We start from the raw sequence: 103,213 nt of genomic DNA on the forward strand, positions 1-103,213 counted from the left end.
TGTCTGTCCTAGGCCCAGCAGCCCATTACTACAAAATGAAGTCACCTTATTTGTATTATCCACATTATTATGTATGAGTGCTCCCTGGCCAGACACTAGCTCCCTTCTAAGGGTCCCCAGTTATTTCCGAGAGTTTCTCAGGTTCTTCCTCTATGACCTCTCACCTTGCTGCTACAATGCTGTGTCTGCTACTACTAACCATCACAGATCATAAGATGGTTGCTCTGCTGGGCACAGCTATTTCCACGGCTGACACCCAGTGGAGAGGGGATACCTTCTTGGAGAGGAGACCTTGCTTTTCTAGAGCCCAAGGGCTGTATTTGCTCTTTGGAGAAGCTGGAGGTCTTCATCACCACCGTCCCAGACACTGGCCATACCAGAAGCCACTTGTCTTTCTTTGCTTTTGTTGCTTCCATTGCTCCTACTGGCATCACAGAACCTTGCTAGGGCTTCAAACAAGAGCCTCAAGCTCCACTTGCCCCAGAGAGAGATGGAGATGATCATTCCAACCACGCAGGGCTCTCAGGAAGATTAGAGATGGTGTATGTAAATACCTGGCATGGAGTAGGTATTTAGTAAATGAAAACTCTTACTATTATTTTAGATTTCTTTACCATCAAAGTTTTTAAGAGCACTGTGAGGTGGTTGGGTTGATGAATTTAAATAATGCCATTTTCTTCAATTTTCAGTATTCACTTTTTGCTTCAGGTCCTCTTAGAGAGAAGTGAAATAGCCAAAACATGATCATGAGGGAAGGAAGGAGTTCATTCATTCACTCATTAATTCATTTATTCACTCAGAAAACATGCATCAGATCCAATTATTCTAGGCTGGGGACCACAAATTTGTACGAGCCATTTCAAAGTTTACCAGTGAGTGAGAGAGTTAAGATTCTACACAAATGTCAGCAACACAAAACAGTAGGTGACTTCTTCTGAGGTTCAGAGAGGAAGACGTCACTCCTGGTTGGAGAGATAGTAATGACTAATATTAATGTAGCAATTTCAAAGTACTTCCACATGCATCTTAGAACTCAATTCTCACAAAAAAACCCAGCAACTCAGAATTCTCATTTGTAGATGAGAAGATGATTCAAGGAAGGTGACTTGCCTGGATTTGCTCTGGTAGGAAGTCAGCCCTAGCGTCTAAGCGCTCAGATTCTGAAGGTCCCCCCACTGTACCATGGTGGGAAAGCTTCATGGAGAATGCAACCTCTTAGGCTGAGTATTTAAAGAGGGACCAATTTTGACAGGTGGAGATGGGGCCAGGGCTTTCTAGGTAAATTGAACAGCAAAGATATGAAGGAAAATTTTAAAACACACTTGGGAAAGGGTGAGTAGAACACGTTAACTGAAGCATAAGCTATGTGCAGGGGAGTCAGAAATAAGAAAAGTATACTGCACTGTGGCTGGATCACACACGATCTTAACCACTACCTGAGGAGTTTAGAAATGATTTGACAGACAATGGCGGAGGGGAAGGGGTGTCCTGAATACAAGAGGTAAAATCAGGAAGATCTGGAGAAGTGGGTAGGATTGCTGTGGAGAGGATGGAGGAGGCAGGGGAACCATTTAGGAGGCCTTAAGATAGACTCATGGGTGACATGGGAAGAAGAGCCAGATTTAAGAAGGACTGAGTAGTGAATTAACATGGTGATTAGGTGAGGGAGTCGAGAGAGAGGCAGGGAGTAAAGATGGCTCTTAGCTTTGAGTGGAGTCCCTGGAAGAATGGTTATGCCATTAACAGAACTGGTGAATTTTCAGAGAGAGCTGACTTAGGAAGAAAATCACGAACTCTATCTTGGATCTGTTGTGCCTGTGTTGCCTTCTGTGCATTGCCACCTGACTGTCCACTGAGAAGGTGGGTAGCGAGTCAGAGGAAGAAGCAGAGTTCAACTGACTACCCAGGCTTTGGGGGTCCTTCCTTCCTGTCTCTGCTCTGCTCCCCACTCTCCTGCCTCTTAATGGAAGCACCTGATTAATACAATGCTTGACGTGTGGTGGACACTCAAAATGTGTTTGCAAAAGAAATCCATTTAAAAGAAGAGTTGTCGGAGAAGTTTCATAGCAAAGGTGAAGACCAGAGTGAGGGAAAAGAGGAGATGGTTGCTGACAACGAGAAGCACCAAATTTGAGTCACTAGAGGTAGTTGCTCCCCAGAGATTAAGAACTCCAGGGCCTGGTAGGGGCTACAAGTGGTAGAAATCTGGTGGAGTTGAGAATGTGGAGAGACTCTGGGGTCGGGATACCAGATGTGTGGATATTGAAGTCACCAGGGCTAATGGCAAAGAGTAAAATTGACTAAGTTAGACCTTGGCAAGAGGGAGACCTGCTCTGGACCCCGCCCTTTAGAGGACCTCTCTCAGGCTCTCTTCGGCTGCTTCCTTCCTTGTGGGGAGTCCACACGGCCAAGGGCTCATGCTCACTGGATCCTGTGCCTCTAGACCCAGCTCTGAGTAGCAGAGCCCTGGGGTTCCCTGCTCAATGGCCAAGCCTTCTTCCAGGGCCTTTCCAGGCCTCTTTCCTGGGTCTGTTCCCTGGGAGCACTTGATGGCACTGCTTTGCACACTCCAGGCCTCAGCAATGGCCAAGGGGCATCTCTTGAGGTGGGTAGAGGGATGTAAATGGAGCTTTGGAGGTGAGAGGCAGGACTTGAACTTTGTGGGTAGGGTTATGCACACATGTTCTTAAAATCTATCCCAGTGTAGGATGGAGCCAGGACGTGGGGAACAAAAAACGGGCTAGGGGCTGGCTTCCAGCCCTCTTTGCACCGCCATATCCTGAAGCAGGAGTCCAAGAAGTTAGGAAGTTTAAATTCAAACCCAGACCTCCAGGTTGCAAAGGAAGTTAATGTCAAAGGTTAGAATATATTTTGTTTAAGTTTGCAAGCTTGATTTATAACTTTTAAATACTTAGATATGTGATATGCAGACCTCCATTTGCAATCTTGCCCTCATATGTTAGGAGTTTTCGGAATCAGCAGGTTATAAAGATCTCCCTGCTGTGAGCCTTGACACCCACCACACTTTTTGGGTGACAAATTGTTTTATTGTCTGTCTCCTCTAGAAGACATGAAGCTGTGTGGAGGCAGGTATCTTGTTTACAAATACATCCTAGTGTTAGTGCAATAACTGACACATGGCAAGTGCTCACTAAATATGTCTAAAACTCCAGAATGATGAAAAGACTTACACATGTGATGACAGCAAGTAGAGTGAAGTGGTAGAAGAGGGTAAAGAAACTTGAAGAGAGAATGCCTTGCTCAATTATAACAGTCTGTAAGTTTCCCTGCCAGTCAATCATGGAAAGTGGCAAACACACACGCATTCTATCCCCTTAAGAACTAGAGTTGAAGCACTCTATTCGTTCTAAGTTTTTTTCTTCTTCTCATCAAATGAGTGGCTGGACTAGGGTTTGGCATGACTGGTCCACAGTACAATATGGCAACAATGGTCTAAAGCCTTTAAACGGGCCTGTATTTTATCAATAGGCCACATCCCATCACTAACAAAACAAATGCCCCAGACATAGCCTGGCCACCAAAGGCCTCTGAATTTTTGACCTCTGCACCCCGGGCTCTTTAAGGCCCCTTTGCTTCTTTAATCTCTTTTATGGTTATATTTCTACCACCCTTCGTGTGATTTGAATTGCACTATAACATCACATACCTCTTCTATCTGCCACAGATTCTGAAAGTGAATTATTTCACATATAATCAAAGAAGTCCACTTGCTCCAGAAAGCAATTCTCTATTAGTGTTATGGATCCAAATTACCCTTGATCATTCCTCCGAAGACCCTAAAGAGAGACGCTAGACTGGAGAGTCTGTGGACCAGGGCTTGACTGCTTCCTGAAGGCTGAGGTTATGTGTGGGGGTGGAACAAGAGGTGTGGGGGGCACAGAAATGCAGATACTGCCAGAATGAAGGTTGCAGAACTGGGCTTGGGAGGACGATGAAGAAACCGAGAGACGCTATAGCGCTAATTTGTTCAGCTATTTATTGAGTATTCACACGACGCGTCAGGCACTTTTTTGACACGAGGGTTGCTGCAGTAAACCAACCAGTGTCCATGCTCTCACTGAGCTAATTCCGATGCGATAAGCCAAGTAACACACACATAAAGACATATATCACGTACATACATATGTACATGTCAGGTGGAAATAAATGCTATTTATAAAACCAAAAGCAGAGCAAGAGAACAGTGAATGAGGGTGGCTGATACTTCAGGAGACATCAGAGAAGCAAGGGAGCAAAGCACGAACCGTGCACCCGTTTTTAATTTTCTAGGCTGCACGGAGAGAGGTGAGCCTCCCATGAAGCCCCGCCCCCTCCTTCCCAATAGGGTGCAGGGCGTTGTCTCCGGGAAAGCTCCTCCCACTTCCCCACCCAGGGGCGGCCTCAGAGGCGGAGCTTCGCGCCGCCGGCGCTCGGGGCGCGCCGCGCAGTGAGGGGCGCACTCAGGGTTCCCGGCATTCTCTTCGTTCTGTCAAGGCCAGGAGCCTGGCATGCTGGGAACTGTAGTTCCCTCCCGCGGCTCCGCGTTTGGGGGCCCGTAAAAGCCGCTAAGTACGGCTCCATTGCTGGCACATGACTTGTAAGCCCTAGAGGTTGTGGGAAGGCCTTGTTGAGGGAGCGGGGGTTAGCCCGAGAATAACCGGGCACATCCAGCCGGGCGAACGTCCAGGTCACTGGCCGCCCTCTGTCACGTGACCCCAGCCTCCCCGGGCGCGCGCAGCGCCCGAGCGCTGTCCCCGCCCCACCCCTCCCCGCCCGGCCGACAGCCTGCACCTCCCCCGGCGCTGCTGCCACCTCGCGCTCGGAGGCGTCACGGAACGTGCTCTCCTCTCCCCCTCCCCCTCCCTTCCCCTCCTGTCCTCCCCCACCTCCCCCTCCCGCGTCGAGACTCGCCGCCGCCGCCGCAGCCGCAGGAGTAGCCGTCGCCGGAGCCGCGCGCAGCCATGGCCGAGAACCCCGGCTTGGAGAACCACCGCATCAAGAGCTTTAAGAACAAGGGCCGCGATGTGGAAGTGAGTGTGCTTCCGCGGTCTGGGCCCGCCCGGCTGGCCCTCCTGGCCGCGCTGGCCCCGCGGCGGCGGGAGGGGCGGGGGGCCGGCGCCGGGCTGGTTCTCGCCGGCTCGCGGTGGGTCGGAGTTGGCCGCCGCCCCCCGTCCCCGCGGCCCGGGGCTGGGCGGAGCGGACGGCGGGACGCGGGCCGGGCTGCAGGCACCCTCCGGAGCTGCCGGCGCGGGGACCGGGAAATGCCGGGGTTTTCGGCCCCGTCACGCGGGCGCGGCCTGCTGTCGGCGTGGAAGGGATGTAGAGCTGAGGCGGGGTCCGCGGGCCGGGGCCTCGCGGGCCGGGGATGCTGCCGCCCGGGTCAGTCGACCGCACTGCCGAGGGGGCGGCCGCGTCTTGCGGCAGCTGCCTGTGCAACCTCCCGCCCGGCGCAGCTCCCTCGGTGCCTCCCGCCCCGCAGCACATGGAGCCTCGGCGCTGCCGGTCCCCGCGCCTACCTTGTGCGAGCCGGGCCCAGGCGGGCGGTGGCGGCCCGCAGAGGGGGGTGGGGACCAGCCGGGTAACTGACTTGTTTGAGGGTGGTGGATGGGGGAGGGTAGGATGCACCAGGACCATTTTCTGATATTCCAGTGCTGGCCTTTGGACCTGTCGCGCTGAGCGGATCCAGCTCATACTCTTGTTACTGCTGGCATTTGGAGCAAGCTGAAGGTGGACAATAGTTTACCATCTATTGTGCTCAGGCTTCGGAAGAGACGTTGTTCCGACCTCCGCTCGCAGGACCTGTTTTCTTAGCCTTTCTTGTAGTGAGGGTGTGCATAGGGTGATAATTTCTTTGACTTGTTTTACTGAAATAAATTGGATACATAGGTTCATCCGGCTTTGTATATACCTCTTGCTCCAAGTTGGTAGGATTTCCAAGTGGTTGCAAAACTGTAAACATTCATCGTGGTCACAGTTCGTTGCTACTCAGCATGTTGCCATTGTCTCATTAAGGTGACATTAGCAGGTACTATTTGCAAACTCGGCTTATTGAGGCAGCGCTAGAGGTCTCTCTGCAGCTACTAAAAGTGATGTAGTATAATGCACAAACTTCACTGGGACTCTGACCTCTGGATTTGTTAGGGGGAAAGTGGTTTTAAGTCCACAGCCTTTTTTCCTAATGCTAGGTGACGTGATTTGCAGTTTTCTAATTCTTGCTGAGGGGCCAGTGTGACTAACAAGTGTGCATTTTGTCTTAAAGAGAGAAGGTGGTGGGGAAAATATACCATTCAGCGTTCTGTTTCGTGGAAAAACAGACAACACTCAGGCCATTTTTCAGAGCTGCAAAATTAAATGCTAATTGGAAAAAACCTAGGGAAATACTGTGGGATTCCCATTTGAATGAGACAAATAAAGGTCATCTCTCTCTGTCCCAGTCATGGTCAAATTTCTTTTGTGAGAAATAGTTCTAAGCAAAAGTGAAACTTAGGAATAGCAACAAGAAATTGTGGAACTACCTCCTGTTTATTGGTCCACTTGATGATAGGAGTTACTTTTGAACTTTTTACGTCAGTAATTGCTCTTGAAGCTTACCTTTATTATAAAGCAAAACTTAGTTTGAAAAACACGCATGTTGTTTATACAGAAGAATTAATAACATTCTTTCCTCTCTTGGATGTTGGTACAGGTTTTTGTCTTACTGTTTGCATCTATTATTGTGTTCTCGGAACTCAGTGACACCTAGTAAGGATTCCTGCACATAATAGGTACACAATAAATATTTGCTGATGATAGGAATATAACCAATGACTTCCAGATGCATGAAAAAGACGCGTGGTTGCTAAGCCTTTCAGCCTGAAAATATTGGTAATAACAACATCATATTTCCCAGGATATATTAGGGTAATGAAGGCGTGAAATAGCAGATGTTCAAATGGTAGTTCTATACGGCAGATACTATGCTAAGAGCTTCATGATACCTCATTTAATCCTTATAACAGCTGTATGAGCTAGGTATGGCATTGTCTCCACTTTACAGGAGAAAAGCACTTTAGATGAGGAAAGTCAAGAGTGCTTGTGCATCCTGCACAAAGTCATGAAGTGGGTACGAGCATTCATTCACTGATTGTCTATTGGGTATCTAACAATATTAGCTCTTGGGGATACATAAGGGAATAAAATTCAGCCTGTACCTCAGGGAGTTTGCTATTCCTTAAAGAGTTTGTAGTTCAGTAGGAATGATAGAAAAATAAACTGATAATTATGATGCAGTACATCGATAAGTGTATTCTGAGAATGCATAAGGAGATTCTAACTTGGAGCTGAGCGTCAAGGGAGATGTTCTGGTTGATTCCTGGTGGATGAATGGGAGTGAGCTGATCCTGAAGGTTGAAAGAAAGTTGGCCAGGGAAAGGGAGAGGGCAAGGAAGGGCATTCGAGATTTGAGGGAGCAGTAGTTGAAGAGCTCCCAGGGAATGTGGTAGGACTGCTCAGGGAGAAGGGAGTCAGAGATGTGACTAAGAGGAAACTGGGGTCAGATCTGATCAAGTGCCTTTATTGGGGATTTAGGTGGAACTAAGTCTAGACACCATAACTAATTTAGTCTTATCCATTAGCAACTATGTGATGTTAAAAACTTACGCTGTGATTTAGCTCTGTGACTAAGTAATGATTCTCAGGCTATTTCAGAACAATCAGATGCACTTTGATGAGGTATCATTCCTACCTTTTCATATATAGGATAGATAAAAGATAAAACATATTATAAATTATACAACCAGCTGATACACAAATAGGATGCTAGGTACAAGAAGTAAATATGTATTTGCTAAAGACAATAAAAGTGTAGAGTTATGCCAGAGAATTGTGAGTGAGGAGAGAGTTGAAGAAGAAAGTAATTTCGTAGTTATTCAGTCAGGAATGGCTTCATGCCAGAGGGGTTCGTGAATTTTATAGAAAGTGTGTACTATGGCAAAGAGTTGCTTGGAAAATGCCTTCTTGTAGGGAGGTCTGAAGGAATTTATTCCAGAGAAGAGTTAGGAGGTGTAACATGATTAGAGCAATGGAAAAAGGTGGCTGGCAGCAATGTCTAGAATTAATTCTGGAGGAATAGTGCTGTTATCCCTTATGCAGGGAGGAATTGTCCGAAAAATTGAGACTGGGGGTGGTCATAACGTGGAATGAGGATTTGCATCTCCTCCTCCTCTTCCTCGTCTGTGTAAAGCTCACAGAAGAGAAAGGGCGTAAAGGTGGTCCTGAGGTTTACGGATGGAGATAGGAGAAGAAGTAAATTTATCACTGATAGCAATTGGGAGCTTGGGTGGGGGAGATGGATCTTGTAGCTAAAACTAGGAAATACATAGTGAAAAGGAAACTATTAATTATTTTTATTTGGTTTGGAATGTGTGTTTTAATACCAGACTTTTTCATGTAAGGCATTGGTTCTTAGGCTTTTCTCCTTTTCAAAAAACTATTTAACATTTTCAAATATACTTGTAGAAAAATGCACAAAATGGAAATGTTCCATTTAATGAATACTTATAAATCAAACATTCAGGTACCTGCCATCCAGGTCAACTTTTCTTTTTCTTGCTCCCGGTTTTGCCATTTTCATCAGTAACAGCTAATAATAATTATTTAAAAGATCTTAACGTTTGTTGAGGGTTTACAATGTACCTGTACCAAGTACTTTATATGGATTATTTATTTAGTCTTCACAACAATCCTGTGGAATATGTACTATTTTAAGCCACATTTACTGCTGAGGAAACTTGAGGCCTTCGATTCTTAAGTAAGTAGCCCTGGGTCGTGGGGCGGTGAGTGGCAGAGGCTGGCTGGACTTACGGTGAGGCAGCAGGACACTGAAGCCAGAACTCTTGCTCACTGTGCTGTCCAGTCTCCACTGAGCAGAGACTAAGACTTGACTTGTGTGCAGCACATCTGAAAGTTAATTAATGGGGAAGATACTTAAGAAATCTTGGCTATATCACAGAAATTCTTATTTCGGTATTTTAAAACCTTGCTAATAAAAATTTTTGACATCCTATTTATCATTTGATTTATTTGCCTTTTTTTTTTTTCTTTTTACTCTTGCAAAGTTTCCTTATTAGTAAGGAGCCAATTAGTTGGTTTCCTCCAAAAATAATAACCCATATTCTTGGGCTTAACACTTAAACTTAATGCCTTAGTTTCTGATACTAAGGGGATAATGTATCTTTTCTCATCTGCAAATTCAGCTAGCACTACCAAATTTGCTGTCCTCCTCAGGAACCTCTGTTAGTGAGTGATACTCCCTAATTGTTCAGACTTAAAACTTTGTCCTTGACTCCCTTCTCTTCCCTTCCTTCACTTTTCTGTTAGTCAGTCATCTGAAGAGCCCTCATATTTTACCTTTGTTACCAACCTTACTACCAGGGCCTTAGTTTAGGCCCCTATCATTCTTACCTGTACAAGTGCGATAGTCCGTTTGGTTTCCCTGTGTCCAGTATCTTTCTTCCCCACTGTGTCTTGTGGATTGATCTTTACGAAATCTTTTTTGTATTACTTCCCTGTTAAGATCATTCCCATTGCCTTCAGGATAAAATTAGAAGTCCTTACCATGCCACACATAATTCCACGAAAGGCCCTACCTTTTCTACCTCACCTACCACTTTTCCTTATATCTCCTTTGTGCCTCCCATGATAAAGTACTTGAGATGGTGGGGTAACCAGTGCAGTTTCCTCTCCACACTTTTGTACATGCTATTCTGTATACCTTCTTTTGCTCTCTATTTAGTGGGGCTCACTGGCAAATTTTTTCTTCACTCAGACTCCTTTATATATCTCAGGAACACCAGGGTTATAATGCTGCCATACCACGTCATTCTAGTTCAAAATACCCTTCAGAAGTTCCCCATAGGGCCTTTCCTGATTGACTAATAACATAACTTAGTATTATCAGTCCCTGTTCTTTTCCTTGGCTCTGATACTTTCCTAAGTGAATTTTCCTTTACCTCTTTGCGATAAATGGCTGTGATGTACAACAAATTCTGTGTAAGTATGTGGGCTCTGTCAGGAAGCCCACCGAGGGTAGGGACCTTGGACTGAGACTGGTCATTTAGTGACCAGTAGTAAAACTTAATAATACTCTTTGGGAAGAGAGACTTGAAAACTCTGTACATTTGGGAGTGAAAGGTACAGTATTATTCTAAGATATTAATAATTTCTTTTGGTGTTGACTCCATGGCATTTATACTGTTGCCTAGCCCTCCTTTGACAGTCTGTTCTGTTATAAAGTGTTTGTGTAACATGAACTAATTCATACTTGAAAGTAAAGAGGTGTGACATTAGGTAATGCAAAATTCATGTTGGCTCATATTTGATTTTTAGCAGGGCAGTAACTGCTTAGCACTCCCAAGTAACAGCAGTTGAACAGAAACAGTTTGAAGTACAGAAACGCAGTTGAACACAGCAAGCCCAGGAGTATGCGCTTTGCTCATTCACCCATATTCTGCCTCTTGGCTTCTTTTAACCATATGTTTTGTGTTAAAGGTGCTTATTGCCCCAACCATCTTCATGTATTTCCCTCTTTCGTCCTAATTTTGCAGAACATGAAGTTTTTAAGGAATATGTATGTCATATAGCAGGTATACTATAATTTAGCTTTTCTTGAATTCACTAACAGGGCATATAATCTCTCCTGGTCCCTCTACCTCATTGATTACTCTTTTTTTGGTTGGCTTTGCCGGCTTTTCCTTCCTACCCATTGAGCATAGGCATGTCTTGGGATTCTGTCTGTGACGCCTCTCTAGACTGTTTTTCTTGCCCATATCAGCAGCTCCCTTGGTTTTAACTGTCATTTCAGTGTGGGGGACTTAAATCTGTTTTGATCATTGGCTGGAAATTAATCACATGAGCATCACATCAGCTTCTCAAGCTCACAGAGTTTAAAGCTATGTTCTACCTTTGTTATTTCTGTTTTCTGTTTATGGCATCATCGCTCTCACTGTGACCTGAACTGGAAACTTGAGAGGCTTCTTGGACTCCTTCCTCATCTTCCACATTCAGTCAGATGCCAGTCATGTAGCTTGAATCTCTGTGCTGTCTCTGGATTTTGGCCCTCCTCTCTGTTCCACTGCCTCAGCTTACTTTCAGCCTTATTACTTATCACCTGGCAGTTTAAAAGTTGCCTCCAAAGTGGTGTTTTTCCCAATTCTTGAGATTTTTTAGTGACCCTGATGCCTGGTTATTTCTCCAAGTTCAACCTTCCTTCCCCCCACCCCTTTAAGCTCTGGCAACACTGAACTTCTTATATGCTTATACATAATCTGGAATCTTGCCCTCCTCTGCTTGCCAGTGCTATTTCTATTCTCAGGGCTATCCTGCTGACTGGAATATCCTTCCCTGCCTCCTGTTGCATGGCTAATTCCTAACCCTCTCAAATACTCGTCTCTGGGTTTAGCTTTTCTGAGAAATCTTTCTGAATCCCCCTCGTCCTCCCAGTTTAGGTATCCTTCTTCACTCCTGGAAGAACTCTGAGTGTATCTGTCTCCTGTAGTTAGGGTAGTGTTTTGATTATGTTTTATCTGTTTCTCCTAGTAGATGGTGAGCTATTTGAGGGCGTAGACTATATGTCTCCGTAGCCTGCTTCGTAGTACAGTGGCTGGAATAAAGTAAGCTCTGAAATATTTCTTGAATGAATACGTCCACACTAAGTATCACCAGCACAATAATTTTCCTGAAGTATATTTTTGAATTGAAACTTTTAATCTCTTAATGCCTTTTTCTACTGCTTCCCAAATTAAGTCCAAACTTTTTATTATAATAGGTAAAGTACTGGGAGATTGACACATGCGTAGTGAAATAATTTTTAGAATTTTCTTATTTTTAATCATAAAAATGTTCTAATATATAGAAAAGGAGAGAAAATAGTGTGATCAATCCTCTATGCACATCACTTAGATTTAAGAAGTGACAATTTATTTGCTTCATCTTTTCTTCATCTATTTAAAACAGACATAATGATATTTTATTTTTGAAGACTTAAGGCTACTTCTCTGAAAATTAAGAATGCTTTCTTACCTGAATACCACATCATCCTGACACAATTAATAATTTCCTAATAACTCATAATCCAGTCGACGTTTAAATTTCCCTGGTTGTTTGTTAAATTTTTTTTACATTTGGTTATTAGAACCATGATTAAACAAGATCTGATCACATTTGGTTATGTTTCTTAAGTCTCCTTTAATATAGAACAGGCTCCTCCCACCGTTTTTTTTACTGTGGTAAAATATGCATAACATAAAATTTGTCATTTTAACCATTTTAAGTGTACAGTTCTGTGGCATTAAGTACATTCACGTTGTTGTCTGACCATCACCACAGTCCATCTCCAGAACTTTTTCGTCTTGCTCAGCTGAAACTCTGTCCCCATTCAACAATAACTCTGTGTTTTTCCTCTCACCAGCCCCTGGCAGCCTCCCTTGTACTTTATGTCTTTTTGAATTTGACTACTCTAGGAACCTCATATAAGTAGAATGATAGAATGTTTGTCCTTTTGTGTCTGGCGTGTTTCACTTAGCATAATGTCTTCAAGGTTCAGCCATGTTGTAGCATGTATCAAAATTTCCTTCCTTTTTATGGCTGAATAATATTCCATTGTAGTATATACCGCATTTTGTTTATCCCCTCATCCATTGATGGATACTTGGGTTGGGTGGGTGTGTCCACCTTTTGGCTATTGTCCCCTTCCATTTTTAAAATGCCATTAATTTGTTGAAGAAATCAGGTTAGTTTTCTTATATTAATTTTAACCACGTGAAATTGCCACTTTTGAGGTTCAAACCGCCAAGTATTAACAACTTTATATGGTTCAACGTAATAGAATGTCCTAATTACTGGATTTGTCTGTTTCTTTGTCGTGTTGCGTAACTTGTTCCTCCCATTTCTTACTACCCTCCAGATTTCCTGTAAACTAGAGGTTAGTTTCAAAGGCTTGGTTATCTTCAGTTTAAGCATTTTTGATTAAAAAAAAAATACTTCAGTTGGTGATGCTGTGTACTTCAGAATATATCCCAATAGCAATGCTAAGATTGATCAAAGTGTTCAGATGATAAAGAATAGTTTAGGGCCAGCCCTGTGGCCGAGTGGTTAAGTTTCGTACGCTCTGCTTTGGTGGCCCAGGGTTTTGCTGGTTCGGATCCTGGGTGCAGACATGGCACCGCTCATCAGGCCATGCTGAGGTGGTGTCCCACATTCCACAACTAGAAGGACCCACAACTAAAATATACAACTATGTACTGGGGGGACTTGGGGAGAAAAAGCAGGAAAAAAAAAAAGAAGATTGGCAACAGTTGTTAGCTCACATGCCAATCTTTAAAAAAAAAAAAAAACAATGGTTTAATGTCATGGTGTCAAAGTTACTTCATTTGGTGAAATGTGATATAGACTGAATAACATTTGAAGTGAAAAAAAAAGCAACTTGACTTCTTGATATCCAGTAAAGGAGTTAGAAAACATACCTAGAAAATCTAACTTCAGTGTCAGTGGCGTTCTCTTTCCATGACTGACACCACTCCTGAGTTGTCTTTTTGTTTTCTCAGCATAAGGTCTGGCTGTGTTCTTGTTTCCAAGTCTCTATTCCTTTGCTTTGAAGGTAAAACAATATTAAAAATGTAAGGAGGATGTAGCTATACTTTGTGGCAGTTTTGCTATTAAGGAAAATTTTGTCACAGTCTAGGATACCAACGTTAGCAATTAAAATATCGTAAAATAGGGGCTGGCCTGGTGACATAGTGGTTGGGTTCGCACACTCCACTTCAGGGACCCAGGGTTTGCTGGGTTCAGATCCCAGGTGTGGACCTACACACTGCTCATCAAGCCATGCTGTGGCAGTGTCCCACATACAAAATAAAGGAACACTGGCACAGATGTTAGTTCAGGGACAGTCAATCTTCCTCAAGCAAAAAGAGGAAGATTGGTAATAGATGTTAGCTCAGGACCAGTCTTCCTCACCAAAAAAAAGAAAAAACAAAAAGGTAAAATAAATCTTGACTATATGTACTTGGAATTAATCATTCTGAACAGTTGAGTTTTCTGGGTTATAAGTTTGTTTACACACCAAATTTTCTTTTATTTTAAAATGCTAGTGTTTCTGAAAATAACCTATACATTTCTCTGCCTCCTTAAATAGAATATAATTTAGTTATTTTCTTGGTTCTTCAGAATCACCACTATGCATGTGGATAGTGGTTTTTGCTTTTATATAAGTGATGCCTTCATGTTCTGAGATTTGTCAGAATTTTGTCCTTAATTTCTATGTTTGTGGAGCTTTTGCTCTTCATAGTTTTGTTTTTGCTGGTCTTTCCCTTTCTCTTAGTGTGTCAGCTTTCTCTTTGATACTGTCAGCATGTTTGCCTGTATAGCTCCTCTCTTCCCTTTTAATTTGATAGTGACTTGGATAGCAGATTTATTACAGCAATTAAGCATTTGCTATGTGCCAGGCAGGTATTGTTAATGCCAAAAATTATAAATATGAATAATATTGTCCTTGCTCTAGGCAAGTTCAGTTTAGTGGGAGAGACCGATACCTAAGCATATATTTAGTGTACAGTCTGGTAAGTTCTATGATACAGGTAAATAATTTGCAAAGTACTATGAAAGCATGGCAACAGGGAGTAACTAACTATACCTAGGGAAATTGAGTAAGATTGCACAGATCACACTTGAGCTAGGTCTTGAAGGATGAGTAGGAGTTTGCCAAGAAAGAAAGAAAAATAACTTGAATAACATGTTGTGTCATGGAATCTGGAAGGCATGGCATGTTCAAGCTGCAGTTGATATAGTGACCTTATATCCATTCCCCTTTCTTTTGGAAACAGCATTCTGGTTTGGCTTTTGGGAGCTACTCTTTTGCCCTTGGATATCTCTTGTTGAAATGTTTAATCTGTGTGCCCCTGTCTCCTTTGGTTAATTAAGGCGCCTTACCCTTTCTGGATAACACAAATTAGGCCAATCAAACGCTGTGCCTGGTGTTTAAATCTTGAGTGAGCTGGTACTGGGACCTAAGTGCTTCATCCCGGCAGAAGTACTGCGAAGAAATCTTCCATTAATTTCTGCCACCTAGATCTGTGGAGTTGCTTTCATCCTGATTTTTTCATAGATCTGTTCTTCAGCTTTGCTTTTCGTTCTGTGAACTGCTTTATATTCTTCCAGTAAATTCTCCTGCCCTCCCCCACGTTTGTTTCTTACATGAACTTGTCCATTTTTATTGTTTGCACCGTAACTGTAATTTAAGGTGATCAGCTCTTCTGGTTTGCCCAGGACTGAGGGAGTTTTCAGGACACAGGACTTTCAGTATACATACCAGGAAAGTCCTGGGCAAACCTTAACAAGTTGGCCACTCTAACTGAAACAGTTCGGGAGTAAAGATAATGAGTTTTGGGGACCAAGTGTTGTCCAGATGGAACTATCCAGTATGTGGCTGAAAATCACGTGTGACGAACTAGCATGCTTCAGTTGTTTCACTCAGCAGTTATTTGAATTCTGAAGTGTGAGGGATGAAACAATGAAAATAATGATAACCAATAATTGTTGAGCTCTTACTGTGTGCAAGGTACTCTGCTTATAATAATCTTAAATCGTCCTCACAAAATTGCCGTTATAAAGATGAAGAACATGAATTAAGTGATTTGTTTAAGAACAACAACTAGGAAGTGGCAGAACTCGGCGTTTAGTCCTAGATTTCCTACTTTAAAACTCTGTGACCTTGAGCCAGCCCTGATGGCCTAAGCGGTTAAAAGTTTGGTGCACTTTGCTTTAGCTGCCTGAGTTTGGTTCCTGGAGCGTGGACCTACAACACTCATCTGTCAGTAGCTGTGCTGTGGTGGTGGCTCACGTAAAAGAACCAGAAGAACTTACAACTATGCACAACTATGTACTGGGGCTTTGGAGAGGTGGGGGTGGGGTGGAGTGGGGTGTCAGGGGAGGTGGAGGGAGAAAAAAAGGAAGAAGATTGGCAACAGATGTCAACTTGGGGCAAATCTTCCCCTGCAAAAACAAAAAACAACCCTGTGACTTTATTAACCATTCTCCTACTTTGCCTCAGGGTTCCTGCTCAAGGAATGTGTAGACCAGTATGGAAATGATGTAAAAGCAAATACATACTCATTATAATGAAAATATATAGAGAGTACAGTAGGCACACAGGGAAGGCTTCCTGGAGACAACTGTGCTTAAGCTGAAACTAGAAAAATGTGTAGGTATTTCTTTGGTAGTCACTCTTGGGTGGGCCTGGAAGTACGAGACAGCATGATATGTTCTGGGGAAATGAAGTAATTCACTATTTCTCACAGGTGAAATGATCGGAAAGTTGAATAGGATAGGCAGGGGCCAGATTGTGGAAAACCTCTCCTGTGGGGAAAATTTTAACTAGGAAGGTGGATTTTGAACTGTTGCTTTGCTTGCATCATAGGAGATGGATTGGTGAGGGGGAGAAGAGAGCTTGGGAGGAACAGTTAGAAAACTCTCAGGCGTCTTAGAGATGGGTGGTCTGACTCATAGCACTGGCATTGGGGTCTAAAGGCAGGCAAAGTTACTAGGACTGTTTATTTGGTGTGTTTTACCTTCTAGAATATCGGTTAGCAAACTTTTTCTATAAAGGGCCATAATATTTCTAAAAGCCTAAATATTTTAGGCTTTGAGGGCCAAACTGTTTCTGTCACAACTGCTACTCTGCTGTGAGCATGAAAGCAGCCGTAGACAATAGGCAGACACATGGGTGTGACTGTTCCAATAAAGCTTTATACTTGATTTATCCGGTGGAGGGCTGGATTTGGCTTGCAAGCTGGATTTGGCTCACAGGCCGTAGTTTGCCTAGCCCTGTTCTAGGATGATGTGGTCAGTGGTGAAGATTTGGAAAATAGTTCAAGCAATGATTAGAACGTTTAAGGTGATAATGTAGATGATGGGGTCCAGGGCAGGCCACCTCAAAATGCGCCATTCTGGTATGCGGATTATTTCGAGCTGAATACAATAAAGGCTCAGAAGACTCAGGAAGAACATGTGACCTTCCCCTCTAACTGCCTAAAAGGAATTTAAAATAAAGGCTTGTCCCCAAGACTGGCCATCACCCTAGATAACTCTGGGTTTCGGTAGACTGGGAGGATCCTTGCTAAGTCCACTCTTAGCAAAGTTGTGTTTACCAAAAATTTGCTTTCCCATTGCCATGAGAGTTGCTCTCCTCCCCTTTGAAACCCCCAGTCACTACCCCAACATCCTCTTTGTCTGTAGCTGAAAATATTTAAACAGGCAGCCTCAGCCAGATGGCTGAGTTACTCAGTTTCTCCCGAGTTTCTCCCATGTATTCATGCACTAAACTTTATTTGATTTTCTCCTGCCAACCTGCCTTTTTAATTATTTGACCAGTCTTAAGAACCTTAAGGAAAAGGGAGGAATTCTCTCACTTCCCCAACAGAAATGAGGGCTTTTAGGGATAAGAAGAAACGAGGACTAGGGGAGGAGAGAACCCGAGGAACCACATCATTTTAGGGAACTGGTGAAAATGCCGCTGAAGAAGGAATCTGTAGGAAGCTCAGAGCAGAGTGGTGTATCGGAACTTTAGGGGAGGAAGGTTTCCTGAGGAGAGGCAGTAGTTGCAGTATCAAATGCTGCAAAGGAGAGGGGTGTGATGAGGACTTGAAATAAGCTGCTGTCGTGTTCAGCAACAGGGGGTAGTGAGAAGTGGAAAACCCAGAAAGGCTGGGAGCTGCATTATGATGGGGTTAGGAGTGAGCTGGAGTTGAGATGGGAGAACCAGTCAGTAGAAATGTGGTTTAAAAATTTGGTAGTCACAGGAAGTAGGGGCACAGGTTAGCCTGAGTTCCTCCTCCTCCTCATTTGTGTTAGAAGTGTGGGATTGACTGCTGTTTTTAGGCTAAATTGAAGAAACCAGGGCAAAAAGAGACTTACAGACCAGGCTAGAAAAGGAATAAATGATTGAGCCTAGGGTAAGTGGGGAGCTGTTAGGGAGGTGAAGAGAGACGAGTTGTGGGTAGGTTTGGAAGGGGCCCCAGCTGGGAAGGCCTTGGAGCGGTACCGATGGAGGTGAGGATGGGCTGCAGCAGGGTGGGGAAACGGGGGCAGGTTATGCCTGATGGCCTCTGTTTTCTGGACAGAGTTCTCTCCAGAGAGTACAGGGTGTACGGGAGGTAGTACTTGAGGAAAGGGTGTTTGGGGGAATGGAGGCCTAGGTGAAGTGCGTACTATAGTGTTATTCTGGTAACAGTTGTGAAGACTTTTCAGTTGACTGTAGCAGATTTAGCTATAAATGCCTTCTGAATTATAGATACTTACAGTTGTTGTTTAAACCAAATTCAAAGTGTAGAAGTCATATTCAATTGAATCATTAAAAAAATGAACTAGCAACAATGTCAGAATTTGAGTCCAACTCCTTTTTTCCACAGATGTGGAAACTGAGGGCACAGAGAAATAATGAATGTCCGCTAACCTAGTCGGTAACCAGGTTTTCTGATTCCAGTAGCACTTGTGTTATTTAACACAATACACTTAAAAACAGAAGCTGTATTTTAGAAACCTTTCAACAATATACAAAAGTAGAGAGAATAATATATTTAATTCCTGTATACCACTTTAAAACAATTATAATTTATGGCCAGTCTTGTTTCATTTGTGTCCCAACCCACTTCTACCTTTCCATGGATTATTTTGAAGCAAATTCCAGACACCCTGTTTTGTTTGTCAGTATTTTAACATTTATGTCTAAAAGGTAAGTCTGATTCTGACATCAGTTCCAATGTGCAAATTATTTCCCCACACCAAGCAGTTCTCCCACACAGCTGAGTGTCCTACACTTCGTCTGTCTGGAGACAGTGTCTGATTCCACAGGTTAATGGCTCGGTCCTACAAGACTCCTCTCCCCACCGTCTGACCGACTGGCTATAGATCAGAGGTTCTTACAACCTCCTGCTAGGGTTGGATTAATTGGCTCACCCAACCCAGAGAAATGTTTTATTTACTAGATTACCAGTTTATTCAACTCAGGAACAGCCAGATGAAAGAGATGCATAGGGCAAGGTCTGTGGAAAGGGTGTAAAGCTTCCTTCCATGCTTGCTCAGTACGCCAGTCTCCCAGCACCAAACTGGAAGCTTTCCGAACTTTCCCCTTTTCCGTTTTTATGGAGGTATGATTAACTTATTGGCTACTGGTGACTGAACTCAATCTCCAGCCCTTCTCCCTCTCCCCTCCCAGGAGGTTGAGGGGTATCTGGATGGGAGTGAAATCTCCCTGGCAACTAGCCCCCAACTGGAGGTTATCCAAGGCTTTCCAAAAGTTTCCTCATTAACATAACAAAAGACACACTTATCTGCTCTCAACACTTTAGGAAATTCCACAGGTTTTAGGAGCGCAGTGCCAGGAACAGTGGACGAAGACCAAATATGTATATTTTTTACTATAAATCATAATATCACAGTTAGACATGCTATTATCCTCCTTAAACAAAAACCCAAAACAATAATTCCTCATATCATTAAATGATACAACACTTTTGATGTGAAAACACTTTTGATATGAAATTTCAGAGTGAAAATATCTGCTGTTATACTGCACATTTATAGACCAAAAAGAACCTTATTGGTCAGTTGTTTGGGGTTGGAATGTGACATAGGAAGTTAATAAGTAATATTTTAAATAATTTGTCCCTTTCTACTCTCCAACTAAGAGAAATAAAAGAATAATCTTATCTCCCTCAAAATAGGTTGATGATAACATGTAGTTAATTTTTAACTTCCAAAGATGGTATACAAATTATTACAGAGTGTCGACGAAAATAATCCATAACCAATCTATAAATGAAAATTTGGGTGAGTTTATTCCGAGCCGAAATCTGAGGACCATGGCCTTGGGCCTTTCTTCCCAAAGGAAGAAAGGGCACCAAAGAAGTGAGATGTACAGAGTGGTTATATACCCCCAAGCAGGACTTTTCACATATGATTGAAATGTCCCTCCCACAGTAGTCACAAGATTGCCCTGTCAGCACAGCGCTTAATGGACACAGCAGGTAGTGGGTCTGCTATCTCAGAGGGCATGGCAGGAGGCAAGTCTGTTGTCTCAAGCTGAGTGGTAACAGGTGAGTGCAGCAATCAGTTTCTAGCCTAAGGAAAGATGCTTAATCCTTAAGGAGATGCCAACGTTGGGAGGGGAAGGGAAGTTGCACCTTTATCTCAAGGGCTTTTGTTCTTGCCATAGGGAATATCTAAAGCGGATATACAATGCATGCTCAACGGCCACGGTCAGGCCCTTTTGGAAAGACAAGGTCAGGCTGAATTAGGTTTATACCAAATGGCTTCCTCATATTCTCCAATATATCCTATTGCTTGCCATTTTTATTTGTCAAGCATGAGGAGACTTTATGGAAATAAAAGCTTCTTTATATTTGCAGTATTTTGATAGTGATTTGCCTTTCACTTTTTAAAATGAAAATGACTCTAATGAATACTATCCATTATTAGAAAGATGTTAAAACACCTTGTCTCTGAAACAGCGTGATATATTCCAGGTTATTGTAACTTGGCTGTAAGGAAACACACAACAAGTTTTCTTATGAAATATAGAAGCATTAGAATTATAGAGGGACAGGGGCCAGCCCAGTGGCATAGTGGTTAAGTTCATGCACTCTGCTTTGGCAGCCTGGGGTTCGTGGGTTCAGATCCTGGTCGTGGACCTACACACCGCTCATCAAGCCACGCTGTGGCAGCATCCGACATACAAAATAGAGGAAGATTGGCACAGATGTTAGCTCAGCGACAGTCCTCCTCAAACAGAAAGAGGAAGACTGGCAATGGATGTTAGCTCAGGGCCAATCTTCCTCAGCAAAAATAAATAAAATAATAGAGGGACAAAGTGGGACAGCACTGAATTTGTGCTATGCATCCTTCCTGTGTTGAATCAGTGTATACTCTTTCATTGCATTCCTTATCTCAGAATTGTAAAGCTGCTAAAGATTGAGCTTTTCTGGACATCTTTGTGATGTTTACAGAGGGATTAAGGTAGACACTATTGTCATTTTTCTTTTTTAAGATAACGGTAGAGAGACTGAGGGGTAGAAAGCTGAACAGAGTATAGAGGAAGGTAGCTGGACAGCCATTGAAATAGAGATTGTATAGTAAGTACATGCATGTTCCTCTCAAAATTTGAATCTGCAAGAAAAAAGTAGGTAGCCTGAGAAGGATGACCATGTTAACTAAGCCTTGGAATATGAATATTAGAGATGCGAATATAGATGATAGAGAACTAACCTAGAAACTAAGTGCCACAAGGTATTAATGTAGTTAGCGGAGCGCATGCACTATACAGTTAGTATCTTTTTGTAAATTTCAACTGATTTTGTTAATTTGAATCCAGTTCCATGAATATCACACATATGTGTCTTGGTTTTGGAATAATGTATAATTATGAACATTTGTTGAGGCTTTTTTTTGTTTTAGACTTGGCAAAAATAAATTTTTAATAACTTTAGCACCTGATGTTTTAAACAAAAACATAGGAAGTAGATAGAATATTTTGGGGATGGTGCTGCATAACAGTTTGTGTACTAATTCATATTAGTAGTTATCTATTCACTTATTAGTTATACTTCTATTTATTCTACTTACTATTATTTAAAAGTTAAATATATTTTAAAGAGGAAGAAAAGATGAAAATATAAATCATGATTCTAAGTAAGAAAATTTCAGCATTCAGATATATTCACAAATTTTAGGGAGAACATTTATAAACTGGTAATTTCCAATTAGGGCTATCATACTATTTAATGATAAAATACAAATTTACTCCTGTATGAGAATAAATCCTCGTTGACTGAAATCCTTCGGTAGGAGTGACAGTAGTTTAAAATGCTTCCTCAGTCCCTTGGACAATTTAAAGTTACTGTCATGGAGTGTGACTGGTAGCAACAGTGTGGTTTTCTGTTATGTATTGAGTTCTGGGAACACTGTTTTTGCTTGGAATAAATGGATTGGTACTTGGATGTTAGAGTTGTGTGATGACTGGACATTTGCTTTTGTTTTCTAAACTTTGTGAACGTGGGGCTAATGCAAACAAACATTTTTGTGTATGCTTTTGAAACTTTGGGGAAGTGGAATATTTGAGAGACTTGGAGCCAAATTAAATTTTGAAGTACTGAGGGGGAAAGTACATGGACTGTAGACTGTGGTTATGGTAAAGTGGTAAAGTGCAAACAGCATTTTCACTGAATATGACTCATCCTAAGTTCGGATTTAACGTTGGTTAAACTACCTTTTTTTTTTTTTAAAGATTTTATTTTTTTCCTTTTTCTCCCCAAAGCTCCCCGGTACATAGTTGTATATTCCTACTTGTGGGTCCCTCCAGCTGTGGCATGTGGGATGCCGTCCCACCGTGGCTCGATGAGTGGCACCATGTCCGTGCCCAGGATCTGAACCTACGAAACACTGGGCCACCTGCAGCGGAGCGCGCGAACTTAACCACTCGGCCACAGGGCCGGCCCCTAAACTACCTTTTTTTGATATGTGGAGCAAAGGGAGATAAAAATGAATGAACTAAGATCCCTGCCTTCAGGAGTATTTAATCTAGTAGGGTAAATAATACAGCTACAGGTGACTGTAAGACAGAATGCAATCCTTTAGTAGAAGTGAAGGTAGTTTGGGAACGTATGGGAGGGACAGGTGAATTCTAGCCTTAAAGATATGGCAGAGCTTCATGGTGGAGATGACGTGAACTGGGAATGTTTCATGGTTTGAACAAGATATGGTTAGAATAGCAGAAATAAGTTTTTTTCTTAAGCTAATTATTTATGACAGTATATGAATGAATGTCTCTCTAGTTTGTTGCAGTGACCCAGAACATTGTCATGAGAGTCTGTTAGATCACTGTTCCCCATCTGATATGCTGCCCTAGGGGTGGCCAACTGGGGACCTGGATGGTGGAGACCTTGTAGTCTTGTCCCTTAATTTCAGTGTGCTGCACAAATATTTTCTGTGTGCGCCGTGATGTGAAAGAGTTTGAGAAGCAGTATTTTAGATTACTTAATACTTCTTTCCTGGTAATAAGTTCTTTAGTATATTGTTTAGCTTTTGTCAGAAATAGCAAGAATATTTTCATAGTAAGAACACATTCTGAATAAGTTGCGTTAGTTACCAGCACGGAGTCTTCTAATGTATTAGACATTAGCTTCATGCAGTGATTAGGGGCCCAGCCTGGCTTTTCGCGTTCGTTCTAAGATTCTGTGTTTGTGAACATGATGGCATTAAGTGAGGATATGATACATTTGTGGTCATGGCTAAACTTTAAATATAATGCGACCAAAATATCCCTCCATATGCTTCTCCCTTGGTAAACATAGTAAGTACTGGACCTATTTTTGAGAAAACTATGTATACTCCTCACAGCAGGGCAGGTACGTGGGAGGAATGGAGGTTGGGCAAATCTGCTAACCGTGGGGACAGCCTTGAGAGGAAGTCCAGAGCTCTCTTCTGCTAAGGGGCAGAAAAGGGAGAAGGAAGCAGAAGAGAAACCTAGTTTTAAGGTTCTGAATTTACAGCCTAGAAGAAACCAGGCAGCTGGACACCCAGCCTAGGTGTTACAGGAGCACCCTTGTTGTGACCGCTTAGATTCTTGGGGCTAGTGTAGCTTGAAATAACCTCCCCTCCCCTCCCCATTGTACCGAGGAGGAGAAATTGGAATCCTAACTTTCTTGTATCAGTGAAGGGGACTAAGATGACTCTAGGAAAGGGATAGTTTTGATGCTGCAAATTTTCAGGCTATGTTTACCTTTTTTTTTTTTTAAGTGAAGTAGAAGATGTTTGGTACTTCGGAATGCTTTAGGGATCTTCAGAAAAGATTCAACACCTTCCTGCTCTTCTCGTTCAGTTCCTCTGCCTACTAAAGTAATGTTAGTTTGGTGATCTAACAGTACTGTAAATAAAATCACTTTTACGTAAAAAAAATAAGCACAGTATTAAATAAGTATGATGTAAACATTATTGTAAGTTCTATTTATTTATAACACTGTTAAGAGTTAGTTACTCACTCCCTACATATTTTTAAGGTTACAGGGAATGTTTATTAACTGCCACAGTGGTAGGTAAGCAACACAGGTCCAGTGCACAATACAGTATTAATAAGAGAAAAAAAATCAGAATGTTATTGGTAATTGTATGTCATAGAAAAATTAATCTTTGAGGCAAATTAATTTAGAAAGGGCTTTAAATAATTTGAGTACTTCTCAGCAGAATAATGAAATTGTTTTAAATTACGGAGGTAATACACGTAATTGGTAATACAAATTGAAAGGAAAAAATGACACGTGTCATCCTCACTTGCCACCTCTCTTTCTGCAAATAACTCCTTTTAATAAACTTTGAGGTATATTTATCCATTTCAAGTGTTTAGCTTGATGAGTTTTGACAAATGATTACTCCCTTGTAACCACCATCACAGTCAAGATGTAGAATATTTCTGTCTCCTCAAAAGTCCCACCTTGTCCTTTGATTGATTGCAGGCAGTCTTCCTCTTCCCCCAGCCCCAGGAAAATGCTGATCTGCTTTCTGTCCTTACAGATTAGTTTGCCTTCCCACGACTTCTTATAAATGTAATCATAGTACATACTGCTTTGTGTCTGGCTTTTTTTTGCTTAATATAACATTAATATTGTTTACTTGGAGTTCATTCTTTTTAATTGCTGACGTATATTCCATTGTATGAATATATCACATTTTGTTTATCCACTCACCTGTTATTGGACATTTGAGTTCTTTTCAGTTTTTGATAGTTATGAGTAAAACTGCTATGATATTTGTTTACAGGTCTGCGTGTGTGGTTTTTTTTCTCTTGGATAAGTATGTAGGAGTAAGGTGGCTGGGTTATATGGGGTGTATTTGACTTTACAAGAAACTTTGAAACGCTTTTCCAAAGTGGTTGTAGTATTTTGCATTCCCACCAGTAGTATGTGAGTTCCAGTTGCTCCACATCCTCACCAGTTTTGGCAGTCTTTTTAATTTTCCTTATTTTAGTGAGTGTGTCTTTTCAGTAGTGGTATGTCATTGTGGTTTTAGTTTGCATTTTTCTGGTGACTAATGATGTCTAGCATTTTTTTTTTTTAACATGTTTATTATAGGCTGGTCATATATCTTCTTTGTGCAGTGTCTGTTTAACTCTTTGGCCCGTTTTAAAAATTGGGTTAATTTTTTCTAATTATTAAGTTGAGTTTTTAAGTTATAATCTAGATCTAAGTTCTTTATCAGATACATGTATTGTGAATATTTTCTGTCCATCTACTGTTTACCTTTTTATTTTCTTAACAGTGTCCTTTGAAAAGCAAAAGTTTTTAACTTTTGAAATCCAATTTATCAATCTTTTTTTTATGGTTCATGCTTTGTGAAACATTTATTGCCCCAAAGCTTTCCTTATGCAAAGATTTTTCTCCTGTGTTTCCTTCTGGAATTTGTTATTTTCAGCTTTTACATTTAGGTTTATGATTCATTTTGCATTAATATTTGTGTATGCTATGAATAAGGGTTGACATTCTCCCAGCACTCATTGAATAGCCTTGCCACTTTTGTTGAAAATCAGTTGATCATATATGTATGGATCTATTTCTGAACTCTGTTCAGTTTTATTGGTCTGTGTGTCTGTCCTTATGCCGTTACCTTGCTGTCCATTGCTACAGCTTTAAGTCTTGAAATCAGCTTATTTAAATCTTCCAACTTTGTTCTTCCTTTTCAAGATTCTTTTGGCTACATAACAGACATCTGTAGAACGCTCCACCCAACAACAGCAGAATACACGTTCTTCTCAGGTTCACATGAAACATTCTGTAGGACAGATAAGTATGTTATGTTATGCCTTAAAAGGAGTCTCAATAAATTAAAAACTATCTAAATCACACTAAGTATGTTCTCTGACCACAGTGGAATAAAATTAGAAACCAGTAACAAAGAAATTTGGGAAATTCAGATATAACATGGAAATTAAACAACACGCTTGTAAATAACTAGTGGTTTAAAGAAATTACAAGGGAAATTAGAAAATACTTGATAATGAATGAAAACGAAAACACAACATGTCAAAACTTACTAGATGAAGCTAAAGCAGTGCTCAGGAAAATTTGTAGCTGTAAATTCCTACATTAAAAAAGAAGTATATTTGGCTGGCCCAGTGGTGCAGCAGTTAAATTCGCATGTTCTGCTTCAGCGGCCTGGGGTTTGCTTGACATGAAAATCAATCAATGTACCATATTAATAGAATAAAGGACAAAAACCACATGATCATCTCAGTAGATGCAGAAATAGCATTTTACAGAATCCAACACCCTTTTATGATAAACACACTCAAACTAGGAATGGAAGGGAGCCTCCTCCAGGTGAAAAAGAGCATCTATGAAATATCTACAGCTAGCAACGTGTTAATGGTGGAAGACAGAAAGCTTCCCCCCTACTATCAGGAACAAGAGGAAAATGTTCAGTGTTGTTTTTCCCATTTGACATTGTAGTGGAGGTTCTAGCTACAACAGTTAGGCAAGAAAAAGAAATAAAAGACATCCAGATTGAAAGTAAGAAGTAAAACTCTGTATTTGAAGACAACATGATCTTGTATACGGAAAATCCTAAGGAATCCAATAAAAAACTATTAGAGCTAATATGTGAGTACTGCAAGGTTGCAGGATACAAGATATCAGTATAAAAATAAATTGCATTTCAGCACACTAGCAATGAACAATCTGAAAATGAAATTAAGAAAACAGTTACCAATGCAGTAGTATCACAACGAAGAAAATACTTAGGAATAAATTTAATAAAAGAAATTTAAGACTTATACACTGGAAACTACAACTTCATTGAAAGAAATTAAAGAAGATCTAAATAAATGGAAAGATATTTCATGTTCATGGATCGGAAGAGTTAGTATTGTTAAGCTGCAGTACTCCCCAGATAATCTACAGATACAACACAGTTTCAACAAGGGTGCCAGAACAGTGCACCAGGGAGAAAATAGTCTTTTCAGTAAGTGGTGCTGGGACAACTGGATATCCACGTGTAAAACGATACTGACCTCTACTTCACACCATGTACAAAAATTAGCTCAGAGTTGATCAAAGACCTAAATGTAGGAACTAAAACTGTGAAAGTCTCAGAAGAAAACATAGGTGTAGATCTTCATAACTTTGGATCAGACAGTGTGTTTTCTTTGTATAACACTAAAAGCACAGGTGATGAAAGAAAATGTCTAAATTGGACTTCATCAAAGTTAAAATCCTTGTGCTTTTTGTCAAATTGTAATCTTTAGTGAGAAAACTGAAAAAATAAAATATAAAAAGGCAAATGCAGAAGGATAGTAGAGGAATCAAACAATACTGAAAGAAAAATTTGATTAACACAAAGGAAAGTCAGGCAAATGGGAACAGATAAACAGACAAAAAATAGATCAGATAATAGAAAACAAAAACAGCACAACAAATGCCTAATTTCAGCCATATCAATAATTACATTAAACGTAAAAAGACTAAAATACCCTCATTAAAAGGAAGGCATTGTTAGACTGGCTTAAGAAGCAAGACCCAACTATATACTGTCCATGAGAGTAGCATTTTAAATACTAAGATGCAGACAACTTCAAAGTAGAAAGATGAGAAAAGATGATAGAGGTATGTAAGTTTTGGACCTTGATTTAGGTGTCTATATAAGGTAGATATCTTTGCTGTTGGTATTCACATTGAAATTTAATGAATTAATAAAGCACAAGTTTATGAATGGTTTATATAGGTATACTTCACTTTGTACAGTAAATAAAGTAGTATTTTGTAGATGTTCATTAAGGAATGGTATTGAAGGTACTTTCACTATTCTGCCCAGGAAGATAGATCGTGGTATCTTCATTTCTTAAACAAGGAATCTGGGGTTCAGAAATGTTAAGTAATATCTTCAGGATCACATAGCTACTTGGTGGCAGAACCATTTATGTATTCTTCCCATTGTTATCACTCTTATGGCTTTAATACCTAAGAAGATACATAGAAATATTATTTTTTGAAACATGAATTATATTCAATAAGGCTTTTTTTTTTAAGGCAGCTTTATTGAGGTATAATTAACATACTGTAAACTGTATACATATTTAAAGTGCACATTTGGTAAGTTTTGACACATGTATACAGTCATGAACCCATCACCACAATCAAGATAATGAACATATTCATAATGTGTAGCAGTTCTTCTTGCATTAAATTATTTCATGGTATTGCTCTAAAATTTTAAACTCTTGGGACATAAAGTCCTCTCTTTTAGTCCTATCCTTCCAGCCTTTTTGTGCCAATCAGGAGATCTTATTTTAAAAGGAATTCCACTGCAAAGTGATTAGTAAAGTGAAAAATCTCACTCCTCAATTTTTAAAAATTCTAGTTGATATTTAGGACTACAGATGCAGTGAAATTTTCTGTTTGCAATGGTATTGGAATACAGTTTTTTGAGGAGTTGAAACAGGTTTCAATTTTTTGATGTTAGGTTTACTATTAAACTTCTCTACTCTCTGCTGTGTTTTTTAACCTGTAGCCAGCAGACCGATGAGACTTGGTAGAGAAGGAGACTTGAAGTTCCTATTTAGTCTTAATTTCCCATTTTAGACAAGATTGAAATAATGCTTGTTTTCCAGAGATGATACCATTCAAATAGCAAATTTAATATAATTTAGTGTCCTGATATTTAGATTCTAAGTTATTTACTTTTTTTTTTTTTTTGAAAGAGCAGCGTTGGTAAGTTTCAAGCTCATAAGATGTGAGTCTTTGTGGAAAAAAAAATCACTTAAATGTCATCTCTTCTGGGAAATTCCTCTAATACTCTCAGGCAAAACTGGTTGGTGCTTCCCATGATCACACACAATGTAACTCATGCATAAAGGATAGGGAAAGGTTAAAGAACAACACTGCTCTAAGCTGGAATATGTCTTTTAGTGGGATAAAATATGTATTTAGAATTCATGATTCCTGTGCAGCTAGGGAGCCCTTTCAGTCTACATTCAGCCTGGAAGTTGTTCTTTTCTTAATATACAGGCAAGGAACTATTAATGGCCTTCTACCTAGAGATAATTTGATGTCCTGGTATTTAAATTCTAAGTTGTTTGCTTTTTAATTGCTGTTATAGACAGGCTGAATATTTCAAAGTTTTGACAGTCCCACTAGCACAGGAAAAAGACAAAATAGTCTACCGCAAGCTCATAATCCAAAATTATAAAACATGTGAGGAAATAAATCTACTATAGGTAATGTGCAGACACCAAAAATGCAGTTTTAAATCTCTTAAGAAATTCACTAATAGAGGTATCAAGAAAAGACTGTAAGATAAATATACATTTTTTTCCTCCCAAAGCCCCAGTACATAGTCCTATTCGTAAGTCATTGTAGTTCTTCTATGTGGGATGCCGCCACAGCACGGCTTGACAGGTAGTGTGTAGGTCAGCGCCCAGGATCCAAACCAGTGAATCCTGGGCCGCTAAAGCAGGGTCCACGAACCCAACCACTTGGCCATGGGGCCAGCCCCCAAGATAAATATTTTTAAGTGTTTGAATAATTTTAAGAAGGAATCAAAGACATTACAGGAAAAACAAGATACTACCAAAATAGATCGAGCATATTTGAAAAGGATCTAATATAGTTAGAAATGAAAAATAAAAACGTTGACATTAAATACTTAGTAGAGAGGAGAAGTAATAGGATTTAAAATTGGAAATGCAGATTACAATCTGTAGAAAAGAGAAGTGAACATTGATGACTACCTATTTTGTGATACAGACTGTTCCAGGTGCTTTTTGTTAATGTTTGTCTCGTTTAATTCTCATAGCCACTTTTTGTGGTAGTTTTAATAGCCCACTTTTAAAGAATACTGTTAGATAGAGATAGGATAAAAATAGTAGATGAAGCAAGATTAGTGGGGAAAATGATGAGCTCAGTTTTGAATATGTTAAGGAATTTGTGGGGGTTTTTAGGCAATGATTCAGGAGGCACTTTAGCTCAGGAGAGAGATTTAGGTTTAAAGTTTTAAGCTGCTTAAATTCCCAAGGTTGTTGGATTTGTACAGTATACCAAAATCTGTTTATTTACAAATACAGCAGCTTGTTCAAAGGGTGCTGGCCAAAGGGAGCTACAGTTGAAGGGATGATTCAAGTCTGACATCTGAAATTTACTGTCCGTATTGGGTGCCTTTCCTTCCCAGAAAGTAAGTTTCCTTACGTATTCCTTCCCTGCCTCCAGCACACATTTTATTCATTTTTCATGGGTAGCAGCTTAAAAATTATTTAGTTGTGCATGTAGACTATCATCAGCTGGTGTGGATAACCCCTTTAACTTCATTTTTAATTTGATATTTTCTTGAGGGCTCATCCTTGAATGAAGTCTTCACATGTGATTAGTAGTACTGTTTTATCAGTTTATCAGTAAAAACTAATGATTCATTAATCAAGATTGTGTGCTACTAGTATAAGGATAAGCAGTAGACCAGTGGAATAGAATTGAGTGTCCAGAAATAAACTTTTACATTTAATGTAAAATTTGCATCATAGTAAATTGATCTTCAAGAGTGCCAAAGCAATTCAACAGGAGAAAGATAGTGTTTTCAACAAATAGTGTTGGAACAACTGAACTGGATATCTGCATGCAAAGGAATGAAGTTGGGCCTTTCCCTCACACTATATAAAATTAACTCAAAATGGATCAGGGACCTAATGTAAGAGTTCTCATATAAAAAAACTCTAAGAGGAAAAAAATAGGTGTAAATCTTTGTGACCTTGGATTAAGCAGTAGTTTCTTAGCAACATCAGAAGCACAAAAAACCACATAAAAAAATAAACTGGACTTTATTAAAATTAAAAATATGCTTCAAAGGCAATTATCAAGAAATTGAAAAGAAACCCACAGAATGGAAGAAAGTATTTGCAGATCATATCTGATAAGGGACTTATATCTAGAATATATAAAGGACTCTTAATAATAAAAAGACAACCCAGAGGCCGGCCTGGTGGCATAATGGTTAAGTTTGTGTACTCCGCTTCGACAGCCTGGGGTTTGCAGGTTTGGATCCCGAGCATGGACCTACACACTGCTCATCAAGCCATGCCGTGGTGGCGTCCCACAGAGAAAAAATAGGAAGGTTTGCGTGAATGTTAGCTCAGGGACAGTCTTCCTCAAGCAAAAAGAGGAAGATTGGCAACAGATGTTAGCTCAGCCAGTCTTCCTCACATGCACACACACACACACACACACACACACACAGGACAACCCAATTGAAGATGGATCATGGTCTCGAATACACATTTCTCCAAAGAAGATATATAGAGGGCCAATAAGCATGTGGAAAGATACTAAACATCATTGGTCACAATGAGTTGCCACTTGATGAAACCCACTAGGCTGGCTAAAATAATAAAAACAGATAATAAGTGTTAGTGAGAATGTGGAAAAATTGAGATTATCATTGTTGGTGGGATTATAAAGTGGTGTAGCCACTTTGGAAAACAATTTGGCAGCCTCAAAAGGTTAAACACTGAGTTACCATATGACACAGTAATTTCGTTCCTAGTTAAGTACTCAAAAGAAATAAAAGCATATTTCCCCCACAAGAAGTTATTCATAGCAGCATTATTCATAATAGTAAAAAAGTAGAAATAATCCAAATGTCTATCAACTGATGAATGGATAAATAAAATGTGGTATATCCTCACAAGGGAGTATTATTCAGCAACGAAAAGGGATGAAGTAAGATAAAAGTTAACAGTATGGATGAACTCTGAAAATATTATGCTCAGTGGGAGAAACCAGTCGCAAAAAACATACTGTATGATTCCATATATTTGATTGTCCAAAAGATGCAAATCTATAGAGACAAAAAGTCAAGTAATGGTTGTGTAGGACTGGGGTTGGAGGATGGGTAGAATGAGGAGTGACTGCTAAAGGATATACAAGGATTTTTTTGTAGTGATGAAAATACTCTAAAATTGATTTTGGAGATGGTTGTACAACTCTGTGAATGTACTAAAAACCATTGAGTTGTAAACTTTAAGTGGGCGAATTGTATGGTGTATGAATTGTATTTCAGAGCTGTTATAACAACAACAAAAAAGAGTGTTCCACTGTGATATATTAACTAATTGTAACCTAGACTATATGCAGATAGACAAAACAATATACTGTACTATTTTAAACACCAGATACAAGTATTTCCCTGTATTTAAATATTAACTAGATGTTTTCTAATGCATATATTCTGTTTATAACCTTATTGAAAAGCTACACGTCATTCCGTGTTTCAGAATTCATCAGTAAACAAACAGATGATCCAGAGTTATTAATATGTAGTTGGTAATTGAAGCCATGGGAATATATATGGTATCCTAGAAAGAGTTGGTAGAGTGAGTAGATGAATAGATCTACAGGGCTGTAGGCAGAACGTAGGGAAGCACATTATGGATAGATAAAGGAAGAAGGCCAAAGGGGATGGTATTGTGGAAATCAAGGAGGTAAGAATGAATGGTTAACAGTGTTCTCCTGCAGAGATGTCTCTTAAGGATTGTGTCCCATGAACAGAAGGTTGCTGATGATCTTGGCAAGAGCAGTGTCAATGGAATTTTATGGGAGTGGGCTAAATGAATGGAAGTGAAGACAGTGTAGACTACTCTTTCAAGAACTTTGGCTAAGGAGGACAGTAGTCAGAAGAAAATGTGGGTTGAGGAAGGTTTTTTTTTTTTTTTTTAAATAAGATGAAAGAGACTTGAGCTTACTCGTGACCATGGGAAATAGAGGTTTAAAAATGGGAGAGGGGATAATTGATAAAGTGAGACCCCGAGGAGGTGGGAGCAAAGACAGCCGCCTTTTGCCTGTCATTGTGGTAGGATGAAAGGAGACAAGGAGGTTTGAGGATGCAGGTTATATTGGGAATGGGACTGGGGAGGAGACTCGGATGTGCATGATAGGAATTTGAGGGAACTAGCTAATGGTTTCTCTTTGCTTAATAAATAGGAGGCCTGGTTTTTTGCTGAGAGGAAGGAACATATGGAGAAGGGGACTTCAGAGCGGTAGCTTTTTGTACAAAATCGAAGGAAGCCTAGAAAGATTTTCAAACAGCAAGCAGTTGAGATTAGAGATCTAGAATCGGTAGTACCCATAACAGGTTGAGTCATTTTTTTCTCTTACTATGCTTAGCAGCCCAGCTTTTAGAGTGAAAATTGAAGTGACCCAAGGGTTGCTTTTTGCTGGGGCTGCAAGATAGGAGTATAGGGGGCCAAAGTGTTGAAGCATGAGGACTATGTAAGAAGGAAGCAGAAACAGGAAGGGGTTGATGAATTGCGAGAAAATCAAGGAGTTAAGGGACTAAAGTAATCTGTGTGCAAGTAATCTTTGTGGATCTGGGTCACTTTGTCGAATGGCTAATTAGTGGGAAATTGTCTAATGCCTTAATTGGATCTAGGGAGAATTTTGCTGCTAGGGTCAGAGATGCCTCAAATTGGAGAACACTGTACATAGTGTTTAAGGGGAAGTCTACCCATTTCATATGAAAATGTTGAACATTTTAAAGTTTTTGAATGAAATGTAAAACATCCAAAATTTGTCCTAATTGGACTGGTAGAGCTGTGGCTGGTTCTTGATGAAACCATTGCTGTGGAATCTTGAGTCATGGTGAAACTGAAACTTAGAGAGAATGAAGAGCCTCAGTCTGGGCCTAGGCAGCCTCTTGACTTAGGTTGTTTGAAGGATTGTTGAAGACACTAGAGATGTTGTCAGGACTGGTTTGGAGAGGAAAACTAAGCCGTCTGCCAGTCTTCAGTGATTATAAGGGAGATAGTGACAGAAATGAGAATGGGCACAAGGTGATACAGATAGATGGTAAAAGCCTTTTCCAGAGCTAGGTAGAAGCATTGGTCTTGAAGTGGTATGGAGACAGATGAGACATTGATCCTGACGTATGTGGAATATGGGAACATCATTAACAATGATGATAAAGATAGCTAATGTTTATTGAGGGCTTTCTGTGCCAGGCACTGCCCCTGTTATAAATACTTAATGTGAGTTTGACTGATTTGTCTCAGTAACCCTCTGAGGCATTGTTGTTATCATCATTTTGTAGATAAAGAAGCTGAGATAGAAAGGCCAGTAGCATTCCCAAAATATAGACTTTGCATGTGGGAGAGCCAGGATTTAAACCTAGACTGCTGATTCCAGAGCAGATGTTTCTAACCACTATGTTGTGCCATTATCGGATAGTGCACTAATGTAATGTGTCCTATATATTATATATTCAATCTGTGTTGAATAATTTATATTGTTTATAAATACCTTAGAGGAAAATTGTTCAGTGGGATTTTTGATGCTTTCTAATTTGATGATAGTTGTGTTATTAGATATTTTATCTAAGTGTTAACCTAGAGCAGTGGTTCTTAAAGAGTGTAGTTCCTGGACCAGCAGCCTTAACAGCCATATCACCTGGGACCTTGTTTGAAACAAATTCTTGTCCCTTACCCCAGACCTGCTGCTTGAGAAACTCCGGGAGTGGAGCCCAGCAGTCTGCGTTTTACTAAGCCATGTTATTCTGATGCAGGCTAAAGTTTGAGAACTACTAACCCAGAGTGAAGTGTAGTATGAGAAGGTGAATAAGAGTTTGAATTAGACACTGGAGTGGTATTGAGATTGTCAGTGTTTTTGGATCACATTTTGTGAATTGAAATCTGATGGGGAATTATTAGCGTTAGTTTATACTTTGCATGGCTGCAGTTTGGTCTGTTGATGCTCCTGGGCACAAGTGAGATGGGAGGCAAAATGTCAGTGGATCACAGCTGTTGACAGCTCAAAATGCATGGTGGTGCGTCAGTAGTGTTATTTTCTTTCTTTTAAACATTTAAAAAATTATATAATATTTGATATACAAACATAGGTAACATAGGTACAAATTTTGAAGCAATGATAAAACGAATATCTGTGAGTCCAATACTCAGTTTAAGAACTAGAACAAAAGCTGCCTGTGTTTTTCTCTCTGATCCCATCTCTAGCCTCCTACCAAAAGTAATCCACTCTCATAAATGTGTATAAATCATTACTTTGCTTTTCTAGATTTACCATACATGTTTGTATCCTGAAGTAATATATAGTGTTTGGTTTTGCTTCCTTGTTTTATAAAATAATATGAAATATTCATATTTATAATATGAAAAAATAGAAATTTTATTTTTTACTTGCTTTGTTAATATCAGGTTACATTTCTGGATTCATTCATGTAGCTGTAGTTCAATCATCCTCATTACTGAGTGATAATTGTTGTATCTCACAATTCATTTATTCTCCTTTTAATGAACATTTGAGTTGTTTTTGTTGACCTTAAGCAAATAGACAACCAGTTATTTCTCCAGCAGAAATGGATTTATTTAAGATCAGCAAAGAGTTACAGTTTAGGGTCTGCAACCATGGTAAGCTACTTGAATGTCCTGCAGCAGCAAAGGGAGGAAAAAAACTTCATAGAGGGGAAGAGGAAGTTGGGAGGGCTATTGTAAACAGGGTCCATTGGAGGAATGGAGAGTCCCTTGTGTAGTGGATTTTCACTACCTGAGTTGTGACAGTCTCTTAGTGGCTGAGCTTCTTGCCAGCTGGTCAAGAAGAGGAAGTCTGTCTTCTTCCTTTTGTATGCCGCTAGGGACGGAGGGTGTGAGAGCTCCCCTTTTTGGCCTCCCAGCTTCATTCTAATAAGGTTTCTGTTTATTATTTTCTATACTTTCAATATTTTGTTTGTTTTTTGCTGTTAACAAACTGGTGATGCCAGAAACCACTTACATGTGTCTCATGGTGCATATATGCAAGAGTTTCTGTAGGATTTATACCTTGGAGTAGAATTGCTGTGTCCTTGGGTGTTTTTCAACTTTACCAGATTTTGGCAAATCGCTTCTCCAAAATGGTTGTAGTAATTGACATTTCACCAGTTGCTCTGCATCTTTATGAACTTTAATCTTGGTGATGTTATATTTATTAACATTTGACAATCTTAAGTGCAGGAAGGTATCTCATTGTGGTCTTAATTTGCCTTTTCCTGATTAATGAGGTTGACCACCTTTTCATATTGGCTGTTTTTGTTTTGTCATCTATGGAATGTCTTTTCTTATCTTTCTCCTTTTTTCCATTGTCTTTTCTTGTTGATGTATGAGTACATTATATATTCTGGGTATTCACTGTTGATGCTTCAAGTGTCCTTCCAGTTTAGCTTGTCTTTTCACTTTCTGTGTGACATCTTTTAAAGATTAGAAATTCTAAATTTTAATGGTTATTCTTTTGGTTTTAGCATTTGTTGTGTCCTGCTTAAGAAATCTTTCTCCACTCAGGAATCATAAAGATATTTTTCTTTAAAAGTTTAAAGTCTTGTTTTTATAAGTTTTCAGATCATTTGGAACTGATTTTTTGTGTGGTGATATAGTAGGTATCTGGTTTCATTTTTTTTCTCCACATAGATATTATTTGGCCCAGCACCATTTATTGAATTGTCTGTCTTTTCCCCAGTGGTCTGTAGTGCCATCTCTATCATAGCAAGTTTCCATATATGTTTGGGTTTATTTGGGGGCTCTCTTCTATTGGCGAATTTATTTTCCACTTTAATCTATATATACTTTATTATATATTGTTACAAGTTATTGATTTTTTAAATTATAGCTAAACATAGTTAATAATAGTAACTTACTATTAAATATCCAGTCCATGTTCAGATTTCCCCAGTTATTTTTTATATTAAAATACACTATAGTTTGGATCAGTATCCAAATAGGGTCCATTTATTGTGATTGGTTCATATGTCTCTTAAATCTCTCTTAGTCTATGGGCTCCTACTCCGTTTCCCAAGCCCCCTCTCCCACCTTTTGTGCCTTGTTGCCTGTTGTTGTTAGAGAAATGGGGTTGTTTATCCTGGGTTTTGCTTGTTGCAACCCCGTGGTGTTTAGTATGTCCTTTTGTTCTCTGTATCTCCTGTAAATTGGTTGTTAGATACAGAGACTTAACATGATTGACTTATTTGTTTATTTGCCAAGACTGATCTGTAGGTGATATTACATACTTTTTAAAAAGAAAAACATTTTAAAATATAATTCGCATACATTTTCACATGCCATGCAGTTCACTCATTTAAAGCGTGTTCAGTGGTTTGTAGTATATTCTTAGAGTTATGCAGCCATCACCACAGTCAATTTTAGAATATTTTTATCACTGCAAAAAGAAGTGTTATGCCATTTAGCAGTCATTGCCCATTCCCTCATTTTCCCCATACATCCCCTCCCCCAGACATAATCTACTTTTTATCTCTGTAGATTTGCCTGTTCAGGACATTCATATAAATAGAATCATGTAATATGTGGTCTCTTGTGACTGGCTTTTTTCACTTAGCATGATATTTTCAAGGTTCTTGCATGTTATTAGTATTTGTCAGTACTTCATTCCTTTTTGTTGCTAAATGATGTTCCATTGTATAGATATACCGCATTGTTTTTATCTCTTCTTCAGTTGATGGACTTTTAGGTTGTTTCCGTTTTTTTGGGTAATTGTGGATAGCATTGCTGTGAACATTCATGTACAAGGTTTTGTGCCGACATATGTCTCTATCTCTTGGGTGTATACCTACGAGAAGAATTGCTGGATATGGTAACTCAATGTTTAACCTTTTGAGGAACTGCCAGACTGTTTTCCAAAGTGGCTGCACCATTTTACAATGCCACCAGCAGTGTATGAGAGTTCAGTTTCGCCACATCTTCACCAGTATATAACTGTCTTTATTTTACCTGCCCTAGTGGGTGTCTCATTGTAGTTTTGATTTGCCTTTCTCATGTGCTTATTGACCATTTGTTCATCTTCTTTGGAGAAGTCTAGTCAGATCCTGTGTCCTGTTAAAAATTGTGTCTTATTATTGAATTATAATTTATTATTGGATTATATACATTCTGTATACAAGTCCCTTATCAGATACATGATTTTCAAATCTTTTCTCCCATTCCGTGGATTGGCTTTTCACTTTCTTGGATATTATATATTTCTATTAGGTGGTACATAATGTCAGGTTATCTCTTTTTGTGTTACTAGCAACCAGTGATGATTGTTGCCTAGATCCATTAATTTATTAACTTTAGTAAAGTAGTGATATTTGAATTCTATCATTCCTTCTGTATTAGAATTCTGAGTTCTAAGTTAATGTTCTTTCGACACATTGAAGATAGCATTTCACTGCCTTGTGGCTTCCATTGCCCTTCAGAAGTCACCTTTGTCATGAATATTTTGAAACATGGATACTCAGTTGGTGGCACTCTTAAGAGTATCAGCACAATACCTGTTAGGTTTTTTTTGTCTCAGAGATACAGGTTTTCTAGCTGTATCATCACTTGAGAGGCCAATTTTGTATCTTTGTACAGTCTCCTACCTCCTTCTCTCCAAATAAAGTGTATACATTTGCTTCAGTTAGTATACTTAGAGTTAGTAGCCCGAGGAACAAGTATATAAATATCTATATTGCAGAGAATTTTTTTTTAATTTTTATTTTTTTCGGATGTACATCATATTTCGAATTCTGTATACATTACATCATGTTCACCACCCGAACACTAAGTCCATCCCCTCAAATGTGAACCTAATCACCCCTTTTGCCCTCCCCCCCCTTCCCCAAAGGTAACCACCAGTCCAATCTCCAATGCTATGTGGTTTTTTTTTTTTGTCTTTTTTATCTTCTACTTATGAGTGAGATCGTATGGTATTTGGCTTTCTCCCTCTGACTTATTTCACTCAGCATAATACCCTCAAGGTCCATCCATGTTGTTGCAAATGGCCGGATTTCATAATTTCTTATGGCTGAGTAGTAGTCCATTGTGTGTAAATACCACATCTTCTTTATCCATTCGTCCCTTGATGGGCACCTAGGATGCTTCCATGTCTTGGCTATTGTGTCTAATGCCGCAGTGAACATAGGGGTGCAAGTATCTTTATGCCTTTGTGTTTTCAGGTTCTTTGGATAAATACCCAGCAGTGGAATAGCTGGATCATATGGTAGATCTATCCTTAATTTTCTGAGGATACTCCATACTGCTTTCCATAGTGGCTGCACCAGTTTGCACTGCCACCAGCAGTGAACAAGGGTTCCCTTCTCTCCACACCCTCTCCAACATTTGTCGTGTCCTGTCTTGAACAGAGAATTTTTTAAAACAGATTTATTGAAGTGTGTTTTATATTCTATACAATTCACTCATTGTTAGTGTAAAGTTTGATCTTTAGTAAATTTTTACGGTTGTGCAACCATTACCTCAGTCCAGTTTTAGAACACTTCCATCACCCCAAAAAGTTCTCTCCTGTTCTTTTCTGAAATTTTTTATTTTTATTATTGTGATTCTTAACTTGGGGTTGACACAGACTGCTGATGCCTCTAGGACTACCTGAAATTGTATGTCAACAATATGTTCTTTAGGGCCTGTGTTTTTAAAAAGGCAAAATTTTAGTAAACCGTCAGTTATATAAATGCAGTCAAAACCAAAACCATTGAGTGTATCTTATCAAAGTGATTCTGAAATTGTTTTTGTGACTGAAAAGCTTTGGGAAGGAAAAATATGGGGATGTGCTTAAAAAATAAAAATTAAAACTGTGTAATTTATGAAATTATAGACCTATAAAATATAGCCGTTTATGAGGCCCAACTATAGCAAATAAAATCAATAGAGGATTTTTTAAAGTCGGTTTTCAGTCTGTTACTTTTTAAAGATAATCTGTTTTTCTGTGGCTGTTTTTAGGATTTTTCCCCCCTTTGATGGCTCTGCAGTTTGACTGTAATTTCTTTTTATTTTTCCACTTGGAGTTTGTTGGGTTTCTTGAATCTGTCGTTCAGTGTTTTTCATCAGTTTTGGAAAATTCTCAGCCATTATCTCTTCAAATGTTGGTTCTGCTCAATGCCTCTATTACCTATTACCTTTCTAGAACCCAAATAAACACTGTGTTGTAACTTCTTACGGTATCCTCTATGTTTCTTATCCTTTCTTCTGTATTTATAGTCTTTATACTTCTTGTATTTCATAATTGGTTGTTTCTTCTGACCTGCCTTACAATTCACTGAATCTCTCCTAAACCACGTCCAATCTGATATAAAACTCATCTGTTCTTAATTTTGGTTATAGTACTATATTATTTTTCATCTCGAAGTTCTGTTTGTTTTTTCAGATCCGCTGGTCGTTTCTGATAATTTCTTCTGACTTGCTGATATTTTTAATTCCACTTTTCTATTTCTTAAATATTTGCTTTAGTTATTTTATAACTTAATTCTGGTACTCTAATTCCAAGGAGAGTGGGCCTGTATTCTTCGTAGTTGCCATTGACTCTATGGTTATGACTCTATTTGTAGTGGTTTATTTTCTTGTATATTTGGTGACTTTTACTTAATCCTGAGAGCCTAATGGAAGTGCTTTTCTGCAGAGAAGATTTGCATCTGCTGAGAAACAGTCCATTTCGGCCATCTTGAGGGTTCTGGCTAAATGAAAAGTCTTAAGGTTTAGTTTTCCAACCCTGCATCAGGGTCCAGGATTTAACTTCTGTTCCCGGTGTGAAATAGATTATTACCCTCATACTTCCTTTTCACTTATTTACCTGTTACATCTTCCTCCTCAGGTTTAATCTTACTGGGTCCTCCACCCCCTTATCACTTACATGAGTTCAACAATGCATTAGAAAAGTATTTTTTCTCTTATAGCTAGGATCCGGTTTAAATGAAACAGATGACCTCTCAAAGTACGAGGTCTTCTGGAAGTGACATGCAGTGTTTTTGTTATTAAGAGGATGTATGTTATTTAAAATATAAGGACTCAAAAAACCCGCAATACCATTATCACATTACACACACGCATACAACCCTAACAATACTCCTTCAAAACTGTCGGATATCCATTCATTGTTCAAATTTCCAGTTGTCTTAAATGTTACATATTTTTAAAGTTTTTTTGCATCACTACCCAAATAAAGGTCTGTACCGTTATTGTGATTGATATGAGTTTGAGGTCTCTTTTAAAATCTATAATCTTTTAATCTTACCATCTTATTTTTTTCATGTATTTTATTTATTAAAGATACTGGGTTCATAGAGTCTCTCATAGTCTGGATTTTGCCTTTTATGGTCTCATTTAACATGTTTATCTGTTCCTCTGTATTTCCTGTAAATACATAGTTGAATCTGGAGGCTGTATCAGATTCAAATTATTTTAGGCAGAAGGGGCAAGAGTGGATCATATGTGATGGTTTTCTCTTCCATTAGGAGGCACATAGTGTCTGATTGTCTCTTTCTGTAATTCTGTAATGTTAACAGCCATTGAGGACCGTCTCTTGTTTACTAGAAGTTGTAAAGTGGTGATATTCTAATTCTGTCATTCCTTCTTTATTAGCTGTGATAGTATTTTGAAAAGAAACTTCTCTTTAGGGGCCAGCCCCGTGGCTGAGTGGTTAAGTTCTCGTGCTCCGTGCTTGCCTGCCGCGGCCCAGGGTTTCGCTGGTTCAGATCCTGGGCGTGGACATGGCACCACTTGTTAGGCCATGCTGAGGCGGCGTCCCACGTGGCACAAGCAGAGACACCACAACTAGAATATACAACTGTGTACTGGGGGCTTTGGGGAGAAGAAGAAGGAAACAAAAAAAGAAGCTTCTCTTTATTTATTAATTGGTTAGGTTAGCCCCATGATAAAATTTGTCTAGGTGAAGGCAAAATGAGTGCTTGATTCTTTCCGTTTATCAGTTTTCAGTACAGTGAAATGGTTCATTAGCACCTTCCACTGACGACCAATTAGGTTTGTTTTTTTCATGTTCTAAATTCATGGATTGAATCATATTTATTTCAGTTCATTGTAGTTATTACCCTTTTGATACTGTAATTGTATCATCCTTGACCAATTGGAGCCTCTTCAACTTGGCTCCTGAGTATTTTTGACAGATCTAGGAATTTTAAGTGGACAGATCTAGAAATTCTTTTTAAAAGATGTATTATGCATATATTGAAATTTTCAACTCAAATTCAGGACTACATGTTTTTACTAAACCTCTTCTATCATACATCTTTTATCTCCTTTGTCCCAGGCTGAAAATCCTGGTTTTCTCTGACAACAGGAATGGTAGAATTAGAATATCACGTTATTACTTATTTCCTTTCTTCCAGATACACACACAACCATCTCAGAATAACAGTTTCAACACTACAGCCAGTAATAGGATTACTGCAAACAATTCGGAGTTTTCTTTGTACTTCTCTCACCTTTAGGGTTTGCTGGGGATATACAGTCAAAAAACTGTGTTGAAAAGTCACGTTGGATAGTGTGATTATGCCACCAACTGGATACACACTTAAGTTCATTAATTAATTTTTTAATTATTTCTTTATTCTTAGGGTTTGCTTTCAAAGTTTAACTTTGTCATACACATATGTAATTCATTTTCGGATGGTTCTAAAGTCAAATGTAGGCTAGTGTCCTTGAGCTCTCTAATCTATTTCTCCCCTTTTCCTCTATGTTTATATGTAAAATAGTTCTATGTGAGCTATTTCATTTATTCTTTTTTAGCATATTTTTGGCATTTTGGAAGGTTTATATTTTTGTTATGGTAGCTAGCTTTATTTAGTCCTCTCTTTTTAGTTATTATCTGGTGCTTTCCTGTTATGTGCATTACTGAATTTGGTTGTGACCTCCTCAGCATCTGATGTGAAGTATATCCCTTTAAAAAAAGTTTTTAAAAATTGACCTTTCTTTTTGAGAAAGTATTAGATGCACATGCAATTGTAAAACATAATACAGAGATCCTAGGTACCCTTTACCCCGTTTCCTCCAATGGTAACATCTTGCAACACTATAGTAAAATATTGATATTTATACGGTCAAGATATAAGGCATTTCTGTCAATACAAGGATCTCTCATGTTGCCATTTTGTAGCTCCAGGCTGACTTCCTCCCATACCTCTCTCTCCTCAACCCCTGATAACGACTAATTTCTTCTCTATTTCTATAATTTTGTTATTTCAAGAACATTATATAAATGGAATCATATGGTATGTAACCTTTTGGGATTGGCTTTTTTCTCTCAACATAATTCCCTGGAGATTCATTCATGTTTTTGCTTATATCAGTAGTTCATTCCTTTTTGTTGTTGAATAGTATTTCGTAGGTTGGATCTACTACAGTTTAATCTGTGAAGGACACCTGGTTGTTTCCAAGTTTGGCTACTATGAATAAAGCGGCTATAAATGTTTCTGTACAAGTTTCTTGTGAACGTAAGTTTTCACTTCCCTGGGATAAATGTCCAGAAGCACAGTTGCTGAATCCTATGGTATTTGCATGTTTAGTTTTTTAAGAAACTGGTTTCCGGATGGCTATGCAATTTTACATTCCCATCAACAATGTGTAAGTTTCTCCACATCCTTGCCAGCATTTGGTGTTGTCACAATTACTTGCTTTAGTTGTTCTGATAGATGTGTAGTAATATCTCATTGTGATTTTAATTTGCGTTTCCATAATGGCTAATAACATTGAACATCTTTTCATGTGCTTATTTGTCATCTGCATATTGTCTTTGATGAAATGTCTGTTCATTTCTTTTGCCAGTTTTCTAATTCAATTGATTGTTTATTCTAATATTGAGCTTTCAGAGTTCTCTATATATCCTACATACTAGACCTTTCTTGGGTGGGTGGTTGGCAAATATGTTGTTTTCACCCTCTAGCTTGTCTTTTCATTCTCTTCACATGAGATTTTCTCAGAACAAAATTTTTAAATTTTGATTAGGTCCAGTTTACCAATCATTCCTTTTATGGATTATGCTTTTAGGGTCAAGTCTAAGAACTCTTTGCCTTGCTCCAGATCCCATAGATTTTTTTCTTTTTTTTTTCCTAAAAGTTTTATGGTTTTACACCTGAGCATGATCCATTTTGTGCTGATTTTTGTGTAAGGTTTGAGACTTAAGGCCAGCCCTGGTGGTCTAGTGGTTAAGATTCAGCGCTCTCACTGCCTCCACCTGAGTTCATTTCCTGGTCAGGGAACCACACCACCCGTCTGTCAGTTGTCATACTGTGGGGGCTGCGTGTTGCTGCAATGCTGAAGGCTATGCCACTGGTATTTCAAACATCAGCAGGGTCACCCAGCGTGGTCGGTTTCAGCAAAGCTTCCAGACTAAGACAGACTAGGAAAAAGGGCCTGGCCATGCACTACCGAAAAATATTGTCTACGAAAACCCTATGAATAGCAGGAGAGTATTGTCAGATACAGCGCTGGAAGGTGAGAGGATGGTGCCAAAAAGACTGGGCAGGGTTCCACCCTGCTCTAGGAGTTGCAATCAACTCCATGGCACTAACAAAAAATGAGACTTAAGTTGAGGTTCATACATTTGTCTGTCAGTATGTACTGGTTCCAGCACTATTTGTTGAAAAGTTTGTCTTTCCTCCATTGAATTGCTTTCACACCTTTGTCAAAAATCAATTGAGCATGTTTGTGTAGGTCTGTTTGGGTTCTCTACTTTGTTCCATTGATCAATGTATGTATCCTTCCACCAGTATCGCACAGTCTTTATTACTCTAGCTGTGTAATAAATCTTGAAATTGGACTAGACTGATTCCTCCCACTTTATTCTTCTTTTTCAAAGTTATTTTAGCTATTCTAACTACTTTGCCTTTTTGTATAGATTTAAGAATAATGTTTTCTGTATCTACAAAAAATATTGCTGGGATTTTGAGACGAATTGTATTAAACTGTATATCATTGTGGGGAGAATTGATATCTTTACCAAGTTGAGTCTACCAATCCATGAACACAGTATGTTTCTCCATTTTTTTAGATCTTTGAATTCCTTCATCACTGTATGTAATTTTCAACATAAATGTCCTGTACATGTATTTTTAGGTTCATACCTAAGTATTTTTTTGAGAGTACAAATGATATTGTTTTGATTTCAGTGCCCATGTTTTCATTGCTAGTATCTAGACGTACAAATTGATCTTTGTATTTTTATCTTGTATCCTGTGGCTTTGTTGAACTTACTTACTAGATCTACCTTATAAATCACTAGGGTTTTTTTGCCTCATGTCCAAAGATGTTTTTCTTTTTTGAAATCCATTACTTTTACTAATATATCTTGGTATTGGTTGTTCTGGGTTGATTTCCCAGGTACTAGGTGTACTCTTTCAGTATTTCATTTCAAGTCTTCTGGTTTCAGGAATTTTTTTTTCTTGAATTATAGATTTTTAGTATTTGTTCTATTTCAATGCTTTGGTTTTCTTCTTTGAGGACTCATTCTGTGTATTTAGATCTTTACTTATCTTCTTTATTGTTGCTTTCATTCTAATAATTTTCACCTTCATTTCTTTCTGATTAAAAATTTATTTCTTTGCACATTCTCTATCTCTTAAACACTGTCTATGGTATATTGGATCTTAGATTATTCTTGGTTAGGTTTCCTTTCTGAAATAATTTTTTCTTTTATTTCAAATTCTTTCATGATTTCTAGCACCTCATTTCTGAAGTTTTCCTAATTCAGATTTATAATGTTCTTCACATTTTCTATCATTGTCTGTTTTGTAGGTATGACTTTTTGGCAGGCTTTTAACATCAATATTCTGTTCCTTCTTCATTTGTTATGGCAAGGGATTGACCCCGTTCCTTTTCTGTTCATTTTATAATAGGTTTTCCTGAACTTTTTGGAGCAAGGTGTGAGTCAGGATAGCTTTTCCAGCTTTACCACTCTAGACTCCCTTCTTCTGTTGTTTTTTACAAAGTAATAAAAAAATTATGGCGTCCTATTTTCTGAGATCTGGCTCTGTTTCACTAACCCACTTTTATGTGGACCCTCTCTTTCTTCTGCCCCAATTGTGCCTGCCTTGCTCATTTGGGATTCTTTTCCCAGAAGTTTCTTTTCAGTGTAGGGTTTTGTCCAGGAAGGGGGACTTCAGACCCTGTCTTTGAGTTTAGCCTCATCGTATCTTACAGTGTTGACATGTGCAACAGATCCCTTCCATGTGCAACTGTTCTCAGATTGCTTTTCTAAACTCTGGTGATTCATGCTTTTGGCTTCTCCTCTCCTCATGTCCTTCAGTTGCCCTAGTCTGCCCGTCTCTTTCTTTCTGCATACATGCTGATATCATGCGAGTCCTGTAGTTGATGATTTAACCAGATCCTGCTTGTCTGAGAATTTATGGGGAAACCTTGTCACCCAGTCTTGTAGGTTTTGTCCATTGGTTTTTATTTTTTTGTTTTTATTTTATTGAGGTCATAGTAGTATATAACATTGTGAAATTTCAATTGTGTGTTATTATTTGTCAGTCACTGTATATATATGCCCCTTTACCCCTTATGCCCACCCCGCAACCTCCTTCCCCTCTGGTAACCACTAATCTGTTCTCCTTGTCCGTGCGTTTGTTTATTTTCCACATATGAGTGAAATCACAGGGTGTTTATCTTTCTCTGGCTTATTTTGCTTAACATAATACCCTCAAGGTCCATGGATTTTGTCCATAGGGTTTTGGTTTGGCTCTCCTGGGGACCTCTTTTTCTTGTGGGGTGGGAGATTCTAGGAGATGAAAAAATTCATTGAGAGGTTTTATCCAAGAGAATGACAACAAAGGCTTGCATTTAAAAAAGAATGCTCTAGGGCTGGCCCTGTGGCCTAGTGGTTAAGTTCAGCCCACTTCACTTGGGCGGCTCCGGTTTGGTTCTCTGGTGTGGACCTACACCACTCTGTTACTGGCCATGCTGTGCTGGCAGCCCACGTACTGAAAAACAGAGAAAGATTGGCACAGATGTTAGCTCAGGGCGAATCTTCCTCAGCAAAAAAATTTTTTTTTTAAATTTAGGTTATCGTAGTTTACAACCTTGGGAAATTTCAGTTGTACATTATTATTTGTCAGTCATGTTATAAGTACACCACTTCACCCTTTGTGCCCACCCCCCACCCCCCTTTCCCCTGGTAGCCACTAATCTGTTCTCTTTGTTCATGTGTTGGTTTGTCTTCCACATATGAGTGGAATCATACAGAGTTTGTCTTTCTCTATCTGGCTTAATTCACTTAACGTAATACTCTCAAGGTCCATCCATGTTGTTATGAATGGGATGGTTTTATCCTTTTTTATGGCTGAGTAGTATTCCATTGTATATGTATTACCATATCTTCTTTATCCAGTCATCAGTCGATAGCCACTTAGGTTGCTTCCAAGTCTTGGCTATTGCGAATAATGCTGCAGTGAACATAGGGGTGCATGAGTCTCTTTGAATTGCGGATTTCAGGTTCTTTGGATAGATACCCAGTAGTGGGATAACTGGATCATATGGTATTTCTGTTTTTAATTTTTTGAGAAATCTCCATATTGTTTTCCGTAGTGGCTGCACCAGTTTGCATTCCCACCAGCAATGTATGAGGGTTTCTTTTTCTCCACAACCTCTCCAACATTTGTTATTTTTTGTCTTGGTTATTTTAGCCATTCTAATGGGTGTAAGGTGAAATCTTAGTGTAGTTTTGATTTGCATTTTCCTGATGATCAGTGATGATGAGCATCTTTTCATGTGCCTGTTGGCCATCCGTATATCTTCTTTGGAGAAATGTCTGTTCATATCCCCTGCCCGTTTTTTGATCAGGTTATTTGATTATTTTGTTGTTGAATTGTGTGAGTTCTTTATATATTATGGAGATTAACCCTTTGTCAGATATATGATTTGCAAATATTTTTTCCCGGTTGGTAGGTTGTGTTTTTGTTTCAATCCTGTTTTCCCTTGCCTTGTAGAAGCTCTTTAGTCTGAAGAAGTCCCATTTGTCTATTCTTTCTATTGTTTCCCTTGTCTGAGAAGACATGATGACTGAAAAGATCCTTTTAAGACTGATGTCAAAGAGTGTACTGCCTATATTTTCTTCTAGAAGTCTTATGGCTTCAGGTCTTATCTTTAAGTCTTTGATCCATTTTGAGTTTATTTTTGTGAATGGCATAAAAGACTGGTCTGTTTTTATTCTTTTACATGTGGCCGTCCAGTTTTCCCAGCACTATTTGTTGAAGAGACTTTCCTTTCTCCGTTGTATGTTCTCAGCTCCTTTGGTGAAGATTAGCTGTCCCTAGATGTGTGGTTTAATTCTGGGCTTTCAGTTCTGTTCCATTGATCTGTGTGCCTGTTTTTGTACCAGTACCATGCTGTTTTGATTACGATAGCTTTGTGTAGTATATGTTGAAGTCAGGGATTGCGATGTCTCCAGCTTTGTTCTTTTTTCTCAGGATTGCTTTAGCAATTAGGGGTCTTTTGTTACCCTATATGTATTTTAGGATTCTTTGTTCTATTTCTGTGAAGAATGCCATTGGGATTCTGATTGGGATTGTATTGAATCTGTAGATTGCTTTAGGTAGTATGGACATTTTACCTATGTTTATTCTTCCAATCCGTGTGTGTGGAATGTCTTTCCATCTCTTTATGTCATCATCAGTTTCTTTCAGGAAACTTGTAGTTTTCAGTGTATAGGTCTTTCACTTCCTTGGTTAAATTTATTCCAAGATATTTTATTCTTTTTGTTGTGATTGTGAATGGGATTGTGTTCTTGAGTTCTCTTTCTGTTAGTTGATTATTAGAGTATAGAAATGCTGCTGACTTATGTAAGTTGATTTTGTATCTTGTAACTTTGCTGTAATTACTGATTACTTCTAGTAGCTTTCTGATGGATTTTTTAGGGTTTTCTATATATAAGATTGTGTCGCCTGCAAACAGCGAGAGTTTCACTTCTTTATTGCCTGTTTGGATTCCTTTTATTTCTTTTTCTTGCCTAATTGCTCTGGCCAAAACCTCCAGTACTATGCTAAATAAGAGTGGTGAGAGTGGGCACCCTCGTCTTGTTCCTGTTCTCAGAGGGATGGCTTTTACTTTTTGCCCATGGAATATGATGTTGGCTGTGGGTTTGTCATATATGGCCTTTATTATGTTGAGGTACTTTTCTTCTATACACATTTTATTGAAAGTTTTTATCATAAATGGATGTTGGATCTTGTCGAATGCTTTCTCTGCGTCTGCTGAGATGATCATTTGGTTTTTGTTCCTCATTTTGTTAATGTGGTGTATCACATTGACTTGTGGATGTTGAACCATCCCTGTGTCCCTGCTGTAAATCCCACTTGATCATGGTCTGTGATCTTTTTAATGTATTGCTGTATTCGATTTGCCAATGTTTTGTTGAGGATTTTTGCATCTATGTTCATCAGTGATATTGACCTGTAGTTTTCCTTCTTTGTGTTGTCCTTGTCTGGTTTTGGGATCAGAGTGATGTTGGCCTCATAGAATGTGTTAGGAAGTGTTCCATCTTCGTCAGTTTTCTGGAATAGTTTGAGAAGGAAAAGTATTACATCTTCTTTGAATGTTTGGTAGAATTCTCCAGAGAAGCCCCCTGGTCCTGGACTTTTATTTTTGAGGAGGTTTTTGATTACTGTTTCAATGTCTTTAGTTGTGATTAGTCTACTCAGATTCTCTGTTTCATCTTGATTCAGTTTTGGGAGGTTGTAAGAGTCTTAAGAATTCATTCATCTCTTCAGGTTATCCACTTTGTTGGCATATAGTTTTTCATAGTATTCTCTTACAATCTTTTGTATTTCTGTGGTATCTGTTGTAATTTCTCCTCTTTCATTTCTGATTTTATTTTAGTCTTCTCTCTTTTTCTCTTAGTAAGCCTGGCTGAGGGTTTGTCAATTTTGTTTATTTTCTTGAAGAACCAGCTCTTTGTTTCCTTGATCTTTTCTACTGTCTTTTTTGTTTTGATTTCATGTATTTCTACTCTAATTTTTATTATTTGCCTCTTACTGACTTTAGGCTTTGTTTGTTCTTCTTTTTCTAATTCTGTTAGGTATAGTTTGATATTGCTTATTTGAGATTTTTCTTGTTTATTGAGGTGAGCCTGGATTGCCATGAATTTCCCTCTTAGGACCACTTTTCTTGCATCCCAAATGAGCTGGTATGGTGTGTTTTCATTTTCATTTGTCTCCAGATAATACTTGATTTCTCTTTTGATTTCTTCACTGATCCATTGGTTGTTCAGTAGGATGTTGTTTAATTTCCACATCTTTGCCCCTTTCACAGCTTTGTTCTTGTAACTGATTTCTAGTTTTGTAGCATTATAGTCAGAAAAGATGCTTGATATTATTTCAATCCTCTTAAATTTATTGAGGTTTGCTTTGTTTCCCAATATATGGTCTATCCTTGAGAATGTTCCGTGCACTCTTGAGAAGAATGTGTAATCTGTTGTTTTTGGATGGAGTGTTCTGTATATAGCCATTAAGTCCATCTGATCTAGTTTTTCATTTAATTCTACAATTTCCTTGTTGACTTTCTGTCTGGATGATCTATCCATTGGTAGTAGTGGAGTGTTGAGGTCCCCTACTGTTATTGTATTGTTGTTGAAATCTCCTTGTAGTTTTGTTAATAGTTGCTTTACATACTTTGGTGCTCCTGTGTTGAGTGCATATATATTTCTAAGTGTTATGTCTTATTGTTGGAGTGTCCCTTTTATCATTATAAACTGTCCCTCTTTTTCTCTCTTTACCTGTTTTGCCTTGAAGTCTACTTTGTCTGATAGAAGTATGGCGACACTTGCTTTTTTATGTTTGCTATTAGCTTGGAGTATCATCTTCCATCCCTTCACTCTGGGTCTGTGTTTGTCTTTGGAACTGAGGTGTGTTTCCTGGAGGCAGCATATTCTTGGGTCTTGTTTTTTAATCCATCCTGCCACTCTGTGTCTTTTAATTGGAGAATTCAATCCATTTACTTTTAGAGTGATTATTGAAATGTGGGGGCCTAAGGCTGCCATTTCATCACTCGTTTTCTGGTTCTCCTACATTTCCTTTGTTTCTCGTCCCATGTATTTCAGACTACCAATTCAGTTAGGTAGTTTTCTATATGGATTTTCTTAGTTTTCTCCTTATTTGTAATTTGTGTCTCTGTTCTAATTATTTGTTTAGTGGTTATCTTGTGGTTTGTGTAATACTTCTCATAGGTGAGATAGTCTGTTTTCTGATAGCCTCTTATTTTCTTAGACTAAGCCGGTTCCATCCCTTTCCGCTTCCCCTTCTAAGTTGTTATTAAAAATAAAAACGAACACTCTGGCTGCCTTGTGGAAAAATGATTCACTGAATTGAAGGAGACTAGTTAGGAGGCTGTTATAGTGTCCAGGTGAAATGATGGTGGCTTAGTCTAGGATAGTGGCAGTGGAGCTAGAAGGTTTCAATCCTATTTTGGTGACTTTGGTGTGTCAGGGAATGAGAGAGTAAGTAGACGTGGATGATCTCCCAGGTTTGGGATTTTTGAAACTCTTGGATGGTTTTACTGTTTCCTAATACTGGGAATATTTGTGGAAGAGTAGGTGGTGTTTTTTTGAGGGGCAGGTAGGGGAGGAGAGGGAGCAGGTATGATATTTGTAAGCATGCTGAGTTTGAGGCCTTTCCTCAATCTATCATTTACCCCTAAACATGCATACATATTTTAATCCTTCAGGGAGCCGTTTCCTGACCCTCTGTCGTGTCTCCTTCCAATATGGAACTTTGTTGTTTACTTTCCTATCTTAAGATTTAACATATTTGTATTACTGCTTATTTTTACTGTCTTTCCTACTAGACCAACTGTTGGCATATGTTTTATTAAAAGGACAGGTAGTAAATATTTTAGGCTTTGGGGGCCAGGAGACAAAAATAAGGATATTATGTAGATACTTAATATCATTTATAACGTAACCCTTAAAAATGTAAGAACCATTTCCTTTGGGCCCTGTAAAAACAGCCTACCAGATTTGGCCCATAGACAGCAGTTTGCTGACCACTGTACTAGGGTGTAAATGCTATACCTGCCTCCTGGTTGCAGGTGCAATGCCTGGTGCATTTTAGATGAATTCAGTAAATTTTTGTTGAGTGAGTGGATACTTGTACTTACAGATTTGGGGCTCAGGCAAGAAGGCTGAACTAAAGATAGATACTTGGGAGTGGTCATCGAACAGTAATAGAAGATATGAGAGTAGATAAAATCCCTGGCGAAGAATGTAAGGGGGAGAGGTCGCAGAGGGAGCCTTTTTGTGTAATTCAAACTGAGCAGAATAGGTCATGACATGACGAGCTCAGAGGTACTTGTGTCATATGTAGTAGTCAGTACCTGCTCCTGGCTGACCCAAGACACTTGGCCATTTACACTCACATCTTCTTTTGGATGAATAGCAGGCCTTTAAGTTAGAGATAGGCGAGGATAATAGGTGTTTTTTCCTTAGAAAATTTACTACCAGCGAATTATATTTTTATAAAATAATAAAACAGGCCTTAGAATTCTGCTACTTAAGCAAACATTCTGCTGCTAATACAAATGTGTTGGTAAGCAGTCACAGAAAGTCATGCAGCTTGTTCTATGAGTTTAGCTCTTTTAGGCTCTAAACTACCACCCTGCAATAAAACTTCAACCCTAGGAGATACCACAAAGACCTGACTGGGATTAGGTGACACAACCCTCCAAGAAGGGGTGGGACACAGGATCAAAGGGAGGCCACAACTTCTCTGAAGACGGACTGCAGGGCTTGCCAGATTCAAACCTCAAACAGGTGACGATCAAGGCACCTGAACAATATTCCTAGTCAATCCATGTATCTTGAACAATTCCATTTCAGCAATAAAAAATTATTTCCAACATCTCTTACATTAACAAACTAGTGTCTAAATTCAGATGTTGATATTTGAAGCACTTACTAATTGGAAGTTAAATCCTGATTTGGATGCTTCAGATGCTAGCTAAACCCCCCTGAAGTGTGGATTCCTATCTTAGGGTACTTCAGAAGTTAACTCACCACCCCTATCTATATTAAAGTATTTACTGTGAGTTAAAGTAGAGCAGTAACTTGATCGTATTTTGGAGGGGATATGCTGCCTGGATCTTTTTCTGTTATGTACCATCTTAAAACAATTCATAAACAGGGGCTGGCCCCGTGGCAGAGTGGTTAAGTTCGCGCTCCGCTGCAAGCGGCCCAGTGTTTCGTTAGTTCGAATCCTGGGCGCGGACATGGCACTGCTCATCAGACCACGCTGAGGCAGCGTCCCGCATGCCACAACTAGAAGAACCCACAACGAAGAATACACAACTATGTACCGGGGGGCTTTGGGGAGAAAAAGGAAAAAATAAAATCTTTAAAAAAAAAAAAAAAAACAATTCATAAACAATTAATAGTAGTTGTTGCAATGAAAACATTTTTTCTCAGTTCCAGTAACAATTGCATTAGATGTTCATATGGGCAAGTTTTAACCGTGGTTCAGTTCTAACTTTAATTGAATAAAGACAGCTGCAGAGTGAGCAGATAACACTTCATTAAATTGGTATTTGAAGATTGATCAACATTTATTAGATTTTGTATGATGAATTTACACATAAAGCACTCTTTGTATTAATAGTATTGAAGTCAAAACACAGAAACCTGTGAAATAGGGAGATAGATTCAGGGCTCTGTCTTTCTACTATTGAACTGTGTGTGTGTTATTTTTATCAATGCATCATTCTATCACATTAAATGAATTTTGCTACTAATTTGAATTTTGTTTGACAGTTTTGTTTACATTTAATATATGTCTATATTTAAGCATAAGTTTATATCTAGATTAATATTTCAATATATTTAGCAAACTTTATAATTTGTGTTCCCTGGGATTCTTTTTTTGCTAAAAAAGGGTTAATTTATCATTGCAGCTTAAGAAAACTTGACAGAGATACCATAACAAAAGAATTATCAAATAAAATAGGAGCATACTGAATATCAATATATTAAAATAATATACCATGATATGTAACCTTTATTCCAAAAATGTAAGAATTTTACCGTGCTTATATATGTAATAAAATAATTCATCAAATCAGTACATCAAGAAGGGATATCTGATCATTTCAGTAATTCTTGATAAGACATGTCTGATAGAGCCTCTTAGTAAACTTAAAAGGACATATTTTTATCTTTTGATACAAAACATCCATCCCAAACTTATTTTCATCTTCATGTGGTTTTAAGGTCATGACATTATTATTTACTTTTTTAAACGTGAGTCATTTGAGATAGAATTCATTGGTTGCAAGCATCAAAAACCAGCACTGGCTGACTTAAGCAAAACCGTAATTTATTGGAAGAGTATGTGATAGTTCATAGAATGAGTCGGGACACCAGAGAACTGGAAGTAAATAATTCACTGCTTTGTCCACATACTTCCTTTGGAAATTAATGTGCTGCTTTTTTTTCTTTCCACTTTGCTCAAGGCTCAGAGTTATGGGGGAGAGAGTTCCGTTGGCCCAGTTTGAGTTTCATGCCGTCCCTGAGCTAGGAGAGGGTGAGATTCTTCAACAGGCAGTTCCATCACGACTGTTCACAATGGAGAGTATATAATTCCCAAAAGAGACTTGGGTGCAGTTGGGAATGGGGACGGGATCCTCAACAGCCACCCCCATCTCCCACCCCCCACAAAACTATCCAACAGATATCTAGTAAAGTAGACTGGGTTTTGACTTTTTAACCTCCTGTAATTCAACATTTAAATTCTAAAACTGATCAATCCTTAAGAATAAATTCTAAAAAAGTTTTAACTCTTAAGTACCTAAGACCTTAATTTATATACTATCAGTATTAATATTTAGATACTTAAGAAATCTTTATTTTTCTTTTTAGACAATGCGAAGACACAGAAATGAAGTGACAGTTGAACTGCGAAAGGTAAGGGTGATTTCCATTTAATGAAAATAATTAGGTTTTTCTGAAGTTAACATTCTACGTAACTTGAATGATGAAAATACTGTGGCAAATCAGTGATCATCCATAAGACGACACAGCATAAAAGTATGTCATTACATAGTTTATAATGGTATATACTTATACTGTTATTGAGGTACTGGTACCGAGTAAAGTACCACCATCACTGAGATTCTCACAACATCTGATGAAATTAGATACTCCTGTTTTTTTTTTTAACGTCCTCTTTTTTTGGGCTGTGTGCTAGACAGGATTCGTCCACCTTCCTCATGTAAAAGTTATACATACTTGTTAAAGATACTTTAGAAAAATAAATAGAAGTAGAAAAACCTTATATTTTACACATTGAATGCAACCACTGTTAAAATTTATTGTATTTTTTTCCATTGTTTTTGGAGGACTTTAGAATTACCTTCATTAGATTGTATTTTCATGCAAGCACATTTTATTTTAAGCAAATGTTTTAATTGTCAATCAAGAAAATACACATAATTTTCTCTATATACATGTACATTTCTAAAAATAGATTTGAAGCTTATTTCTGAATCTTTATGTTTATCTTAGATTAGATCCTTTTCTTGATCTAATTCACTCCTAAAACTCCCATATTAAATTACCGTCTTGAAACTTTCTGGTTTTAGAGAGAAGGAATGTCTTGATTCTGAGAATACACACTCTCTCAGTGAGTCAGTAGAATTAAATAGACCTGTGCATTTATTTACTTAGTAAGTATCTATTTATTACTCACTTTGTATCATGGATTTTTTTTTTAAACATTTTCTTTCTTTTTTGTGTGAGGAAGATTGGCCCTGAGCTAACATCTCTTGCCAATCTTCCTCTTTTTGCTTGAGGAAGATTGTCACTGAGCTAACATATATGCCCTTCTTCCTCTACTTTATGTGGGATGCTGCCACAGCGTAGCTTGACTAGTGGTGCTAGGTCTGTACCCTGAATCCAAACCTGCGAACCCCAGGCCACTGAGAAGCGGAACGTGTGAACTTAACTGCTATGCCACTGGGCCAGCCCTGGGATTATATTCTTAACTTCTCTTTCTGCTACTTCATTGTAGGTGTATAGTAACACAGCTGATTTTTGTATGTTGATTTTGTGTGCTACATCTTTACCGTATTCATTTATTATTTCTAAAAGTTTTTTGGTGGATTCTTTAGGGATTTCTATATGTAAAATTATATCATCTGCAGCTGGTTAGAGTTTCACTTCTTCCTTTTCAATTTGGATCCCTTTTATATCTTTTTCTTGCCTGATTGCTCTGGCTAGGTCTTCCAGTACTATGTTAATTAAGAGTGGGGAAAGTGGGCATCCTTGTCTGGTTCCTATTCTTAGATAGCTTTCAGTTTTTCTCCATTGAGAATATTAACTGTGGGTTTGTCATATACGGCCTTTATTATGTTGAGGTACTTTCCTTCTGTACCCCTTTTATTCAGTTTTTATCATAATTTGATGCTGTATCTTGTCAAATGCTTTCTTTGCATCTACTGAGATGTTCATGTGATTTTTAGTCTTCATTTTGTTAATGTGGTGCATTGTGTTGATTGATTTGAGTGTGTTGAACCATCCCTGCACCCCTGGAATAAATCCCACTTGACCATGGTGGATGATCTTTTTAATGTATTGTTGTATTTGACTTGATAGTATTTTGTTGAAGATTTTTGCATTGCTTTGTTTGTTCTTTCTCTACTTCCTTTAGCCGCACTGTTAGATTATTTACTTGAGATTTTTCTTGTTTGTTGAGTGAGGCCTGAATTGCTATAAACTTCCCTCTTAGAACTGCTTTTGCTGTATCCCATAGATTTTGGCATGTTGTATTTTCATTTTCATTTGTCTCCAGGTAGTTTTTGATTTCTCCTTTGATTCCTCTCTTGACCCAAATGTTGTTCAGTAGCATTTTATTTAATCTCCACATGTTTGTGGCTTTTCCAATTTTCTTTCTGTAGTTGATTTCTAGTTTCATACCATTGTGGTCAGAAAAGATGCTTGGTATTATTTCAGTCTTCTTAAATTTATTGAGACTTGTTTTGTGGCCTAATATGTGATCAATCCTGGAGAATGTTCCACGTGCATTTGAAAATAATGTGTATTCTACAGTTTTTGGATGGAATGTTCTATATATATATTTACTAAGTTCATCTAGTCTAATGTGTCATTTAAGGCCATTGTTTCCCTTCTTCTGTTTGGATGATCTATCCAATGGTATAAGTAGAGTATTAAAGTCCTCTACTATTATTGTCTTACCGTCTGTTTCTCCTTTTATGTCTGTTAATTAATGCTTTATATGTTTAGGTCCTCTTGTGTTAGGTGCATAGATATTTGCAAGTGTTATATCCTCTTGTTGGATTGTTCCCCTTTATCTTTATGTAGTGCCCTTCTTTGTCTCTTGTTACAGTTTTTGTTTTAAAGTCTGTTTTGTCTGATATAAGTATTGCTACTCCAGCTTTGATTTCATTGCCATTTGCATGGAGTATCTTTTTCCATACCTTCGCTTTGTTTGTGAATGTCTTTAGGTCTGAAGTATGTCTCTTGTATGCAGCATATATATCAGTCTTGTTTTTTTATTCAGTTGGCCACCTTGTGTCTTTTGTCTGGAGCATGTACTTCATTGACATTTAAAGTAGCTGTTGATAAGTATTTACTTATTACCATTTTATTACTTTTTTTCTGGGCCACAGGGCTGGCCCCTGATGTCTTTCTTTGGTATTATGTTTGGGTTTCTCTCAATTTTTTGTGTATTTATTATATGTTTCTCATTTGTGATTACCTTGAGGTTCATATATAATAACCTACGTATATAACAATCTATATTAAGTTGATGATCTCTTAATTTGACCTGTTACTAAAAGCTCTACTCTTTTACTCCCCTCCTCCCACATTTTGTTTTTGATATCATATCTAACCTCTTTTTTTATGCACATGTATCCGTTACCCTCTTATCACGGAAATAGATAATTTTAGTACTTTTGTCATTTGACCTTCATATTAGCTTCATAGGTGGTTGATCTGCTGCCTTTACTGTACATTTGCCTTTACCAGTGATTTTATTGCCTTGGTTTTTTGGATAATTTTCTTATTCCTATTTGTGGTCTTGTCTTTTCCACTTAAATAAGTCCCTTTAGCATTTCTTGTAAGGCTGGTTCCTTGGTAATAAACTCCTTTAGTTTTTGCTCGTCTTGGAAACTCTTTATCTCTCCTTCCATTCTGAATGATAACCTTGCCAGGTAGAGTATTCTGGCTATACGTTTTTTCCTTTCAACATTTAAAATATATCTTGCCACTCCCTTCCAGCCTGTAAGGTTTCCGCTGAGAAGTCAGCTGATAGCCTTACGGGGTTTCCTTTATATGCAACTTGTTGCCTTTCTCTTGTGGCTTTTAGGATTCTTTCTTAATTTTTAGTTATTGACATTATTAATTAGAATGTGTCTTTGTGTGGGCCTCTTTGGGCTTATTTTGTTTGGTACTCTCTGTGCTTTCTGTACCTGGACGTTTGTTTCCTCCCTTAGGTTAGGAGAGTTCTCAGGTATTTCTTCAAATAGATTTTCTGCCCCTTTGTCTCCCTCTTCTCCTTCTGGAACACCTATAATATGATGTTAGTGCAGTTGATGTTGTCCTAGGGGTCCCTTACACTATCCTCATTCTTTTTATTTCTTTTTTCTTTTTTCTCTTCAGCTTGGGTGATTTCCCCGGGTCTTTCATCCAGCTCACTGATCCTTTCTTCTGTATCATCTTCTTTGCTTTTGAGTCCCCCTAGTGAGTTTTTCATTTCCAGTATTGTATTCTTCATTTCTGGTTGGTCCTTTTTTATATTTTCGAGTTCTTTATTGAAGTTCTCACTGAGTTCATCCATTCTTCTCCCAAGATCAGTGAGCATCCTTACGACTCTTAGTTTATACTCTTTGTCAAGTAGATTGTTTATCTCTCTTTCATTTAGTTCTTTTTCTGGGTTTTTTTTTCTGTTCCCTTACTTAGAATGTATTCCTTTGTTTCCTCATTTTGCCTCTTTCTCTGTGCATATATCTGTGTATCGGGTAGGCCAGCTATGTCTCCTGATCTTGGAGAGGTGGCCTTATGTAAAGATGCCTTATGAGGCCCAGCAGTGTGCTCCCCTCTCGTCACCAGTTCCACATGTTCCAGAAATGTCCACTGTGTGGGCTACCTGTGTCTTTCTGTTGTGACAGGGTTACTCTCACTGCAGGTGCCTGGGGAGGCTAGGCTGTCCCCTGGCCAGCTCATTGTAGTGCTCAGCTGCATGTGACTCCTGTGGACCCTTCAGTCATTTTGTTGGGTTTGGGGAGCCTCAGCCCAGTTGGCTGCAAGGTCTAATAGCACATTCTTGTTGCAGCTTTTCTGTTAAGTGAGTAGGCCCCCAGCATGGCTGGTTGCTAGGCTCAGGGACTTAGAATTGCTGTAGGCCTCCGGCTTGCCACACTGTTGTCAGCTCTCTCAGGATTGTAGCTGAGTGGAGCCAGCCCCAGGTGTTGGAGCACCCAATTGTTTCAGGCTTTGGAGGGTGGAGCTGATCCCCATGTGGCTGTTTGAGAAGCACAAGTCTGCTGCAGCTGACAAGCCCTACTGCATGCAAGGCCACGCACCCCATCAACACAATCCTGCCCCATTTGTGCTCCCTGACCCACTGAAGCAGACCTGGTTGCCCCACTGCAGAGGCCCCATACACTTCACCACTGCAGGCCTGACCCTTGCACACACCCTGATCTGCAGAGGTGGACCCACTCACCTGGCTGCAGAGTTTCCATGCACCCTGCCTATGTGGGCCCACAAGTTGCCTGAGTGCTTCAAGTTGGGTGGGGCCGGTCCCTAGGGCTGGCTGCTTGCCCTGGCTGAGATGGATTAAATTGGTGCTCTAGTGGACAAGGCAGACCCTGGGCTGACAGGCCAGGAGAAGAAGTCCAGTGGCATCTGCCAATGTCTGTGTCAGCATGCCTGTACTAGGTCACAGCAGTGCTACTGCCAATGTCTCAGTCCCTGGGGAGGTCTCACCTCTCAGCAAAATGCACTCAGAGCCTATCAGGTGAGTCTCTTTTCACCAAAGGACTGTATACCTTTCTTTCTGGTGATTTTAGGTTGCTTTCTGAAACGGGTGAATTTAGGCGTGGGCCCTTTAAGAGCAGGCCTTTTTTCCCTTATATATAATAGCTTTTCTGGGGTGTTCCCCATTGTAGTTAATAGCAAGCAAAGCCACATATTATGACCCTTATCTCGGTTGTGCTGAGTCCAGAAGCTGCTCATTGGGGTAACTCTCCCCCGCTCAGATCCCTTCATACCTTAGGATTCCTATCAGCTGGCCACGAAGCACCTTGGCTTTTTTCTCTCCAGAAAGGAATTTCTGCCTCTTCATCTCAGCACCGTCCCTTGTTGTGGAAGTTCTTTTTATCCAGTTTTCAGTTGTTTCTCAGGGGTAATTGTTCCAAGAGTAGTTGTAAATTTGTTGTGTCCTTGGGACGAGGTGAGTTCAGAGTCTGCCTGCACTGCCATCTTGACACCATCCTCTCAAACTCTTTTTGATTGAACTTTTTGGTTTTCTTTTACCTCCTTGATCTCTAGCTTTCCTGTTTAATTAGGACTTTATGCATCAGTACTTACACAGAAATCTGTTCTGCTGTTTTATCTCACACTGCTGTAAACAATTGCATAGAAGTTAAGTAAGTTGCCTAAAATCACAAAGCTAATAAATGGCATAGCTGAGTTCTTTATCTTTATGCTATAACGCTTCTCAATGTAAATGTTTGTTAAGTTAATAATGCCTCATGAGTTGAAAATCAGTCCAAAATTTGTCACTGGCATTTTTTAGCTTTGGCACATTATATTAAATTTGGTATAATCGTCTCTTGATCACTGATAAGTCAGATATGCCGTAGGACTTTATTGTCATTAGATCTGGGGATGGGGCAGGTTAAGTTCTGACATAAAGAAAAACATCACCAAAATGCCGCATTTGACTGATCAGATGCAGTGTTTGTTTTAGGTGTTTGACTTGTTAGTAAAAAATCTCCTTTTAAAATAGCCTAAATTCCCCATAATTAACAAGCTAAAGAAGAAAAATCATATGATTGTTATTAGTTAACGCAAAAAAAGCATTTAAGGGGCTGGCCCCATGGCCTAGTGGTTAAGTTCAGTGTGCTCCACTTTGGTGGCCCAGGTTTGGATCCTGGCTGTGGACCTACACCACTCGTCAGCGTCTGTGCTGTGGCAGGTGACCCACATACAGAATAGAGGAAGATTGGCACAGATGTTAGCTCAGGATGAATCTTCCTCAGCAATGAAAAAAGCATTTGACAAAATCCAACACCCATTCCTTATAAAACTCTCAAAAAATTAGAAATAGGGCAGGAATTACCTCATTTTGGCAAAGAGTATCTGTAAAAACCCATAGTTAATATCATACTTAATGGTGAAAGACTGAATGCTTTCCCCCTAAGATCTGGGAACCAGGCAAGGATGTCCACTTCCCTTGCTCTTATTCAACATAGTGCTGGAAGTTCTACCCAGTGCCGTAAGTCGAGAAAAAGAAATAAAAGGCTTATAGTTTGGAAAGGAAGAAATAAAACTGTTCCCATTTGCAGGTGATATGATTGTCTGTATAAAATCCCCAAGAATCTACAAAAAAGCTCCTAGAACTAATAAGTGAATTCAGCAAGGTCACATAATACAAGATCAGCACATCAAAGTCAATATCTTATATATGCTAACAGTGAACATGTATTAAAAGCACAATACCATATATAGTCACTCCAAAGAAAATAAAGTATTTTGGTATACATTAACAAAACATGTATAGGGTCTGTATGCTGAATATTATAAAATGCTGATGAAAGAAATCAAATAAGATAAATGCAGAGACATATGCTGTGGTCATGAATTGAAAGAGTCAACATAGTAAAGATTCCTATTCTCAAATTGATTTGTTGGTTTGATACATTTCCTATCAAAATCTCAGCAAGGTTTTTTGTAGAGATAGACAAGCTTATTGTAAAATGTATATATGGAAAGTCACAGGCTCTAGAAGAGGTAAAACAGTCCTGACAAAGAATAACATAGCAACAGTTGCTCTGCCTGATATTAAGGCTTATGGAATAGCTATAGTAGGGAATACTGTGTGGTATTGGCAGAAGGACAGACACATACATCAATGGATCAGAAGAAAGAACCCAGAAATAAGCCCACAGAAATGCACCCAACTGATTTTTGGTAAAGGCGCAAAGCTAATTCAGTAGAGGAGGGATAGCCGTTTCAACAGATGGTACTAGAACAGTTGGATGTCCATAGACCCAAAAAGAAGAACCTAAATTTCACACCTTCTGCAGAAATACAAAATGAATCCTAGACTTAAATATGAGGCAGAAAAGTAAAACTTTTAGGGAAAAAAATGGAGAAAAAAACTTCAGGATCTAGAGCCAGGCAAAGAGTTCTTATACTTCACAACAGAAGCATTAATCCATAAAAGGAAAATTGGACTTTAACAAATTAAAAAATTTTGCTCTGTGAAAGCCCGTGAGAAGAGGATGAAGATCAACCTAGAGACTGGAAGAAAATCATGTATCCAATATAGGACTAGTATCCAACAAATATAATGAACTCTTAAAGCTCAGCTGTAAAAAAAGCAAACAGTCAAATTAGAAAATGGGCAAAAGAGGTGAAGAGACATTTCATTGAAGAGGATATACAGATGGCAATCATCATTATGATGGTGATTATTAATGCACCGTTAGCCGTCAGGGAAATACCGATTAAAACCAACTAAAGCATCTATCACAATGGCTAAAATAAGTAGTGACAACACCAAATGCTGGTGAGGATGCACAGAAACTGGGTCACTCATGTGTTGCTGATGGTGATGTAAAATGGTACAGTTGGTCTGGAAAGCATGCAATTACTATACAACCCACCAGTCACACTCCTAGGCATTTATCCCAGAGATACGACAACAGGTGTTCATACAAAACCCCTACACAAATGTTTAGAGTAACTTTATTTTCTAATAGCCAAAACCTGGAAACAACCCAGATGTCCTTTAAAGGGTAGATGGTTAAACTGTGGTATGTCCATACCATGAAATACCACTCAGCAATAAAAAGGAACAAACTATTGATAGAAGCAACAGCTTTATGAATTTCCAGGGAGTTATGCTGGGCAAAAAAAGCCCATCACAAAAAAGTTATCTACTACAGCATTCCATTTATGTAACGTTTTTGAAATGATAAAATGTTAGAAATGGAGGACAGATTAGTAGTTGCCAGGGCTTAGATTATGGGGACAGAGAAGTGAGAGGGAGGTGGTTTGCTTATAAAACGGCAACAGGAGAGCATCTTTCGTTTTTGGAACTGTTCAGTGTCTTGAGTGTAATGGTGGATACAAAAACCTTTACAGGTGATAGAATTGTATAGAATTTAATACACATAAATGCAATTAAAATAGGAAATCTGAATAAGATCAGTGGATTGTATCAATATCAATGTCCTGGTTGTGATATTATACAATAGTTTTGCAAGATGTTACTGTTGGGCAAACCTGGGCAAAGTATACAAGGGATTTCTGCATTATTTCGTACAGTTGTGTATGAATTTACAGTTATCTCCATAAAAATTTCAATTGCAAAGAACCCAAATTAGTAAATTAGCATCCAAAAAAAAACCATTTGATAAGTTCGGTTAAGTTAGCCTGCAAGAAAGTAATTTATGTTAGGTTGTCAGATTTTTACATGATTGATGAACCAGTAATTTTTTTTTTAATTAAAGTATAACACTGAGTAGAGTGCTCAAAATGTAACTATTACATATAAAACTTGTGGCTAAATATCCATGTAACCACCTAGCAGTAGTGTCACTTGATAAATGTTAATATTGGAGGGAAGGGTCTATCTTGTGAGCATTTTTTCCTACCTCTTTAGAAGCATTTAGATACAACCAGAGTTGGGCTACTTCTAAAGAAAAGCAAGCAGTAGAACGTATTTAAGAAACAGTCTCTGTAGCCACAACCTGGGTTCAATCTTAATTGATATTTCCTAGATATATAATTTAATTTAGCTGGGTTCTCTGTGTCCCTATTTACTCATCTGTAAAATAAAGATTTAAATTTTATAGCAACTAAAACTGGGTAAGGGTTTAAGACAATGAGGTATTGCTGGATAAAAACATTTAATTACTTATTTCACGTTTGAAATGGGGCTGATAATTGTCTATCCTTTTCATAACATGTATAAGTGACTGCTGACTTGTTCCACAAATTTAGGTATAGAATTGCAAGTCACTTTTTCAAGATGGAAAGAGAAATTTGGGAATGAAAAAGAAAAACTTTTATATAGAGATTAATAACAGAATTTGTTAACTCAAAAGATATTAGGTTGAGTCATAAGAAATTGCCCATCATTAACCTTTTTACTTACAAATTTCGTGTGATTCAACCAAATAGTCAGCAAACAGAAGCTCTGAAAAGGATTAAATACATACATGGGATAATAGATTAATAATGGCTTTTTAAAGGAAAAGAAATGGATCTAACCTGTCTATGTGTTTGGAGATAAGAGGGATGTTGAAACTAGACTAGTTCCCATATCCTCTGAGCTCCCGTCCCACTTGACAAAAGAAAGAGATACCTTTTATAGATGCTGAATTTATTGTAGTACAATCTCTAGGAGGATAAAAATCTCTAGGTTGTCAGGCAAAAGGGGTTTAAGTTATTGGTTTTGATGGAGCCTTATTTAATGATTAATAAAATCACCACAAACCTGCCTAGGGATTATCTTTCCTTAGATTGTACATATTTTTTGTTAAAAGTAAAGGGTGATTTTCACACCCTAGGATATTTTGGCCTATGTTAGGTGTTTTCAATTCAAATATGTGGGTCGTTACTTAATTTTTTGAGAAAAGAAACAATTTTCTAATAAGCTAAGAACTCCACTTGTGTATGCCTAATAACGCAAAAATTGACAAAATTACAGGGAGAAATTTATCAAAGACATAGTCATTGTGGGAGATTTTCTTGTCAGTAATAAACACACCAATTAATAGGAGATATAAAAGGTAAATAACTTAATTTGCAAGTGTTATCTAACACACATGTATTAAACCCTGTGCATATTTGAAAATTGGTTTGGTGATAATATAAAGCTGTAATTGCCAAACTATGTGCTGAAGTACCACGGGGCTCCATTATGAACTCAAAGGAACACCTTGAGATGTTATAAATTTTTGAGGGAAACACAGTGACATGTAACATCTCTCAGATACCACAGAACTATTAGATTTTGAGGTAATTCACAATATAAACATTAGATCACACTGCATTCCCTTTAATCACATATTTTGTGTAAGAGTGAAATAATTGTTCTTTAGTTTATGGGGTTTTTTGCCCCAAATGACTATTAAGGTGTTTGGACCTAACTGCTTGATAAAGGAAACTGTTAGGTATTTCCTTTGTCCTATGCTGTGGACCACGAAAGTTCAGGAACCTGTATAAAGCAAACGTTAGCTAATTTCAGAGTGTTGCACAGACTATGATCTCTGATCGCAGTACAGTTAAATTAGAAATCAGTGAATAAGAAATTTACAAGAATGTGGGGCCGGCCCAGTGGCACAGTAGTTAAGTTCACATGTTCTGATTTGGCAGCCCGGGGTTCTCACCGGTTCGGATCCCCGGTGCAGACCTACACACTGCTTTTCAGGCCATGCTGTGGTAGGCGTCCCACGTAAAATAGAGGAAGATGGGCACGGACATTAGCTCAGGGCCCATCTTCCTCAGCTAAAAGAGGAGAATTTGTGGCAGATGTTAGCTCAGGGATAATCTTCCTCAAAAAAAAAAAAGTTAAATAAATAAATATTTAAAAAAGAAAAATTTACAAAAACCTGATAATTGTGAAAAAAAAATTGAGCATTTCTAAATACCTTGGACATCAAAGGAATCCTAATGAAAGTTAGAAATACCTAGAAATGAACAATAGGAAAAATATTCCATGTGGAATACAGTTAAAGTGGTACTTCACAAGAGAAATTTATAGCAAGTAGAGAGAACAAATAATAGAATTTAAAAGGCATATTACTTTAAATATAGCATAAGTTTTAGAATATTAGTATATCACTTAATTTTTGCTGCATAATAAACCACTTCAAAACTAAGTAACTTAAAACAATAGTGATTTTATTCAGCTCACAATTCTGTGGGTTGGCAGAGTGGTTCTTCTGGTCTGGGCCAGTTCAGCTGATCTCTGCTAGGCTCCCTCATTCATCTCTGGTCGCCTGATGGGTTAGTTGGTGACTAGGTGATCTAAGATGGTCTCACACAAGTTTCTGGGTGTTGGCTCAGATCTTGGTTGTCCTCCACATAGCCTCATCGTCCAGCAGGCCAGCTCAGTGTTGTTCAGATGGTGGTTTTAGAATTGTAAAAGCAGCAAGAGAGGACATGCTTGGATGTGTGAGCACTTTTCAAGTCCATTTGCTTAATTTCCCCTTGCCAAAGCAAGACCCCCAGCCTCACCTAGAGTCAATGCAGGACTGGACTATCCAGAGACAGAGATATGGGAAGGGGAATTCTAGCCATTTTTGCAAACACTCTACCACAATTTGAATATGAGCAATTTTATGCTGATAAATTTGAAACCTTAGGTGAAATAAACAATTTCCCAGTGGAAAAAAATAAAAATAATTTATCCAGCTAACTTAAGAAATGAAAAACCTGAATAGATCTAAAAATAAGTAAAGAAATTATATCAGTAGCTAAAAATTTAACCTGTCCCACCGCCCCAAGAAAGAAAAAGTAACCTTACAAATGGAACTCCAGCAAACATTCAAGGAACAGATAATTTCAGTCTTAGTAAATGATTTCAGGGAAGGTAAAGAGGGAACACTTTCCAACTCCTTTTATGAGACTAGCAAAACCATGACACCAAGAACCAAGCCAAGACAGTGTGAGAAAAGATGCTTATAAGCCAGTTTTACTTATGAACATAGGTGAGAAAAGTCCTAAATAAAATATTAGTAAATTGAATCTAGTAATGAATATATTTTTTAAAAATTCCAAGAAAGGTTTATCCCAGGACTTAAAAAGTTGTAAGTTTAACATTGCAAGATTCTAAGTTTAACATTGGAAAATCAATTAATTTACCACATTTACAGATGAAAGAAGAAAATTATATGTCCATTTCAATAGATGCAAAAAAAGCACCATTTAATAAAATTAATCATTTATTTGTAGCTTAAAAAGATAAAAGAAAACAAATCTTAGCAAATTAGGAATAGAAAGAAACTTCCTAACCAAAAAGAGACAGCAAACATCACGTATAGCGATCAAATGGCCGTGCCCAGGTTGGGCATCTGTGTGCATAGGAGGCTTTAGTTGTATTTATGCTTCCTATTGCTTTTATGCCTGAAATACCTGGGAGAGTAGGAGGAGTGGAGGGAGTAAGATTCCTAAAAGACCTTTGGAAGCTTGATTGTTTCAGTCTCTGGAAAAGGTGGAGGACACAGAGAATGGAAATAGAGTGGGATCAGGGTTAGAATAGTTTTTGTTTTATCTATTGATAGATAAACTTTTAAAATGGATTAAATTCCAAGAGATCTTAAAAATTACCATATAATATGATTTTTAAGTTAACTGTGTTACAAATCACGATATACAATGCATAGATTTTTTTAAAATTTTGAAACAACTTTAGACTTGCAGTCTGAAATTAAGTTGCAAGAAGAGTACGAAAAACACTGTACATCCTTCACTCAGCACCCAGCTTCCTTGATTCTTAGCATTTTTCCATATTTGCCTTATTCTTGCTCTTTCTCTCTGACATATATATATATATATATTTTTTTTTTTTTCCCTTCAACTAACATTTTTTTCCCTGCCTAAGTTGCAGGCATGGTGCCCCATTACCCTAATACATCAGTTCTTATTTCATAAAAACATACACTTTCCACAGTGCATTTGTCAAATTAACATCTGTAAATTTCTGCTACCTAATTCATAGGCCCAACTCATGTTTTGCTGGTTGTTCCCAATAATGTGCTTTATAAATCCAAGATCCATTCTAGGATTAGACCTTCCATTTGTCATGTGTCTTTAGTCTCCTTCAGTGTGACAGTTCCTCAGTCTTTATCTTTCATGACTGCGTTTTTGAAGAGTACAGACTAGGTTTTTTGTGGGGTTTTTTTCTTTTTTTTCAAAGCAGGTACCTGATGGACTCAATTTTCCACTTTTTTTCTTCCCCACAGGAAGGTTCACCCTGAGCTAACATCTGTTGCCATCTTCCTTTTTTTTTTTTTCCTCCTCCCCAAAGCCCCAGTACATAGTCGTATATCATAGTTGTGAGTCATTCTAGTTCTCTTCTCTGTGAGCTGCCACCACAGCATGGCAACTGACAGACGGGGGTGGTGGGGTTCAGTGACCAGGAAGCAAACCCTGGGCTGCTGAAGCAGTGAGCTCCCAACTTTAACCACTACGCCATCAGGGCTGGCACCAGGCTAGTTTTTGTAGAATGGCAGGTTTGGATTTGTCTGACTTTTCTCAGGTTGTTGTTTGTTGTTATTACTTTGGTCAGGAATGTCACAGAAGTGGTATTGTTTTCTTGGTGCATCAGACCAGAAGGCACACAATGTTCATTTGTCCTTTACTCGTGATAATAACCTTTGTTGCTTGGTCAAGATGCTCTCTGCCGAGTTTTCCCGCTGTAAGTAAATATCTTGTGAGGAGCCACTTGATACTATAAAATATCAGTGCATGGATTTTAGTATTTGTGAGGTGTGTTAATTAAAAAATAATGTAGAGATGATTATTTGAATAGTTACTGAAGAAGTATGCTGTGTGATATAAGTATTCTAATGGTTAGCATATATATAAATATCAATTTGTTTAAACTTGCTTGCTTATACATGGCACAAAAGTAGATGTCATGCAGACAAGTCAGTAAGCTTCAAATATATATTTCTAGTTTTAACTTGCTATTTGATCTGAATTTTAACATCAATATTAATACCTCTTTAATAATTTTCTATTATAATCACTTTTATAAATATTGTATTCAAAACTAGTTAGTATACCCTTTGAAGTTTTAAGTTAAAAAGAATCTTAGAAATCCTTTAGTCAGTCTTTAATTTATTTTGACTTAGTTTTATAGACAAACTAAAAACTTAGAGAAAATTGGTGATTTGCTCAAAGTTATATATTATGTGACATGGCACAGGTTGCCATTACAAACAGTTGAAATCTCCTAAAATGTAGACCTGTATTTGCTAGTAGAGAATTCTTGTAAAAGCCAGATAGCAAGAGTTTAAATCTGAGATGAAGGCAAGTAGGTGACACTTATGCTAATGAATTCCCATTCCCCACACTCTCAACAAGGATACAGACTTAACGTTTGAGCATTGAACTCTTTCCCCTTAGGCTGGACTATTTAATAAATTGCTTCAGGCAACCTTAGCAATAAGTACATGAAAGCTAGCCTACTATTTGAAATATGTTTGCTGGACGTTTATAATAATAATGATTCCCCAATTTAAATCTTCACTAAAGGTTGGGAGGTACAGTATTGGTCAAAAAGTTGGTGCTTAATAAATAGTATGTGTGTGTGTGAAAGTTGGACTATAAACCAGTTAATTTTGTTACTAGATCTAGAATGTGACCTGTCATTGGTTCGCAGTTATGCACATTTAATTCATATTATCCTTATGTAGAGATTCAGTGTTTGTTGCCTGATAAAGTTGAAGTAATTTTTATAGATTTTTTAACAGCAGCCTTCATGACTTCCTATTAATTGGTTGCCTTTCAGAACAAAAGAGATGAACATTTACTGAAAAAAAGAAATGTTCCCCAAGAAGAAAGTTTAGAAGATTCAGATGTTGATGCTGACTTTAAAGCAGTAAGTTACCTTGTTCTTATAAAATGTTTTTAAAATAATTTTTATAATAACCAGAGAACTTCCTTTTTAATCTAAGACCAATTGTACATTGATACTGAAGGTATATTAACTCTTAGCTTTAGTAAATAGACTAATAAATGTAATTTTGCTAATAAATTCTTTGCTGAACTATCTTTTTTTCTTTTTAAGCAAAATGTAACACTAGAAGCTATATTGCAGGTATGTTATTAATTTAATATTCTCCTTTTGAAGTATTTGAAATTGATTTTCTTTTTAATTTCTGAAATTTACATTTGGTGTTGCAGAATGCCACAAGTGATAACCCAGTGGTCCAGTTGAGTGCTGTCCAGGCTGCGAGGTAAGGACTGATTTGTCCAGAGAGAGAGTTACGGCATACCTAGGGTGTCTTCACTGATGGTCTAGAAGTGGTGCATTGTTATTTCTTATCATAGTTTGAAAATTACAGCAATTTATTTCTTATATTTCTTTTTCTAGAAAGCTATTATCCAGTGACAGAAACCCACCAATTGATGACCTAATAAAATCTGGAATTTTACCAATTCTAGTCAAATGTCTAGAAAGAGATGATAAGTAAGTATAAATTTGACTCCCTGTTTACTTTATTTCAGTTAACTGAAAATTTAGGATTGTTATTTAACCAATGAGTTCATTTTGGTTTTGTCTTTATTATGTTTTTCATTTGTCATGAAATGTATGTAATTTTCTTATTTTCTCATCTTATTCAGCAGACCTAAAGTGCCTCTCTTTTTAATTTTATGAAGTGTGTGTATATTTTCTAGGAAAATTTTAGCTGCTGTTTATTGCCCATTCTGACTTATCTCAAATATTTATAGTCTTTGTTAGTTTTGGTTTTTTGGGGGGTTTTTTAGTAATATTTAAAAATAACCCAAATACTGTTTGAGTCACTCTTTGCTTATGAGTCTATATATAGATTAACCTCATGACTGAGTTAACATGAATGGTTTCCAGAACTGAGTAGCTCTTTCTTGCCCTGGGAATATTCCAGCTGATCCACTGATCCTCTGCAAAGTCTTCAACAGAACTCTAACCATGATTAGTTGTCCACTGTTGTGCTTTTTATTTGTGGCTAATGAAAAATAAGAGGGCGGGTTATACTTTTTCAGAATAGAAAGGGAAAAACACCACTTGGTAGCTTTTGAAGTGCTGGCCCCATTTCTGTTGGTGTTCAGAGATATCCCAGGGTGCTGTATCTTAAACCTCATCAGTTTGAATTAACTGGGGAGAATGTAAGTTTGAACTCCAAAATATTTTAGAACAAATGCTAATTTTGCATTTAAAGAACATTTAGACTAAAGCTTGGGATATTTTGCTGAGTGTTGTCTAAGGAATTTTCAGTTGCCTAGATAAAAATAGTGGTATATAAATGTTGCCACTACAGGTTTTTATTATTTAAAAATACTTCCTTCTGCTTCTATTGTGTGCCATAACCAGCCCTCAAAATCTCTTAACACTTTTTTTATCCTATCCTGTGTATTTTACATAACAAGATTTATTTAAGTAAAAATAAGTTTTATTTCAGCTGTTTAAAAAAATTTTGTTGTACTCCTACTTTCAGGGCCCCCTTTTTGTTCTTGATCTACTTTTCTTTCTTCCTTTTTTTTCTTTGCATCCAGTCTTTGGCATCGACTCATTTGTGTGGGTGTGTCTGTGAAACATAGCATATATACAGGAAAGTATGCTAAAATATGTACAGACCTGTGTAATCACCGCTCAAAGCAAAAATAAAAAATTGGTTTTGATGTGACTTTAGGATTTGTCGTGGAAGATTGTGTTATAAAAGACCATAGACTTTGGAGCCAAATAGACCCTGGTTTAAATCGAGGTTTTGCTCTTAACCAAAACCCAAGTGTCTTCTGAGCCTCAGATATACCTCATCTATGAGATTTAAGTGGTTGTAAGGAATGGAAAGAATACATACAAAGCACTACGCCATATCAAGCTTATAATAAATGTTCATTTATTGTTTACTTACTGCACTCATTAATTTTTTCTGTATCTTCTCTCTTAACTCATTTTTCAAATGACATCTTAGAAGACTTTCTCTGGCTTTGTAATTTTATTTTTGCACTCCTCTGTTTTCTCATTTAAGGCCCTCATTTCCAGTATTTTGCCAAACCACCTAGTCTAGCTTTATAACCCTTTGCCCTTCTGGTCTGGGACAACATAATACTGTCTCATCATCTTTGATCTTATTATCGTTTTACTTCTCCTGTGCCTCTCATACCCTCTTATTCCTTGCCTTTCACCAAAATTCATCATGTAATTCTTGTCTGCTACTCCATTTTCTCATCTGTTCCATCTTTTTTTTTTTTTGAGGAAAATTAGCCCTGAGCTAACATCCACCACCAATCCTTCTCTTTTTGCTGAGGAAGACTGCCCCTGAGCTAACATCCGTGCCCATCTTCCTCTACTTTATATGTGGGATGGCTGCCACAGCATGGCTTGACAAGCGGTACATAGGTCTGCACCCGGGATGTAAACTGGCGAACCCTGGGCCATGGAAGCATAATGTGGAAACTTAACTGCTGCACCATGGGGCCAGCCCTGTTCCTTCTTTTTAAGCTCACTGCTTGCTCTGTCTCTGACGTTTATTCTCCTTAAAACCTTTTCTTTCTTGGATCTCTCTAACCTTTTGATACTAACAACCTCACTCTCTTTCTTTGATATTTATAGTTTTCACTGAAGTCCCTAACCTTTGGCTCTCCTTAGTTTTGCTCACTAACACTCCCTGCCACCTTGGTATTCTACTTAAAGGAATTTATATTCTTTCACCTATCTATCCTTAATGTAGGTAATTTCCTTTTAACAGGTTTCTCCTACATCAGTCTTTCCTTTTTTTATCCATTCTGCTTACCATGGACTCCAACATTATTTTCTTTACTCCTCTTTTAAGTAGCACTCTATATTTGGTTATGTCTGTAGAATAAATCCCAAGTTCTGAGGCCTGGGATTTGAGCCCTACTCCCCCACCCCCAACACACACACACCACCCACAACTCACACACACTTAGATAATCTACCCTTCCAATTTCATCCTGTATTATGTTTTTGCATACCTTCTTGGCTTCAGCTCTCTTGATCTTTTCCTGGTTATCTCTACACATCATGATCATTTTACCCATGATACTTTTATTTGTATTTCCAGCTCTCAGTGCCTTTCCATCTTTTATCCATCTTTGAAAAGCTATTTCAGTTTTTACTTTCTTTGGATGATTGTCCATCACTATTCCAAATTATAACGATCTTGCCCTTCCAGTAAAATTATGCAGCCTTGTAATATCTTCAGTATGTAAAGCAGATAGTGTGCTGGAGTCAGATGGGGTTCCAGCTTTCAGGCCAGTCTAGAGCCTGTGCAGTGATTCAGGTGAGATGCTGAGGTCCTCAGTGGCACAGTGATATTGGGGGTGATGCTATAAACATAAGAAATATTTGGAAGGTAAAATTGACATGACTTATTGATCACACGTCTGTGGGAAAGGAAGAAGGCAAGGAAAATAATGACTGGCTACATGTTGTCACTACCAGTGGACATGAAGTAGATTTATATTGACTGACTTTGGGAGCCACTGAGACATTGAGGTTGAGATATCCAATAGGCAGTTGGATATAATGAGGTGAAATTCAGGACAAGGTAAAAGATAGCCATATAGATCTGCAGGTCATAAATTTGTAAGTGTTAGTTATGTATTTAAAGATGTTTTATTGTTTTTTACAGCCCTTCGTTACAGTTTGAAGCGGCTTGGGCGTTAACTAATATAGCATCAGGAACTTCCTCACAGACCCAAGCTGTCGTGCAGTCTAGTAAGTAAATTAACTTCCTCACGTGCTGGACTTTTTTTTTTTAAATAGAGGCAAGGAAGTGGCATTTAGTTATAAAGACTAAATTTTATTTTGTAGCATTTTTAAACTGGTGAATTTTATAACTTACTTTTGATGGTTGATATTTTTCTGATAGCTATCATGAATCTATCATTAAGTAATTTTAATTGTGGTTACTAAAAAGTGAATAGAGTTTTACCTTTTTGGCTAGAGATCATCCCCTAACAACAGGTTTTACAATTTTTGTTTTTAATACTTCCAAGGTTCTGAGTAGCTTATGCCGTTTAGCTTGTAACATATATGTTTTTGAAATTTTGCCTACCTCAGAATGGGCTGACTGTTGTTAGTGTGTTGACCCAATTTGATGAAAGTCCTTTGAAAAAAACTAAATGTCACCAAGTACTCTTAAGGTGTGGGACACTTAACTGACTTTAGGTGTTACTCATGGTGATTTTGAGTAGTATTGTGATACAGCATTAAGTTACATGGAAACGGCTCGTGAGATTCCTGTTCTCTCTCAGTTTTCTTTCAGATATTTCATAATGTCAAGGGGAAAGATTCCAGTTAGACATTAGTTGTAACAAAAAAGGAACAGATTTTAGACTAGGGCTTCAATAGAGACTAGTAGGTACAATTTAATAACAATATTTTGTTTTCATTTTTAATTGTTTTGTTATCTTCTATTTGTGGTAAGTGATACGTCTTATAATTACAGAAGTGATAAGTAAAATTAGTTAAATTATAAATATGAGTTAGTTGAAATCCTCATACATTGCTGATGGGACTGTAAAATGGTGCAGCCTCTTTGGAAAACAGTTTATCAAAAGGTTAATCATAGAATTACCATGTGACCCAGCAGTTCCACTGCTAGGTGGAACCAAGAGATGTGAAAACGTGCCCACACAAAGACTTGTGCACGAATGTTTGCAGCAGCATTACTCATAATAGCCCCAAAATTGAAATAACCCCAATATCCATTAGCTAATGAGTAGATAAACAAAATGTGGTATACAGTGGGATACTATTCAGCAATACAAAGGAATGAAGTGCTGATACATGCTATAACATGGATGAACTTCAAAAAAATCATACTAAGTGAAAGAAGCCAAACACGAAAAACCCCACATATTATATGATTTCAGTTATATGAAATGTCCAGAATAGGAAAATCTGTAGAGACAGAAAGTAGATTAAATGGTTGCCTAAGGCTGTGGGAGTGGACAGTAGGACTGCTATGGGTATGGGATTTCTTTTGGGGGTAATGAAAATTTTGTAAAATTAGATTGTGGTGATGACTGCACAACTCTGTATAAGTACTAAAAGCCAATGAATTATGCGCTTAAACCAATAAATTATATTGCATGTAAATTATATCTCAATAAAGCAGTTAAAAGGGTGAGTCAATTTTGATTTAGATGTTAAGTAAATAATACAAATAGTGCAGAGATACAGCAAAAGATCCTAGAGGTGGTCACAGTTTACTGAAATTTAAGAAAAAGTGATCTACCTTATGTTCAGTTTCTGACCTGGAATGGGAATGATACCAGTGTTTTAGAATTTGGGCCAAGCTGTAAGTTATGTAAGGAGTAAGGATTATAATATTAAGTTATTTTAAAATATAAGGTGGGCCTGAGATGGGAATAATCAGTTCTTTAGTTAATCTCATATCACCAATTAGGATCACGTTAACTAAAGTATTATAGAATTCTAAGGTTACGTGTTTGGAGTAGGAACTCTTTGTTTTTTAATACATTATAGGAAAAATTTCATGTTTCTGTTGTCTTTTAATTATGACATAATAGTCACTTTTAGGGGCTGGCCCCGTGGCCGAGTGGTTAAGTTCGCGCGCTCCGCTGCAGGCGGCCCAGTGTTTCGTTAGTTCGAATCCTGGGCGCGGACACGGCACTGCTCATCAGACCACGCTGAGGCGGCGTCCCGCATGCCACAACTAGAAGGATCCACAACGAAGAATATACAACTATGTACTGGGGGGCTTTGGGGAGAAAAAGGAAAAAATAAAATCTTTAAAAAAAAAAAAAAAAAAAGACAATCGTTATAAGAAAAAAAAAAAAATAGTCACTTTTAGGTACTGTCAATAGGCATGTTACTCAGATATTACTAGTAGAAAATACTAAAATTGATTATTTTTAAGGTAAAGATATTTGCCATGTTTATATATTCAGTGAACTATGATTCAGCAACTATAGTGTGCCAGGCTCTGTATATTTTATCAACATATTTAGGCTGAAATCTATAAACTCTTCAACACTTTGCAGTATAAATAATCATTTTTGTTTATTATAGATGCCGTACCTCTTTTTCTGAGACTTCTCCATTCACCACATCAGAATGTTTGTGAACAAGCAGTATGGGCTTTGGGAAACATTATAGGTAAGTTGCATTTAGGTTTGAAAAAACTCCAATTAAGATACTTAATTAACTTTTTTCCTGCATTGGCATAGCCATTACATACTATGTTTCCTCTAATTTTAATATCAGTTGACTATCTTCTTGCCTCATAAATACTAACTTAAGATGGTATCTCTTTGAAACAGTGATGCAATTTGCTATCGGGATTGGTAGGTTAAATTTGTGTTTCCCAAATCAAAATCTGGAGAAACAGCAATACTTGATGTCCTTGACTAATGGTGAGGAAACATAGAACATCAGTGTCCCAACATGAGCCATTGCATACATTTCAGACTTTCTCATCCTGAATGTAATTTTTTTTTAAATACAATTTTCATTTCTGTAGGTGATGGTCCTCAATGTAGAGATTATGTCATATCACTGGGAGTTGTCAAACCTCTTCTGTCCTTCATCAATCCTTCCATTCCCATCACCTTCCTTCGGAACGTCACATGGGTCATTGTCAATCTCTGCAGGAATAAGGACCCCCCACCGCCTATGGAGACAGTTCAGGAGGTAAATGAAGAATTACAAAGGCCAGATGGTATATTTTCCCTATGTTTATGCTTTAGATTTTCATGCACAGGGAATGAAATAATGCATATACTGATTTCATTGCAGGTATGAGATTTTTTTTTAAGTAACATGTCATATTTAATTTTTGAGTCCTGTGAAATACAAGTTCAGTACCTTATGGCACCTGAAAGAGTATCAGTCTACCCTAATTCTTATTTTTTAATGACTATTTTTATAAAAGGAAAACATAAGTGATTCAAACAAAAATACAAAAGAGAAAATAATAAAATCTCAGAGTTTTATTTATTGCATTGTATTGTTGGTTTAACACTAAAAAATAAGGGATTACTACAGATAAAACTAGTCTACTTATATGCAAATATTCTTGAGTGAATTTGCATTAAATCCAATAGAAATTTCCCATGATTTCTGACAAAATTAGTGTTCTTAAATGTGTGACATACTTTGTGTTAAATCTACAAATTAAAGTAAAAACTTCTGTTTACATCTGATTTGTAAATGGATCTGAGTATTTTAAGTTTTTAAAAATCCTATGTAACTTTTAATCACTTGACTGCATAGAAAATGTTGACTATGAATCTTTATAATTGACATCCTTCATCAGCTTCTGCTACCTTTTGCTGTTAGGGAAAGGGTACTTAGTGTGATTCTCCCCACCCCTTCTCCCCTTCTCCCAGATTAAAAAAAATATCTGTAAGGTCTGAATTCAACAAACTTTATTCTTTGTGCTGGTTATAATTTTATTGACTAGATCTGAAGTCAGAAACTTTAATTTGACTCAAGTAGCTTATTAAGTAAAATCATATTTTACTTAAAGAAGGTAAGTAAGACAATGATGGCAGTTTTAAGAATAGCTTTTTTTAATTACTATACTTTTATACTTGCATCTCCATTCTTTGCACTTGACATTATATGTCATAAAGAAGGTTATTAAAAACAAATGTTTTTTTCTTTAAGGCACGTTAATCTCTGCCAGATTTATTTGGATGTTTTCATTGGACATCTGAAAAATGTTTTTGGTTTTTCAGATTGAACTTATCAGATTTTTATTTTCTTGATGGAGATTCAAACAAATTTAATGTCATTCTTGCCCTGCAAATAGTGTTCACTGCGTTTTGTATCACAGTTAGAAATATATATTCATCAACTCTAGTGTTACTTATTGTTTATCTTCTTTCCTCAGATTTTGCCAGCATTATGTGTCCTCATATACCATACGGACATAAACGTAAGTAAAGCAGAGCTTAGATTTGGGATTTTGCTCTTGATGGCACTGGGAGGGTTATTTATTCTTTAGGCTCTTAGTAAAGGTCAGTGGATATCTTATTAACTTGTCAAGCTCCCACAATGTATAAGTACTTTTCAGAAATAGGCTTAAGGTTAAATTAAGTTTATATCTTAAATCATCCAAACAGCAAAAATGCTAACTTAAGAGAAATTATCACATATGAAATTTATTTATCTGTATCATTATTAGTAGTGTTTTTAAGTATTAATATTATAAAGTGGCAAAACTTTATAAAGCACCTTTATTTTTTTTAATCTCATTTCATTCTTATAATAGGTAGGCTAGATATTATTGTCCCTATTTTACGGAATAAGAAACTGAGCCTCAGGGAAAGATTAAATGACTTATCCAAAGTTGCAGAGCTGGTAAGGATCAAAGTCAGAATTCAAAACTGAGATCTTCTGATGACAGATCTTGTATACTTTCCATGAAACCACCCTGCCTCCTAGGCTACAACTTTTTGATGTACAGTACTCAAGAATATCAAGTATAGTTTTAAATGCGAAGGCATTTTTAGATGATTCGTGCATTACATGAGGTTCAGTTAGGCATTTACTATTTGTGTTCTGGAAAATTTTTTTATTAGGCAGTCTGAAAATTCTCCTAAATGTAGCAAGGCAAAAATGTTCTTCCGTGGAGTAAAACAATGGATAAATTTCAGTGAATCTAGAATGGATTCTAGCATTGATCTAGCATTGATCTGGCTTCTGTTGTTCCAACTAAGATTTCTGTCTGTTTTTATAATCCTGTATTTACACATACACATAATATGTAGTTGTGTGTGTGTATGCTAGAATTATGTGTGGTTTATCATCAGGATGAAGAAAATACATCTTTGCTAACATTTCTTGAGAGGCAGTATAATTCATACATGAATATTAAACCACATTTCTCTAGTTCATTTTAGGACTTTAAGCTATTGGGAAGGAATCTTTTAAAGGTTATTTAAGTAGCTTTTTTTGGTGACATATTAGCCTGAAATGTCATAAAACTTAAGTGAAACCTGTTTAGTTATATACTATCCTGTTTTTGGACTGGATATAAAAATGACTTAGCAAAAGATGTATAAAGTAATAAATACCTTAAAAGAAAGAAGGAGGAGGTAAAATTATACAAAAAAGTATATTCCTTGCTATTGAATGCTAAATTTAGGTCTAAGCTTTCTGACAGCCAAGAATAAAAGGGAAATAAGCAAAATGTCTGTTATTTCCATCAAAACTTTTCCCCCAGGACATTATGGAATTGATTATAGGCAAATAAAATCTTCTCTCATCCCTTGGTCGTGTTTATTTGAAAGGCAAGATATTAAAATGGCAGAGTGCTGTGGTTGTAGGTTAGTTGTCAAGTTAAACAAACGCTCGCAGATTATTCCACTGAAGCCAGAATTGTGCCATCAATTGTAAGCTCAAAGAAGACGACGCCGTAGAGACCCTGCCCTCTAAGACCTCAACATTAGTAGCAGGAAAAAGAGTGAAAGGAATGAACTTGTGTCGATGACTTGTTATGCTGAATCTATGTCTATACTCTCCTTTTGTCTTCCCAGCACCATTATGAGATAAATTTTATTCTACTGTTTTACAAATAAGGAGATTGAAACACTCTAAAGTAAAATAACCTAACTAAGATCATACAGTGAATGAGAGTCATAGCTGAGAATTGCAGCCAGGTCCAGGGCCTATGCCTTTTCATACCGTGGTCACATAAACACACAATATGGTGAGAAAACAAACCAAAAAAGTAAAATAGAAGAGTGACCAAAATGCTAGACTGTGAAGTTATGTATTGTCTCAGGCAACCAGAAAGCTTCACTGAGAAAGGAATGTTTGAAATAAGTATTATAAGGAGAAGGGTGGTGGTAGAAGTGGTGACAGAGGTGACAAAGATGATTGTTAATAGTTGGTATTTATTAAGAGTTTAAAATGTGCCAGGCACTGTTTTAAGTATTTTTTATATGTTAACTCATTCATTCTTTACAAAAATCCTATGAGAATGGTACTGTCATTGTCTCCATCTTACAAATGTGGTAAAACAAGCAGACAGTTGTGTAATTTTTCTGAAGTCATACAACTAGAATTAGTAGGATTTTGTCAAGTTGAAAAAATCATTTCAAGTACATGAGGAAGATATTAAGGACTCAGGAGGATACGTAGAGAGTTTGGAGAATACAGGTAGTTAATAACCCAACACGTTTGCCAGGGAGTTAAGTTGCAGGGTTTTGAATCCTGCATTAAGGAGTTTGGGGCTTATCTTGTAATCAGTGCAGAGTCATCAAAGATTTTTAAATAGAGGAGTGATGTGCTTCCATCTGTTAACAGTCAGGTAACTTAGAAGAGGTTTGGAGGGTTTGAATGGGGAAAGTTTGAATGTAGATAGGCCTATTTTCCTATCAATAGTAGGTTTAAGGAAATTGATGAAGGTATGAACTAGAAGCAGTCATAGTTAGGAGAGGAAAAATTTGAGTGTTAAGAGATAAATTGAGGGGCCGGCCCCGTGGCCGAGTGGTTAAGTTCACACGCTCCACTTCAGCGGCCCAGGGTTTCACCAGTTCGAATCTTAGGCACAGACATGGCACCGCTCATCAAGCCAGGCGGTATCCCACATGCCACAGCTAGAAGGACCCGCAACTAAAAATACACAACTATGTACTGGGGGACTTTGGGGAGAAAAAGGAAAAATAAAATCTTAAAAAAACAAAAGATAAATTGAATAGAGCTTTGAGAAGGAAGATCAAGAGAAGGAGAAGTAAAAATTACTTTGGTTTCTAATTTGGCAGCATTTGAATAGCTGATAATGCCATGAACTGTCAGAAGGAATAAAGCAAAAGGATGAGACTGATAGAGGAAGATGATGAGTTTATTGTAGGACAGACACATTGATTTTTATTTACTGGTTGTTCCTCCAAGAAGGAAAAGGCAATACAGATTTGAGGTATAGCAGTTATTTAAGGAATTCAAGAAAATATGGACATTGAGTAAGATTCAGAAAAAGGGCTAAAAATTTAATTCTAAGGAATTCTCTGAATTTGAGCAGTAGCAGCCAGGGAAGAGGAACCAGCAAAGGAGTTCTTAAAAGTAGAGAGATGGAAGCATAAATTACAAAACAAAGAGTGGGGAAAAAATAAGGCAAAGATTTAGCAGGTTCTAGATCACACAGCATCTTGTATACCACCTTACAAGCCATATATCCTTTTTATGTAGCTGATAGGGAGCCAAAGAATAATGGTCTAATTTGTATTTTGGATTGATAGTGCATATCACTAAGTGAAGTGTAGATTTTAGGGGAAAGTGGAGATGGGAAGACAGATCAGTGGTGATTTTGTAGTATGGATGAGAGAAAATTAGGACCAGTACTAGAGCTTAGACATTAGGAGTAAAAAGACAAGGGAGGGGCAGCTCCAGTGGTGTAGTGGTTAAGTTCACGCACTCTGCTTTGGCAGTGTGGGGTTCACCAGTTTTGGATTCTGGGCCAGGACCTACACACTGCTCATCAGGGCATGCTGTGGCAGTGTGCCACATACAAAATAGAGGAAGATTGTCACAGATGTTAGCTCAGTGACAGTCTTCCTCAGCAAAAAAGAGGAGGATTGATGGTGGATGTTAGCTCAGGGCTAATCTTCCTCAACAAAAAAAGACAAGGGAAAACTTGAGAAATGCGTAGGTGATACATTTGCTGGTTTTGATATGGGTGGTGAGAGAAGAGAGGAGTCAGGGATAATACCCAGCTTTCCAACTTGGGTTTTAGAATAGGACACTACAGAAAACACGAGTAACAGCAGGGAGAGGTACAAAACATCAGGAATGACTTAATTTATGAGAAAATAACTAGTGAGAATGCTGGAAAAGCTGGATTAGGGTGTGGAGATAAGATAATTAGGTGATTCATTAACCTTAATGTGCCAATGTGACATTAGAAGAAAAGCTAAACATTGACCCTGAGGACTAGAGAAGAAATCTGGACTGATTCTGGTCAGTCTGTTCATTTGCTTTCTAGTTATTGTGCTTCGTAAAGTTAATTTACAATTGCAAGGATTCTGTGGCATTTGGTTTTCCTGCCCTTTTTGAAGTTGTTCATCCATGGCTCGACATGCCTAGACAATTCTGAGTGTTACTTAACATTTGATACAAATCTACCTTGTTTTACTGCTGGTACAAGTGAAATTAATCAGTAACAGTTTGGTTATATGCTGAGACTTGATTGTTAGTGACACTTGGTGATAAGTGTGTTGTGGGTCCCCAAGACCACCCTCAGGTTCAGTGATTCGCTAGAAGGAACCACTGAAAAGCTGTTACACTCATGCTTATAGTTTACTACAGTAAAAGGATACAGATTTGTTTAGGAAACCTTGGCTTTTTCCTTCCTCTGTAAGGAAAAACCCAATTCTCCCCGACTGTGTGTTTCTCTCCTATGTACCTCCTTCACTACTCATACAGAACACTTCACTTGTGATGCTTCTGGTCACCAAATGTATGGGGTTTTCCCCCACAACAAGCAAGTCTCTGTGACAGCAGCTTGGTGTCCTACAATTTAACTCAATTCTGACACTGTCCACCCAGAGACAGATCCCACAGGTTAAGGGCTCAGTCTCACAAGACACCCCCTCTCCCCCCGGCACACTTCAGATGCCAGTCGAAAGCCCGAATTATCACCTATGCTTCTGACCAACCGGCTGTAGTTTGAAGGTTCCAACAATCCCTTTCTTGGGTTCGATTAATTTTCCAGAGTGGCTCACGGAACTTAGGGAAACAGTTACGTTTACCAGTTTTTTAAAAGGTATGATAAAGGATGCAGATGAAGAGATACATAGGGCAAGAGTCGAGGTCTGAGAGGGTCCCGAGCACAGGAGCTCCTGTTCCTATGGAGTTGGGGTGCATCCTCCTCCCCGTGTGGGTGTGCTCGCCAACCTGGAAGCTCTCTGGACCCCCTGCTATTGGGATTTTACGGAGGCTTCTTCATGTGGGCATGATCCGTTATTAACTCCATTACAGCCCCTCTGCGCTCTCTGGAGGATGAGTGTGGCTGAAAATTCCAAGCTTCCCATCATGGCTTAGTCTTTCTGGTGAGCAGTCCCCATCCAGGAGCCCTCCCAGAGTCACCTCAAAGAACAAAAGACGCTCCCAGTGCTCTTATCACTTGGACAATTACAAGGGTTGTAGGAGCTCTGTCCTGGAAACTAGGGCCAGAGACCAATAAATACATTTCTTCCTATTTCACAAGATTACAATCAACAAAGGCAAAAAACACATAGGGCAGAGTTTAGGAGAAATCTAAAGGTCAAGCTCCCAGTTGTCCTCTCCCCATAGAGTTGTAAGGACAGAGCTTTACTCTGCCAGCAACCATGTGTGACAATACATATGAAGTATTTTCAACCAAGAAGCTCCTGAAGTTTGGCAGGGTTTTATTGAGCGTCAGTCACACAGACATGGACAGCCCACGTGGCTGAGCTTAGCTACTCAGTGGCTATCGTCTCCCAGAGGTCAAACTGATAGAGTATGACCCAAAGCCCCAGGCAAACAAAAAGAGGTGTTCACCATAAAATCACATTGTTAGCATAAGCTATCTGTCTGGCCCAAGGTCTCGAGTATACAGTGTTATCAGGCAGGGTAATCCAGGGCCTCAGAGGTTATCTGGAAGGAGCTGATCAAAGGCCAGTCCTTTCTTTGGAATGTGTAGGATCTGAACACCCCAAGCCTCCTGAGTTGCGCTTTACTGCATATGAGGATTAAATGTAAGTATACACTTGTGACTTGGTTCAGCTCTGGTTGTCTCTGAAGCGTGTGTGACATTAACATTCCATAGACATGCCACAGGCGTCTGCCCTTCTAGGAAAATGCTGTACATGTTAACAGCAATTTTCAGTAATGGTGCCTAACAGGTTATTATTTGTTAGCGTATTTACTGGAGGTGACAGAATCAGTGAAGCTTTTTGAGCTGAGCATATTCGTGTTGGAAGACTTTAGGTTGCTAGAGATTTTCCTTTGGTTTATGTGATAACAGTTTTCAAGAAGATTGTTGCTTCAAAACATTGACCCTATAGAGTTGTCAGTCTTTTGCACATGGGCTTTTGTCTCCTATTGTGTGTCTAGAGATCAGCTTTCTAGCAGTCTTCAAGTATCTGAAATATTGCTGAAGTATACAAAGTTTTAAAGCTTCCTAGCAGAGAAAAACAGACACAAATAGTGAAAAATAATTAAAGTCACCTGGGATTGCTGAAGACTTTGTTGGCATATGATTAAACAGATGATTAGCTAGAAGGAGACGAGTATACTCTTTGTCCTAGTGGCTGTAAAAGCCAGGTAAGTTAGCATAGAAATCAAGAAAAAGGGAAAACCAAGAAAAAAGAATAGAGGGGAAAATGTAAAATAGCAGAAGCAGCGTAGATGGGAAAAGGCAGCAAAAGGTGAAATTACAAGCATCAAAGACATTGAGCAGCTGTTAGCCTGATAATGGAGATGAGGAAAGCAAACTGATGAAAACAGAAGAACCTGGAATGGCCTGATTATCTTGTTCTGTGAATTGCAACATTTTTCAAGATTTTTTTAAATGAAATTTTCAATTAAGGCACAGTATATTATAAAACAAAATTAAAGAGAGCCTAGCAGAGTCTTTGCAGTTTCAGGGGACCTAAGACCTAGCTATAGGTTATCTTCCCCCATCAGCCTTTGAGATATTGTCATGGAGATCCCACTGAAAGCCAGTAACTGATCTTAGCTTAGAAGCTTTAAATATTTCATTTTTTTTAGGCCTCTGCATATTAGTAGGGGAAAATAATAACTTTCTGCTAATAGTTGGAGCCATGTAATGAAAACAAAGTTACATTTCATTTAGCAGCCTCATAAAACATCACAGACCAAGGCAACCAGTATCATTCTGCACAGTGTCCCATTTGTGGACATGGTTTAATCAGACATATTATTACGGATAGACGTTTAGGCTATTTCCTGAATTTTGCAAATGTAAGTAAAATAGCAGTGAATAATCTTATGTGTTTTCATATTACTGGAGATACGCTTCAGGGTAAATTCCTAGAAGTGGGATTGCTAGGTCAAAGAGTGAAGGCATTGTAACTTTGTTACATATTACCAAATTCCTTGCCTTAGGGCCTATGCCATTTTGCTTCCCAGCATCAACATACAAGTGACTTTCTCTGTAGTCTTGCAGTTAGCTCAGGGCTAATCTTCCTCAAAAAAAAAAGAATGGGTGTTGAATTTTTCAGTGTCTATGGAGATAATCTTATGATTTTTCTCCCTAAATCTATTAATATGACATATATTAATGATATTATTAAAATTGAACCATCCTTGCCTTCTTTGAATAATCCCACTTGACCATCATGTATTATTTTCTTAATGTGATATGGGATCCTGTTCACTAATATTTTATTTGGAAGTTTTGCCTCCACATTCACATAAGTGATATTGGTCTGCAGTTTTTTTTATGCTATCTTTATTAGGTATTAATATTGTGTTTTTATGCTTTTTTAAAGTTCATTAACATTATGCTTCCTTTATTTTCTGTGCTCTGGAACAATTTGTATAGCATTGGGTCTATCTGATTTTTGAAGATTTGGTAGTTTCCCCCTTGAAATCTTTTAGGTCTTGATACTTCGTTAGGATAGTTTCTTGATAATTTTCTCTGTTTTTGCTATGGAAATTGGCTTATTTAAGTTCTCTCTCTCTGCTGAGGTCACTTTTTATAAACTGTTGTCCTAAGAAATTATTCATTTCATCTAGGTTTTCACCTTTGCTTCAAAGTATGGAAAATAGCCTCTTTATCGTTTTTTTGTTTTAATTTACTGTTTCAAGGATATTTTCCTCGTCATCTCTTATTTTTTATATTTGTGCTTCTCCTCCCCCATTTTTTCTAATTAAGTTAGCTAGGACTTTTTCTATTTTAATTTTTTCAGAGAATCAGGATTTCAATTTATTAATTAGATCTGTGATATTTCGGTTCATTGTCTCATTACTTTGTACTTTTATATTTATCATTTCTTTGGTTTTTGCTTTCATTTGGTTTGCACTGTTCTTTTTCTAGCTTTTGATTTGGGATTTATTTATTTTTATTTTTATTTTTTTATTTCTATTGTATACATTTTTTAAGGCTGTGAACTTTCCTTTGATTACTGCTTTAAATGAATCTCAGATTCTGTTATGTGGAGTTCTCATGATTTTGTAGAAATTTTACAATTTTTTTTGTATTTTCTCTTTGATCCAAGAGTTATTTGACATGAGGCTTTTAAATTTCCATATGGAAAAGCCTTTTTGGTTTTTATTTTGTTGTCTAATTTGATTGCCTTGTAGTAGTTTTGTAATATTTCTGCTTTACATAATTTCTGTTTTCTTTGGACCTAACGTGATTTTTGTGCTCCGTATGCAAGTTACGTTATCTGTTATTAAGGTATAAATTTCAGTATATATTCGTAAGCTCTATGTCCTCGTTTTTTGTCTACTTGACCTCACTCATACTGACAGTGTGAAAACCTGTTATTAGTATATTTTTTCTTGCGTCTTTTTAGTTTCTGCTTTGTAGTGGTTTTTGCAGGGTTATTTGGTGAATAGATGTTTGTAACTGTTTATATTCATTGTAAATTGTGGGATTTAGCTTTATAAAATGGCCTTGTTTGTTCTTTGTAATGTTTTTTAGTCTAAATTCTCCTGGTCTGCTAACAGGATTGCAGTGTCTGTTTTCCTGTCATTTACTTGGTGTACCTTTTGCTCATCCCTTTATTTTTAGCCTTTCTGAATTAGGTTTAGGTGTGTCTCCTGTATACAGCATAGAGTTGGGTGTTGTTTGGGGAGCCAATTTGAAAACCTGTTTTCTTGGGGCTGGCCCAGTGGCAGAGTGGTTAAGTTCACACACTCCGTTTTGGCAGCCTGGGGTTCACAGGTTCAGATCCTGGGTGTGGACCTACATGGCTCATCAAGCCATGCTGTGGCAGCATCCCACATACAAAATAGAGGAGAATTGGCACAGATTTTAGCCCAGGGCCAGTCTTCCTCACCAAAAAAAGAGAAAAGAAAATCTTTTTCTTGTTATAGGTGAATTAGGCCCATTCACATTGTTTGATATGTTCGATTTCCACTCTGTCGTATTATTTGGTGATATAATTTCTGTGTGTTATATTTTCTACTTAGTGTGCTTTTTCTCTTAAAATTTCTTTTGGCATTTAGGAAGATTTGTTTTTGTTCTAAGATTCCATTTATACTTATACTTTCTATAAGGCCCTTTTCTTTTTTACTATCTGGTTTGACAGTTTTCAGTGGTATATTTTGACTCCTGTATTTACTTGTACAGTTGGTGAGTTTATTCTATTTTCTCTCACTTTATCCTCCCATTTTTGAATCTGTAGGTTTATGTCTTTTGCCAAATTTGAGGCATTTTCTGCCATTATTTCTTCAGATATTTTTTCAGTTCCATTTCTCTTTCTGGGACTCTGATGACACAAATGTTAGATCTTTTGTTATCCTCCACATCACTGAGGCTCTGTTCATTTCTTTGCTGTCTTTTTTTTTTTCCCCTTGTTGTTCAGATTGGATGATTTGCATTGATTTATTTCTGAGTTCATTGATTTTTTCCCCCTCTCTCCATTCTGCTATTGAGTCCTTTCAGTGAGTTTTAAATTTTGGTTACTAAATTTTTCAGTCTTAATTTCCTTCTTTATGTCTTCTATTTCTTTGCTGAAACTTCCTATATTTTATTTGTTTCAGATGTGTTCATAATTGCTCACTTAAGTATTTTTATAATAGTTACTTTAAAATCCTTGTCAGATAATTCCAAAATCTATGTTATCTTCGTGTTGGCAACTGTGGACTGTCTTTTCCCTTTTGAGTTGAGTTGGTCCTGGTTCTTGGTATGATGAGTTATTTTCAGTTGTAGCATGCACATTTTGGGTGTTATGTTATGAGACTCCGACTTGTATTTAAATCTCCTTACCTGTTACTGCCAGACTGCGTAGTAGACAGGCTTTGCTCACACAAATAGCATCTGCAGACACCCCAGCAGGGAGGCCTTACTGCTGGGGTGGGGTGGTAGATGGGCTCAGTGCTGAGGCATACCTTCTGTGTTCCCATTTTTGAAGTTGCTATATTTCTATTTTTCCAGAACATACAACATTTATAAATTATTCTTCCACTTTTATCCCCACGTTTGTATTAGTCTTTGATCTACAGTGAGATACTTCCTCAGTCATCTCTTGGTTGAGTGAAGCTCATCCTCTAGTAAAGGTGTCAGCAGATTGTTCTGTAAAGGACAGATAGTGAACATGGTAGGCTTTTCAGGCCACATGGTCTCTGTCTCACTAATGTAATGTGGAGTAGTTTTATTCGGATATGGTACCTTAAAGCCCTTCCCTCTCCTCTCTTCTCTGAGGTCTCACACAGGCTTGGGGCAGGAAGCCCAGACAAAAGCTAGAATTTAACTTTTTCTCTTTTTACAGGTAATTTGAAATTCGTTGTGTTCACTGACTCCTAGTAATGCTGAAGGCATGGGCTATACATGATTTTATTTGCTCTTCTTACTCATATACTTTTTGAAGGATATGTGGAGAGATTTTAATTCAGGTGGCTGCTGCTATTTTAGAGCAACAGAATGTCTTTAATTTGGATACTCCAATAGGAAACATCTCTGGGTTTTCACATGGATAAAACCTGCGCTTACATTCTTCTGTGATGTGAAGACACCAAGGAAAGTGACTTGCAAGCTCTTTGACTTGGAATGAGTCTACAAACCTGAGCCTACTTTTTAGTTTTTGTTATTTGCCATATATTGGGTATACAGCATGGTTTATACTCTGTGCTCTTCAATTAGGGGCACTTTTCAAGGACTTTGCAAATAATTAATTTTTTCCCAAACAGAGTTAAAATGCCAAGTCATTTCTTTTATCTATTTGCTTTAGAGCCTGAAAAAGTTAATTACGTTGCTAAACATGTTTGAAAACCACTGGCATAGACAGGATCTTCTTGGTCTCTTCTAGACTTGAAGCAGCATGGGCACTGGTGTCATTCTGTGTGTACAGTCTTCCCCCGTGATGATTAGGTACTCGGTTTGTGGGGCCAGGGAGAATTACTTTTCTGCCTGTTTTTAAATTCATCTATCTGACATATAAATGTAGAAGTTGTCCAAGACTTCTGTGTCTCATTTTTGTGAAGAGTGATCTGAGGTAGGCATAGATAGAGAGTTACCTAGTACTTAATAGATTTATCAGGTAAGCAGACATTTTTGCCACCAAGCTAAAACGTAAAACTTAATTACTTTTTCTGTCACCACCCTTGAAGTATGTTATCCGTTTTAAACATTCAGACAACTACATAAATTGGTAATTCTTTTTTACTTCCTATAGATTCTTGTAGATACTGTTTGGGCTCTGTCATACCTGACAGATGGAGGCAACGAGCAGATACAGATGGTTATTGATTCAGGGGTCGTGCCGTTTCTTGTGCCCCTTCTGAGCCACCAGGAAGTGAAAGTTCAAGTAAGTATTTTAAAATTTATCTTATATATATAAAATTGTGTTTGCTATAGCCAGTTAACTTGCACAGCAAGGTTTCAGTTACGTCTATATGTACATATCTTCCATATTTCTCCTGCTATTGTACTGAACCTGAATTTGTTGATTTCCCAATCTTTATCTCACTCAGATTCCTTGCTGAGTTCCAGGCTCATGTAGCCAATTGTCCTTGAGCCCTTAGATATATTCTCTAAGAACTCCTTCAAGCATTCCATTGTCATTTCAACCAGACAAAATTAAAATGTATTGTCTTCCCCACAAACCTGCTCCTCTTTCTACATCCCATTTCAGTGGACAGCATAGTCCAAGCTAGAAAGTTGATTCCTCCTTTTACTACCCCTCTATTACAAAATCCTGTTCATCCTTATTATATAGCTTTCAGATCTGTCTTCTTATGTATCTAGAGCCACTGCTTTAGTTCAAGACTCATTTTCTTTCCTCTAGATAATTGCAACAGCCTCCTAACTGCATTTCCTCTTCTGTCTCTAGTTTCTCCTCACTCTAATTAGGGGTAGGTGGCTGATAGATCTGTTCATCCCAGCTGTGCCAAAGTGACTTTCTAGATAGAAATATGTGCCCATTCCAGGCCTTTATTAAAATCTTTCTGTGGTACCAGTTTAATAATAGATAAAAATAGCTCTTAGAAATGGACCTTTACATTTTTTAATTTCCTTTCATTTTTTGAATGTTTTTTCTGTTTTCCATATAGTTCCATTTTTCATAAAACTATTATTTAAAATTCAGAATTGCTTCTCAGATCCGCTTTGTGTAATGCTTTGTGTAAAAATGCAGTAAGTGTTAATCATTCACCTCTTGCATTTTTACATTCTCTTAGGATTTTGAAAAATATAGAATCAGTTTCATCATAAACAAATAAATTTACAGACAACGTTTTTATCCCCCCCCAGACAGCAGCACTCAGAGCAGTTGGCAACATAGTGACTGGCACTGATGAGCAGACCCAGGTTGTTCTCAACTGTGATGTCCTGTCACACTTCCCAAATCTCTTATCACACCCAAAAGAGAAGATAAATAAGGTAAGGCATATAATATCCTCATCGTTGATTTCTTTCTCTTTGTCTCATTTTTAATTGTTCTCTTGTTTCTGGTGCTAATTGTTTGATTGCAATTTTCTTCAAAACCACTGCAGTTTAAGGTGAGAATTATTGCAGATCACCTCTGCAATTATTTTGTTTCAATTTTTTATTGCTTGCTATTGGTGCTGCCCTGATCATTACAGAATAAAGATTATTTTTATACTAACCCAATGTTTTCATTTAAATAGATTGAGCAGTAGCAACAATCATTAAGTTAGTAACCACTAGGTGAGAGTACATACAAAATTTCCCATTGGATGGCTGATATCTTTTATAAACAAATAGATCATAATTTAATCTCTGTGAAATTAGATTGGACCTAAAGATGCAGTGCTTAAATTAAAGGATCATAAAAATTGCTTTTTTTGAGATTTCAAGCTTGAAATACAAACTTATTATTAATTGTTAAAAATATACTTAAGTCTTCTTGTGTCTGGCTTATTTCACGTTGCATAATGTTTTCAAGGTTCATCCCTGTTGGAGCATATATCAGAACTTCATTCCTTTTTATGGCTGAATAAATATTCCATTGTACTATATACCACATTTTGTTTATGCATTCATCTGTTGATGGACACTTGGATTGTTTCTCCCTTTTGGCTATTGCGAATAATGCTGCTATGAACATTGGCATACAAGTGTCTGTTTGAGTCCCTGCTTTCACTTCCTTTAGGTAAATATCTAGGAGGAGAGTTGCTAGGTTGTATGGTAATTATGTGTTTAACTTTTTGAGGAACTGCCAAACTATTTTCCATAGCGGCTGCACCATTTTATAATCCCACAAGCAATGTATGAGAGTTACAATTCCTTTTTTATTATTATTATTTTTATAGCTACCCTAGGAGGTGTGAAGTGGTATCTCAGGGTTTTGATTGGCATTTGGTTTAATGCAGTTTTATCTGCCTGAAATGCCACCATCGCCCAAATAAGCAGACTTGATCATTTCTTCTGTGTCATAGCTATATTTATATAGTTTACTGTAAGTTGACAGTTGGATTCTTATAGAAAAGTATGTTGTCAAAAATCACATTTTATAGATAGATTTGTTCCAGTGAAGGGAAAGAAGCCAGAGTCTTTCAGACTCTCAGCCAGTTATTTTTACGGTAGAAATTTCAATAATATAGGTGGTTTTTACAGCTAAATGTATTCCATAATTGGAAACAGAGCTGAGAAGTGAGGAAGCCGGACAGAAGTGGGTGGAGAGAAGTTCCAGCCCGTGATGGGATTGCTCTGAGTGAAGGTATCATGGGGGAAGAAACAGGGTTCCTGTAGGTACCTGCCCAGCTTCAGCAGGCAGTTCGTTGCTTCGGAAGTTTTCACCTTGAGCATTTGTGTTATTTGCATCTTGGGACCATCATGAGACCTTGGAGAGGTAGAGGTTACCAACTCAGTTTTTTTTCCCTCTCAACATTTTAGTTTTAAAATTTTCAAACCTTCAAGAAATTTGCAAGAATTGTATAGTGAACACCCATATAATCTAAACACTAATTGACCAATTGGTAACATCTTACCACAACTAGATGGCAAAATAAATTTACAGTTAACTCTTAACTGTGGAGGAGAAAGAAGATACACATTTGACACTAAAATTACAATAAACCTCTTTCTTTGTAACTTATAAATCCTTTAAGGTTACCATAAAATTTGTCTTACAGACTCATCCTAGATTAATTAGATATTTAACTTCTAAGATATCTCGCAGATATTTTTACAATAAAGCAATTCCCCTTTCTTAGAAGTAGTTTTAACAAAGTATTAGGAAATTCAGTCTTTTATTTATTTCTATCTTCGGTTTTTGAGGGGGAGCTCATGCACCAAAAATGTGAGCTCCATGAGTAAAGATTTGTCTGTTTTGTTTACTGCCATATTACCATTGTCTAAAATAGTGCTTGGCTTATAGTAGGCTTATATATTATTGAATGGATAAATGCTGGGTTAATGGGGCCCAAATATTATGGATAGAAGTTTCCTTGTAACTTGTTTAAAATGGGAGATTCTGTATGACTAATCACTTTTTAGAAGCATTCTCCTTAATAAAACTCAGGTGATTTTGTTATTGTATATATAAACTACGTTAAAATAAAAATACAAATGCATTAAAGATAGAATTTTTCAAATAAAAGCACTCTTTATTTTGTTCAATTATAGGAAGCAGTGTGGTTCCTTTCCAACATAACAGCAGGCAACCAGCAACAAGTTCAAGCTGTCATAGATGCTGGATTAATTCCTATGATTATTCATCAGCTTGCTAAGGTCAGTTATATTAGGAGCTCATCGTGCCTGTTAGTATATTATAACCAAGACTTTTTGAATAAAGAATGTATGTTATCAATTCTTTTTTAACCTGCAGGGGGACTTTGGAACACAAAAAGAAGCTGCTTGGGCAATTAGCAACTTAACAATAAGCGGCAGGAAAGATCAGGTGAGTTTGGAAGAACCAACTTACGATTGTCAGTATTAGAAAGTATACTACTGTCTTATGTTGAGGAGTTGCACGTTGTTTATAAGCCCTATACTGTGTTCTTTTTGGGTAAATGATATGTAAATAAAAGTATTTCTTCTCTTTTGTTGTCTAGGTTGAGTACCTTGTACAGCAGAATGTAATACCACCGTTCTGTAATTTACTGTCAGTAAAAGACTCTCAAGTTGTTCAGGTGGTTCTAGATGGTCTGAAAAACATTCTGATAATGGCTGGTGATGAAGCAAGCACAATAGCTGAAATAATAGAAGAATGTGGAGGTAAGAGTGGGTTGATTGAAGAAAAATAGTTGAGCACTGGAACTCTGATGCATTAGTTCCTTTAGAGACAACTAATTAGAAGGAAAACTGTTAGGAGACATTGTTGTTACATCATCAAAGAGTGTTGCTGTTCTTTATTCGCTGTATTAGCGTTCTAAGAAGATTTTCTGGAAAACATTAGTCCATACTTTGGAAAAACTGCTTTGTGAAGGTCAGTCCATAACCTTCTAAGATTCACATTGCTTTTTAGAAAACACAAATATTCCTCTTGAAGTCACAGTGCATAAGAGCAAATTAAAAGCTCCGAGAACCACTACAGTAGAGAAACTGACAAGCTCTGTTTAATCCAGCATTTCTCAAACTCCTTTTCAGAGAAACACTTTTTTCATGTTGTACCTATTATCATGTGTTTCTGTGGACCTTACTTTGTGAAATACCATTCCATATTGTTGGAAAGTTTAATGATTTTGGAGTCATCTAGATACTTTGTTTCACTCCTATGATTGCCAGAACTGCATGCTAAAGTTATTACTACAAAAGTTACTTTGAAATTTTAATGAAAAAGAACTGTGATTTGAAATACTATATCATTATTTTCTCTGGTAATAATATATGAAGCATATATTTTAAAATTCTATTTTTAAAGGTGGTTGTTCAATATGTACTAAATTGCCCAAACCTTAAATTAATTTATCCTAATGTCGTGTTTTATTTTAAACATTTTGTTGACTAATTTGTATGATTATACTACCCAGTTTATTTTTTTAAGAGAAAACAGATGTGATGGCATCATAGACTATTCAGACTAGAGGTATTTTCTTAATAACAAGAAGAAATTATCCTAGAGATGTTAAGGAGGCTTCTCCATGGTCATAGAAGTAGTTAGTGATAAAAGCTTAAATTAAAATCCAGATCTTCGTATTATTAATTCACTGCTCATTCTGGTTTTAAGATGTTTGACTTTTTAAGACAATTTGAAATTAGCATTGTAGTCCGGTTTAAAACAACCCAGAAAGTTTAAGCTACAGAATTTTACTGTTCAGCTTCTATCAGTGTAGTTGCTTCTGTCTATGGGAGTAATACTTATAATTAGGACAGATATTTGCTTAGTACTTTATAATTTTATAAAGCACTTTACATTCATTATGTTTGACACCTATCTTCCCATTTTTCTGGTTTGTGTATTACTACATAAAGAAAAAATGCAACTATTTCAAAATAACATAGTTAAATAGACATTTCAAGGAAGAATGTTTATTAAAAAGGATTTACATTTATAGACTTGTACATCTGATGCATCAAGTAAATATATTGGTAATATAAATGAAGGCATTCTACAGTTACTGTTCTGAAAAATTATTTTCCAAAATTCATTGTGGCTATGGGACATAAGCACCCAATTCCAGTTTTATCTTCTATTTATATCAGTCATTAAGTTTCTGAAAACTTATTTTTACAGTTATATAAAAGTAATGACATTTGGAAAACAAAGAGAAAGATAAATATTACCGTATGAGAAAGTATGATTATACTAAAGCAGTCTAGGGAGATCTTGGTGCTAGTTCTGTCACTAACTTGCCACGTCACCTGAAGTAAATACCTTTACGTCTCTGTGCCATAGCTTCCTCACCTGCCACATGGAGTGTTTAGGTCTTTTTTAAACCACCTGCCTCAGGGACCAGGTACTTCAAGGGCGTCTAAAGAGGAAGAAATTAGTGAGATGCTGGTCCTCCAACCAGAGCAGCTCAGGTTTTTATCTGTTTTCCAGACAAACTATCATCTTCAGGGGGCCGTGGGAGGGTGTTCTAGTTCTTTAGGATTTTCTGTGATTAAAATGAGCACAGTTTTTATTAGTATCTGCTTAATTATTTTGATTATTTTATTTTTATCAGGTTTGGAGAAAATTGAAGTTTTACAGCAACACGAAAATGAAGACATATATAAATTAGCATTTGAAATCATAGATCAGTATTTCTCTGGTGATGATGTAAGTACACATTAAAGGGTGATGTACATTGAACCTTATACATAATGTAAGTTTAGTAAGAATTTTCCTTTTATCATTCATATGACTTAAATTTATGCTGTATTTCTATCAGATACTCTTGAGGTGTCATTTATCCAGATATTTTAAAAAATATAAATTAAAAAAAATTAATGGTTTTTCATCAATCAGTTTTGTTAGACACTATGTCTGAAACTTCATTATAAGATAAAATTGTAAAAACAGTTCCTTTTGTATTTGTAATGTGTTAAATGGGAAGAAATAGTAATTACAGAAATGATGTATGTTCCGACAGGTAAAATAAACCTACAGATACAGGAACTTAAGAGTAGGGCAGTTTTTAAAAGTGTGTTCAATTTTACATTGTTAAGTTTCTTAGTAACATTATTATTGATTTACTTAAATATTTTTAGGTGATTAAAGCATTCATACAAAATTCTCTCCTAAGAAGTAAATTGGCTCTGCTTACACCATAATGTATAGTGTCTTAAAATAATAAGGATTTTTTTCTTGCTATTTATAGATTGATGAAGATCCTAGCCTCATTCCTGAAGCAACACAAGGAGGTACTTACAATTTTGACCCAACAGCCAACCTTCAAACAAAAGAATTTAATTTTTAAGTTGAGTCGAGTGCAGCATCTTTCCCACATCCAATATGAAGCACCACCAGATGGCTACCAAATGACAAGAACAATGACAGCAACAACAAAAGGCTCCCAAACACACATGCCTCTTCGTTTTGATGCTTCTAAAGCAAGCCATGTCTCAGTCACTTTGCAGTTGCCAAAAGTCACTATCACATGGACTGTAAATGCATATGCATGATTTCCTAAACTGTTTCAGAATTCTCCTTAACAATCTCAACTCCCCTATTTTTCCCTGTTCCCTGGTGCCACACGCTGACAACTGCAATCTCCAGTTTAGAATATTCCATAGTGGTGGCATGTCAGCTGTCCACTTGATGTTCCTTTGGAAAATGGTGCGCTGTGGATCAAGACACTTTGGTATGATGCATATACACGTTGGACGACTCTAAAGAGGTGCAGTCTGATCTGAGCCTCCATCATTGTCCTCCACAAACATATTTTCATATTCTTTATGTGGAAGAATAGATTTTAATAACAAGCCAAATGATTTTCATTGGTGGAACTGACACAAAAGAAGTAACTTAAAAAAAGAAACTTGGTTATTGATTAAACAGATAAGTTTAAAAAAAAACTGTACTTCATCTCCCAGTAATTGATGTGTTTATTATCTGCCTCAGAAGCCAGGGTTGGAGGAAGAACTTTAGCTATGGATGGTAACGCTTTCGCCATTTTACCTAATTTTTGAGAACAGCAAGCCCTATTTGACCACTCACTTCAGCCTGTGTGTTCCTGCTGTTTTGAAGTAATCAAATGCTGTGCATGGTGTTTTACCTGAGCTGCAACCTGTTACGGACTTGAACTTCTGTTTAAGTTGAAAGCAAGAGTCCCTGCAAAACAAATAAAAAACAAGAAAACAAAGGTCTACAGTACCCATTGGTGATGTTAAAAAAAGAACTTCTTGCTTTCAGCTTTCAGGAGTTAATACTTTTCGTTTTAAATTGATAATTGGATATGGTTGATTTATATTGGGTTTAAACTGTGGAGCTTTCATGTTTACTGTAATTTAGTCTTAAAATATTTTTTACTTAGTAACAGTGCTTTTGATAATGTGGTTGGCAACAAACCAGCAACTATTTAGAAGTGTCATAAAACTTCATTCTTTTGAGTATTGGGAAAGTTAACTCAGATCCTACTCTAAAAGCATATTCACATATTAAAAGATTCGGACAAGGATCTGTGCAGAGGAATAATCTGCAGTTATTTAACATAAACCTGATTTGCAGTGATCTTTAAGTAATTCTGCAAAATCTGGTATTACTGTGTAAAGTCATTGCTTTTGGTAAATTGTCTGACCCAGTTACTAATGAAAGAATATGGATTTGAAAATGTTTAAACTGAATAATTTGTGCTGTCACAGAAATGGTTTGTTGCTATTGTTTACTGGGTATAATCTCCCAATGCATTGATGTGAAGGGATAGAAAATCTAAACTAATTTAGTTATCCGATGGGGGGGGGGGTGTATTTACTGTGATGAAGATGAGACAGATGCCATCAGAGCTTTGTGAATCAGCTGGGGTGTTTTCACTGATAAACAACACATAGCAGGTGTGCATTCATTACAAATATATGTATCTGCCAAGGTGGAGCCACTTTAAAGAGTGAGTTTTGTCTTGTATCTAAAGTGGATACAAGCGTATGTTTAAAATGCAAGATTTTTACTTGCTAGAGAATCTGTTTTAATATAGTGGTTTGGCCTCTGATTATTTATAGGTTTTATAAATTTTAGAATCAACTTCTCTTTAAGGTGGCTCAGATTTTTCAACTCTTGTGCACATAAAATTGAGTTGAAGTTCATTGTGCCTTTTTTTCTTTATCCAAATTTTGAGTTAAAGCTTCATATGGTAACTGCATCCTATTCAGACTCTAGTCTAAATTTTTGAAACTGTGTGGTGTTCACTAAAAGTAGGAATAACAAAGTCAAAGCTAATGAAGGTCACAAACTTCGGTGAAACCCTTAAAGTCCAAATCTTCTTGATATTGTGAATTGTACCCCTTCCAGTTTAGTTTCTTCTGGACTCTCCATACTTACTGACAGTTACCTTTTAAATTTTGCACACATTGAGATTAAATTGGGCCTCTACTGTGCCGATTCCTAATTCCTCTTGTGTTTTAAGTGCAAACTAACATAAGTGAACATTAGCATCAAGTAGTGCAGACGTATGTATGCATTTGCTTGATTCAGTTTGTTGTGACCTTATCAGTTTGGAATTGGAATTGCACCATTTCATAGATAAAGGAAACTAAGTATATTGCTGCACTTTTAAGTTTTCAAAACAGTGTTGAAAAATTGCATTGTTTTTATTTTTTTTAAACTCAGTTAAAAACGACTAAAACGTTCTTTCAAAAGAGGCATCTAAATGTGTTCCTAATTTTGTATATGGGCTTAGGTTTTGTAACCAATAAAAAAAGCTGCTATCAAATATGATAAAACATTGAAGAGCTTATTTCTAAAAGTATCTTAATTTCTAGTTTTGTCTTCTATATGGTTAAATTTAAATTTGGAGTTACTTTTCAAACATCAGTCACAGTAGAGAATCATGAATTACTCTTTCACTGTATTTTAATGTATCCATTCCACTGTAACAAACCAGGATGACCAATAACAATGCAAGATTTAAGAGTATTTTGTGACAAGTAAGAAGAACCAAAATCTATATTAATTTCCTATGTTGCCATAACAAAATGCCACAAACCAGGTGGCTGAAAACAATATAAACTTAACTGTTGCACAAGAGGCTGGAAGTCCGAGATCAGGGTGATGGCTCTCTCTGTAGGCTCTAGGGGAGGGTCCTTCCTTGTCTCTTCCTGGCTTCTGGTGGTGGCCAGCAGTCCCTGGCCTGTAGCTGCATCACTTCAGTCTCTGCCTTCATCATACACGGTGTTCTCTCTACATATCTCAGGTTTAAATACCATAACTTAGAGAAAGATCATTTGAGAAGATAGTGTAAGTAGGACTTCAATGAAACAAAAATTCAAACTTTATTTAAGGTCTGTCTAACCCTTGAAAACAAGAACTATGGAATATAGCAATTGAAGTAAACCTGAAAGTTTTAACCTATTAGATAATAGTTGTGGCTCTAAATGTAATCTTGGAGCAATTAAAAGAACGAAAGAAAGGCTGAACTCTTGAGTTTACAAATATTTTCACTTTTGTATAATGCCACTTCAAATTATTCTTGAAAGAAGTTGGTGTATAAGTAAATAAATGTGATAGTACTCCTGTGTAATCTTTCCATAATGGTTTCCTTCAGAAAGTTTGTTCTTTTCAGGGGATTAATTAATTATTGCAAGAAAAAATTCATGAATGTTAGTTTTCTTACAGTGGTGGTTATGGATCTTTTTAACCCTAGTTGAACTGGGGAATTTTAATTAAATCTATTTGGAGAAGGGGAGTATAATTTCTGTACATTAAGCTGTAAGTCTCAAGGCACATAACCTAAGGATTGCTCTGTGTAACCCACCAGTCATTTGTCTGAAATTTAAAAGGAACTCTTCACATAAATGTTGTACTTTATTTGATAGCTGAGAATGATTCTCAAAAAGTACTATAAATAGGCGGAGCTCTATCTTACACATCTATATATCTACAGATAGGGATCAGCACTCTAGCAAGAGAAAGTGTATAGGAAAAGAGATGTGAAATGCAACCTGTTCACATCCTTAGTCTCTTTGTTTGCCCATGAAATTTCTCGACTAAAACTTCACCTAAATTAGGGTTTCCCAAACCCTGCAATATTCACATTTTAGACTGGATAGTTATTTGTTGCGGGGGACTGTCCTACACATTGTAGGATGTTTAGTAGCATCCTTAGGCTCTGCCCACTAGATGTGGGTAGCACCTCTCCACTCCCCAGTCATGACAACCAAAAATGTCTCCAGACATTGCCACATGTCCCCAGGGGGCCAAAATTGCCCTAGGTGTGAACCATTAGCCTAAATCAATTCCTGTAGAAAACTACACTCAATGAGAGAGCCTAAATCATGCCTTTTTGTTGTATCAATAGTCCCGGGCTTTCCTCAGCTTCATAAGATAAAAAGAGGAGACAAAAAGGTGCCTTTTCTTCATTCTCAGTTTTGGGAGAAATGAGAGCTAGACCTAACGGCATTTCCCACATCTGCCACCTGTGAGCTCCTGGTTGTAGTGAGCCCCATCTCTTGCAGAAGACTTAGGATAGAAATGGGAATATGGAGTAACTAGTTATCCTCTTAAATTTATTTTGAGGCTAAAAAAGAAAGTATGTGAAACAATCAAATGTTTTAGTGTCCCACAATCTCAACACTGCCCTGTAGCAGGGTTTTGCAAACATTTTTAGTTGAAGATCTGTGAGTCCTCTGAGAAAGCTAGGGTTGGACCAGAAAATCACAGCATAGTTTGAAAGAAACTTCTTTGAAGCATTATGAGAGATTGGCCCCATCGGGGAGCTTACACATTTATTAAAAATGATTAAAAGCAGGGGAGCTCTGGCTGAGCTGTGCTATAAAGGATGTGTTCCCTGCGGGGAATTTCTTCTCCAACATCCCTCTTCCCTACCCTAACAGATCACGACCCACCTTTTTTTGAGTAATCCTCTTTTTTCAAGCTGTGGTACCCAAAAATAAATGGGGCCTTGTACTGTGTGAAGCCACAAGATAAACAAGACACATCTTCACAGGACAGCAGTTTTACTTGAGAGTACGTAAGAGTTTTACGGTAATACAAGGGTAAGTGTTAGAGAGTAAAGGACAGTTTTCAAGGATAAAATCAGGTTTTTGAGTCAGGCCACTTTATGAAACATTCCTGCAGGAGTAGGAGTCGGAAGAGTTTGAGAAGCAAATGATGAGGCCCTCACTCCAACTGAGCCTGTTCTCCTTTGTTGAATAGCTTTAGTTGTTACCAAGTCTTTTCTTAATATTGAACAAAAGACACTGCTCTTAAATGACCATCAGTATAAGTTAACTCTTCTTGATTCAGAGTAGACTTTCTGTTAATCCCGGAGAGCAGAAGAGACAGATCCATTTTTATCAGCTCCCTTCCTCAAACTGAGCACTCCACGCATTTCAGCCGTCCTGACTATAAAGTTGTTCCTGGACCTGGGTCCTGGCAGCTTCATGCATCCCAAGGACCCCAAGAGTAGAGTGTGGTGTGACTGCTTTCTGGGTACAGTGGAATGGGAACATGCCATTATCTGGACACACGCTTCTATTACTGTGGAAGAGATTTGTTTCATCTATTTTACCAGCTTCATCATAATTAGATTTATGATCAAGTAACAGCCTTAGCTCCCTTTGTCATCAGCTCTCTTTGACCCAGTAGTTAGGCATTGACACTTTCAAACCTAAACAGAAGACTTTATAAATGTCATATTATTGATTTAAGCACAATTTCCCTCATAATAAGAGTCTGTTATCTATATGTATTCTTTTCATGTCTTCAGTCTTTTATAAATAAGAGTTTTGACTAACTCTCTAGAAACATTCAGTTATGTTTCTTGAGCACCCTACCCCATGCCAGGTACTGTGCTAGGGCGCAGGATACTTACATATGGGAATAAAAGTAACAGAAAAGTTACAACAAATGTTAGAAAAAAAGAGGTATAATTATAGAGGGAATTAGCCTAGTTAGGAAGGTCATAATCAGGCTGGCAGTGAACCAGCCCCTGGTCTGGGCACTTTAGAAGCACCAGCTCACTCCTCTCAACTCTAAGAAGGTTCCGTCATCAGGCTAAGTTTCCCAACATCACACAGCTGATGGAGGTGAAGAAAAAACAGGCGTTAACTGTGCAGATTCACTGGAAAGGCTTTCTGGCAGAGGAAACTACGTACAAAGGCCATGTAGGAAGCACCATGGGGCATTCAGGGGAGTGAAAGAAAGCAAGTATAGCTAAAGCAAAGATGATAATGGGGAGAAGGATTTCTAGGGGCAGAGGAGGAGCTGAAGAGACAGGAGGGGCCAGATGCCACAGCCTGGTCAGTCATGTCAAGGATTTTAGTATTCTACAAGCAGTGGTAAAACATTGTCATCAGACAAGAGTGGTGATAGAAGACCTGTGTCTAATAACAATCACTGGCTGGTAAGGGAAGGACAGGAAATGTACTTTGGCTTTAGCGATGTGTAGAGGTCACATTAGTGAGAGTGAAGCACTGAGGCAAGAGATGGTGAACAGCTTGGTCCATGAAATGGATGCAAACAAAAGATACTTGGCAGCTAAAACAGACGGGAGTTAGTGATGACTTGAATCTGGAGTTTGGGGAGAGGGAAGTATTGAGGATGAATTCTAGGTTTCTGGATTGTAGTAACTAGTGAATGGAAGTAACGTGTAATAGGGAATGCTAGAAGAGACTCAGGCGTAGGGAGTAGAAGGTAATGAGTTCAGTTTGGGCTGTGTTGAGTTGAGAAATGCAGATGGCTGTCAAGTAGGACAGTTGGAAATACTGGTCTGAAGCTCAGAGAAAAGGGCCAGGCTAGAGATTTAAATCTTTTGCCTATTTTAGTGGCTATGAAAGCAGGATGAGACTGCCTGGGTCCAGCATTTGGAGTGAGACAGGGCTTAGGGCTGAGTGTTGTGGAGTTCCAACATTCGATTGGCGTATCATGAAGGATGACCTTGCAAAGGAAGCAGAAGGTATGGCTAGGGAGGTAGGAAGAAAACCCTGTATGTTTTCTCAGAAAACCAAAGGAAAAGAGACTTCAGTGTCCAGTGATGGTGTTGAGAGGTCAAGTGAGGTAAGGACAGGAAATGTCCTTCAGGTTAGTGATGCGGAGCTTTCACCTCAGTGACAGCTGTATCACTACCATAATGAGGGCGGAAACTAGAATAGGAAGGACTGAGAAGCAGGGGCAGAATATGAAGACAGTAAACCTGTCTTCAGTTTCTTAGGTTTTTATTTTGTTCTGAAGGGGAGAGGGGAAGGAGGGTAGTCACTAAAGGATTATGCAGGGAAATTGGTGGGGGAAATCCAGTTGAGAAAGACGTTGAATATACAAGAGAAGAGTGAGCATCAATTTTCTGAGTTACAGGAGAGAATCCAAAGCATGGGTGGAAGGATTGGCCCTACTCACTCCTTTTGTCAGCACTTGTTTAATTAAACAACTAGTATATGCCAAACTCTGTGCCAGGCACACAGCAGCAAACCCGCCAGACATAACACCCAGCCTTGTGGAGCTTAGATTCTAGTGGCAAGAGGCTGGCAGTAACTGTAAATAAATAAGATCGTTTCATGTGGTGTTAGCTGATATATAAAAAACGATACAGGGAGTAACTATGGAAGAAAGTTTTTGTACTTGTGTTCAGTGTTAGAAATCATTTTTTTAATTGTGATAAAATACACATAAAGTTTACCATCTTAAGTATTTTTAAGTATATAGTTAGTCATGTTAAGTATATTCACATTGTTGTGTAGCCACGCTCCAGAACTTTTTCATCTTGCAAAATTGATACTCTGTAGCCATTAAACTCCTTTTTCTGTCCTCCCCTTCAGCACCTGGCA

The 103,213-nt window shown here is 37.7% G+C and overlaps 1 protein-coding gene across 4 annotated transcripts; it reads left to right on the plus strand.

Moving 5' to 3' along the window:
• Nucleotides 1–4,403: 4,403 nt before the first annotated feature.
• Nucleotides 4,404–98,176, plus strand: KPNA3 (karyopherin subunit alpha 3). Of its 4 annotated transcripts, none has more exons than XM_023621566.2 (18): nucleotides 4,727–5,030; nucleotides 54,708–54,752; nucleotides 68,341–68,469; nucleotides 69,568–69,657; nucleotides 69,847–69,876; nucleotides 69,963–70,015; nucleotides 70,153–70,248; nucleotides 73,415–73,500; nucleotides 75,823–75,909; nucleotides 76,274–76,443; nucleotides 77,648–77,692; nucleotides 89,088–89,219; nucleotides 90,164–90,292; nucleotides 92,501–92,605; nucleotides 92,703–92,774; nucleotides 92,929–93,091; nucleotides 94,984–95,078; nucleotides 95,620–98,176. In XM_023621566.2, the coding sequence occupies exons 1-18, from the start codon at nucleotides 4,962–4,964 to the stop codon at nucleotides 95,716–95,718; spliced, it is 1,695 nt and encodes a 564-aa protein (XP_023477334.1). In that variant the 5' UTR covers nucleotides 4,727–4,961; the 3' UTR covers nucleotides 95,719–98,176. The 4 variants fall into 4 exon arrangements, with proteins under 4 accessions (XP_023477336.1, XP_023477334.1, XP_023477337.1 ...); XM_023621567.2 differs by lacking the exon at nucleotides 4,727–5,030 and adding an exon at nucleotides 5,122–5,379; XM_023621568.2 differs by lacking the exon at nucleotides 68,341–68,469 and having other exon boundaries at nucleotides 4,404–5,030.
• Nucleotides 98,177–103,213: the final 5,037 nt, after the last annotated feature.

Source organism: Equus caballus, chromosome 17, assembly GCF_041296265.1.
Source record: "Equus caballus isolate H_3958 breed thoroughbred chromosome 17, TB-T2T, whole genome shotgun sequence".
Classification (NCBI taxonomy): domain Eukaryota; kingdom Metazoa; phylum Chordata; class Mammalia; order Perissodactyla; family Equidae; genus Equus; species Equus caballus.

Coding starts and splice junctions, on each gene's coding strand:
- KPNA3 (XM_023621566.2), top strand. CDS start 4,962: ATGGCCGAGAACCCCGGCTTGGAGAACCACCGCATCAAGAGCTTTAAG. Junction 70,016..70,152: donor AGTGCTGTCCAGGCTGCGAG/GTAAGGACTGAT, acceptor TTCTTTTTCTAG/AAAGCTATTATCCAGTGACA. Junction 90,293..92,500: donor CAAAAGAGAAGATAAATAAG/GTAAGGCATATA, acceptor GTTCAATTATAG/GAAGCAGTGTGGTTCCTTTC.